Source organism: Punica granatum, chromosome 2, assembly GCF_007655135.1.
Source record: "Punica granatum isolate Tunisia-2019 chromosome 2, ASM765513v2, whole genome shotgun sequence".
NCBI lineage: Eukaryota > Viridiplantae > Streptophyta > Magnoliopsida > Myrtales > Lythraceae > Punica > Punica granatum.
In genome coordinates this window covers 7,854,548-7,989,569 of record NC_045128.1, presented here as the reverse complement: position 1 = coordinate 7,989,569, position 135,022 = coordinate 7,854,548, and the positions used below count along the sequence as shown (strand labels likewise).

The window sequence follows — 135,022 nt, the reverse complement described above, 5'->3', positions numbered from 1 at the left end:
GTCCACGAGAATATAGAGCCTTGAGCGCAAGAAAATAGCATTAAGTTGGTGTATACGTCAGTAATGGCAGATACTATACGATTCATCCAATGTATGCCTGATCATGAAACCGTATATATGCTCACTAAATTGGTTCAGAAAGTCCTCGTGATTTTTCCACGAATTTCTCAAATCTGCCTAGCACATGTGCGCCAACATAGATTCACTCCAATTCCTGGCATTTGGATCTCTCCTTTCTGGCTTCTCTATCACAATACTCAAAATGGCAACTTAACAAATGGACCATAAAATTAGATAAACCTGAAAAAGGAGCAAGAAACGACACCAGTCAAGATCTTGCCTGAGAACGTTTCCTTAAACAATAACTAGCCACTTCGGAAACTTTCACCTTAAGTTGGTTTCTTTTATGAGGATCACGAAGGTCCTGATAAAGAAAACCAATCTTACGCTCAATGTCCTGTTTTCAGCCACTTCAGAAACTTTCATCTTAAGTTGGTTTCTTTCATGAGAATCACAAAGGTCCTGATAAAGAAAACCAATCTTACGCTTGATGTCCTGTTTTCTAAGAACGCTCAGCTGGAGAACAAAAGGAGTACTTGAAGCAGCCAAAGATTTCAGCAAATAATGCTGAGTGTAATGTTTCATCCCAAAGAGTGATCAAATATACCAAGTGACTGATAACAAAAGGGGACCTAAGGAACTGTTAAAAGTAGAGAGAATCAAAATTTGAAACAGTTTGAAACTTTTATGGCTAAATAAGGAGAAAAGGTGACTTAAGGGGCCAAATTGAAAATTCCCATCAGTATAAAGACTTTCCCTCCAAGGAATAAAGCCCAGAACCCTCAACTAACTGACTAACAAATGGCTTCTTCAATCGAGAGAGAGATGGAGATTCCAGAAGCAGTGAAGAAACGTCTTCATGAAATGTACGAAGAGCATTGGGAAAATTTCAAAAATGGCCACCAGGTTTATCTATAGGAGCCCTTGAATACTTGTATTTCCCATAAGATTGAAAAGCACTCATCCGTTTCTTCTTTTAACTGGGATGAGTTACATGTAGGGGTTGATTGATATCCCACCGGGTAATCCTCGACAAGTTCTCGTCACAGTTTGTTTCAAGATCAGCATGCAAGCTCTTCGCAGTAAAATTCTTGATCCCTAACAATCATGCGAAAACTCATCATTTACTGAGGCTTTCGGGAGGAAAAAATTTGCTGAGAGGAGGGGGAATTTCAATCTCCTCCTTCGTTTCTTTTAAAGAATCGACTCCCTATTGATGAAAAAATCGAATAACATCTGATTTCATGATGTTTCTGTTTTTCTTTACGAATTCCCAACTAGTGGATTTAGTAAAAAATTCAGTACTTCTATGATTGGCACAAACTGACATCAGTTTTTATTTAGTTGTACTGCTGAACTATTTTAGTGGAGAAGAATGGGCTGGCATCATGCTGGATATTATGCAAACGACTTTCAATCTTCTTCGAGTGTTCATTAGGAGTATTCATCGAGCCTTGTTCAATGCGGGACCTACCCTTTCTCGAATTCTCCGCTAGACAATGAACAAATTTTACGATTGCACCTTAGATTTACTGAAATGCACCATCAGTTACGAACCTTATGGTGAGTGATTGTGCACATATCTTGCATTGTAGCATATCATCATCATCATTTTTAGTGTGAAAAAACGAGTTCTGACGTAATTTATTGGATAAGGGTCTACAAGTGATCGCAACAGAATCCCTGATTTGGCTAGAAAAGTGCCCAATGTGTTTGACTCCCTCGTCAAATGTCCGAAGACAAATTTGGCTGCGATCGGGAATGCCCTTGCATTGGTTGCAAACGAGATGGAGATAGTCCTCCGAGAGATGGAAAATAAAGCTGGATCCTCGACTGGCCAATGTGATGAAGAACCTTCTAGGAGCAATTCTGAGGGTACCCCAGAAGAAGAGAGAACCCTCGCAGAAGAGATAATTTGTGTTGTGCATGGAGTAGTCCAGCTGATCAAGGAACTAATCGAACTCGACAAGACTTGGGATGACGCCGATGATCACCCCAAGTTAATCAGAAATACGGAAGGCCTGCTGATAAGGTCCATCAGAATTAGGGATTGCACCAAGGAGATTAAGGACTGTATATGTGTCAGAGAGGTCGCCAAGATTACGGAGGCTCTTAGAAACATGAGGGTTGCTGTCGCTTCTTTTGAAAAGGCACTTGATGCTGTCTTGGCACAACCTGTCCTCCCCACGAGTGGTAGTTGCTGATTTGTCAGAGGAATTGCAAGGCATAAGTCTGAGCTGTTAAGCTTAAGCAGCTTCTTGTACGGGGAAACGATAATGGCAGACTCTTTGCGATTCTCTTCCTTCTAATTCATTCTGCGTCAACATTTAACGGTATTGTTGACATGAAACGTAAGTGAGCCCATCTTTGTCACTGTGCCCCTTCGCCAAGGATAAATTTGAGAAAAAAAATTAAAACCATATGATAAATTTGAGAAAAAAAATTAAAATCATAAGATAGGTTTGTGGCACGCGTACATTTCATTGACAGACAGATTAACGGGTGATAGAATTGAAACAAGATGTAAACGATAGGTCTTTTTTGACAATTTTCAAAGCATGTGATAGATTTGATAAACAGATAAAATCATGAGATATTGAGCGTAAAAACCTCTTTATAATTTGCCACCATTTCAAAGCTGGAATATGGCCCCCCAGCTATATACATGACATGGCAATTTGGTCACAAGTATAAACAGAATGAGAGTCGATCTTTACAAACTTGATCACATATCTATGCAAAATAAACTGCAGCGTTGACATAAATTTACTTGGCAAAAAAAAAAAACACTACAGCGTTGGCTCACCACATCGACCCTCGTTAATGTTTTACCCGTGCCGACCACAAGGGAAAGCGGGTCCAACATTCGAGCATCAGCCCAGAAGATTTATTCCAGAGAACAATTTGGTCAAAGTACGTCTCCATAGAACTGGTCAAAGGGAACATAATGGAAATTCATGGGCAATTGCACTCATTAGATGACCAAATAAAAAGGGTTTTCTTTGTTGAAAATTCGCTCCGAAGATCGTATCGGAAATCTGAGCGACGATGGAGGGAGAGGGAGAGAGATCGAGAGAGGAGAGCCTTTGTGAAACCGAAATTGCCGCAATCTGACGTGGCATGTTTTAGTAGCGGTGTTGCCTCACCTGCAATCGGGATATTTGGTTCCTCGTCGACGCAAGAATATTGAAAGAGTATTATCCATTCACTTGGATACATAACACCCAATAAAAATGAATGAAAGTGCAAAATTGACCTCACAACGGATCTACAGACGGTCACTTACAAGTATTTTGATTGGTTCTTATTTTCATTCACTCATCGAATATTTTACTGATTGGGTTTGTGATCCCTTACAGGTATCCCCATGATGCACCTGGTGCATCATACATCGGGCTGGGAATCAGGTCCATGTGACCATGGGCGTATCATGAGCCCGGACTAGATATGACCTTCAAGGCAAATGTTTAATCAATCGGGAATATATTTATTTAGTTAATCACGCATTGTCATTATTTTATATATTCCTCCGATGATAGAGAATTAAATTGAGGTTGGGAATTTCAACCGATCAAATGTAATTGAATATAACTAACCTCATCTTGTAAATGAAGAAGATTTATACCGAAAGAGTTTTACGAATTCCCTCAACCCAAGTCTAGGGGATTTAGGTCGATGAAGTTGTCTTTCGTCATCCTTAGTCTCAGCGCCACGACATCCCCAAATGGCATTATGGATGCATTTGTATAAAAATGTGACCTTACCAAATTCAGGTGCAGTAACTTCTTCAGGTACAATTTCAAAGCTGGAGTATGCGCCTGAAAAACAGATGAAATTAGGGATGTCGGCCGTAAAAATCCCTTTTATGATTTGCCACAATTTCAAAGCTGGGGTATGCCCCCCCAAAAAAAAAAAACTATAGACATGACATGGCGATGTGGTCACAAGTATAAACAGAATGAGAGTCGATCTTTACAAACTTGGTCGCATATCTATGCAAAATAAACTGCAGCGTTGGCATCTATTTACTTAGCAAAAAAAAAAAAGCAGCGTTGGCTCATCATATCGACCATCATTAATGTTTTACCCGTACCGACTACAAGGGAAAGCGCGTCCAGCATTCTAGCTTCTCCCAAGATGATATCTTCCAGAGAACTATTTGGCCAAAGCGCGTCTCCATATAACAATCTTCGGTCAAAGGGAAAATAATGGAAATTCATAGGCAATTGCACTCACACCCCGTAAAGAGTATAGAACACGTCCGTGGGTCCACAGGTTCATGGAATAGCACAAAATTGCCATTGAAAAAAAAAAAGGAAAATGAAAGAAATTGAAGAGGTGCAATTTCCTCACACCCTACAAAGAGTAAAGAACACGTCAGGCTCATGAAATAGCATAAAATTGCCGTTGAAAAAAAAGAATGAAAGAAAGATACTGAAGAGTCGCAATTTGTCTAGCCCCATAAAGGGTAAAGAGCACGTCCATGGGTCCATAGGCTCATGAAATAGCATAAAATTGCCATTGAAAAAAAAAATAAAAAATTGAAGAGGTGCAATTTCCTCACCACCCCGTAAAGAGTAAAGAGCACGTCCATGGGCACAGGCTCATGGAATAGCATAAAATTGCCATTGAAAAAAGAAAAAGAAAGAAAGAAATTGAAGAGGTGCAATTTGCCTCACGCCCCCGTAGACAAAGAGACGTATTCCAGGTGCTTTGGTCCCTCAACGCCGCGATCAGAGCCTCCTCCGTCCCCCCAAACCCCCCCCCCCCCCCCTCCCCGGCGCTGAGATCTGCTTCCCATTAGCCTGACACCCCGGAGAGCAGAGCTGGGGAACTGCACGGTTGAGTTTGATTTCGGAATTCTTGACATGGGTTCTCTCTACCTTCTGATTCTGCTCCGTTGGGGGTTGGTTCAAGGACTGAGCTTTTCTCTCTCTGGATTCTGCTTTCAGGGATGAAGAGAATAAGAGAAGACGCGTCCCCTGGCCCCCAATTCAAACGTCCCTTTGGTTCTTCAGGGTATGAATCGTAAGCTTCTCTCTTTATTCAAAACAGCAGATAATTTGATCGCCGATTGAATGCCTGTCGCTTGAAAAGAATTGCTTCGTCTGACATGTGAGCAAGTCATCAATGTCCTTCCCATTCATCTTGTTTGTTTTACGATCCATTACAGAATTTTTTCTGCCCATTGAGCGAAACTTATGCAGAGAGAGATGTGGGGATTTCTTTTCTTTTGTGTGTGTGCTGTTTGGCTTATGTTCGTATTGTGGTTTCACTGTCTGGGCGTGGTTCCGCAGTACGAAGGAGGCTGCTGAAAAAGACGACGATTCAGAAGCATCAGTCTCTGACTACGAAGTCTTCCTAAGTTTCAGAGGACCAGATTCTCGGCAGGGCCTCGCCGATGTCCTCTACAGCGACATGAAAACGGCCGGGATCCGTGTTTTTAGAGACGATGATGAGCTTGACATCGGTGATGAGATCGGTAAGATTTTACCGGCTATCGGGAGCTCCAAGATATGCGTACCAATCTTCTCCAGTACCTTTGCTGAGAGTGCGTGGTGCCTCCGAGAAGTTGAAAGAATGGTCGAGTTCAAGAAAGAGATCATGCCGATTTTCTACACGGCCACACCAGAAGATGTTAAGCTAGGCACAGAATTATTCAAGAAGGAACTACGGGAGCACGAGAAGAAGCATGGAAAAGAGCAAGTGAAGAAGTGGGAGGAGGCTCTCAAAGTGGTCGCCAGAATCAAAGGGCGGGAAGTGAAGACTACAGGGTAAGTCACTTCTTCATTATCTTTGAATAGTTTCAGTTTGTGCTTCTTTGAGGCTATGTAAGGAGACACTCTCTCGGTTGCACTCGTGCCGGCAAACCAGATCTAGCCTTGGTGAGGCTAGATTTGGCCTCGCTGAGCCAGATCGGGCTCGAGAGGCTCACAGAGGGTTCGAGCCCCCCTGAGCAGCTCGATCCCCGAGCCACGCACACGGCTTCGAACCCCATGGCTGGGTTCGCGCTAGAGTCGCCAACCCAGCCAAGGGCCTCGCGAACCCTAGCAAAGCTCCGGCAAATCAGGGAAGAATGCAACTCTGTTCATCAGTGTCATCGTTTTCATTTTGTTTTTATGTTAATTTTTTTAGTTTAAAATTTTATGTTTTTAATGAATATTACTTTAACTTTTATTTTTTAATAAATAAAATTTTGGGTGAATTTAATAAATAAATTTTAATATTTGTTTATGGGGCCATTTCCATCTTTATATAGGAGGGATAATTTCTTACTTTTAACCTATCGATTTTATCAAACCAACTTAAAAAATGGTAATTCGCATATTTTCTATTACATCTAGTCAAATAAATAAGTTCCTACGTAATTATAATTATATTGCTTATTACTTCATATTACATACTTATTTCACTTGAGATCAATTCCATTACATTGAAACAAATTTTGAGGTTTTAGGGGAGGGAAAGGAGAGGAGAGGGGAGGGGTGGACAGTGGGGGGGAGGAAAGGATATGGAAGGAGAATTTATATATACTATACAATACTTGGAGAAGTTAACCATGTTCACGGCACGTGTTATTGTAGGTTCACTAGACTTCGCCATGTGTCGCTCATGTGTCGTCTATGTGTCCATATTTTCACATGTGTCATCCACGTGTTTCTCCAAGTGCCAGCTACTATGTGTTGCCAAGTGTCGATCGAAACTCCTTAATTACATAAAATAATTGCTCTTTTTAAATAATCTATTATATATATTTAAAGTAGATTCCCATTAACGAGAGTCATCCATTCGTTGTACAAGAGCTTGTGGTTGGCCTTTCCGTCAGCTCGTTAACGGGAGTCTACTTTAAAAATATTTAATAATTAGCAAGTTCGGGCAAGTTCGTGGCTTTGAGAAGACTTGGAAGGAGGGAGGGGGAATGGAAGGTGTGGATTCGGTGGCAGTTTTCGATTTGGAATGCGGAGTGCTTGGGCTTGATGACTGTTGATGGGAACTTTCTTTCTTTTTGGATGAATTCGATGGGAACTTATATAAAATTGTTTGGAGATGGCGGGAATAAAGAATCCGGAAGTGAAAGAATGAAAGTGTGTATTGGAAGCCGCGTGTGAAAATATTTACACATTTTTATTATAGGTATAAATAAATATAAATTGTCGAATTTATATAAAACAATTTTTTTTTGAAGAGTTACTAATATGAAAAGTCATGTTATATCAAATATAAAAAGTACCAGTAGAAAGTGTTTTAATATATTGAATTGGTGAATGGAGTTCAAGAAGATGTCCATATACACTGAATGGACGAGAGATGAATTAAGAGAAGGGTCTACGTACATAGAAGTGTAAAATGAGAATTTTGAAAAGTGGAGAAACACGTAATTGACATTCAAACTTTTATATATGTAATAGATAGATTATAAGCCTTTTTTTAAAAAAATTATTTGTCTTTTCTTATAAATTAATTTTGTTTTATAAGATAAATGCACATTTATATTATTACAACAACAAACTATCTTGATTTATAGCTATCTATACCATATTTCCCTTTCTAATTTGTAGTACGTGTGTAATATTGATATAATTTTTTTGATGTGAACCATGGATATTGATAAAATTTAGTTCTGAATTTTTATGGCTAGAAACTAATTCAGAAGGTCAAATACAAGAATATCATTGTTGGATGCATTTATTCATATAAAAGAACAAAAATATAAATTCATTCCAATATTTGTTTCTATAAACAAACATAATTAAACCAACCCGTGCAAAGCACGAGCGAATAGCTAATCTATATATATGATGCTTTCTTTCTCTAAGTATCACCATGCATCAACTGCAGATTTGGGGAATTCAGCACATTGTTTGTCAATACACTTCTGCGCAAGTTGAAGGTGAAAACAAAATATTTGGCTGATAGCCTAGTTAAAAGAGATGATCATGAAGAGGCTGTAATGGAACTGTTGGACATCGACTCAAGTGACGTACGAATCATTGGCATCCATGGAATGGGCGGCATTGGTAAGACGACTCTTGCCAAGGTCATCTTCAACCAACTCTCAGCTAGATTCGACTGTTGCAGCTTCCTTGAGAACATCCAAGAATCCTTAAGGCGTAATGATCTTGAATACTTGCAAAAGCAGTTGGTGGAAGATCTGGATCCAAAGTTGAAAAACTTTCAAAAGATCGACGCAATCACAATTCTCCGAGAAAATATTTGTAGGAGGAGGGCTCTCATCGTCCTTGATGATGTTAATCAAAGAAACCAAATAGAGATGATAGTCGGGATGTTGGGTTGGTTTGGCTCTGGAAGCAGGATAATCATAACGACTAGGGACAAAAGTATTTTCACCAGAGAAGCTTATACTCATGCTATGGAGGAGATGGATCCTGACCAAGCTCTCCTACTTTTCAGTAGACGTGCCTTTAGAGACGACTCTCCTCCAAGTGACTTCCGAATTCTTTCAGAGGAAGTTCTCTCTCTTACTGGAGGACTTCCTTTGGCCATCGATATTATAGGTTCCCTTCTTTTTCAATGTGAGAAGAAGAGATGGAAAGCGACAATTGAGCGGCTAAAGAATGTGCCCCCTCGAGATGTTTTACGAAAGCTGAAGATAAGTTTTGATGCATTGGAGTTTGACCAAAAACAGATATTTCTTGACATAGCCTGCTTTTTCATCAACAAGGAGAGATCAAATGCAATTCTAATGTGGGAAGCTTGTGACTTTTACCCTGATGATGGAATTGAGGTCCTTGTTTCCATGTCTTTGCTGAAAATTACGAAGGACAATGAATTTCAAATGCATGGCCTTGTCAAAGATCTTGGAAGGGAACTTGTTCGCGAGGAATGCTTTGGTGATCCTGTCAAGCGTAGCAGAATATGGTCAAGCAAAGAAGCAAAGGAGGTACTGAAGATAAAGCAGGTAACATATGTAATGAGTGTTTTAATAATCAAATCATTTGATCTTTTTATTGATTTACCATATTTTCTAGCAAAAGTCTACTGTTGCTATTTACATTTTTTTTTCAGGAAAAAGAAAATATTGAAGGGCTGTTTCCGGAGAAATTATATGGCGACTGCATTCTCAAACACGAGCAGTTTTCAGGTTTTCGAAATCTAAGATTACTGAAATTGGTGGGTGCAAAGCTGACAGGTGACTTTGAGAATCTCCTTCCAAAGTTAAAGTGGTTCACATGGCAACGATGTCCTTCCGATTTCGCTGCGATCAATTTAACATTGGAGAATTTAGTGGTTCTTGACCTTTCCAACAGTTTTATCACTGAAAACTGGGCTGGTTGGAACATGATTGAGGTAACATATCCAAGTACCTGAGAAAACTTGTATTTTAAAGTAATTCTTTTTATTAATACGATCCTTACCTTTGTTGCGATGTTTACCGTTATGAAACAGATAGCAAAGAATTTGAAGGCCTTAGACCTCACTGGGTGCTGTAACTTGACAAGTACACCTGACTTGTCCAACAATGACGCTTTAGAGAAATTGATTCTCAGAGGATGCCGTAATTTAGCTGAAATACACGGCTCCATCAAGAAGCTGACAAGACTGAAGCATCTTGATCTTCAAGGCTGTCCTTCTCTCAGAGGGTTGCCCGAAGAGATAGGTTCGCTGGAAGATTTGGAAGAGATTTTGGTGGACGGGAATCATGGAGCTACTTTCCACTTACCGGAATCAATTGGTAATTTACACTCTCTATCTGTCATGAAATTACACCGGCTGGAAATTACGAGAATTCCCGACTCTATTGGAGGATTGGTGAATCTCACGCACCTCTCTATGAGGGAGTGTCGTGGCATGAGGACACTTCCAGACATAATCGGAGATTTGAAATCACTAGTTAAGTTAGACATGTCTGGTACAGAGTTGAGTGCATTGCCTGACTCTCTTGGGGATTTGGAATCATTAGTTGTCTTAGAGCTGTCCAACACAGAGTTAAGTGCGTTGCCTGACTCTGTTGGACGACTAAGTAAACTCCAGCGGTTGCAGTTATATTCAACGAAGATGGAGGAGCTTCCTGACTCTCTTGGGGATTTGGAATCATTAGTTAATTTAGAACTGTCCAACACTGAGTTAAGTGCGTTGCCTGACTCTGTTGGACGACTAAGTAAACTCCAGCGGTTGCAGTTATATTCAACGAAGATAGAGGAGCTTCCGGACTCTCTTGGTGATTTGGAGTCATTGGTTAGTTTACAGCTGTCCAGCACAAATTTAAGTGCGTTGCCTGACTCTGTTGGACGACTAAGTAAACTCCAGTGGTTGGGGTTAAGTTCAACGAAGATAGAGGAGCTTCCTGACTCTCTTGGGGATTTGGAATCATTAGTTAATTTAGAACTGTCCAACACTGAGTTAAGTGCGTTGCCTGACTCTGTTGGACGACTAAGTAAACTCCAGTGGTTGGGGTTAAGTTCAACGAAGATAGAGGAGCTTCCGGACTCTCTTTGGGATTTGGAATCATTGGTTAGTTTACAGCTGTCCAGCACAAATTTAAGTGCGTTGCCTGACTCTGTTAAACGACTAAGTAAACTCCAGTGGTTGGGGTTAGATTCAACGAAGATAGAGGAGCTTCCGGACTCTCTTTGGGATTTGGAATCATTAGTTTCGTTAGAGCTGTCCTACACAAATTTAAGTGCGTTGCCTGACTCCGTTGGACGACTAAGTAAACTCCAGTCGTTGCGGTTGAGTTCAACGAAGATAGAGGAGCTTCCTGACTCTCTTTGGGATTTGGAATCATTAGTTGAGTTAGAGCTGTCCAACACAAATTTAAGTGCGTTGCCTGACTCCGTTGGACGACTAAGTAAACTCCAGTCGTTGCGGTTGAGTTCAACGAAGATAGAGGAGCTTCCTGACTCTCTTTGGGATTTGGAATCATCAGTTGAGTTAGAGCTGTCCATCACAAATTTAAGTGCGTTGCCTGACTCCGTTGGACGACTAAGTAAACTCCAGTCGTTGCGGTTGAGTTCAACGAAGATAGAGGAGCTTCCTGACTCTCTTTGGGATTTGGAATCATTAGTTTTGTTAGAGCTGTCCTACACAAATTTAAGTGCGTTGCCTGACTCCGTTGGACGACTAAGTAAACTCCAGTCGTTGCGGTTGAGTTCAACGAAGATAGAGGAGCTTCCTGACTCTCTTGGGGATTTGAAATCGTTGGGAACATTGGATCTGAGTTCATCCAAACTGAGGATTCTACCAGATTCCGTGGGAGAGATGTCTAAATTAAGGCACTTGTTGCTGGATGAATGCAACATAAGAAAGTTGCCTAGTTCTATCGGGAAGTTAGCAAGGCTAGAATATTTGGAGTTGGGAGGTTTGAGCTTGCAATGCCTCCCGCAGCTCCCAGATTTCTCCAACTTGAAGAAGCTGCAGAGCATTGATTTCGAAGATTGGTTCGTCAAAGTTGCAGGGACTGGGATTGACAAGCATGCGTGTGGAGTTGCTCGGAGGAGATGGTCAGGTTTTCCTGCCAGATGGGAAATTTGACGTCGCTGGATATTTCTAACAGGGAATCCCTTGCCGAGTCACCATTGCTTGATTTCTCACGCTTGGAAAATCTCAAGAAGTTACGTCTAAGCCATTTGAAGGGGCTCACCGAGATGAGCGGCCTAGGAGAACTGGGATACCTGGCGGAATTAGATATCCGGTACTGCGATTCCCTGGAAATGATTGGGAGTCTGTCGGAATCGAAAAGGCTAAAGAAGATCTCTATAATGGAGTGCTCGAAGCTAAGAGAAATCAGAGGCCTCAACAAATTGTTCTTGGCATCTATACAGATTGAGGGCTGCGGATCTGTGGGAAATATTGATGAACTGAAGAAGAGATGCGTGTGGGGAAGTTTCGATGAATTAGAAGTTGAGAACAACGCCGATTGATGAGGTAAATATTCATAGCATTACAGCACATATGGATATCTTAGATGATATAACAATTACGTGCAGTAAATTATGATAATCATACGACGATTTCTAGATTGACAAAAATCTATCAAAGAAACTTTATGCACTTTTAATCTTATATTTGTAGTTTTCCAAATATATAAATTTACGTATTCATAGCACTGTCAACATGCAAATAAATTTACGCATTTATAAAGAAAGTCTGAAGCTTCATCTCATCATCAGAAAAGAAAAAAGTGTCTGCCTGCGATTCCGCACCTCACCTAAAAGGAAAGATCCAGAGAGAGTGAAGATTCAGAACTGCAGCAATGGCGGGGTTGCAGAGATCTGCGGTGTCTTTCAGGAGACCGGGCTCCTCACTCCTCAGGCCTTGTGTGGGACGACAGGTTCCTCTCGGGGAAGCTCAACCAAGTGAACAACAAAGCCGGCGACAAGGCCAACAAGCCGAAAGATCCTGACGGCAGGAAAGAACCGACCCGCGATTCCGAGAAGCTGTCAAGGACTGCCCGCAGTCCTCTTCCCCCGATTGAGACGGCGGCCCTGGAGAGGAACCACAACTACAACCACACTTGACGATCTCTTCTCCCAGAACACGGTCAGTACACATACATGCATCACATTTCTTTCCCTCACTTTCGCGCAAAGATCGAAACTTTACTCCATTTTCTCCACATTTGCTTCGCTGGGTCTCAGCAATCTCTCACCTTGTCCCCTGTTTTTCTTGGTTTGACATCAGGAAATGCTCGACTGTCGAGCACGACGGTGCAGCTCCGGCAAATGGGGCCCTTTCTCCGCTGCCAAAGCCGCTTCCTCCTTCCTTCCCTCTGGGAGTGAGTGAGTCTCTCTCTCCATTATTCTGAAACAACTTCTTTTCCTTCAAAGTTGCTCGTAGATGCTTCTTGATAGGATTTTCCAGTATTCTTTTCATAACTCAAAACTGTTCCAATTCGCAATATATTCACACTAGTCGATATTTATTCTTTTTTTTTTTAACACATCCAAACAGACAAGAGTCAAAATTAGAACTTAAGGTGGTTTCCTACACTTGACATCCTGCTTTCTAAGAATGCACAGCTGGGATTGAATGAATGAAGTACTTGAAGCACCCACAGATTTTGGCAAATAATACTTCACAAATTCTTCCAAGCAAAACAGAGTCGCTATGTCGCTTTTATTTTATTTTATTTTATTTTTACAAGAGTGATCTATATATGGATTTAGTAGAGGAAATGAAAAGCTAATAAGACTGTACATGAAATCACTTATTCCGTACTGCGCATGCGAGCTCGGTCAGGATGGGGGTCGCCGGCTAGGGGCGCCCCCAACCCTTTTCCTTTTTCGTTTTTTGACTTCATTTGTCTTTATTTTTATTATTTTAACTAAAATATTTAAAAATGAATTCTTATTAAAATGCTTGTGCCATGTCAGATAGCATTTGATAAGTCAGCTACCACGTTGGAAAATAAAGTTGATTACCACAAATTAGAAGAAGGAAATACTACAATTCAATCAAGAGCTTTTGCTATGGACACACATGATGAAAGATTTAGTACGGTTTCCGTGAACCGTTTTTTCACTTTCTTTCTCCTTTCCAGCCATCATGTTCGGATTTTCTTTCAGTGGGCTAATATCAAAGTCTCAAATTTTCGAGTTAGAAACTGGTTATAGAGCCAATCTATCAAAATGAACGATCAGACTGTCATATAGATGTTAAGAAAATGATCGGACGTCAAAACTGTTCCAATTTGTGATTCCTATAATGAGAACCAAACTAGTCTATTTACACTTCAGAGACCGACTCATAATCCTTCCTTCTGAGACTTCTCAACCCATGATTTTTGCTCTGGTGCTTCAACCTTCTGGTACAAAACTGAACTGACCTCCTCTGCTGTTGCGCTAGCCAGGAAATGTATGGAAATCTAAGGGAAAAGAAGAAGCCTCTGTGGGAAGACAAGAAGTTCCATGTGGGAAGCTTTTGGCTGAAGAACAGAGAGCGGTTGTTTCTGGTACATTCCCTAGGATCACCGGACTTTTCAATGGAAGATTGTTACGCACATGCTTGCGTCTCTTACCCGCATGGAAGCGTTCTGCTTCGGTGCAACAAGATCAGTGATCGCATCAATGAGACAAGGTGCAAGCTTTTCGTGATGACTTCCACATACAGCAACTCAAGGTTCTATGCTAATGGCAGGAAAAAAACAAATATGATGAACTGAGTAACAATGCATGCATATGTCAGTCTGAGCCATGATACTATAGATTAGGAAAAATATCGATCCTGATGCGGCAACTTGCCCCTTAAGCTGTGCTGGTATTGACATTTTAAACAGGTTCTGAATGTGAATTGAGGTCTTGCGATGTGGCCCCTCAGGTCTCGTGATATTTCATCCAAGTAAATCAAACATGTCGATTGTTAGCAAAGACCATCTGAAAGTTTTGAAACTTTTATGCCTAAATAAGGAGAAAAAGGTAACTTCAGGGACCAAATTGACACTTCCCGTCAGTATGAAGACTTTCCCTCCAAGGAATAAAGCTCATCAGACCCCCAACCAAACTAACGGCTTCTTAGATGATATAGAGATGAAGGAAGATAGTGAGAGAAAAAGAAAAAGACAGAACAAGATGCCGGAAGCAGTGAAGACCGTCCTTCTAGAACGTACGTGCTGCATATGGAAGCATTAAGAAGAGCCAACCAGATTCATCGCTCGGAGTCCTTCCAGTACTGTATATTTGTAAGATTGAATTATAATCGTGTGTTTCTTTGCTTTTAACTGGGTGAATTACGTGTAGGAGTTCTCTGATACCTCATTTGATGATATGAGAGTCGTGCTGGACCGATAAGTTCTCAACAGAGTTGGTTTCATGATCAGCATGCAAGCTCTTCACAGGAGTTCTCCTTGATCTGCATCTTTCCATGGGAAAACTCATCAAATTGCCGAGGCCTTTCTTTAAAAAAAAAAAAAAAAAACACAAAGGTTTGCTGAAAAGAGGGAGAATTTCAAACTCTTGTTCTTCTGTTCTTTTTAAGAACAGACTTCATGTGGATGTAAAAATTGAATAACATCTGATTTAATGTTTTTTTTATTTTTATTTTTTCGTAATATGATGGCATAAACTGACTTTAGCTTTTGTTTAGTCGTAATGCTGCACTCTGGTGGTGGAGAACTAAGAACCAGCATCCTACTGGATTGTACGAAAACAACTTTCAATCTTCTCCAATCGTTGAACTGGAAAGTCCACCGAGCCCCGTTCGATGCAAGACCCACCCTTTTTCGAGTTCTCTGTCAGTTGGACAAACGAAGGAATTATACCTTGGATTTACACAAATGTGCCATCGATTATGAACCTTTAGGGGAGTGATTGTGCACATATCTTGTAACACAGCAGATTAAGTTTATTCTGTGGAAGAATGAGTTTTGACATAATTTCTTGAGTAAGGGTCTCCAATGATTGGAGCGGAGTCCCTGTCTTGGCTATTAAAGCGGTCAATGTGTTTGAATCTCTCGTCTGTGGTCCGAAGGGCGAATTCGACTGTGATTGCTCCTGGACAGGTTGCGAATGACAGTGGAAGCCCCGCGCAAGATGCAAAAGAAAGCTGGATCCTCGATTTACAAATCTAATGAAGAAGCTTCTATAAGCAATTCTGATGGAAAAGAAGAAGCTTCTGGTAAGCGCTATTCCCCCCGGACAAAAGAGAAGCTCGGAACAACTGCTGATTCGTGTTGTGTCTATTCCAGTTCCAGAATTCCAGTGATCAAGGAACTGACCGATGTCGTCACGGCTTTGAACAATGCCCCTTTGCCCAGGTTAATCATGGTTATTGAGCATCTACTAACAGGCTCCATAATGATCAACATGAGGATTCACATCGACGGGATCAAGGACTCTTTTTTTTTTTTTTTCTGGTCAGAGAGGTTCACATTCTGGAGGCTCTTAAAGGCATAAAACCACAGGCTGCGGCCTTTTAGCTGTGGCTTAGCAGAACTTCTTCAGAAATTTGTCATTTTGAGGAGATCAATGTGGGAGCTCAAGCCGGTCTTGAAAATCTTGTTGCCCACCGAAGTCGGAGTTGCTGATTTAGCAGATAAATAAAAACACATAAGTTTGAGCCGTTTATGCAGCTGGCGGGAAAGAAAAAAAAATTGATTCGAGTCTTTGCCATTCTGTTTCTTCTCATTCACGGGATTGAGTTTGACTCAAAATCTTTCACTCAATAAGAAAAATTTATTATTCCGGCCTATCCTCCTTCGTTTTCTTTTAAAGTATCTACTCCCTATTGATGAAAAAGTCGAATAACATATGATTTCATGATGTTCCTGTTTTTCTTTACAAATTCCCAACTAGTGGATTTAGTTAAAAATTCAGTACTTCTATGATTGGCACAAACTGACATCAGCTTTTATTTAGTTGTACTGCTGAACTATTTTAGTGGAGAAGTATGTGCTGGCATCGTGCTGGATATGTTGGGTATCCCTCCAATTTGGAGGAAGTTGGGCTCAAATTGTATTGGGCTTTTATCGGGCCTTAATAAGCCCAAGAACCCATTTTATTAGGGTTTTTTGTTTCAGCAAATCAGCTGAGGTATAAATAGCAGCAGAACAGCTGCAGATTAGATAGAGCGGCAGAAGTGCAGCAGCATAGCAGCACAAAACCAGGGAAGAGCAGACAACAGAATTCGAAGAACAGGGGCAGCGCGCAGCTGGAGATCAAACCTCGATGGGGACATCAAACGAACTCCGATTGGGACGAAATTTTAACAGCAGCTTCACAACACGTGGGGCTAACTTCTGAACGGTCAGAATTTCTATTCGAGCTCTGTAGGTGCTGTTTCAGCTGATTTTGTGAACCACCCGGTGTGGGTGACGAATTTAGTATTTGGGTGATCCAAGAGAGTGTTTCTCTTGAGTTTGGTGATCCAAGGGTTTACCCTTGATGAAAGGCATTGTATAATCTTCATAGTGGATCGTTGATTCGGAGTTGGTCCCGTGGTTTTTCCCCACATTGGGGTTTTCCACGTAAAATTCTTGGTGTTGTTTTACTTTACTGCTTGTTGGTTGATTTGATTAGTTCCTATCTCGATTACACTAGAAGGGGAGGAAGATTAATCGCTGCGTTATTGTTTGGTTGAGTACATCCCTAACCCCAACAAGTGGTATCAGAGCCAGGTTAGAGAGGTTTGAGTTTTTTTCGGTGTTTTCGAGATGGAGGAGTCTACAGGATCCATGTTCAAGTTGAATGCAACCAACTACTCTATATGGAAGTCTCGGATGGAGGATCTTCTATTTTGCAGGGATTTGTACGATCCTATTGAAGGGGATTCCGCGAAACCCAAAGATAAGGATGACAAGGCTTGGAACGCACAATCGGAAGACTATTGGTTTGATTCGGCAGTGGATAGACAATAGTATTTATCATCATGTTGCTCAGGAGACAAATGCGAAAGCTTTGTGGGATAAATTGACAAATCTCTATGCGAGGAAGACACCACAAAATAAGGCATTCCTCGTGAAAAAGCTGGTTCATCTTCGTTTCCAGGATGGAGGTGATATGGCTGCGCACATGAGTAATTTCCAGGATATTATTAACCAGTTGACGAACCTGGAGATAATATTACCCGATGAGTTGCAGGCCTGTCTACTTTTAGGGACTCTACCGGATAATTGGGACACACTTGTGGTTGCATTAAGCAATTCTGCGCCAAACGGGAAGCTATCGTTGGCTACGGTGACAGACAGTTTATTTAATGAGGAGACTAGAAGGAAAGGCACGGGAATTTCCATTCAGTCTGAAGCTTTGGTTACTGAACAACGGGGGAGAAGTCAAAGCAGAAATTTCTCTTCCAAGCATAGTAACTCACGTGGCAAATCGAGGGGCAGATCAAAGTCGAAGACGAGGAAAGTGGTCACTTGCTATCACTGTGGAAAAGAGGGACACTACAAAAGGGAGTGTAGAGCTCTGAAGAAAAATCAGAATGGCAACGGTGAGAGCAAGAAGGAAGAAGGCACTACAGCAGTGGCATGTGATGGAGAGACCTACATCATTTGTGATGAAGCTTATGTGAATTTCACATGTCAGGACTCTACCTGGGTTGCAGATACAGGTGCCTCGTTTCATGTCACTCCTCATCGGGATTTCTTTTCATCTTACACTACCGGGGACTATGGTTATGTGAGAATGGGGAATGGACAATCATGCAAGATTGTCGGTATTGGTGATGTCTGTCTAGAGACCGAGCTTGGCTGCAAGTTGTTTTTGAAGAAGGTGAGGCATGTTCCAGAAATTCACCTTAACCTAATCTCGACGGGTCAACTTGATGATGAAGGCTACAGTAATGAATTCAGCAATGGGAGATGGAAGCTCTCCAAGGGTTCGTTGATTGTGGCACGGGGTCAGAAGACCAACACTCTCTACAGGCTGCGTGCCAGACACAATTCCGGTCAAATTAATGTTGCTGAGGATTATCCTATCGAGCTATGGCATAGGAGACTTGGGCATATCAGCGAGAAAGGTATTCAAATTCTTGCTAGAAAGCAGTCTTTGCCCGTTAAAGGTATGCACTTGAGCACTTGTGATCACTGTTTAGCTGGTAAGCAGAGGAGAGTTTCTTTTGTTAGAAGTCGTCCCTCTAGATGCCATCATATACTTGATCTTGTGCATACAGATGTTTGTTTTATGTCGGATAGATCTCTTGGTGGTGCTCTCTATTTTGTGACATTTATAGATGATCACACCAGGAAAGTTTGGGCTTACCCTATGAGAACTAAAGATCAGGTGACTGAGATTTTCAAGAACTTCCATGTAGCAGTGGAAAGAGAAACAGGCATGAAGCTGAAATGTGTCAGAGCTGATAATGGTGGTGAGTATAGAGGTCCTTTCGAGAACTATTGCAGGACTCACGGTATCAAACTTGAGAAGACGGTACCGAAGACACCACAACAGAACGGGCTTGCAGAGAGAATGAACCGCACAATTGTTGAGAGAGTTCGTTGTATGCTTTCTCAAGCGAAACTGTCTAAGCCTTTCTGGGGCGAGGCAATGAGGTCAGCGGTTGATCTTATTAATCTTACACCGTCAGTTGCACTTGATGGAGATGTACCCCAGCAGGTGTGGACCGGCAAGAAAGTATCATACAAGCATCTCAGAGTATTCGGTGCAGGGCATCTGTTCACATTCCTCGAGATGAAAGATCAAACTTGATGCCAAGGCAAAACAGTGCATCTTCTTGGGTTATGCACATGAAGAGTTCGGGTACAGGCTTTGGGACCCTGATAGCAAGAAGATCATCAGGAGCAGGGATGTTGTCTTCTTTGAGGACCAGACAATCGAGGATTTGCAAAAGTTAGAGAAGGCCAGTGTAGGCAATCCTCACGAGATCTCTATTCCTGTACCGGTTGATGTAGAGCATCCAATGGAAGAGGTACATGGTGAGTATGAAGAAACCACGACTGGGGGTGAGATTCCTCAGGTAGATGATGATGTGACTACGGATGATACAGGCTCGCAGTTACAGTTAGAGCCTGCAGATCTACCTAGACAATCTGATAGAATAAGACGATCATCTACAAGATATCCGCCTCATGAATATGTGCTACTGACTGACGGGGGAGAACCTGAGTGCTATGATGAAGCTGTGGCACATGAGTACAAGGAGCACTGGTTGAAGGCGATGAATGAGGAGATGAACTCCTTGTCTGAAAATCACACGTATGACCTAGTGAAGCTACCGCAAGGTAAGAGAGCATTGAAGAACAAATGGGTCTACAGGTTGAAGACAGAGAACTCGCGACCTCGATACAAAGCTCGACTGGTAGTGAAAGGTTTCAACCAGAAGAAAGGAGTTGACTTCGAGGAGATCTTCTCGCCCGTTGTCAAGATGTCATCGATCCGAGTTGTTCTCGCACTGGCAGCTAGTCTAAATTTGGAGATCGAGCAGCTCGATGTAAAAACAGCTTTCCTACATGGTGACTTGGAGGAAGAAATATATATGGAGCAGCCTGAAGGATTCCGAGTTAAAGGTAAGGAGCATTTGGTGTGCAGGCTGAGGAAGAGCTTGTATGGGCTTAAGCAAGCACCTCGGCAGTGGTATAAAAAGTTTGACTCTTTCATGTTGAGCCATGGCTACACACGGACAACTTCAGATCATTGTGTGTTCGTGAAACAATTCTCGAATGGTGATTTTATCATTTTACTGTTATATGTGGATGATATGCTACTTGTTGGTCATGATATGAGCAAGATTACAGAGTTGAAGAAGGAGCTCAACAAGTCCTTTGCCATGAAGGATTTGGGACCGGCAAAGCAGATCCTTGGGATGCATATTTCTCGTGACAGATCAAGTGGAAAACTTTGGCTTTCTCAAGAGAAGTACATCGAGAAGATTTTGGATCGGTTCAACATGGGTAATGCTAAACCAGTTTCATCACCACTTGCTTCTCATTTCAAACTTAGCTCGAAGCAATGTCCTACAAGTGAGAAGGAGAAAGAAGAGATGAAGAAAGTTCCTTACTCATCAGCTGTAGGAAGTTTGATGTATGCCATGGTCTGTACAAGACCAGATATCGCTCATTCTGTTGGTGTGGTTAGTCGTTTTCTCTCCAATCCGGGGAAAGAGCATTGGAATGCGGTTAAATGAATCCTGAGGTATCTCAGAGGAACATCCAAGGTGTGTTTACACTTTGGCACTGGTAAGCCGGAGTTAGAGGGCTACACGGATGCAGATATGGCAGGAGATATCGATTCCCGGAAATCCACTTCGGGATACTTGATGACTTTTGCAGGGGGAGCTATCTCATGGCAGTCAAGGCTTCAAAAGTGCATCGCTTTGTCTACAACGGAAGCCGAATACATTGCGGTGACCGAAGGTTGCAAGGAGATGTTGTGGTTGCAAAAGTTTTTGCAGGAGTTGAGCTTGAAGCAAGAAAGGTATGTTCTACACTGTGATAGTCAAAGCGCCATTCATCTTTGCAAGAATCCCACTTTCCATTCGAGGTCGAAACATATCGATATCAAGTTTCATTGGATTAGAGATGTGTTGGAGTCCAAGCTGGTGAAGCTAGACAAAGTGCACACCGATGAGAATGGAGCTGATATGATGACAAAACCTCTCGCTAGGGAGAAACTTCATGTTTGCCGAAGTATAGCCGGTATGCTTGAAGCCTCCAAATAGTCGGGAGGGGGAGTTTGTTGGGTATCCCTCCAATTTGGAGGAAGTTGGGCTCAAATTGTATTGGGCTTTTATCGGGCCTTAATAAGCCCAAGAACCCATTTTATTAGGGTTTTTTGTTTCAGCAAATCAGCTGAGGTATAAATAGCAGCAGAACAGCTGCAGATTAGATAGAGCGGCAGAAGTGCAGCAGCATAGCAGCACAAAACCAGGGAAGAGCAGACAGCAGAATTCGAAGAACAGGGGCAGCGCGCAGCTGGAGATCAAACCTCGATCGGGACATCAAACGAACTCCGATTGGGACGAAATTTTGACAGCAGCTTCACAACACGTGGGGCTAACTTCTGAACGGTCAGAATTTCTATTCGAGCTCTGTAGGTGCTGTTTCAGCTGATTTTGTGAACCACCCGGTGTGGGTGACGAATTTAGTATTTGGGTGATCCAAGAGAGTGTTTCTCTTGAGTTTGGTGATCCAAGGGTTTACCCTTGATGAAAGACATTGTATAATCTTCATAGTGGATCGTTGATTCGGAGTTGGTCCCGTGGTTTTTCCCCACATTGGGGTTTTCCACGTAAAATTCTTGGTGTTGTTTTACTTTACTGCTTGTTGGTTGATTTGATTAGTTCCTATCTCGATTACACTAGAAGGGGAGGAAGATTAATCGCTGCGTTATTGTTTGGTTGAGTACATCCCTAACCCCAACAGGATATTATGCAAACGACTTTCAATCTTCTTCGAGTGTTCATTAGGAGTGTTCATCGAGCCTTGTTCAATGCGGGACCTACCCTTTCTCGAATTCTCCGCCAGACAATGAACGAATTTTACGATTGCACCTTAGATTTACTGAAATGCACCATCAGTTACGAACCTTATGGTGAGTGATTGTGCACATATCTTGCATTGTAGCATATCATCATCATCATTTTTAGTGTGAAAGAACGAGTTCTGACGTAATTTCTTGGATAAGGGTCTCCAAGTGATCGCAACAGAGTCCCTGATTTGGCTAGAAAAGTGGCCATTGTGTTTGACTCCCTCGTCAAATGTCCGAAGACAAATTTGGCTGCGATCGGGAACGCCCTTGCATTGGTTGCAAATGAGATGGAGATAGTCCTCCGTGAGATGGAAAATAAAGCTGGATCGTCGACTGGCCAATGTGATGAAGAACCTTCTAGGAGCAATTCTGAGGATACCCCAGAAGAAGAGAGAACCCTCGCAGAAGAGATAATTTGTGTTGTGCATGGAGTAGTCCAGCTGATCAAGGAACTAACTGAACTCGTCAAGACATGGGATGATGCCAATGATCTCCCCAAGTTAATCGGAAATATGGAAGACCTGCTGATAAGGTCCATCAGAATTAGGGATTGCATCAAGGAGATTAAGGACTGTATATGTGTCAGAGAGGTCGCCAAGATTACAGAGGCCCTTAGAAACATGAGGGTTGCTGTCGCTTCTTTTGAAAAGGCACTCGGTGCTGTCCTGGCACAACCTGTCCACCCCACGAGTGGTAGTTGCTGATTTGTCAGACGAATTGCGAGGCATAAGTCTGAGCTGTTAAGCTTAAGCAGCTTCTTGTGCTGGAAAACGATAATGGCAGACTCTTCGCGATTCTCTTCCTTCTAATTCATTCTGTTCAGTTAAACTCGAAATCTTTCATTCAATAACCAATGTTTTCCCTTAAAAGTAAAGAACCTAATGTAGCATTTTATTTGTTCCAGATAATCATAGCAGAGACATCTAACAGGTTTGAGACTTTTGTGGCTTATGAAAACAAAAGGGTAACTTCAGGGGCCAAATTGAAAACTTACCATCCGTATAAAGACTTTCCGTCAAAGGAAAGAAAGCTCAGGAAACTGAATCCCCCAAGTAAACTGACAAACGGCTTCTTGTGATCTTTATGAGGCTTGTTCGGCAGGGCTGTTAAACCGAACTGGGTCCAAGAACTTAGTCGAGAAGGCAAACTTAGATGGTCCCTCTTAGCTACACTACGATGACTCCAAGAAAATCAGGCCAGCCCCAAGGCTGGACATGATCCCATTTGTGTTGGATCTAACTTAATCCACTGCAGTGACACATTAAGTGACCGATGCATTCATGCTGAAATCCTCGTGATTTCTTCCTTGTTTGACAATCTTGTAAACAAAACATGACTGTAATCATCAACCAGAAACTTCTTCTTTTCCTTCAAAGTTGTGTGTAGAAGCTGCTTCTTCCCTGGATTTTCCAGTCAAGAGCGTATCCTTCTCCTCTAACAGCTCGCGATTGCTGTGGCATTTCAATGAATAAAGACAGTTTATCAAATAGTCAAAATGCAAAACTGTTACGATTTGCAATGCGTTCCCACTAAATTTTCATATCCTTTACCCACATATTAAACAGAAAATGCTGAAATCAGACCTTACCGCAGTTTCTTTTACGAGGAACACATTTTAGCTTAAATATCAAAAATCAATCTTATGCTCGATTCCTGTATACTGAGAATGCAGAGCAGGAAACCAAGAAAGTAGTTGAAGCGGCCTAAAGATATGAGCTAATAGTACCTGACAAGTTCTAAAGATATGAGCTAATAGTACCTGATAAGTAGTTGAAGCGGCCAAACAATTTCAGCAGAAAATACGCGATAACTTTTCCTGGAAATACATCTAATTATATGTCCACAGTACAGAATGCATCAGATATTGGACTAGCTAGCCCTCCTGAGAACTTTGAAGCTTCCTTCTGAGAATTTCATTCTCTCTTCTCAACTTCATGATCTTCTGCTTCAGTGCCTCAACCTGCTGGCTCGAAACCGAGGTTTTTTGCCCTTGAGCCAGCTTTGTTCTGCTCATCAACACTGCATCAAAAGAATAAAAACCTATGGACATTATCAAGCACAGAGGATGTGTTCTAATAGCTGTCAAACTATGTTAAAGATAGACTCACATTCTTTTTCCAAAGCTTGAAGTTTCTTACTCAACCCATTCTTCTCTTCCTGTTCGAGCAGAAGGCAGTCTCTCAAGTCCTGAATCTCAGCCTGATCTGTTAGAAGGAAAGGGACTAAGTTCATACACTACACATGATTGCCAGATTACTATATTTGTCTTCAGGTGATGAGAATATGGTTCTTCCTTCTTGGAACTCACATTTTGAACTGAAATAAAAGTGCCCCTGCTCCAACCTGCTTGCCAGAGAGTGGATATGACTCTTGTGTGCCGCTAAATCCTGGCAGAGATGATTTATGGTCGCTTCATCTGATTGTTTTTGGCTTTCAAAGCATCTTATGTCAACAGGCATTTGTCCGTCAGCTAAAGAAAGCATTAATGCATTTCGAGAACACTCGATGTCAATGTGAGAAATTGACCTAATCTGAGCCTCCAATTCTCCAAATTTGGCTGCATAATCTTGCTTTAACCCTTCGAGAGTTCTTTTATGCTCCTGCATATGGAATGCAAGCATCTGGCGCATAATTTTCTCATAAGGAGATACTATTGTCCAAAACTTTTCGATTTAACAAGCTTGCCAAGTATTTGCCGCTCAAAGTTCATGGAATTCACAGCAGGAGATTACATAAATATACTACTGTCAGAAAGGATAGATCACAACTCTACATTTTCAATATCCTGATGTTCAGCAGTTACTCTCTTCAGCTCCTCTTCCAATCTTTGGCATTTTAAGTGGTGTTCAAGCTGTAAATTGTATGAAGCAATCAGTGAAGACAAAGCTACAAAAACCGGGCCATCTCTCATGAAGAAAAAAATCTAACACAACTTGTGAAGAAAGAAGCATCTGAAGCTAATTACAAATCCAGACACCTGACCAGCCAAATTTTTCATAGAATTGGTGTACAGCTTTGTTAGTCTCTCATTATCTGCAAGGTTCAATAAACCAAAAAATTTCCCGTGAATTTCATCGCAAGACAGGACACTAACAGTACTGTTAATACAATAGGAACAAAACAATAGGCCCAAGAAAAAGCAAAGTGCTTGAAGTTTCTGGATCCAGGATTTCCCCAGTTAAGCCAAGATTTTGTCCAATATAGTCAACAAACACATTTCAAGCTGGCATCAAGGTAAAGACGTTTAGACAGAGTAATTTGTGAATTCAAGCAAGTATTTTCTTTAATTAAAAATTTGAAGATGAGCAGCATGACTGGTTTCAAAAACTAAAATTCATCTTCAAATGGATGCCGGGCATTGTTCGAATGCATGAAGCATAAACATAACAACGTGCAGTCTCATAACGACGTGCATTGTTAATTCTTTCTGTTTCCAGTCTTCATGACGTTGCCAATTTTCCAATACAAAAATCAATTGACGATGTGAATATCTTGCATCGGCAAGGCCCCACCCTTAAAATTAGCAGCACAAATTGGATTGAAACAACCAAAACTATATACAACCAAACACAATCGATCGAAACAGATAAGGAAAAACCAAGACACTTAATTAGGAGAGATTCAGCACGGACGCAGACCTTGCTTAACACTATGGCAAGCAATTTCGAGAGCCTCCCGCCTTTTTGTTTCGGCCTGACAGTTCGATTTCAGCAGTTGGATCTCCTCCATCCCGCTCTTGAAGTCCTGAAATTCAATTTAAGCGATCGATTACCGTCTAAGGCAGCCATTTTCCACACATTCCCTGCACATTGCGTTATTGAGCGTTCGTCCAACAAAAGTGATGTGAGTGGTTGTTTCCCGAGAAAGCGGATGCAGACGAACCGAACTGCAACTCAAGCACATCGAATTGGGCTCCGCTTGGAGCAGACAATAGAAGATGGGAATGATCTTTACGTACTTGGTAAATCTGATCGAAGCTCGAGAGCAGCAACTCCATTTCTCTGTCACTCGTTGCCGCCATTTTTCTTCAGCTTCGGAGCTTCTGCTCTCTGCTCTTCTTCTGATGGTTTTCATCTTAAATGACATAATGCCATATTTGGTCCTTCAATTTTATAAATTTCTGCACTTTACTCCTTTCCACAAATTCGTGAGCCCTTCCATACCGGTATCAAGCAAAACGTTTCGGTTATAGTTTTCTTGTGAAAAAATTATAAATAAAGCATCTAACTTATATCATGCGTATCGTATTTGAAGTCTATTTTTTTTATATCTTTCTGGTCTGAATCAAGTTGGAAATTCCAATATTTAAAAGTAAATTGCATAAAATACGTTGAAAGTTGATTCAGATGACTCATAGTTGTCTTGATGTGAAAATCAACAACCAGACATATAAAACAATACGACACTCTCAAAGGAAGTGCACCGATTGACTGCAAAATAACTTTGATCTAGTCGATGTCATGGTAGCTAATGTGGCTCTACTGGTACAGAAACTGTCCATATAAAAAGGCTAAGCAAGAGAGAAACTAAAAGCGCCACGTCGGAAAGAGGACCGAAATGCACATAGAACTCAACTTGTTGGGACGGTACTGCGTTAACAATCTTTGAATGGACTACGCTGGTCTATTGAGAAACGTAGAGGGACGTTACTGCAAACTATTACGAAATCGTCCCTTTTAATTGGGCCAGAGGCCCAATAAGGGCCGAAAATGCGGGCTCCAAGGCCCACAATATATATATGCCAGTCCATTCTCTCTCCTCTTACCGCTTCTCAGATTTTCAGCTCTCTCTCTCTCTCTCCTTTCTGTAATGGAGTCTCTGCTCGCGAACTACGCTTCCTCCGACGAAGAAGAAGAGCGGAATCAAAGATCGGAGGCGCCGGAGCCGCCGTCGTTTTCCGCCCGTGATCCTCCTCCTCCTGCTCTTCCGTTTTCTTCGCTAGCTGCTTCTCTGTTCTCCTCTCTTCCGCAGCCTAAGCAGACCCCAAAGCCCGCTTTTTCTTCAATTCCCAATCCCCAAAACTCCCGCCCCTCGAAACCAGCCTTGCCATCGGAGGAGGAAGATGACTCCGAGCTTCCCAATCCGAGATTGAAGCTCTTCTCTTCCCTTCCCCAGCCCAAACAGTCCCAGAACCCCGGCCAGCAGACCAAGAGGGTCGTCCAAATCCAAATTCGTCCCCAGATCAACCTCCCCTTTCCCAAGGGAGCCGATGTCGACGACGATGAAGATGATGACGACGAGGGCGAGAAGGAGAAGAAGCGCAAGAGGGATTCGGAATTGGCGGCTCAGAATTCCTCCGTCCAGTCATTTCTGTCAAGCTTGCCTGCTGCGAGGAGCTCTGCCACGTTGGGAGCTCTACCTTCCTCAGGTTCAGGTCGGAGGTCGATTGTTGATACGGACTCGAACGCTCCAACCTCGAGTGGAACCCTTGAAGGGAATAGTCAGTCAGGGTTTGGACAAAACGGGGAGAACTATAGTAACTACGCGAATTATGATTCAGGTATTGATCAAAGTGGCGTGCCGCGTTCTGGTGGTTTCCTGGAGAACAGTGACGTTCAGGTGGGGGTTGATCAAAGCAGTGGAGGGTATTATGATTCGTATGGCGACCCCAGTGGGGGCAGCTATGCAGGATATGATAGTAGTTATGGGGTTCACTACCATGCCGGGGCTGATCAAAGTTCAAGTGGGGGAGAGAATTTGAGTTATGCAGGAGGCTACGCGAGCTATGGCGACTATGGGAATGGTTCGGTTGAGAGCGAGATTAAAGTGACTGGGAAAAGAGGGAGGAATGAGATTCCTGCAGAGATAGTCGAGGTGAAGCAGGATGAGTTGATAAAGAATAGGCCAAGAGAGGATCAGATGAAACTGACTGGGATTGCCTTTGGGCCTTCTCGAGAGGTAAATTATCAAAAACATATCATCTAAAGTTTTATGCTTCATGTTTGTGTTGCATTTTAATGGTTTGGAGGAATCCGAGGAAAGTCGTTCTATATGTGCCCCGATACTTCTCAGCCTCTCCTTTTAATGGAAGTCTGCGTCCTGATGACAACGATTAGATTAGTCTGTTTTCTAATCTGAATGCAAAGTTCACATTGTTGAAACCAACTACTGATGCCTATCTATCTATCTATCTGCTGTATAGGCGCTCTGCGTAGTATATGTATTACATCTGTTACGCGTTCATACTTTATTGACTATTTACTGATCTTATAGTATAGTAGCTGCTCAGCTCTTTGGCTGTTGTGTTGGGACATAGACTGATACTAAATATGCTGTCCTTTCTATTATTACTATATGCAGCCTGTCTCAACTAAGGGGAAGCCCAGCAAGCTGCACAAGAGAAAGCATCAGATTGGCACGTTGTTCTACGACATGAAGCAGAAGGAGATGGAGCTCACAGAAAGGCGTGCTAGAGGCTTCCTCACGAAAGCTCAGACACAAGGCAAGTATGGGTGGTAACTTCTTGCTACCCGACATTGTATCTGTTGAGTTGCAACTAAGTTCCCTTCTATAGGTGCTTCGGCTTTGGTTTTTCTGTAACAAAGTACAAACTGAACCTTGTATTTTTGGTATTGGTCAAAGAGAATGCAATGCTATTGTTTACTTAGAACTTTCAATATAATTCGTCTGTTTATCTGTTAGAACTCTCAATATAATTTCTCTGTTTATGTGCACTGCAACAGATAATCTCATAATCGTAAGTAGTTACATTAATCTTTTACATTGAGAAATGCGAATCTCTCAATACTACTACTGATTACTGGACCAGAACTAACAATGAGGCCGCTTACAATATTACCAATCCTTGAGTAGCTCTCCTGCAAGATCCTTATAGCTTACTTTCTTTTTCTTTGGCACCACAAGTTCCTCGGTTGGTCCCTCTGCCGATCTTGGTCCTGGTTCTCGTTCTGCTTTTTCTTCAGACGGCGAGGGCTGACTGGTAGATTCCTTCTTCATCATCCCAAGGCTCGGTATCATGTCCAGCAGCATGGCTTGGACCGGGTCAGTCATGATTTCAAGCTTCGGGTCTATGTTCTCCTCACCTTTCTCTTCACGCTCTTTCTCTGGTTCTGTCCGCCTACAACCTTCATTGGGTTTCTCCTCTCTTGTAGCTGGAATATCCTCTAGGATTCCCTCGATGATGCTTCTTCGTCTGTGTGATGACTCGAGATCTTCCACCGCTTTCCCTTCAGAAGTTTTAGCAGCTATCTCAGTTATCATTCCATCATCTCTCGTGTCTCTACTTGCTGTCATATCCCTGTCCATTGTGTCGGAATTATTTTCATCATCGGACACAATTTCATTAATCTTCGGGCCTTTCTTGGTAAGGCGTGGTCTTGTGCGACGGGCCTGTGTAACACTTAATCTCTCTCTTTTCGTGCTTGCACTAGGAGGCCTACCGCTTTTCCTTCTAACATCGGTCTCTCTACCTGAGGTTGTGGCTCCTTTATCTCCTGCATTCTCTTCGTGTCTTTTACTGAGATCTTCCTGCTCAAGAGAAGGGGGCACAGTCGGTTTTTCTCCGGAGGCCAAATCAGAAGAACGATCTTCTACATCATCCTCTTGTCTGATGAACAAAAAATTTAAAGCACACAACTTAGCTAAGGACAAAACAGAAATATCAGTAAACTTCTGATTTATAAAAGACATTCATCATCTTAAGTAACAGGAAGCAGAAACGAACATCAGCATGAGCAACATAAAGGTAACAAAATCAAATGCAAAACCATTTGAGATCCTTCCTAGATCATTGCCACGACACTAGATTAATCAATCACCGAAGGACAACATGTTTGTCTCGAAACTTATAAGATGGAAGATATAAAGCAGAACTTCCTACTCACCCTTCTTCATCGACCGACTCATCTGTTACTACGAGGTGTAAGTTATATGGATCCTCGGGCAACTTCCGGTCACTCTCTAAGCAGTCTTCCAACCATTTTGAGCTCACGACATGCAAGTTGCTTTTCCTCAGAAGCCGCTTCTCTTTTGCGCTGAGGCTGCACCAAATATAGTAAAAGGCTAAGAACTCTGAACTTAAGGGACCAATTCACATTCAACACTCATAATGCACACGTCCCATTGCCTAAGGTAAATATCGTATACAACTTTGTACGCAATGGTTAGAAGCTACGTGCTCAGTCAGGCATAGATTGCTGACTGACAAAACAATATTAGATAAAGATAATTCTGCTTTCGTGCAGACAGAGACATCAGTTAAGGGTCGGAAAAAAACATTATTTATCAAAAATACTAACCATATACCAATAAATTATTTGGACAATTATTAAGAGAACATCCTAATGATCTCATAGACTACATATAGACTATAAGGGTTACAGGGTGACAGTACTTTCTTCTCTCTTTTTTTAACATTAAATACAAATATGCAATCATACAGTGCTGAGGGAACAATGTCTTAATCGTAATCAACACACATATGGTTCCCCATTCCCAAATATTCTGAGAGAAACTGTTACGAAATTTAAACACACACCTTTCAGTTAGTGTATGCAAGTCCGCTGCCAATCCTGGTACTTCAAGAACTACCAAGTGTGTAGCACCCGCGAGACTTTTGCTTACTTTCCCACTGCCCCAATGCACTTCAAGCCCCAACCTCCTCTCCACAAGCTTCAGCAGGATCTCCTGTTCTGGTTGTCTTCAAGAGAAATTCCACCAAGCAGTGAATAAATAGAACTATAAGCGCAATCCATCACAGGCCATATGGAAGGGCCAGTTAAGATATCTCACAATGCTGATGCTGAAGGGAGAAAATGAATACTGCAACCACGAAAGCGCGACCACTTCTCCTTGGGGCAGTATTTTTCCTTATAATATTCAATACGACGGGAATCTTCTGATCCTTTCACATTACTTAAGAGCTGAAAGGAAAATATGAATTAAGCGTTTTCAAGCATGGTCTATACAGCAACCAATTTTACAATATATATGTTTCAAATGTCTTCTGAAACTACAGGTCCTTTGTAATATTTAATATATTCAAATAGCCATTAGCATATCCAGGGCACCAATATCTTACATACAAATTACCTGCTTGATGTCTTCAAGATCAAGATCCCAGTAGTAACAGTCTGAAAACTCATCAATTTCTTCTTGCAACCTCCTCTTTGATGTGTCAGAGAGAAAAAGGAAGTACCTTTAGAGAGGGAGTAGGCAAACACGTTTCAGCTATGAGCTCTAAAGCAAAACGAGCTAATAGGAAATCACAGTACTCAAGAAACAAAGTGCCGACAGTACAAACTTTGGCTGTAACGGGAGAAGCCTCTTTTGTGAGCAACAGTCAAGAACCCATGAATAATGAATAACATCCTTACTCCGTGTTGCTGCTTGGAATTTGATACCTGCAACATTACTTCTTCATTAAACCAATGAAAAGGAAAAGATCTTTGTTCTAATTAACACTATACATGTACGGCGCAGAGGGTGGGGTTGCAGAGAGACCTTTGCTTTCAGCTGCAATGCAGTGGGTAACAGAATTATTGAGATTCATGGAGAAAGTGCCACCATTTTCAACAACCATTTTATGCAATGCATCGAGCGAGAGGTTGGAAGGAACATTAATAAAATCTGAACATATTAAGGATACCAAGCAGTCATAAAGATACAAGGTGATTTAAAATTGAAACTGATACCACGAGGCCCCTTTCTTCCAAACACTAATTTTCTCTGTTAGGAAATTTAAAGCACACAGTTAAGGCAGTTCCCAGAAAGGACCAAAAAGAAGAAAAGACAGCATGACGAGCAAAATATTGATCAGGGATGATTTTGTAAAGGACCACATTCCTACCGATCTATAATTAGCTGTTAATTAGAACTCTGTTAAATGTCACAAATAAAGGATACAAAACATCATGTTTGAGAATATCCTTGATTCCCCTTTAACATGAGAAACATCCGTGTGGGTGAAATGAGATGGGACAAGAGACTTGTTCTTTTCTTTCTTTCCCTTTTCAGAAGATCTCTTGCGCTTTAGACCACTTGATGACTGATCTTTGTACCCCGTGTCTCTTTGGGTAGTACCGTTGCTTGACTGTACCAATTCCATGAAAGCTGTTGGGAACAAAGCACGACGGAGAGGGAATAATCAAAACGTGTACTGAGTGTAAACAAAAGAATGCTCTTCTGCCTTATAATTTTATATATTATGCTAGCGCTTACATAAAGAAAGTCAAAAGAAAGAAACCAGCAGAAGTTATTGAGCTTATCACATCAGTGAAGAAATTAGTTGAACGAAGTTTCTTACACTGCACATCAAGACATTCATGCCAAGGCTTGTCCCATCTCACACGGTCAATACGTGGAAACCTGAGACTATATGGAGCAGCAAACACCTACGAAAATAGAAGTGAATCAACAACGATCAAAATGCTACCCAATAACCAAATCACAGCAACACAAGTAGTGTCTTGTAAGAAGACTAAGGACATACCTCAGAACTTATAGTTCTTATGTCGCTGGTGATAGCAAGTATGATAGATCTGCAATAAACAGGAAAACATAAGTGAGAAAATTTACTAAGCCAAAAAAAAAAATCATGATAATAATGGTCGAGTATATAAGCTTGTATAGACAAGGAAAGATTTTCCGAACACTCACTTCTCAGGGCTTTCCACCCAGACATCTGGTCTCTCCTTCGAGTGATTGGTAACCTGATAAAAGCTTGGGGGTCCCTTCTTTGGGTATTCATATTTCCTGGGGAAACAAGCAACAAAGTCAAACCACACTCCAGGAAAAAACGAAGCGAAATTTTGAAAATTAATCCTTTAAGGGAAATATTTTGACTGTAGTCAAAAGTCTTTTAATACAGTATTTCTATATCATCAAATCTTACTAGCTTGCCAGCTTAAAGTCATCTTTATCCCTCAGCAGCCAGTATAATTTGCTTTCACAAGCAACATTCAATTATTCTTGTCAATGTATCTTTCACCAATTGAGTAAACGAAACTCTAACGTTTTTAATTACATCCATGAAGGGACAAGTTGCCCCACCTCAACCTCATTAAACGAAACGAAAGGCAAGAATTACCTGAAATGTGGCTTTAATTTGGTCACAACAGCATCAAGCTCATCATCTGTGAGTCCTGTACCAACTCTGCAGAAAGAAATGAAACTGCAATATATTGATGCAGTTAGATCCATTATCCTTGATTCCATGATATATCAGAATGGTTGATCCTGGGATCATGATTCAGCAATACAAAGAAGACCCACTAGAGTTCAGCAGATATAGCTCTATCAAATCCAAATCACGTTTACTATTGAAAGTATCAAGTAGTTCCTCATCCATCCTACGACCAAAAGGTTGAAGAACAAGCTGCATTGCCATTGTTGATAAATAAGCCGACCCAATAAAAATGGAGACAAGTACATAAACTGTGTAACTATAAACTTTCTTCAAATATATTTCAGATCCAGCAATGTAATAGACAAGTCAAGGGAATAGAGGAGGATGGTCTACAGGAAAGTACCGTCTTGGATATGAATTTGGAGCTGGACGCTCTGCAAGACCAACCAAGAATTGAGCTACCTGTATTTCAATATGAATCAACAGAAATTCCACTCACAGCAGCATAAATTGCTGATAAAGGATCAGATTATAAGAATTCTAAATCACCTCCCCTCCACGACGACCAGAACCATAGTAACCTCCTATCAGATGGAACGTTGAGAAGAAAAAATTGTTATGGTCTAAGCAATCAGGATATTCTGCTTCAAATCGGTAATGCGTAGTGGAAACAGATGTTTACCTATGATAAGAACATCAAGATCCGAACTAGCACGAATATATTCTGGCTTTAACTTTAACCACTTTCCACTCCGATCACCTGGTTCCCATTTGGAACTAAGGTCTTTCAAGACAATTCCTTCATCTCTACAAAGATAAACATTGATTAGTACGAGTAGCACTTTTAATGAAAGCAAACATACATATAAATTGAGGAATCAAAAAAAGAATATTAGGCTGTAAAAGTCATGCCAAATCTTCAAAGACACGACTAGCAAGCCCACCAATTCATTTCTGATTGACAGAAACATGTCTAACTGCTCTTTGGCATACACGTGAAATCCTATTGAAATAACAAATACAATCAATTGGCAACCACATCTTTACACATGAAATGACAGCAAGAACTAAAGCCACGCACTAGGACAATTAGAGAACGAGATAAATTGCCATGATGAAAAAGTGATCTTTGCATACTTACACTTTAAAGTTCAACATCCACAAGAAGTAAAGTAAATACATTAACCCAATCTTAGCAGTTTTTTTTTTTGGGCCAACAATCTTGGCAGATTATTAAGTTCACACAACATTAAGCAGCCTCCAAAACAGATAGGATACCTCACCTGTTCTCGATTGTTTCCTTAAAGAACCTTTCAACATCATCCAAAGTATGCACTATGAGTGACCAACAAGGCTCTCCTGTCCATGAGCAAACTAAGTCAGGTATTACTCTTACAAATTCAAGATATCCTAGCATAAGAGCAAAAATTGTTTCTCTACCAGGACGACGTAGTGTGTTAAGACCCCCATCAGGTACCAAGATTTCCAAACGACCCTTTATAGGCTTCAAATCTTTTCTAAGAAGCTCATGCCTTTCCTTTAAGCTCTGATGAATAACACTAGTGTCACCAGAATAAAGAATATCAAATGCAACATCTGGTCATAGTAAATGTCAAGGTAAACTCTTATTTGGTGATAGAAACCAATGTTTTTACGTTGAGATTGGCACAGGCCCATATACAAAGGATATTCTACAAGGATAAGTATTTGTGTCACCAAAGTGATTATAGCATTTGCAATAAATCTCACGGTAGAGTAGCTGAGAGTTAAAGCATTACTGATAATGGTCTTCAAACAGCATTTCCTTTCCTTAAGATATCATCGGAGTAAGTTTCATCTCATTCCAAATAAGCTTCAACCAAAGGTCAAAATGAGAATTTGCAAACTTAAAGCAGCCAATTTGAAGAAGCGAGTCAGAGGTCTGTCCATCTGATACCGACATCCTATTAAGCCATTCTTCAGATGTTATGTATTCTCCAATACTCGCAATTCTCAAACTTCTCACAAAAAGGTACTAATTCCTTAAACCAATCAAACCTGGTGAAAAAACCTCTGGAATCAGGTCCAAAATATCCATGTTCAAATGCAAAAGGATACAGCACAACTGCAAAGACAAAACAATAACAAATTAATATCAAGTGAAGGACGACTCAACTGAAAATTTAGTAAGATATTAAGTTAACAAACCTGTCTGTCACTGTCGAGTCCTTCCCTAGCTGCCTTGGCTGATGGGAAATGAAAGAGATATTAGTAAATGGACCATGCTTGTAACAGTACATTTAATTAAATTGAAAAAAAAATCAAGAACGAAATTTTATACATGTACATATATTTAGTGCCAAGATCAGACCAGGAAAATACCAATTTCTTGATTTGAACCAAACTCAGCGAAATGATTCAAAGACTTGTCCCATACAAGCATTTCACCATCAAGAATGCACCTGAAGACAGAAGGAGATTAAGCAAGAAAATGATTTCATTGCAAGATCCTCCAAATACTTTAAAAATTACTTATTTCCATTTCAATATTAATAAATACTACACTGCAATGACAGCATTGATCTTTCGGGACTAAAATATAGAAGCATCCTTACATTAGGGAAAACAACACCTCCAATCTTGCAAAAAAATTTGTGAAATCACAGTCACACTTCCACTGTATCCATTGGTATAGTTGCTTCTGATATTGGTAACCCACTTGACTTACATCTCCCTATCTAAGTATGGGATAATATACTCCAACATTTGATTTTCCAGTAAGCATTCTTAAGAAGTCCATGAGCAAGCTAGCATTATTCCATCTTAATGTCAATGCATGCATTATTTGGACCATGGCACCTTTGAACCCAAAAATATTTGTATGTACCATCGGTGATGGAACTTTTGGAAATCCATGCCTTTTAACCAATTAGGCTTTTAATCTCCAACATGTTCTTTGTGAACATCAAGTTTTGTATGCATGTGACCATTGCTTCAAGTGAGTCAAGATTTCAATTTTTGGATGCACAACTTTAGTATCTGTCCTTTTCGGCAAGTAAAGCCCATGATTACCTATCAACCAGAATGTTCTGAACAATAATGTCCAACATCCCATGCTCATATTCGGAATGATCAAGGAAGTTCCTGTAAGCATTGAACAAATTGTCAGACCAAACAAGGAGATGCGGTATTTATACTTTAAAGACGAGCTCGTAAATCAGCAATATATGTATAAGCATATTAAGCAACCAAAAGAGAGTATAGTAAATGTGATATACCTGGAGAAGAAATGCACCTCAGTTCCATTCTTATGAATTTGAATACGATCACCATCAAATTTGCATTCAACGACCACTTCCTTCCCATGAAGCTGTACATAAGATTATAATTATATAAACTATTGTACATATATATCTATATCTATATATCTAAACGAACCTGAAGCATTTCGGAAGTTCTCGCGGAGAGTACATTCGTTTTTCATACTCTTGAGTTTCTCTTTTATTTTTGTTAAAAAATGCGAATAAATTAATGTAAATATAAACATTATTTAGGCATGAAGTAATGTAATGTAATAGTTCTTAATTCAATCGTATAGGCTGATTTATAAAATAATTAAATAGAGACTGTTACTCATGGAATTTGAATAAGCCAACAATATTATGGATAAGATGTATCAATATAATGGCATAATAAGGGTCGATCGAAGAATACATCATGTAATTTTAATAAGGATATTGAATTATCAAAATTTTCAGATGTTTTATAATGATTGTATTAAATTGAAGTAGAACTTAACTATGAAGCAAATAATATATGTTTTCGATCATATATATACTGTGCATGATTTTGTTTCTTAGTTTCACCGTGCATTGCACAGGCAACCCTACTAGGATATATATATAATCCACTGCTATAAGGTTGGGAAGATGTGTGACAAGGACATTATCTATAAGACAAAAAGTGGATCAGTTTATTATAATGATGGTCATATAGGCAACTGCAGCACAATCTTACGATGATATATATATATCCCATTTGTTATGATGCTGCAGAAAAATTCCTTGAATAAGACCTTTTTCCAAGCTGTTGCAGCATTACCAACTCTCACTGCAAGTTGAGGGCGTACTGGTTTTCCAACTTCTATATCCTGCACCCAATACCCAGTAAGCTCCATGCAACACCACTAGCAATAGTAATTTGAATGGTTCACCATGATATTTGGCTCGTTAAAGTTAATAAAGACCCTTGATTTGTCTCTCATAAAAAGGCTATACATACTTGACAAGTGCGTGGATACAAATTGTAGGCCATGATATGGATTAAATTGCAAAACAAACCAGATGCAACTTAAAACTCTAGCAATAGTCCAGTACAGAAGAATAAGAATCACTACATTAAAACAGTCAAACAAGATTCAGATTCCAGTCCAGTCCCAAAAAAAAAAAAAAGATCTCTCAAAAATTTCTAGTATAAGTCTCTAAACTCAACCTGACGCTTATGCCGTTGGCTCCGATCCCTTAGCCTCTCACATACCAGCTTCAGATCACATGTCACGTTAAACAAGTCCTCAGCATCCGGATGAAATTCATGAAATATGCTCTTTTCACTAACACCCAACTTCAGATCTACAGCAGAAATATGAAACCATAAGGAACGATGATTAAATACAAGACCCTCAAGAAGAAAAAATAATTCAAAAGGATTACCTTTAAGAATTATCATGACAATCCACTTCATTTCCTGTGCATTTGTCTTCTTTATCAAAGTAGAAAGAACTGAAGTCTTCTCCGCCCTGCAACAAAGTTATCAAAATGTAAGAACACCGAAAGTGGCAAGATTTCCAAATGTACCATTGTCACCAGAACAAATCCATGCCCACAGACATGTCCATGTGATGTACATAACTGTACTTTTATGCCTAGAATCTTTAGCAATAGTGACTAGCGACCCATCTAAGCCACATGAAACGGGAGATACAAACTCAACGGGTCATATTCCACTATAATGGAGATATTGATTGACAGACATGAAAATTGATTGACCTTACGGATCCTGCTAAAATTATATACGGAAGGGCTAACAATAAAAAAAATGAACTTTTTCTGATAAAAAGTAGGTCCTCGCAAAACACACTAGAGTTTTTCGCAGCTTCAAACAAGAGATTTTGTGGCTTCATATTTGGTCTTTTCTCTGGGAATAAGAAAGTATTATCTCTCAGCAAAATACTTATAAACAAAATGCTTCTTACAAGACCAAGATCATCTATATCTTCAATTCCATTAGCATTTTCATAGCAGCAAAGAACAGACATGGGAAGCACGAAGATCAAAAAGTGAACTACCTGTTCTCAGCCGATGCCAAGCGGTCCAGCAAATCGTTTAACTCGTTGATTGTTAAACCACCAGAAGCCGTTCCTTGCCTACGCTGAAGCACCTATTTGATCAAATACAAAGGATGAATAAGAAAAAGACGATGGTGATGATGCATCAGCAGGAGCAAAAGCAGTTTGAACCCAACTGAAAATTGTTCATCGACTACTTTTTTCCAGTAATTAGAGCAATAAGAAGCTCCATTTATGAGGTTTAACAAATTCCCGTATGAAAGCTACAAAATTTGAGATGCTGCCGCTACCTCAGTGGCGACCATCGCGAAATTCCCGGCGTTCGCTCCCGTCTTGGGCCCACCGCGCCGCCAGTTAAATAGGCGGACGGCGTCCTCGGAGTCGCGCGACATGCCGAGGGCGTCGACGAGGCAGGTGGCTAGCACGGACTCCTTCAGCCCGTAGGTCCCCCGCTCCCGGTCGAGCGAGGGGAGGATTATCCGAATCGCGCTGAAGTAGTCGCAGGGCTTGCAGAAGGTGTCGAGGAACTTGCGGAACTTGGAGCGCTTGACGGCGGACGACTTGCTCTTCTGCATCCAGTTGAAGAGGCTGACGAGGACACTGAACTTCGTATCGCCGGACATTCTGGATTGACGCCGGAGCGGGGCATCGACGGGAACTCAGATCGATCGCACTGGCGTGAAGGATTTCTCAAGCTTCAAACTCCATTGAAGCGCGCGGAGAGCTTCCAGGGGAAGAAGAAGGAAGGAGATTCGATGACCGGGAAGGGGACATGACCCGGGAAGTCGGTTTTGGGTCCGGGTTCGGATCGATATTGGGCCACAGTGCTCGGCCCAGGCCCATCATGGAGCTTTACCTCAGGCCCATTGGCCGGAACTTGGGAGCAATCCCCGCTTGGGTGATCCTTTCTTTTCTGGTATGATACGAGGGTCTTCGTTCCATCGGATTCATTCTTTTATCTCTTGTTATGTTTCTGTTCATATTTCCATCGTCCAATTTTCATTTGTCGAAAGAGATTGATGAACAAAATATGTTTTACGCAATATTTTCTCGGCCTCTTGGTTTTGTTGGGTTGATTTGCACGATATGTATTTTCCTAAAGATGCCGAGAAAAAGAACGAACAGAAGGAATTTAAGGACAAAGTCGGTTTCTGATGATGTAAATCCATAGGCACTGCGAGGTAGGATGTTTTCTGTGGGTAAATTTTTATACAAACTTTATAACCAATGTAACACTTTAGTACAAATTAAAATTTTACCCGATGTATTTTTACATGTATTTTCCTTTGTAATTTTTTCCTGACGGGCAAATCGATTTACCAGTTGTTGTAATTTCTGCTTGATTATTTTCCCTTGCATGTACTTTTGCATTGGACGTCAATGAGAAAAAATGTGCATATATATACATATTCTCACGCATTTTTATATTTATCAGCACTTGCAATAATTATTTTTTTTTATCTTTTTACCCTAAAGTAGAGTTGAGTTGAGTTGAATCTCAACTCGAAAACCAAACACAAGCGTCCTTTAGTGCCGACTCGGCTTGAATTTGGATTATTTGTGATTTATCCGATACCGAGTGGTGCACAGGAAAAAATAGTCGCAAAATAAAAACGAATTAAAAGAAAAGTAATTTCTTTAATATAGACAAAAAAATTTATGAAAGTATACAACCCTTTGTTTTCGGTGAAAAAATACATATAATTCTTTTTCTTTCTTAATAGTGGTGAAGGTGGTCAAATTATCGAGTCTCACTAGTACTAACGGACTGTTACTATTATTTCCCTTTCTAAATTTTTTCTCTTCAATTATTTGATGATGAGATTTTTTTTAATAAATATTTGATGATCAGATTTTGAATTACATATAAAATAAATAAATTACTTTTATTTCCCTCTATCTACCGCCGCGCCTGTCATTTTCTCTCGGTTCTCCCACTCTCAGAACTTCTCTCACTCTTCACTTCTTCCCTTTCATAAATCATTGCAAGTCCGATTTAGGGTTTGAAGCAACAATTTCCCTTGCGATGGCGAGGAATATCAAGAGAGAGCTTCGAAATCCCACGGTTGAAGATCGGGAGCTCCGGGCACAGGCTGATAGGATTGTTCCGAAGTTCGTCGAATTGATGAACCTCAACATCACATTCAACGTGGGTGGAAGCATTGTTCTCGCTCAGAATCTGGCATTCTACTGCCAACAATTCGCCAAAATGATCATCCTGTGAATTGTAGTGCTCTCCATGGGAGCCACGCTTTCCCTACACCCTGCTTACAAGAAGATTGCTTACAAGAAGATTGCCTCTCTTGATGCCGATGCAAAATTCCTGTTGCACATATTCAATCAATTGCAAGAAGAGCTCGCCCAAGTCGAAATTTCTCTACTACAGGAGCCGCTAGTGCAGGGGAGAGAGGGACATGTATGCTGTGTTGTTATTAATAGTTGCCAATTGCTATTACAGTTCAATCGGCTACTAATTCATTTGTTTGTTATTCAAATGATAGAAGTGACCCGGCTTCAATCAAATAAAAAGTTTCCTTCTCCATCTGTTTGGCATGGCGCAAGAGACTTCTGGTAGTAGGGCACAGGTTCTGCGGAACCGGGTAATCTTCACTCCGCTAGTACTCCTGCATAACGTTGAGCATCTTGGCAATTATTGATATCAATCAATCAGATTTTCTATCTTGCAGTTTAGTCCATTTGATGGACTGATGATACATATAATTAATAGATGCAAGAAGGTTAGAAAAACAATGATAGATCTTTCATACTTTCTTTTTAATCAATTTTAGAGTTATTTTTTGTAATTATGTAGGGAGCTAGATGCATTCTGCAATCCTTTTTCTTTTTCCTCCATAAGCTGGGAATGTTCATGGATTTTCTTGTGATCAATTGATAGGAAATTTGATTTTGACGAGTTGACTTTATCGAATCATGCAATTTCCCAGCTTTTTTCACTCGTTAAACAAGGCTAGCTTGTTTGGAGATTTAGCTATCGGTAAAACCACTTTGTTGTCTGATAGATTCAGAAGATTCTCCCACTCTTAGAATTTTTCTCACTCTTTGCTTCTTCCCTTTCATCAATCATTGCAAGCCCGATTTAGGGCTCACAGCAACAATGACACACACGTACTACAATACACAAGATGATCATTTTGGCGACTTGTTGGAGTGCAACGCCGAATTCTAAGGTAGGACGATGCTTCCACCCACGTTGAATGCGACAGCGAGTTTCTTCAGTCCGGTGAACTTCACAACAACCCTATCAGCTTGTGCCCGAAGCTCTCGATCTTTAATGGCAAGATTTCGAAGCTCTCTCTCGATATTCCTCGCCATTGCAAGTCCCATTTAGGGTTCGCAGCAACAATGGCACGCAATCCTATCATTTTATTTTTCTCTAACCTATTCCTATCATTTTTTTCCTTACAGAAACAGGTATTGGTAATACGAAGCAAGCAGTCCAAGTGTTATCCAAGGCGGCCTATAATATAATAATAATCGCAGACATATATAACATCAAGGATGATGCATTTAGTTTCTTGGAAAAAATACGTGATAAAGGAATCCCTTCGATTGGTAACTAATGCACATATTGGACTTAATATCAAAATATTTATTACTACCACAGTAACTGATAAGATTTTTTACCACGAAAATAGCAGATAACTGGTTATGAGTCTTGTCAAAATAAGTTCGTCCTAATAAGTATGTCGTGACAAATAACATTTGGTCACAATATCTTATAACTTATGGTGATAAGCTTATTTTCGTGATGAAAACGTTATGCAATATGTGTCACAATATATGAAAATATGTGTATATATATGTTAGTAATTATAGGAATACTTAGTTTGTGTCGCTTACAATAGATCGAAGGTATGTATGCACATATAAATATATATGTATCAACGTATATATTAAACATGTGCATTATAAGACTTTATTCGGTGTAATTTAACATTCTTATAACAATATACATATTAAGTATATATATACATGCATATTAAGCATGTATATACATATATGTTAGTTAATACGGGAATACTTGATTTTCGGCGCTCACATAATATTAAAGATATGTGTATACATATAAATATATATGTATCTATGTACATATTAAGTATATGCACTATGAGACTTTATTTAATGTAATTTAACATTCTTATGGCAATATATTTTTCTTGTGATAAAATTTCTTTCATAACAATAGAATTTTTCACGACATACAAAATGATCAAACGGTGGATTGTAGTGCTCTCCGCGGGAGCCGCACTTTCCCTGCACCCTGCCTACAAGAAGATTGTCGCTCTTGATGCCGATAATTCCTGTTGTACATATTCGATCAATTGCAAGAGGAGCTCGCCCAAGTCGAAATTCCTACACCACAGGAGCCACTGGTGCAGGGAAGAGAGGGACATATATGTTGTGTTGTTATTAATGGTTGTCGATTGCTATTACAGTTCGATTGGCTAATAATTCATTTGTTTGTTATTCAAATGATAGAAGTGGCCCTGCTTCAATCGGATAAAAAGTTTTTTTCTCCATCTGTTTAGCATGGCGCAATCTAATGGTGGTAGTGAGGCACAGGTTCCGCTGAACTAGGTAATCTTCATCTCCACTAGTAATCCTACATAACGTTGAGCATCTTCGTAATTCTTGATATCAACCAAGCAGATTATTTATCGTGCAGTTTAGTCCATTTGATGGACTTAGGATACATATAATTAATAGGTGCAAGAAGGTTGGAAAAACAATGGTAGATCTTTCATACTTTTTTTAATCGATTTTAGTGTTATTTTTTGTAATTATGTAAGGAGCTAGATGCATTCTGCAATCCTTTTTCTTTTTCTTCCGTAAGCTGGGAATGTTCATGGATTTTCTTGTGATCAATTGATAGGAAATGTGATTTTGACGGGTTGACTTTATCGAATCATGCAATTTTTCCAACTTTTTTCGCTCGTTAAACAAGGCTAGCTTATTTGGAGATTTAGCTATCGATAAGATCACTTTGTTGTCTGATAGATTAAGAAGGTTCTCCCACTCTTAGAATTTCTCTCACTCTTCGCTTATTCCCTTTCATCAATCATCGCAAGTTCGATTTAGAGTTCACAGCAACAATGGCACGCACGTACTACAATCCACAGGATGATCATTTCGGCGACTTGCTGGCAGTGCAACACCGGATTCTAAGGTAGGACAATGTTTCCACCCACGTTGAATGCGATAGCGAGGTTCTTTAGTCCGACGAACTTCGCAACAACCCTTTCAGCTTGTGCCTGGAGCTCCTGATCTTCAACGGCAAGATTTCGAAGCTCTCTCTCGATATTCCTCGCCATTGCAAGTCTGATTTAGGGTTCATAGTTCATAGCAACAATGGCACGCAATCCTATCATTTTAGTTTTCTCTTACCTATTCCTATAATTTTTTTTCTTTACAGAAACAGGTATTGGTAATACGAAGCAAGCAATCCAAGTGTTATCCGAGGCGGCCTATAACATAATAATATTCGCCATACATATATGACATTGAGGATGATGCATTCAGTTTCCTGGAAAAAAAAATACGTGATAAAGGAACCCCTCGATCGGTAACTAATGCACATATTGGACTTAATATCATAATATCACTTACTACCACAATAATTGAAGATTTCTTGCCACGAAAATAGCGGATAACCTGTTATAGGTTTTATCAAAATAAGCTCGTCCTAATAAGTATATCGTGACAAGATAACATTTGGTCACAATATTTTATAACTTATGGTGATAAACTTATTTTCTTGATGAAAACGTTAAACAATGTGTGTCGTAATATATGAAAATATGTATGTACATATATATTAATAATTATGGGAATACTTGGTTTGTAGTGCTCACATAAGATTGAATATATATATATATACATATAAATAAATGTGGATCTACATATATATTAAGTATGTGTATTATAAGACTTTATTTAGTGTAATTTAATATTCTTATCGTAATATACATATTAAGTATGTATATACATATATGCTAGTTATTACGGGAATACTTGGTTTTCGGTGCTCACACAATATTACAAATATGTATATACATATAAATATATATGTATCTATGTACATATTAAGTATATACACTATGAGACTTATATTTAATGTAATTTAACATTCTTATCGCAGTATACTTTTCTTGTGATAAAATTTCTTTCATAACAATAGAATTTGTCACGACATACAAAATAATCATCCCGTTAATTAAAGTGCTCTCCGCAGGAGCCGCGCTTTCCCTGCACCCCACCCACAAGAAGATTGCCACTCTTGATGTCGATGCGGAATTCATGTTGCACATATTCGATCAATTGCAATAGGAGGTCGCCCAAGTCGAAATTTCTCCACCACAGGAGCAGCTGGTGCAAGGGAGAGAGGGAAATGTATGCTGTGTTGTTATTAATGGTTGTCGATTGCTATTACAGTTCGATTGGCTACTAATTCATTTGTTTATTATTCAAATGATAGAAGTGGCCCGGCTTCAATCAGATAAAAAGTTTCCTTCTCCATCTGTTTGGCATGGCGCAAGAGACTGGTGGTAGTGGGGCATAGGTTTCGCGAAACCAGGTAATCTTGATCTCCGCTAGTACTCATGCATAATGTTGAGCATCTTGGTAATTTTTGATATCAACCAAGCAAATTATCTATCGTGCAGTTTAGTCCATTTGATGGACTTAGGATACATATAATTAATAGATGCAAGAAGGTTGGAAAAACAATGGTAGATGTTTCATACTTTTTTTAATCGATTTTAGTGTTATTTTTTGTAATTATGTAGGGAGCTAGATGCATTTTGCAATCCTTTTTCTTTTTCCTCCATAAGCTGCGAATGTTCATGGATTTTCTTGTGATCAATTGATAGGAAATGTGATTTTGACGGGTTGACTTTATTGAATCATGCAATTTTTCCAACTTTTTTCACTCGTTAAACAAGGCTAGATTGTTTGGAGATTTAGCTATCGATAAGATCACTTTGTTGTCTGATAGATTCAGAAGGTTCTCCCACTCTTAGAATTTCTCTCACTCTTCACTTCTTCCCTTTCATCAATCATCGCAAGTTCGATTTAGGGTTCACATCAACAATGGCATGCACGTACTACAATCCACAGGATGATCATTTCGGCGACTTGTTGGCAGTGCAACACCGGATTCTAAGGTAAGATGATGCTTCCACCCACGTTGAATGCGATAGCGAGGTTTTTCAGTCCGACGAACTTCGCAACAACCCTTTCAGCTTGTGCCTGGAGCTCCTGATCTTTAACGGCAAGATTTCGAAGCTCTCTCTCGATATTCCTCGCCATTGCAAGTCTGATTTAGAGTTCATAGTTCATAGCAACAATGGCACGCAATCCTATCATTTTATTTTTCTCTTACACATTCCTATCATTTTTTCCTTACAGAAACAAGTATTGGTAATACGAAGCAAGCAATCCGAGTTTTATCCAAGGCGGCCTATAATATAATAATAATCGCCGGACATATATGACATCGAGGATGATGCATTCAGTTTCTTGGAAAAAATACGTGATAAAGGAATCCCTTCGATCGGTAACTAATGCACACATTGGACTTAATATCAAAATATCGATTACTACCAAAATAACAGATAAGATTTCTTTCTACGAAAATAACGAATAACTTGTTATGGATCTTGTCAAAATAAGCTCGTCCTAATAAATATATTGTGACAAGATAACATTTGGTCACAATATCTTATAACTTATGGTGATAAACTTATTTTCATGATGAAAACTTTGTACAATGTGTGTCACAATATATGAAAATATGCATGTACATATATGTTAGTAATTATGGGAATACTTGATTTGTGGCGCTCACACAAGATTGAATATATGTACATACATATAATTATGTATGTATCTACATATATATTAAGTATGTGTATTATAAAACTTTATTTAGTGTAATTTAATATTCTTATCACAATATACATACTAAGTATGTATATACATGCATATTAAGTATGTATATACATATATGTTAGTTATTAGGGGAATACTTGATTTTCGGCGTTCACATAATATTAAAGATATATGTATACTTATAAATATATATGTATCTATGTACATATTAAGTATATGCACTATGAGACTTTATTTAATGTAATTTAACATTCTTATCGCAATATACTTTTCTTGTGATAAAATTTATTTCATAGTAATAAAATTTGTCACAATATATAAAATTTCTTGTAGTGACCCTTTTCTTTTCTATGTAGTGGAATATCAAATAATCCCATTTTCATGTTTGCATTTCAGTTCTCTCTACATGGGATGACCAGAGGATGTTGAAAATGGCCCTAAATTGAGGTGCCATACGGTGTATGGCTAAGCCAGCTAGTCATTGTTGTTTAAAGAACATTTGGCAATATGCTTATATAGCTCGGAAACAACGAGCTCAGGCAGCTCAAGTGGAAGCCCGGAAGCTGAATTGCTAGGAAGAAAAAGAGCTGCGAGAGTCTGGGATGTGAAGACAAAGATTAAATTTGAAAAGGGTGTCAACAAACTTGGCAAATTCTTCTGAATTTGTCTTTTTAATTTTCAGAGCCGCGAAACTTGAGAGATCTTGAATGCCATGGAGCCTGTAAATGTAAACCTGAGTCAGGTAAAGGATTATCTTAAGGCTTAAAGCTGCCAGCTCTTCCCGCCCTTTATCTATCAAAGGTATTTGATTCCCATCCGTTCTAAACAAAACTAAAAAAGATATTAACTCCCGTTTGTATTTTTTTTAGATTACGTGTATGGATTTGATCCAGGGCATACCAATGCTCGTTTTGGAGGGATTTTGTCGACGGATGATGATTTCATACTGTCTGAGCTGCCGGGTGAAGCGGAAGATCACGAGACGTCAAACCAGCAACTCAACAATGACCTGCTCAATCCTCATACGAGCCAGCCAAATGATACCGCTACTCCTTTTGGAGGGATATTATATGCTGATTAATAATATTTTTTAAAATTTTAATAAACTCACACCAATTTAAATGAAATTTTATAGATAATATCGTGCATCTTATATTCAGGAAATTAGAAATTTTCTAGACATGGGAAATTAGGAAAGAAGAATGCTTACAGAACAATAAAGGGTTGATGTTATCAAAAATCTTAGTCATACCTAAAAAAGAAAATAATACCTTGGATTCATTGTCATTGGACGATATTGATGAATGACCATTTATTATGCTCATGCTTTAAAGAGGATGTGTCTTCCTCTATACTCGATCGGTCAATCTTCTTCTACAGCCAAATTGAATGCATCATCATTTATCTTTGAGTTAGGATCGATAACTTCGTCATCCCTGCGAAATTGATAGAAAGAAGTGAAAGAAGATAACTGAACTAATTGAATTCTCTTTCTATGCTCTCTTATGTAGAGGAAGCTAGAACAAGTTAGTAAACTTGTTAGGAAGGGATGTGCTCAACCAAATAACAACGCAACGAATAATCTTCCTCCCTTACTAGTGTAATCGAGATAGGAACTAATCAAATCAACCAACAAGCAGTAAAGAAAAGAACACCAAGAATTTTACGTGGAAAATCCCGATGTGGGGAAAAACCACGGGACCAACTTCGAATCAACGATCCACTATGAATGAAGGTTATACAATGTCTTTCATCAAGGGTAATCCCTTGGATCACCAAACTCAAGAGAAACACTCTCTTGGATTACCCAAACACTAAATTCATCACCCACACCGGGTGGTTCACAAAGTCAGCTGAAACAGCACCTACAAATCTCGAATAAAAATTCTGACCGTTCAGAACTTAGCTCCACACGTCGTGAAGCCTCTATCAAAATTTCATCCCAATCGGAGTTCGTTTACCCTTCCGATCGAGATTTGATCTCCAGCTGGTCGGACTGAAATTCTGCTCTGCTGCTCTCTGTATTCTGCTGCTTTTATGTTCTATTCTTCTCTACAGATCAGCCACTGTGCTGCAAAATAAACTCTAACAAAAGTGGGTCATTGGGCCTATTAAAGTCCGATAAAAGCCCAACACAATTTGAGCCCAACTTCCTCCAAACTAGAAAGATACCCAACAATTATGCATAAAGACACAATACAACTTTCAAGAAAATAATAAGATATTATGAAGCTACCTCCTAATTCCTTGTAGTTACACCCCAATGAGGCGGTGGTGGGCATTGTCATGGTCCCTAACCACCATAATTTTATAGAATTTAAAAGAAAAACAATTCGAGGTTGAGGGAGAAGGAGGGGCCTTGCCAGCGACCACTACCCTTCCAATCGGGGTGGGCAGCCACCACCCCTCTAATCTCGATTTGGGAATGTGGGACTCCGGTTTGGGAGGGATGATGATTCCACTGGTAGCTACCACCCCTCCAATCTGGGTCGCTGGTTGACCCAAATTTGTTTTGGGGTGAGGGGGAATGGTAGGGTGGTTGCCAACGAGACCGTCACCACCTCCGTTCCCCCAAGCTCCCCCATCCCCTTCGTGACAGTTCTTTTCTTTTTCATTTTCCTAATATTCCTATAATAATTAATATTATAAAAAAGAATTGGATGGAAAATGCATTTATTAATGGAAGAATAGACGGTTGGACTAAAGTGGCAAAAAAAAATTAAAGGTTGAGGATGAGAAAAAAAAATTAAGACGAAATGAGAGATGTGCGGAAGATTCAGGACCCAAAGTGCCTTTTTTTTTCCTTTTTTCTTCGGATGTTAATGAAATATTTATTGAGAAGAATATAAATGGGTAGTGCAGCAGAAGTCCTATAAGTTTGGACTTTTTTGCACTTCAGTTCTATGAATTTCATTTTGGAATTTTCACTCCTATCTGTTTGCGCTGTAAAATTCTTTTGGTCTATCTGGAAACAACAGCTAGGGATCTACTAACGTAGACTTCATACCATCAAATCTATCCTAGATGATTGTTAACTGTCCACGTGGCAATATTCTATTTGTTGAAAATTAAAATGTTAGAAAATCAAAAAAGAAATTTCAACAATTAAAATAAGGAGTTCACTTGGCAATTTTCTATTGAAAACTTTTAAAATATTAAAAACAAAAACATTTAAAAATTAAAAGAAAAAAATTTTGAAAGGGGGCAGGGGCCTTAATCTCAACAACCACCTATGATTAGGGTCGTCGGTGACCACAGAAGTTGCCGGCGACCCCAATTGAGCTAGGAGAGGGGATGGGGATAGTCAAAATCGAGGTCACTGGATACCCCAGCTAGGGGATGTTGGTCGTCATTGAGGCCCCATCGGCAGATATCAAGAGAACCCTTGGCTTGGGGATTCTCCCAATTTTAGTAGGTAGGGCTTCGATTCCAGCCACCACCCTTTCAATTGGGGTCGCGATAACTCTGTGGTCATCGGTTGCCCCAACTTTGTGTGTGTGTGTGTGTTGGGGGGGGGGGTTCGGGAAGGGATTGGTGGTAGTAGTGGCCAAAATCGAGGCCCCCATCACCGACCATAGCCCTCCTTTTGATTTTCATTTATAAAAAAGATTTTTCTTAATTTTAAAGAATATTTTTATTAATAAAAATAATAATTAAATAAAATTTACTTTTAAATTTTAATTTATTAAAATTTTTCAGCCAACAGAAAGTGCCATGTGGACTTCTTACGTTAATTTTTGAAATTCATTTTTTGATTTACTAATATTTTAATTTTTCGCCTCCAAACTTATAAGACTTCTTATACACTTCTCCCAAATATAAATATTAACCTAGAGATATCCTTAGACAGTTTACAGAAAAAAATGAAGCAACAAATCCAATTTTAAAAATTAAAAATCATTAATTTGATAATTAAATAAATAAATGCCTACATGAATATTATTTACTTCGCAGTTAACTAAATGTATATATATTATTATATTATTTTATATTAGTATTTTTTAAATGGATAAGTTGTACCAGCTATCCCATGGTTTCGCTTTGTTTCAAATCTATGTCATGGTAAAATAATTACCTAAAAAGGACTATGGTTTGCAAGTTGATTCAAATCTATCCTGCCGTAATTGACGGACCTGCTGACCTAACAGTGGTGACGTGGATAGCCATATGGCATTGACCAGTTGACCGGCCCCAAATCCCATTCATCTATTTCCCTTTCATCTTCTTCTCCCTGGCCTTGCCCTCTCTCGATTCTTCAGGCAGCAGCAATAATGGCGTCAACTGCTCTCTCTGCCTCGCTAGTATAATTTATCTTTTTTAAATAGCATAATAAAACGGAATAGTAATATGAACGCATTTATTTCGTTCATTTTTTTAAGGGAAAATAGTTCAAAAATGCATAAAGTTTTAAGGTCATTTTCAAGTCTACCAATTTTTTTAATTTTATCTGATAAAGTACAATATTTCATTCCATTACCACGTATACCAAATCATCAATAACTCTGTTCAATGTGCTGAGATGGCAAATAAAAAGGGGTTTTGTGTGGCCGATCTCTTACACGAAAAATAGTTTAGAAATTAACAAAGTTTCATTATTTGTTTTAAATATATCAATTTTTCTAAATTTTGAACCAAAAATTCACAAAATTTCATCTGGTTACTATATTTACCAAATCATTAATTGGTCCGTTTAAATATGCCTCTCTCTGGGATGAAAAAACAAATAAAGCAAGAATATTATAAAAGAAAAGAAAACCAGAGGAAAGGAGAAGAAGAAAGGAGAAGACCAGGGCAACGATGGCTGTGGCCTGCTGCCTTCTTTTGTCACCCATCTACCTTCCGATTGCCTCTCCATCGACTTTCCCTGCTCCAAGAAAGGAAAAGAGGAATGCGCTTCCTAATCTTCGACGCTGCCTCCTCCTCTCCCTCTTGAGCTCATACGAAACCATTGCTACCTTCCTCTTCTCCTTCTCTCAGGTTTTCTTTTTCCTTTTTTCTTTTCTTATTGGGTAAAATGCACATACTTTCCTTGAGGTTTGGAAAAATGTAACCCATTCGTTGATAATTTATTCCCCTAGCCCCATTTGACTTAGTTGACCTGTTATCATTTTTGAGAAAAATATCAATTGGGTTCATAACTTATGATTTTTTCTTTTCAAGTCCATACATTTTAATATTTTACTAAATAAAACAACTACATTTCATAAAATATTTGTATAAGGCCTTTTCAATATATTTTAAATTTAGAAATAAAAATATTTAAAAATAAAAAATAAAATAAGAAAGAATCTGGTCAAATTGGGAGGAGAAAGGCCTCTAATAACATATCTTGGCAGTGATCATTAAATGAAACTTGAGTGTAATACTTATAAAAAAAAAACTAACTTCGGATACAAACTCAAAGTATCGTAAAACAAATTTAGATACTTAGAAACCCTAAATTTATTTTGAAATTTAAATTTGGGCAAGTTGGGTACCTATTCGATATATTCAAAATTCGAGAACTGAATTAAGGTATGAAACCTTCTAGATTTGAAATCGACTGTTTGATTTTTTGATCGGGTCAAACCTCGATTTTCAGGTTTCTACTTTCATTCCTAGTGCTCTACGACAAGCCATCCCTTTCCCTCTCTTTATTTGTCCTCTAGAGCGAAGCTTTGAACTATTTTTATTATTTGTTTTAAAATTTTACTCCTTAAATAAAAAATAAAAAATAAAGATTACAAAGACTGTGTATGAACATTTTATGTAATGTGAATCTTATTCGGTAAAACAAATAAATGTATGGGCTAAAAAGGACAAAACTAAGAGTTGTGATCCTAATTAGTATTCTCTTGAAAATAATAATAATTTGGTCAATTAAGTCAAATGAGGGTAAGTGCATATATTCTCAATAAATGGGATTAAATGTCATTTCTTCAAATCTCAAGGGAGATTAGTGCATTTTACCCTTTCTTATTTTATTTATTATTTCATCCAGGAAAAAGGCCATGCAGACATATTTAACGGAGCAATTAACGATTTGATATATGTGTGACATAGGGAAATTTTGTAAACTTTTAGGTCAATTTTTTTTTTAAAAAAAGTAGATTTGAAATGTATATGACACTTTTTGAATTTCTAGGCAATATTTCGTGCAGGAGATTGGCCATGTAGGAATCCCTCCACTATGTGTGCACCGTTATCTATCACGTCAGCACATTTAACGGAGTTATTGATGATTTGGTAGATTGGGTAACGGAACGAAAATTTTGTGCATTTTCTAGTCAAAGTTTTAAAAATTAATTTGAAAAAACAGTGAAACTTTGTGCATTTTTGGCATATTTTTTTTAATCATTGAAAGTCAAGTAGAATATATTGTAAGTAAAACAAATTTATTATAAATATAATAAAAAAAAAATGAATTACGGTGGCGAGAATACAGAATTCGAATCGTACCCTCCTTGATATTCTCCAAAAACATCAAACTTTCATATATATATATATATATATATATATATATATATTAGTCGTGGAGCCGAGTGTCGCCCGAGATAGACGTAATTAATTTTTCTGTAACAATTTTATAATAGTGAAAATTAAATGTGTTTTAAACTTCTATATATATTAATATGTTTTATTCTAATTTATACTACTTTAATATTACTTATTATTTTATGGGATAAAATACAAAGCCTGCATATAAATAATAAATGAGACCACTATTACTGTCATCCTCAAATTTTCTCGTACCCACCACTTTCGTCCCCAAATTAAAATTGTCATTGATTCCATCCCCGCATTTTGATTCTGTCTTACAGTCCTGACGTTAAATGCCGAGACGGAAGGCTGACGAGCATGAGCTGGCACTAACGGCATCAAAAATATTAGCGCCAAATGGGGGAAAGAGTGTTGCCAGGCTTTTCTGGCCGTCTTGGAGGATTATTGCTGGACTAAGATGTTCCCCTTCCTGCCAGCCAACGTTTGGGCCCATTGGTTAAGGATAAATGCAAATGCAACGCAGTCATAGAGAAGCTTTTAGGAAGCTTTGCCATAAGAATTTATTTTATTTGCTTCTCATTTTCGTTTTTTGGTTTTCTTTTTCTTTTTCTTTCGGTAGATTGAAGATTCAGGGTATATAAGGATGTGTTCTAGTGGACTTTTGAAGAAAATTTTAATTAAAAAAATGGTTTTCTTAAATGAATGAATGAAAATGGGAAAATTTCTAGTATTGATATCTCAGTCAGTATTACAGTACCGTGAAATATTGTCCAGACACCTCACTATACAATATTTAAGCATTTGGGAGCTAACAAGATGAAAATTTGCATCCTTTCCGTATAAATTAAGAGAATCAAAAGAAGTCCAATTTTCGGAAGAATTTCATTGATCTCTCTCGGAGAAGTTATGGGGCTTACAACTCGCAAACATCAACCAGAAAGTTGTCATCGTCAGTTAGAAGAAGATAGAAGGCGCAAATAACGAGATCTGCGGCACAAGAGCTTGGTATTATTATGATGAAGAAATTACGGGCGAGATATCAACTGCTTGATATAAATAGCTCTGGGAGAACAATAGGTGGGGAAGGAACTTACACTCCAAGAATAAGTTGCATCGAGGAGAAAAGCACTGAGAACGACACCGATGATCCCAGGCACTGCCCCAACAGCATTTTTTATACCCTGAAACAACCAGCATTTATATGCTCGTTGTTCGGATCGGAGTGTCAAAAACAGAGACTTGAGAGGGCCATTGTGCTCTCTCGAGATAAACCTTGCCATACCAGGAGAATACTGGCGTGCCCAGGTGACTTATCCTGATGGGTACAAATATAGTCCGTGAAAATGGAGGACAAATTCGTGATTCTCGAATTAGAAAAATCGCAAAAAAGAATCAGAAGAACTTCGACTTAAACCAATTTATATTTGTGCTGAAGTTCAGTATCTAACAAAGGCAAAACTTGAGAGGGCAAAGCCGCCTGTGAGAATTCCAATCACTTCCCATAGTTCCAGCCTGAGATCTATAGAAGAAAGCGTCATGCAAGCTGCAGAAGCCAAGATGCGACACTTTGACAGATTTTTCGGACCTGAACGTCAGAAAAGAGGATCAACAGGAAAACACAAAAAAGTTAGAACTTAGATTATATACATATAACAGAAGAGAATTAATTAATGACGTACGAACTCCTGTTTGACACTTTGTTTTTTCAACTCCATTTGCGATCAAATTATCTGCAAATTGCAACGCAGACGCCCGTGACACAGACCAAAGCCAGTGGAGGTAGGATTGAAATCTGGTAATAAATGTAAGTTTTAAACCGTATTTAGCCACCGACATTCGCGTTTGGGAAATACGATAAACTTCCTTTATCATCTAATTACTGCCATCAATGTCTTTCTTCTGAGTATATCTTCATTTCGAGCCTAATGGGCAATCACGTGTATATCTTGCTTACCCAGGCTGCCTCCGTCAAATTCAGGTTGAGCTTCTCGATGCCATTACAAGAACAATAATATTTTGAAGTTTCCTCTTGTAGAACAATTTTGTAATGTTGGTGTAATGAACAAAATTTCTGCAACAGGGCATTTAAGAATTCGAACGTGAAGTAAACACGATACAGGAATTTTTTTTGTTTTTGATTTTTTGATTACTGTATGGCTCCTACCTGAAATATATACGTAGCCAGGAAAGACAAGTATTATGACCCCAACTTCCAACGAAATGGGCATAAATCATTGCCCATACAGCTGGAGTTCTGAACAAGGCTTTCCAAGGCACATCCTATCATGAAAATCAAATCATGCTAATATTAGCTTACAATTAAGAAATTAGTCTCTAATTTAACGTAAAGTGATGTTACTTGATTAAGATACAAATTACAAATGGAAACTTATAACAGGATCTCAGGAATACCTTTGGTGTCCCTCCCAACTCCATCAAAGAAGTATTCCATGATTTATTTGCAGACACAGATAGAGATCCCATCAAAGAGATGAGATAATCATCTCAATACTGTATAACTTACAATGAAGTGATGAATGACGACTAAAGGGTTAATTATGACTAATTCCGTGACGCGCATGATATTGGAGGGCTCAAGTGAAAATAATACCGAAGCAACTGAAGGTCCCGCATCCTCTTCTTCCTCAATAAGCTGGAACCCCATATGTGCCTTCAGAAAAATGTTTGATAATCACGAATCAGTTCAAGTCGGAGCGTCATCAAGAAGTTGGGAAAAGAGGTAAACAATGTGACCTAGTTTTATGTAAATCGATGACTTTTGTTTGTCATTGTAGCTTACCGTGCTATCCCTAGAATTCCAGACAGATAAAATAAAAAAGACAGATTCCCAACCAAAGTTTTGGATTAATGGAGGAGCCAAAGGAAGCTGCAAGATCATCAGAAATTGACCAATTTACCGTCTCCCTGATATGTAAACCACAGCAGAATCCCTCCCCCATTTTATCAGTAACATCAAACAGCCAATTCCTTTCCAAAGGACGGTCACTATCGACATAAGGAAGCAGTGGCAAGCCATCCGTCTGGCAAAAATTGGCTCAGAGCATCTACCCCTATAAGAAGGATGATTGAACCAACCCTCAAATTCACCTGATGCATCATTACACAATCAAATATTAATGGTTCCCAACTCTATATTTCACTACAATATATAAGAACGATAAATCTATAATTTGGTAAATATGTATTTATTTTGTTCGCTTGTATATTATATTATGTTGGGTTATATGGGTATAAGCGATATATTTCACTGCATGTGATGAGAAATTTTCTTAATATATAAGTGATGACGTGACAAAATGAGAAATTTTCATTTCTTATCTTTTTATGATGCGACGATGTGGAAGTCGTATTTGGGTTTTGTGTGAACATGTATAGATTTCATTTGCAATAGTATAAACGGGATAAGATAGTGACACGTCATGAGATGCATTGAGAATTTGGTGAGTCAAGACACAAGATTATCTTTTCCACCCTTTGCCAGACTCTCTACCTCCCCTTCCTCCCACACCGGGCCCCCCCACAAAAACCCAACCAAACCCTATTTCTCTCTTTGCGTCTGTGTCCCGTCCCTATTTCTTTCCAAGTTCCGTGATCTGGGGGTATCTGCTGATCGGCCACCCGATCGTAGGTGGCTGACCGGGCGAGAGACGGAGCAGCTGATAGGTGGAAGCAGCAGCAGCACCACCACCACCACCAAAAGGCAGCCTCTGCCGGGGTTATTGCCACACTGCAGCACATCAGTCAGAAGAACAAGGGTTATTGCTACTTATAGTGGAAGATCGGAGCTGCAGTGCTACGTCTCGGAGATGAGGGAGAATAATCTTCCTCTTATTCCTGCTGCAGCCTCGTCTGGGGACGACGACGACGACTACAACAGCAAGGACTGGACGTCCCTTCCGGAACTAGTGCTTGAAGGCATACTTGACAGGTTAGATTCTCCCAAGGCCTACTTGAGCTTCCTGCTAGTGTGCAAGACCTGGGGGGCCTTTGCCCTCGACATGTGGCCCCGCAAGAAGGCCAAGCACTTGAGCGTCTTGGATATTCATCATCCCATGCTCATGCTCAGTGCTCGTCACGTCTTCAACGTTGTCACTGGGAAGATAATGGCAGCGAACGACATCAGTCGCAATTTCTTCAAACGCATCCGCATCCCCGACAGCCGAGTGACCATCGGTTCCTCCTTTGGCTGGTTGATAACTTACAATCCTCACGCAAATAATAAATATTTTATAATCAACTCGCGAGCCCGCGGAGCCTACGAGATTACATCCGACCGTCGGTTAGATGGATGCCACCCTGTTAAGGCTGTATTATCTGCTGATCCTTCTAAAGTTGGCGTCGGTTATATACTCGCCATTTGGTTTTGGAAGCCATCAATTTCCTCATCATCAGTGGAGAACAAGCTCATGTTGTTCGAAGCAATGTGCAACGTATGCTATGGGGAAGTGAAAGGCTACAGCCGTCTCTATGATGTTGGTGACGTTCTCGACATCGCTCACATTGATAGCGGCATCCAATGCTTGGAAAAAGGGTCGTCCCACACATCCGGAACCACCTCAATCGAGCCTGCAGACTTGTATGTTACTTGGCTGACTACGGCGGCTACGCCGAAGAGGTTAGTGAGAAGAGATAGGATAGTTTGGTATGATGATCCGTTAATGAAGGTGAGGGCGATGCCTCCAGTTTTTAGTAGATATAGCAGCGCATATCTCATCGGTGGTGGTCACCGCTGGCTTGTCATCCGCCACAAGATGGCAAGCAGTGAGGGGAAGATCACAACTGTCGGGTTCCAAGTGTTTGAGTGGGTTGGCACAAGAAGAAACGTGAAACAACGTCAGACTGATTGTTTGTGCAGAAGGGTTAAAAAGCTCCAGAATGACGTGATATTCTTGGGGCGCAAATCGGCTTTCTGCGTTGCAGGGTCGGGTCTTCTTGCTGCGGGTGGGCTTCTCGAGCCTAACTCTATATACTACACAGACGACAACCAATATGAGAATAAGGACAACAACGGGGGTAACAACATTAATACGGTCTCTGATCTTGACATGGGAGTCTTCAACATGGAACAAGGTCGTAGGAGGCCCTTCTCTTTCCCCGAAGATGCACGTGCCAAGCAGCTTCTTTCTGATGTACTTGTTAAGCTCCGCATTCCCCCCGTTTGGTTTCTGCTTTGACTCATTTAGTTTGTCTAATTCTGTGTAGGATGCTACCATGGGGGTACTCTTCTCCCAGTGGTTTGGTTTATTTGTTGAATAAAAGAAAAAAATTAGTACACAATTGATCCGTATCGAGCATGCTCATCTCTTTCTGTTTGTGTTCGAATTTCTGATATTTGCTTTAGAAAATGCGACGCTGTTGTTTAGTTGGAACTTACAAGACAATGTCTATTTACATTCACTGGCAACAGACTCTTTCTGATATGCTCATCCTTTCTGTTCATGCTCGAATTTCTCAATACTATCGATTCCGAACCACAACTGATAGTGAGGCTTCTGACGCCATTATCGCGTATCTTTGGGAGGGTGGTTCTTCCAAGATGCGGTCTTGTCCAACAACCCTGTTCAGTGCCTGATCTCCCTCTTGTTGTGTGTTGCACTAGAGGGCCTACATCTTTTTCCTTCTGTTTGCCATTGGTCTTTCTATCTGAGGTTGCTGCTCCTTTTTTCTCCTGCCTCGACTCTGTGTCTTATACTAAGATCTTCCTGCTCAAGAGAAAGGGGAGCAGTCCGTTTTTCTCCACTGGAACCAAATCGGAACAACGATCTTCTACATTATCCTCATCTAATGAACAAAATGTTAAAGCAAACACCTCAGTTATGTACAGATGAGAAACATCAGCAAACTTCTAAAAGACATTCATCATCTGCAAAACCATACTGTGATTCCTAAATTCAGCAAGCATCAAAGGACAATATATTTGTCCACAAACCTCTTCTGCAAGGGATAGATTCTAGAACTTACAAGAACTTTTACGATGGAAGAGAGAGCAGAACTTCCAACTCATATATCTTGACCGACTCATCTACTACTGCAAGGTGTAAGTTATATGGGTCCTCGGGCAACTTCCGATCACTCTCTAAGCAGTCTCCCAACCATTTTGAACTAACTCACGACATGCAAGTTGCTTTTTCTCAAGAAGCTGCTTCTCTTTTGCACCGAAGCGGTACAAAATAGAGTGAGACTTGAAGCTCTCTGCTTTTAGCTAAGGGACCAATTCAAGTTCACTCCTAGTGCACACATCTCCCATTCCCCCAAGTAAATATTGTGCATGACTTCCCACTCAATGGTTAGAAGCTACCTGCTCATTCAGGCATAGATTGCTGATTGAAAAATTACTATCAGATAAAAATAATTGTGCTTTTGTGCAGACAGATACATCAGTCTATGAGGTGTCTCACAGAGAGGCTTTTTTTTTCTTGGAAGTTCATTAAAGACAAATTTTGCAATCACATACTACTGCTTGGAACAATGTCCAAGAGGACTGTTTACAAAATTTAAAGACGCACCTATCAGTTAGTGCATGCAAGCCTGCTGCCAATCCCGGTACTTTCAGTACTACCAAGTGTGTAGCATCTGCGAGAGCAAGACTTTTTGCTTGCTTTCCCACCACCCCAATGAACTTCAAGGCCCAACCTCCTCTGATTCGGATAAGCCTCAGCTGGATCTTCTGTTCTGGTTGTCTTCAAGAAAGATCCACTAAGAAGTTAATAAACAGAACTGCAAACAAACAGGAAAACATAAATGAAGAAAAGAAAAAGAAATCATGATATTAATGTTCAAGTATATAAGCTTGTACAGTCAGGGAAAGATTTTCAGATCACTCACTTCTCAGGGCTTTCCACCCGGACATCTGGTCTCTCCTTCAAGTGATTGGTAACCTAATGAAAGCTCAGGGGTCCCTTCTTCGGGTATTTCATATTTCCTGAAGAAATATGAGAAAAAGTTAGACCACCCTCCAGAAAAGCAGGAAGCAAATTTTGGAAAAAAATAATCATTCAAGGAAAATATTTTGAATCCAGACAAGAGGGAGAAAAAGGGGCCAACTGTAGTCAAATAAAGTCTTTTAATATAAAGCATTTATTTTTCATCAAATCTCACTGGCTTGCCAGACTAAAGTCATCTTTATACTCCAACAGCCAGTATAATCTTCCTTCACACGCTACTTCCAATTTCTCATGTCAATGGATCTTACACCAATTAAGTAAAACGAGAATCTAACGTTCTTTCTTACATCCATGGAAGGGACAAGTTGCTCAATCTCAACCCTGATTCACTGAAAGGCAAGAATTACCTGAAACGTGGCTTTAATTTGGTCACAACAGCATCTGAAAGCCCTGTACCAACCCTGCAGAAGGATATGAAACTGCAATATATTGATGCAGTTAGATCCATTATCCTTCATTTTGTGATATATTAGAATGGTTGATCCTGGGATCAGGATTTTTTTTTTTCTGGTACTTTGGGAGGCTGAAGCCTGCAATACAAGAAAGAAACGACTAAGGAGTACAATGGCGGGGCATGGAGACCCCAACTACGTCACCCATGAGAAGTGCCTCTGAGCCCTTGTGGGGCTGGACAAAGAACTGGGAGCCAAGGGAAAGGCTTAAAGCTCGTCTCGCCATCCAATCGGCACAAGCATTCCCCTGGCTATGGATGTCTCGAACCTCAATACACCAGTTCCTCTCTGGGATCAGGATTTAGCAATAAAAGGAAGACCCACTAGAGGGCAGTAGATATAGCAATATCAAATCCAAGTCACTTTTATAATTTAGACTCTAAAGTGGTTCCTCATCCATCCTACGACCATAAGGTTGAAATAAGCTGCATTGCCACTGTTGATAGATAAGCTCACCCAATAAAATAAATAGAGAAGTCCATGAAATGAATAACTATTGACCTTTTTCTTGGAAGTATATTTCAGATGCAGCAATATAATACCCAAGAAGTCAAGGGTATAGATGAGAATGGTTGCTGAAGGAAAGTACCGTCTTGGACATGTATTTAAAGCAGGACGTTCTGCAAGACCAACCAAGAATTGAGCTACCTGTATTTCTATATGAATCAATAGAAGTTCCACCCAAAGCAGCACTAATTGCAGATCAAGGGTCAGATTATGTATTAGAGCTGGAATCACCTCCCCTCCACAACACCCAGAGCCGTAATATCCTCTTACAGATGGAACGATGAGAAGAAAACAATGTTATGGCCTAAGCAATCGAGGATATACTGCCTCAAATTGTTAAGCTGTACGTAGTAAAAAAAAACAGATATTCACCTATGACAACAAACATTGAGATCAGAGCTAGCACGAATATAGTTCGGCTTTAGCTTTAACCACTTTCCACTCCGATCACCTGGTTCCCATTTGGAACCAAGGTCTTTCAAGAAAATTCCTTCATCTCTATGTAAGAAGACAAACCTTGATTAATACAACTAGCAGTTCTAATGAAAGCAAATATACATACAAATTGCGGAATCAATGAAGGAATTTTAGGCTGTAAAAGTGATGCCAAATCTTCAAGAACTCAACCAGCAAGCCCACCAATTCATTCCATATTGATCGACAGAAATATGTATCTAACAGCACTTCGGCATCCAAAATTTAAGAAAATTAAGCCACATGAAATCCTATTGAAATAATATACAATAAAGTGACAGCCACATGTTTATACATAAAATAATAGCAAGAAGAACTAAAGCCACAACAAACAAGGAAAAATAGAGAATAACTAAATCATCAATTGCCATAATGAAAGAGCGACCTTTTCAAACTTTCACCATTAAAATTTAACATTGCACAAGAAATAAAGTTATTACATTCACCCAATTTTAGCAGTTTATTAGTTCAGACAGCATTATGCAGTTTCCGAAACAGATAGGATGCCTCACCTGTTCTCGATTGTTTCCTTAAAGAACCTTTCAACATCATCCAAATGAGCAACCAACAAGGCTCTCCTGTGACGTGTCCACGAGCAAACTAAGTCAGGTATTACTCTTAGAAATTCAGGATGTCCCAGTATAAGATCAACAGTTGTTTCTCTATCCGGATGATGTCGTGTGTTAAGACCCCCATCAGGTACTAAGATTTCCAAATGACCCTTTGTAGGCTTCGCAACTTTTCGAAGAAGCTCATGCCTTTATGCTTTGGTGAATGACACTGGTATCCCCAGAATAAAGACTATCAAATGCAACATCTGGTTATAGTAAATGTCAACGTAAACTCTTATTTGTTGACAAGAACCAATATTTTCGAGTTGAGATTTGCACAAACAGAGAGACAAAAAGGAGATGCTCCAAGGAAAACTATTTGTGTTACCGAAGAGACAATATCATTTGCAATAGATCTCACAGCAGAGGAGCAGAGAGTTGAGCCACTGAATATGGTCTTCAAACAGCATTTCCTTTCTTTTTGATGACATCAGAGTAAGTTTCATCTGGCTTGCTAACAGCTCCACCAAAGGTGAAAATGAGAATTTGAAAGTGTAAAGCATCCACAATTTAGAAAAGTGAATCAAAGGTCGGTCTGTCTGATATCCACATCCTATTAAGCCATTATTCAGATGTTATGTATGCTCCAGTACCTACTCACAACTAAATTTCTCACAAATGGGTTCTAATTTCCTGAACCAATCAATCACTGTTGACAAGCCTTTGAATGCCAAAAGCACAACTGCAAAGATAAAACAATGACAAATTAATTTCAAGTTAAGGTCGACTCAACAAAAAATTTAGTTGATAACATGTTTACAAACCTGTCTAGTGTCTATCACTGCAAGTCCTTCCCTAGCTGCCTTGGCTGATGGGAAAGGGAAGAGATTAGTAAATGGACCATGCTTCTAACAGTACATTTAATTAAATTGAAAAAAAAAATCAAGGATGAAATTATGGATATAGTGCCAAGATCAAAACCAGGAAAATACCAATTTCTTGATTTGAACCAAACTCAGAGAAACAATTCGAACACTTGTCCCATACAAGCATTTCACCATAAAAAATGCACCTGAAGACAGAAGGAGATGAACCAAGAAAATAATTTTAAAATTATTTATTTTTATTTGAGTTATTAATAAATCACATGCTGCAATGGCAGCACTTATCTATTTGGAGCAAATTAAATATAGAATCATCCTTACATTAGGAAAAGCTACAGCCACCTCTAATCTTGCTAAAAATGTAAGTCACGGTCACACTTCCACTGGATCCATTGACATAGTTGCTTCTCATGATATGCTGACCCCCTTGACTTGCATCTCCCAATCTAAGTATAGGACAATATACTCCAGCATTTGATTTTCTTCTAAGCATCCTTAAGATGTCCATAAGCAAGCTAGCGTAATTCCATCTCAATGTCAATGTATGCATTATTTAAACCATGGCTCTTTTGGACCCAAAAAATATTAATGTGTACATTGATGTTAGAACTTTCGGGAATCATGCTTTTAACCCATCAGGCTTTTAACCTCCAAAGTGTTCTTGGTCAAAAACAAGTTCTGTATGCATCTGTCTATTGCTTCAAGTGAGTCAAGATTTCAATTTTTGGATTTGCAACTTAGGATCTGTCCTTTTCAGCAAGTAAAACCCATCCTATCAACCAGAATACTCTGAACAATAATGTCCAACATCCCATGCTCATATTCGGAATGATCAAGGAAGCTCCTGCAAGCATTGCACAGCTTTCACACCAAACAAGGAGATGCCATATGTATACTTCAAACACGAGATTGTAAATCACCCCAAAAAATAAAATAAAAATATTTGAAGCAGCTAAACAAGAGTACAGTAAATGTGATATATACCTGGAGAAGAAATGCACCTCAGTTCCATTCTTATGAATTTGAATGCGATCGCCATCAAATTTGCATTCAACGATCACTTCTTTCCCATGAAGCTATCCGTAAGATGATAATCATATAAATTATTACAAATCAAAATAATATATAATCCACTATTCTAAGGTTAAGAGGATGCACTACAAGGATACCATCCATCTATGTGAAAAAACCTGGAAAAGTGGATCAGTTTATCGTGGTGATGGCCATTAGGCAACTGTAGTGCAATCTTGAGATGATATATATATATATATATCCCATTTGTTATGATGCTGCGGAAAAATTCATTGAATAAGACCCTTTTCCAAGCTGTTGCAGCATTACCAACTCTCATTGCAAGTTGGGGGCGCACTGGTTTCCCAATTTCTATATCCTGCACCCAATAGGCCAATACCCAGTATAAGCTCCATGCAATTCCACTAGCAATAGTAACTTTGAAAAGTTCACCATGATATATGGTTCCTTAATGAAGTCCCTTGATTTGCCAATCCAGAAAAGGCTACACGTACCTTACAAGTATGCGGAGACAAATTGTAGGTCATGATATGGATTTAAATTGAAAAACAAGCCAGATGCAACTTAAAACTCAAGCTATACTGCAGTACAGAAGAAGTCAAACAAGATTCAAATTCCAGTCCAGAAAAAACAGAGCTCTCAAAAATTATGCCGTATCTGAACTCAACCTGGCGCTTATGCCGTTGGCTCCGATCCCTTAGCCTCTCACAGACCAGCTTTAGATTACCTGTCACATCAAACAAGTCCTCAGCATCCTGATGAAATTCATGAAATATGCTCTTTTTCACTTACACCCAACTTCAGATCTACAGCAGAAATATGAAACCATAAGGAATGACTACTAAAAACAGGAATCTAAAAAACACTCATTAAAAAGGATTACCTTTAAGAATTATCATGACAATCCGCTTCAATTCCTGTGCATTTGTCCTGTTGATCAAAGTAGAAAGAACTGAAGTCTTCTCTGCCTGCAACAAAGTTATCAAAATGTAAGAACACCGAAAGTGGCAAAATTTTCAAATGTACCATGGCCAGCAACACAATTCCATGTCCACAGACAATGTACACGTGATGTGCATAACTGTATTTTCCATGTCTAGAATCTCTAGCACTAGTGGGTAGTGACCCATCTAAGAAGGCAAGATACAAACTCAACGGGCCATATTCCAACATAATGGTGATATTGATTGACAGACATGAAAATTGTCAGACTTCGCTGATCTTGCTTTTACTTCACGGATGGACTAATAATAGAAAATGGACTTTTTATATCAAAAGTATGTTCTTCCAATACACAAAATGTTTTTTTTGCAGCTTCAAGCAAGAGATTCCAGTGGCTTCATGTTCGGTCTTTCTCCTTCTGCGAATAAGAAGAGAGCTATCTCCCAGCAGAAGACTTACATTGATTGACAGACATGAAAATTCTCAGACTTTACCGATCTTGCTTTAAATTTACTTCACGGATGGACTAATAATAAAATATTAGACTTTTTCTAACAAAAGTAGGTTCTCGCAAAACACACTAAAGTCTTTTGCAGCTCCAAACAAGAGATTCTAGTGGCTTCATATTCGGTCTTTTCCCCTCTGTGAATAAGAAGAGAACTAGCTCCCAGCAAGTCGGTATCGGATCCGGGTTCGCATGGATATTGGGCCACAGAGCTCGGCCCTTGCCCATTACAGAGCTCTACCTCAAGTGCAGAGTCCTCAGCCTATTGGCCAAAACTCGGAACTAATCCCTGCTGGGGTGATCTTTTCTTTTCCAGTGTGATACGACTTTGTCCTCCTGTCGGATTCATTCTTCTATCTTTTGTTCTGTTTCTGTTCACGTTCTCATTGTCCAAGTTTCATTTGTCGGATGAGATCAAACGAACAAAATGTGTTTTGCTCAACTTTTCCTGTGGGTGCATTTGTGCGATATGTATATTGACCTAGAGAAAACTTCTACCAACTTTCCAGGAAATGAAGATTCGAATGATGCTGAGAGAAAGAAGGAATTGAAGGACTAGATCCAACAAAGGAAGGATTCTTTGGATGTTAATCTATAGGGACTACAAGCTAGTATGTTTCTGAAACTGTTACAGATGTTATATTTAACTACTACGGCCCGAGATACAACCGGATTATACAAAGGGGTTTTATTTATTTTGTTCTACAATGAAGGCAAAGATTGATGAAGCTGCAAGTTCATGAATGTGGTTTTCATCTCGTCCTGCAAAAGCTTCTTCTTGCGATGCCCATCAAAATGTTGAACCGTTGAATCCAAAGAATGATCTCTGCATCAGAAAGATAACACAGACCATCGGACTTCCCATTCCCATGGAAAATCAAAACAAATAGTTTAAGGTGCACGTGCTGTATGCAACAAATCTTGTAGAACAAAACACCTGATCAATCTTGAGCCAGTGGAAGAATCTGTCATTGAGATGCTACTGAATTTGAAAGCATGGAGCACTCTTCAAGAAACATACAGAATTTTAGAAAAGATTTTGATGGGTCTTCCCCTTTTAGTAAGCTTACAATAAGATTTAGAGGTGGATCTGCCAAGCTAATATACAGCATTCCTCTTTATTTCAGACTCATTTCCTAGATTCACCGTCTGATGGGTGACCCGGGAAAAACAAAATACGAATTTCTTTAATTTAGAAACTAATGGAAGTTGCAGCACCCCTTGAATTAAAATTGATTCGCAAGCAAGAGATCCACTCAGCTTATCAGATTCTATCTAGTGCAATCTTAAGAAAATTTACTAAACATGAGCTAGTTGAAGAACTTAATTAGAAGCAGATAGCAGAATATGAAGGAAATTCAAGCAGGTGGGCATTATTACATTTGATGGAAAATACATATTTATTATTTGCAGCAGGAAAATTATTGAATTCTTATAGCTGCAGAGAAATAAAAAAAGAAGATGATGCTCACAAAGCAGATAAGTATGACCCACCTCGACATCATAGAACTTGATATAGAATCGAGAGCCATCAATGGAGAGCTTGGTTTGGAGAATTTCTGCAACAGTTGAACTCAACTTGCCATTAACACTCTGTCCAAGTCCCCCAATCGATATCAGCTCACCGTAAGCAGCAGGTGCTTCAGTTCCGGCAAATGCAATGGGCACCGACCCATTGAGTAATATCATCACGTACTGAACAAAAAGACAAGCAAACCTTACAATTTAAGTCAATTGTCCCCCCCATGAGAACATTATGCCCACAGATCAAACAGAAGGAACAGGTACAAACCCGAATAGGCAATGTGATGAAGTACGGAATAATGACAAAGAGACCAAACACAAAGACTACGAAGATGTAACTAATGCCAGTCTAAGAAAAGCTGAAGCCGGAAGATGAAGCCGCGCAATCATATTTATTCAACCCTCATGTGAGCTCAAAGAATGACCAGCCACAACATTTGAAAGAACACTAAAGCAAGACAAAGCAGTCGGGCAATGAGGCTCGACTGCTCTCCAGATAAGAGCCTGCAGATTTGAAAGACAAAGCAGTCGGGCAATTTGTTCCTCAACAACGAAAGAAACAGAAACCCCACATCTTTAAATAAGCGACCCAACAAGAAAATGAAGCGAATTCATCAAGTACGAAGCAAACTCTGTTCCCAAAGTTCAGTGAGCAGTTTCGTCGAACAGCTTACCTTCATACAGAGTATATAACACGGAACATATGAGAGAGAGAGAGAGAGAGAGAGAGAGAGAGAGAGAGAGAGAGAGAGAGAGAGAGAGAGAGAGAGAGAGAGAGGAGCCAGGGCCTACAGACTCGGGCTTGCCGATGATCTTGGCGATCGCTTTGGTTGCGTCCCTGAGAATGTCGGAGGCGACGACTGCGTCCACTGGAACATTGGTGAACAAGTTCAAGGTTGGCATTTTCTTTTCTCGTATGCGGGCGGGTCTTACAGAGCTTCAAGCTAAGCTACAGGGAGGAACTTATAATTCTTCTGTTTGGACAGAGAAATGGAATGAAACGAACGTGTGGTTCCAGAGAAGATAACGGGTTTTTTGCTTTGTTTCGGACTTCAACTATCCCGTCCAGACGTCGACTTGACCCGGATCACACGATATTTCCATTGCTTCGGCCTTCTTTGTCATCTGTTTCGCTTTTTCCCCAGCTTAAAAAATTTGGTTTCCTTTAAAAAACTGCTCTTTCTTCCGCATTCTAATATGCATCAACTTTTTACGGTGAGATTTGTACACAAAAAATTGATTGGCATGCGTACTGGTGCCAAAAAACAGTTCTTTTATGGTACCCAATAATTTTTTAAAGGATTGTTTTGATTTTCTTCTACCCTGTTCTGTCCGGACTTCGACTTGACTCGGGTCACGAAATGTTTCCATTGCTTCGGCCTTCTTTAGCATCTGTTTCACTGTTTCTCCCTCTTCAACAAAAACTCCTTTTAGAAACAATGATATTTGCTTTTAAAAGACATTTATTTGCCTCTAAAAGTATTAAAAATAAAAGGCTAATTTGCCTCATTTACCTGTGTCATTTTAGATTTATAGAGGTAAATTAACAACAATTAATAAAAGTCATTAAGTGTTAATTAAATTTGCCTCCAATAATGAGATATAACGACAAATTTTGTTACTAAATTTATTATTTAGGACAATTGTAATTTTCTCCGGTCGGTAGATTTGCATGTTGAGGTTAGCGGATTATGGTGCAGTCACTTTCTTTGTCATAGCATTATGCAGTCTCCGAAACAGATAGGACGCCTCACCTGTTCTCGATTGTTTCCTTAAAGAACCTTTCAACATCATTTAAATAAGCGACCAACAAGGCTCTCCTGTGACCTGTCCACGAGCAAACTAAGTCGGCTATTACTGACTTGTTTGGTTTATAAATGTAATTTTAAAATTACAACTTTAATTTAATTCTATCCACAATAAAATTAAATAATTCATACAAAATCAAAGAGTGGGTCTCATTTATACCGCTTTTTTTTCATAACAAAACAAAATAATTCATACAAAGTCAAAGGGTGGATCTCATTTATACCACTCTTTTTCAAAATCTAATTTTAAAATCCTACTTTGAAACTAAACGCAGCATAATAGAAATTCTAAATGTCCCAGTATAAGATCAACAGTTGTTTCTCTGCCCGGACAATGTAGTGTGTTAAGACCTCCATCAGGTACTAAGATTCAAGTGGCAAAGTATCTACCGATAAATTCTACCTCACAATGAGATGGCTTCTTCATATAAGAATAATTTATACAAAAGATCATTCAATTTTTCTTCTTATATTTCGTGAGTGTTAAGTCTATAACTTAAATTTTCATTAGGAATTTTACCCGGATATCAATCACTTTAGAGTATTAATTATCTTTTATATTTTACCCAAAATGATTAACTTTTTATAAATTTATTTTATTTATATTAATGTTTATTTTCTTTAACATAATATTTATTTATTATATAAAATATATATATATAATATTTCCCCTCCTTTTTTACTTTGATTTTAGTTTGATTTATACTTCAGAATTATTCTACTTTACCCATATATATTTACTTTATATTTTGTTAGACGTAGTTAATTTATTTATTGGAATAATTCGCCTATATCCAATATGAATGAAATATTGTAATTTATTGATATTTGTAACAAATCCATATGATTTTCTATAAGCCATATGTATGCATAACGTGTATAACTATTTGATAATATTAGTTGCAACTACAAGTTAGCACAGGTCAAGTGTCCCGATTGGATTGCTTGGTAGACTTCCCTTTGCGAATCACACTTTTATTACTACTAGAAACATACCGATGTATAGCACAACCTAATCCACACGTACTGCATTTCAACTATAATGATTTTTTTTCAATACGTTTATGGATAGATTGATAGATTAATTTGGAAGAGGAAGGAAACAAAAACCAAGAGTAAGAATTAAAGATTATATTTGAAAAAGAAAAAAAAATAATGTGATAGATCATGGGATTAGGAAGTGGGGAGGAAATGATAAAATAAGGAGAAGTTGACGCATTAGAGAAAAGAGAAAAAGGGAAATAATATTAAGTAGATAATATTGTCCTTCAACTCTTCTATTTTATTTTAAATTTTATCATATCTAAACTAAAATTAGGTATATTTACAACTTTTCAATAATTAACTATGAGTATAAGATTGTCCGGTAGGCATTGGGGTTGCCTTGGTCCATTGCGGGATTAACTGGTCAACATTAATCGAGACTTCTGCTAAGTTAAGGAAACGACTTCATTTAAATTAGTCAAATCATGCGCAATCGAAGTTTTGGAGCCTGGGCGCCTAGCTATCCCGGTCACGCCCAACTCTCGCATTGGATGGTTTCTTTTTTGGCTGAATAATGTAATTTTATAATAAAAAGGTGGTTGTGTTTATATCGATTCCTAGACTAATGTCTGGATACCCCTGAAAAGTACAGAACGAGTGAAAATTTGACATCGAGCCATATTGACCTAAGTCATGAGCTAGGGAGTTATCTGACTTAGGGATCCATGAACATAATCAATCCGAGAAGAGTTCGAGAGTTTTACAAATATCCGAAACTAAACTCCTAATTTCCCACGGCGAGTTTTGTGTGTGCAAAATGGCGTCGATTAGTAGCAGGGCATCACAGCGTAGCCAGATCTTCTTCATTCCTCTTTTTGCGGCTATGTTGAGGGCAAGGAGGGCTACACGAGCTTCTGCCTGAAGTGGTTTATCTTCATGCGACACTTAAAACCACGATAATGCTGGTGGGCTGTTCGGGAGGTGTAGTATTCCCGAGAGGCATGATCATTGGATGGTTTCGTTTATATTCATTCAGAATCGGGGAAGTGTACTATGCCTTGAGCATTATATCGAAATGGCATGTAACCCCATTTAGGTTATGTCCAACGTACCATGTACGTTAATTGATGAGTACTGTTGAGTATGTCTCATATTTAGTGGAGAATCCGAAGACTCGAACACTGGAAGCAGTAACGAGATTGGACAAAAAAGGAAGGGAAGAGATCTTAGATTCTGCTGTGAGATTATATTTCTTATTTTGTAGGGATTTCGTCATATCTTTTAGATATTTAAATGTAGAAAATTATCTATGAGTGGTATTAGAGATAATTCTAGAGTATTTTTAGAATATTTCAAAGGGGAAAATATCCTAAGATTATATTAGGATATCTTTGAGATATTAGGAAGGTATTGTATTTATTTAAAGGAGAGAAAGTCTTGTATCAAGACAACACGTTGTGTGAGAATCATGGATAGTTTTCTCGAGTGTTCTCAGGTTTACTTTCTTGGACTCTCTAGGGTTCATAGAGTGAGAGAGTGGTGAGAATTATGAGGTATTCTCGGAGTTGGGTCTTGTAACAAGGGCAGGAAAATACGAGTATGATCTCGAGTATGTAACCTTCCATCCATTCGATCTAGTGGAATCTCTTAGCTTAATTCATGAATGTTTCCCTCGCTATGAAGGTGTTACCACGTATGTCCTAGTGTTTTTTCTTCTCTCTTATCGGTGTAAATTCCTCGAATCAACACTCTTCTCCAACAAGTTGGTATTAGAGTGTGGTCTCGGAGAGGATGAAGATGTCGGGAGCTAAGTTCGAGGTGGAGAAATTTGAGTGATTGAATGACTTCGAGCTATAGAAGATCAAGATGAAGGCTTTGTCGGTGCAACATGGCCTTGAGGGAGCACTAGAAGGAGGGAAGAAGCTGCCCGCGACCTTGTCACTGAAATAGAAGAAGACGGTGATATCGAAGGCTCTGAGTGCCATCCAATTCACCTTGTTTAACAAAGTTATACGAGAGGTATGTCATCCAAACTCGACACTGAAGGTGTAGGAGAAGTTGGAATCACTATATCAACATAAATCCTTGACGAAGGGGTTGCACTTGACTCCCTTCACTGCAAAACTAGTCAAGGTCATGGTTAATGTCAAGCCTCATAGCCGAAAATATGGAACTTTTGAGCTTTTATTCATATATCAATAGAATTTAAACCAAAAACTCTTATAGAAGCTTAAACTATAAACTCCTTTCTATTTAAGTCCGTCCACCTTGGCCAGGGATTTCCTGATCAAGAACAGAACTCAAACCCATGTGATCTTTCCTTATTTATCCAGGTCAATGAATTCCATTTCGATTGGACACCTACCTCCATACATAACTAACTAGGACCACCGTCTGCCGGATACCCATGCTTAGCACAAGTATATAAGCATGAGCAAATCCTAATTATCCATATATGAGAAAACCATGTCATCTCAGGTGTAAGGTCTATATGCCCAAATACAGTCTAGATAATATTCACTGACAATAGTCAACACTAAAGCACCATGCCAATATTATCTACGCATCACAGTTCGATTCACTTATTTCTATAAGTATCCACATGTTTGTCTCGATATCAGATTTCAAATAGCATGAGACTCACTACTCCATCTTCATTAGTATACTAATCATAGATACAGACAGAGGTGCCGGTCTATCCGGAATGATAATGCCCAACTAAAATTCCTACACCTACGAACAATTCAAAGAAACTTGTACCAGAATACTCCGTCATTCATATTCTCAACTATTTGAAAATGAAACATCTGCCAAGTATCTTATGGATTTAGACTGTTGTTTATGAATAACAGAATAAATATCATTGCCATAAATAGGAATTATCCAAATACATATATCGTCTCTAGGGCATATAACTATCATCCACATCCCAGACTCTCGCAACTCTTTTTCTTCCCGGCAATTCAGCTACTGCGGCTTCCACTCGAGGTGCCTGAGCTCGTTGTTTCTGAGCTATATAAGCATATTGCCAAATGTTCTTTAAACAACAATGACTAGCTGGCTTAGTCATACACTGTATGGCACATCGATTTATGGCCATTTTCACCATTCTCTGGTCATCCCATGGAAAGAACTGAAATGCAAACATGAAAATGGGTTATATTTGATATTTCCTACCAAGAAAAGAAAAAGGTAGTAATCGATATTGTTATATTAAGTCCAATATATGCAGTACTTACCGATCGAAGGGATTCCTTTATCACATATTTTTTTCTAGGAAGCTGAATGCATCATCCTCGATATCATATATGTTCGCAATTATTATTATATGATGGGCAGCCTCAGATAACGTTTGGATTGCTTGCTTCGTATTACCAATACATGTTTCTGTAAGGAAAAAAATGATAAGAAAAGGTAAGAGAAAAATAAAATGGGAGGAAATCTAGATTAAACATAGCTTATCTCAAGGCCTCCCTCCAAGTATTGTTTTCTCTCTCTCCTAGAGAGAATGAAGGTAGTGTATAATAAATAGCTTAATAAGGACCGAATAAAGTAAGATGACTAGTAAAAAAGTAGACTTGCTAAAACAAATAAATAAATAAGTATTAAAAGGCTAATTTACTGATTGCAATTTCTATCAAAAAGAAATATTTCTAATAAGCACACACTAATTACTCCAAATACATTTATGTCATGTTAGAAAAATTAAGGGAATGACAAAAGGAATGACATGGAATCCATTTAAAGGGACAAAGACTCATGGCAATTAAGGAAAAATCTTGTTCTTAAATTTTCATATCTAACTAATCAATAAAGGAAAACTCAATAAATTCTAAAATCTATTATATATTCATTTCCATAACAAATCAGAAGAATAAATGGTCCGTAAAATAAGTTGCTTGTAACCTGACCAATTTGAAACCAACAAAACGGTTGGCAGAAAGGAAATGTTTGGACATTTCATAAAAGAAATACGGGGTATTACATTACCTATAAAAGCACAATCAATCAACAATGACACAGTTTTGTCGCAGTCCTAGGAAATTGAATCAACCACCAAAACACGTAGTCCTCCACGAAGCTCCATCCTTGGTGGTTTTAGGGAGTTTCAAGAAAGTATGAATATTGTTGGATCTGATAGCGAGATTTTCTATTCCAATCCAACCAAAATCAATGGAAGCAAATTTGAGATCATATCTAGGAAAGCATATTTTAGCCAATGAAGCACCAGTATATTGATGTAATTACAATAAGTAAAGAAAACCTGATGCAGTTTACATGGAGATCGAATGTCGATCACTAATGACAAGCATATTAATGGGTTTGACATACATATAGCAATTGACTCCCTAGAGTAAAGTGGAAATAGAGAGCTCCAATACCAAAGAGGCAAATACAGGAAAGACAATTCTATTGTGAGCAAGAACATTTATATATCTAAGAATAAATGAAACAATACTATGCATTGAAATAGAAATCAAAAGTTTTCCATAATCCAAACATAACATAACTTACTACCAACAGATCTAAGACACATTGACAAGTATACATCAGGATGTTCCTGCTTTGGGGCAAGAGGAAAAAGAAAGGAAATTATTTTTTAACTCAATATTACATCATTTTGAGTGATAGCCTCAAATCGATGTCGAAGAAGAAGAAGAAGTTTTTTAACTTAGTATGACATCATTATGACTTCATTTTGAGTGATGGCCTCAAATTGACTTCGTGATAGCCTCAAATCGACGTCGAAGAAGAAGAAGTTTTTTTTTTTTAACTCAATATGATATCGTTTTGAGTAATATCCTCAAATCGATGTCAAAGAAGAAGAAGAAGAAGTTTTTTTTAACTCGATATGAAGTTGTTATGACGTCATTTTTAGTGATAACCTCAAATTGACTTCGTGATAGCCTCAAAATCGACGTTGAAGAAGAAGAAGAAGAAGAAGAAGAAGCAGTATGGCTGCCAGTCCTTCGGTTCCCCATTTGATTGCTGCGGACAAGTTGAGCTTTTGGGAGATGCTGCAACTCTCTCTCAGTTGATTCCTTCAATAGCCCTTGGCTAGGGATTGGCGATTATAAATAATAGCATCGCCTCCTCCGATGAACGGGTTTTGCGGCTATCTGAACGGGTTTCTAGTCGACCCAAACACTTCAAGGACTACATTGTTCATACTGCTCGCCATAAGACCCCTTTCCCTGACTCACCTACTTCCTCGGACTTCTCAGGTATGTTCTATCCCATTGAGATATTTATTGATTATTCCAGTATTTATAATCATCACAAGGCATATGTAGCTGCAATTAACTCCAATACAGAGCCTACATCTTATAGAGAGGCTATTCGAGATCAAAGATGGAGGAAGGCAATGGGAGAAGAAATCCATGCTCTTGAGTTAAATAAGACCTAGACGATTGAACAACTTCCCACCGGTAAATACCCTATTGGTTGCAAATGGGTTTTTAAGGTGAAGCGTCGAGCGGATGGAAGTGTGGAACTCTATAAAGCTCGACTGGTTGCGAAGGGCTTCACCCAGGTCGAGGGGATTGACTTTCATGAGACATTTGCACCAGTGGTGAAATTGGTAACTGTGCGATTTCTATTGACGGTAGCAGTGGCAAGAGGATGGATCATTCATCAAATGGACGTAAACAATGCATTTTTGCACGAAGATTTAGAAGAGGAAGTATACATGGAATTACCTCTGGGTTTCTCTACTTCGAAGAGTGGGAAGGTATGCAGACTTCGCAAAACTCTGTATGGACTTCGTCAGGCATCGAGAAATTGGTTCTCGAAATTCGCTGATGCTCTTTGGCAGTATGGGTTCACTCAATTAGGTGCAGATCATTCCCTATTTACTTATCATCAAAGTGCCATATTTCTTGGGGTGCTGGTTTATCTCGATGATCTAATCATAGTCAGCAATAGCTCTAGCCACTGTGATTCTTTTAAGGGATATTTGGATAAATGTTTTCGTATTAAGGACTTGGGACCTCTGAAGTATTTCCTTGGTATTGAAGTTACTAGAATAAATTCTAGTCTTTTCCTCAGTCAATGGAAATATGTACTCGATATCTTGACCGAATGTGGTATGTTGGCATCGTGACATCATCTTTCCCCATGGAGCAGCGTCATCGACTTTCCACGAGTTCCAGTGACTTATTATCGGATCCTGGCAAGTACAGACGGCTGATTGGGAGACTTATCTATCTGACCATTACAAGGCCAGAAATCAACTATTCTCTCCACATCTTAGCTCAATTTATGCAGGAGCCTCGCCAAGATCATTGGGATGCTGCTATGCGGGTTATTCGTTACTTGAAGCAATCTTCCGATCAAGGAATTTTTCTACGGCCTACAAGTCTTGAGCTTGAAGCGTTTTGTGATTCAGACTGGGCAAGTTGTCCCATGACTCGTCGTTCTATCACAGGATATTTTATTACTCTAGGAGGGTGTTCGGTTTCATGGAAGACGAAAAAACAAACAACAGTCTCTCGTTCGTCTGCTGAAGCAGAATATCGAGCCATGGCAGCAGCAGTCAGTGAGATCATTTGGTTACGAAGTCTTCTCTTTTCTATCGGGGTACAGATGACTACACTGACTCATTTATTTTGTGATAATCAAGCTGCACTATACATTGCAGCTAATCCTGTTTTTCACGAGCGGACAAAACACATTGAGATCGACTGTCATTTTGTTCGTGAACACATCAAGACAGGGCTTGTAACTACCGACCATCTGCCCACGTGACTTCAATTGGCAAATATCTTCACGAAGGCATTGGGTCGAGATCGCTTCCGTTTTATTCTTTCCAAGTTGGGCATTCATAATCCACATGCTCCAACTTGAGGGGGACTATTAAGGACAAATTAAATTGCATTCATGTATAATAGTCATATTGTAACATATATAGCAATCATAGATATCGGTCTTTTAGGAATAATTAGTTTCCTCTTTCATGTAAAAGCTCACAACCTATTTATCTGTTCCTCAAACATCAATGAAATCAAGTTGGATTCATCCAAACTTCTCAGGGTATCAAAGCGGGTTACGTTTCTGCGTGTCCACGTGGGCTCACATTACGCCGACCCAATATCGAGGGCAGCCAAAAGAGCGCCTCATGTTAGCCCCCCCTCGCCCGAGCACGAAAGAAGAGCCCGGCTCGATGTCAATTGTTGAGGGCGGGTGTTTAAGGGCACGTGACAATGTGTAGGCAAAAATAGATCACACGTTGCATGTGAAGGTGGGTGTTGAGGATATTAATCCCACATAGAAAAGATGAATCAAAATCCATTAGTTTATATGAGACTTAAGTACCACCACTTATCAGCTTGAGCTTTTAAGTGAAAATGGACCCAAGCCTTTTATAGAAAAGATGAATCAAAATCCATATGAGACTTAAGTACCACCACTTATCAGCTTGAGTTTTTAAGTGAAAATGGACCCAAGCCTTTTATAAGTCCAATGGAAATTTAATAACAAGTTTGGTGGTTGCCCATTTCCTACCTCTTCCAGCTCCGGTCTCGATCTCGATCTCGGTCTCTTTGTTAATGTTAATGCTTTGGTTGATATGGAAACAAGCACAATTGGTCAAAGCCACCCCATTCGGGAACGCTTGGACAGAGCTCTCTCCAACTTAGATTGGCGCATTCTTTTTTCGAGAGCCTCTGTCACAAATATCCCTCCTATTTCCTCGGATCATTCCCAATCCTCCTCAACACATACCGGGAGAATCGTACAACAAACATAGACGATTCCAGTTTGGCCACGTCCAAACCCAAATTTTGCTCAGCTCACTCGCGAATTTGGTCTGTTCCAAGACTCTCCCCCTACTGCCTTTAATCTGTCAAGAGCTAATACCTTGGAGCAAAATCTGCATGTACTGCAAAAAAGGGAGGAATTGCTTTGAAGGCAGAAATCTCGCCAGACATGGCTTACTCGCTCCGACCTCAACATAAATTTTTCCATGTGTCCACCCAATATCATTAAGAGAAGACACAATGCCATAAAATTTCTCAAAACCCCTGGCAACTTTTGGACTTCAGATATCCCCACTATAGCAGCCTGTTTTAACAGCCATTTCACCAATCTCTTCACTTCCATCCATTAACGCTTCCACAGCCTGTTTCCACCCATCCTTTCCCACATTGACAGTTCCAACATCTCCACCATTCCCACCAATCTCGAAATCGAAAAAGCTGTATTCTCCGTGGGAGGTTTTGGAAGACCATCGAGGAGGACACAATCACAGCGGTTCGGAGCTTCTTCGGAGGTAAATTCATCTTAAAATACTTTAAGCATACTCATATTGCTCTTATTCCAAAAGGAGATTGCTCAGCCACTGTTCCTAACTATAGGCCTATTAGTCTGTGCAACATGTTTTATAAAATCATTTCCAAAATCCTTGTAAACAGACTCAAACCACTTGTCCCTAGCATCATCTCCCCCCTTCAGTCGGCCTTTGTTTCTCAGAAAAATATTTCTGAAAACTCCATTATTGCTCATGAAATCATGCACTTTTTGAAGCATCACAAAGGCAATGAACATTTTGTTGCATTCAAAATCACGATATGGAAAAAGCCTTTTGACCGACTTGAGGGGAATTTCTGCACAAGAGAATTTCTGCAGGTTTATCCAACAAGCTTTGTTCTTCGAATCTGGCTTTTCTACTTCGATGTTGCTGTTCAGTCCTCTCGCTCCTGTACTTCAGCTATTTGCTGCGATCAAAGAGGTAACCTTCTCTTTGCTTAGGCCTCTCCATTGGACTCCATTGACCCCTCTATTGGGGAAGCGGAAGCTGCTCATTTTTGCTATTCGTTGTGCCTTGTCTCTCGGTGTTCAGTATCTGCTTTTGATTGGAGATTCCAAAGGTACCGTCAATGGACTTCTTTCCCCTGGCCTCTTCCAACATCCTGCTTGTTCTTCCCTTATCTCTGTAATGCTGCAGGACTTGGCTCTATTTTCTTCTTGGTCTGCTTTGTATTCTCCTGGGGCCGAAAACTTTATTGCCCATAATATTGCCCGATGGGCCTCCTTTTGTAACACTATTGCCATCTTTTCCATTCCCCCGGATGTTCTTGTTTGGGAAGGGGAGATGTAATACGGACCATCCTTTGTTCTTCAATATCAGTTATATCGTTTCTAGCCAAAAAAAAAAAAATCAGATACATATATATCTTCATACATTATTGTATCCGACCTATAGCAAACATTGTCCTTTTTTCAAGAGGAAATTGTGATCATTGTCTTTCTTTTCTTAATTTTTCTGCAATGTCAGTGAAATGCTAATCCAAAATTCAATTTAAACCGAACTAAATCAAAATATTTCCATTCGATTTGGTTTAATTCTCATGCAAGTTCGATTCATTCAATTTGTCAAATAAAAATAAAAACTTTTAGCTCATTTCTATCCAGATTCATTTTAGTCCAGTACGACATAGATAACCTACCTACAACATCAAGTACATCAAATACCTGCGCACCTCCCGACCTTATAACATACAGTGGATTAATTTGAAATTTGGAAAAAAAAAACTTAATGAGATTGTGCCAAAAAAAACTCTCATATTGAGATTACAATTTGAAATTTAGCAATAAAAATAATCAGATCTTATTTTCTTTCTTGACTATTTAAAATAATTAGAATTGAAACTACGATAATTCCCTTCAAATTCAGTCAGAATATTGAAATCACAGAGATCATTAGAAGATAATGAAATCTGATTTTAATAAATCTCGGTCAGTAGTTTATTTATATAAGTGTATATATATGTATATACTATATAAATGTTTACACGAGCAAAATTGTGGCTTTATAACTGATCTGTGAGAGTCGAGCAACCTGAGGCAAGAGTGTTATCGATCCAATGGCAGTTCCTTGTTACAGATATCAAGCACGAGCACTGGCAGGAGAGAAACGTCGAAGTATCCAAAGGAGTAGTGGAAAAGAAATATGGCCTGAAGCCAAAAAGGCTAAAATTAACGAAAGGATGCAAAACGTATCCGAGAAGAATCTCATTCCGGTGTCTTCAGGCAGGGACTGGACATCCCTTCCAGAGCTAGTTCTCGCTGCTATACTCGATTTATTAGACTGTCCCATGGACTACCTTAGCTTCTGCTTGTGTGCACGATTTGGGGATGCCTTGCATATAGCCTCTGGCCCCTGAAGAGGGCCAAGTACAGGAGTCTCCCGGATCATTACCCGATGCTATTAGTTGGCAATAATGTCTACTCCCTCGTCACCAGAACAGTGATGACGACAAGAAGCAGTGGCTTCAAGTGGCCATGGTGGCCCAACGAGTTCGCCCATAGCACAGTGATCGGATCCTCGTTTGGCTGGTTGATAACTTACAACCCTAATGCCCACGAACAGATTGTAATGCTCAACCCGCAATCCACCATCGTCCTGGAGCTTTCTTTTAAAGTTATTCCTGGAAACGAATTAGATGGATTTCACCCCATCAAGGGAATATTATCTGCTGATCCCTCCAATGGTCACAGTGACTATGTTGTTGCCATCTTGTTTCAAAAGCCGTTATCATCATTAGCGGATGCCTCAAAACTCATGTTATTGGAGGTTGCATCTGATGGGACAGGAGGCTGCAGCCTTCTCTATAATCTTGGTCTTGTTCTTGACATTGCTTGTCTCAACGGCAAGATCTATTGGTTGGAGAAGGGCTTCTCTATTGCTTCGGCTACCTTTGGCACAGTAAAGAGAAGCAGGATAAGCCTGAGAATTGTGTCCTATGATGGTCAGCTCAGGGGAGAGCCTCCCATGATCTTTACTAGATATAGCACCGCATACATTGTGGAACGATCAGGTGGAGGTAATCCCTGGCTTGTCATGCGCTACAGGGTGATGCGTGGGGAGGGGACAATCATGACTGTTGGATTTAAAGTGTTCGAGGGTTTGTACTCAACAACAAACCGGCAAGGTGAGATCAGTTGGAGAAGGGTTCGCAAGCTCCAGAACAACGTGATGTTCTTAGGGCGCAATTCAGCATTCTGCATTGCTGGGTCAAGTCTTCGACTCCTAGCTACAGGCAGGCTCGAGCCTAACTGTATCTACTACATGGATGAACCAGAGATCACTGAGAACAACAACAATGACAGCAACAAGAACGCTATAGTCCCGCCCGACATGGGAGTCTTTGATGTGGAGAAGGGTTGCCTGGGGCCCTTCCCTTTCCCTGAAGAATCCAAGGAGCTTCTTTCCGATGTTATGAAGTTCCATGGCGCTCCTGTTTGGTTCACTTCCAAACCCTGAACAATCCATGCATGCTATTGCCCTCCGATCTTTTAGTCAGCTGCTTCGGAGTTCAGGCAGATTTCGACTTGAGAATGAGCTAATAAATATTTTGTAGGTTGCATAGGTTTCTCTATTACTTACCGATCCGCTCTCCTTAGCTGGTTATATGGATCATCCACATGATTGAATAAAAATAATTTGAAGTGTTTTTTTTTCCCCATTGCCTTAATTTGTAAGGTAGTACAACCGCCTGAGTGAAAAATGAAATTAAGCAAATACAAAGGTGGGTATGGAGGCCCATAATGTGTCTTCACAGTGAAAGACCGAAGCCAGAAGGATCATAGACTCAAGAACATGAAGGCCGATCGACGAGAGGAAAGAGTAGAAGCATCTCGAGCAACCATTGAACGTCCAGATGCTTCCCCTCATCATAAGTGCGCCTCTCCGGGACCTCCCAATCACATTGAACTAGTAAATCACGAATCTCCCTGACAATCAGAGCGTTATGAACTGGACACAAATACTGTGACCTGTTACAAAGCATTGGACGAACTCTGACTCTACCTCTGATATAAGATAGTTTTTTTTTTCCGGTTACAAGCTAAGGGAGGTCAATATCAGATACTTTTTACGCAAATTCGGCAAACTAGAAGTGTGCTCCAAGAATATCTTCACCTCATCAATGTACTCTTGCCTAATTCCTCAATATTCAGATTATTCCTATTATATATCCATCCCAATGTGGAGGGATATTCATCTAACAAGTACATATACAAACAGTGGCCGACATATCAGTTTATAATCAATCAATCACATAAGCACAAATGATAACTAATATTGACATCTTCTTATTACGCCACAACAAACAATACGAACATAACCAAATCCATAATGGGAAGGCTCAACCACTTCCCCAAATCCCATCTTCCTTGTCCACAATTCGAAAATGGCGACTAGCCTAGAGTCATATACAATCAATTTAACTAAACATTAAAGTTTGAACAATAGATTAACATTAGTTATATATGTAAACGTAATTATTCAAGTGTACCTTCAATGTGGCTTAGAGAAAAGTGTAAGGGCGTCGGACTCCTTTAGACAATCCATGAACCTATTCAACATAAAATGTTATAATTAAGCAATTTCACATGTGTGTATACATATACATTCTAATTTTCATCAAATAAACTTATAATTTTCAAAAATTAAATAGATTAGCAATTAAATTAATTATTTCTAATTTTCATCATATATTATAATTTTAATTTTTTTGTGAAATTAATTCAATAATTCATCATCAAAATTTTATTTACTTAACCTAATTTTCACAAACTTAATTAATAACTTATGGAAGAATTTAATTTGAACAAATAAATTATAATGCTTTCCTCTCCCGCGGCAAGAGCTCGTTCGCCAAGTCCTTACATTGATCCAATTACATTTTTATGTAAGAATTTCATTTTCATAAAATAGATTACAATTACATTCTAATTTCTAAACTCAATTGCACATATTTTATTTAATTACAATATTTGCTATTAATTTTCATAAATTTATAAAATCAGAAAATTATTTTAAAATTTTGAAATTTAACTATTATAAATTAAAATAATAAAATACAAAGTGATATGCAACCACCAAACCTATAGGAGGCGCGTCAAGGGCAGATCCGGGGGCCGGGCTCAATGCCAGGGAGAGAAGGCAGATCGACGGCAGTGACGGTGGCTGCAAACGACCCTCCAAAACTCTAGCTAGCTACCTAGCTGGGCATGCAAGGTCACGGGTGTGGGGAGCTACCAACTTGCTGCCCAAGGCGGGAGGGCGCGCTGGAGCCCTCGACGCAAGTAACAGGGGCGCGTAGATGGGATGGTTCGGTTCGCAGATGAGAAAAGAAGAAGAAGAAGAAGAAGAGAGGTAGCTACCGCGGTCAAAAAGGTAGCTCAGTCAAAAATTATCGTTTTTTTTTGTTTTGCGACAGGATTTCCGATGACTGACCGTCAGAAAATTTCGACGGAAATATTCCATCGAGAGAATTTTCCGACGGAATCTTTTTGACGGGTCCGTTCCGTTGGAAAATCCCATTGGAAAAAGTGAGTATTCTGGTGGTGGAAATAACGATCATAATTAAGTTTTCAATATGGGTGCAATGTCCTAGGTTCTGATCGAGCACATCACTGTTGTGCGGCTGGTTCATACAGTTAACGTCATAAGATTTTAGTGACCTTGGAAACAAATTAATCACTATTTTAAGGTTGAAACACTATTGATTTGCAAATAGTTTAATGTCATAAGATTTCATTCCTATCTTATTTCTCTTACAGCAAAGGGTATTAATACTGCTGTGGAAGCAGCCAAAATGTTGTCCGAGACTACTAACATAAGTTGCTTATGACACGGTACGCTGCTACCTCGATTCCGCATTTTACTGAGGGCTCTCCCACATTCCTGGCAGCTGAAGGCTCTTCCACATTTCATACTTTGCCTGAAGGTAAGATATTGGCAAATTTCTTCGCAGATTTGGCATTGGACAAGCTATTCAAGCCAACCAATGAGCAGGCCTTGTTTCCCTTTGATTCGACATTGAACCCAGGGCAGGGGAGAACCCATAACAATTGAATTCATCCTTTGCCTCAAGGTAAGATTTGATCCTTTAGGGAAGGCAGTCCTTTTATGTGAGGTCAACTTTGCACTATTAGAGATGCTATAACAGAAAGTGATAATATAAATAGGAATATAAACATCGCCACTCAACCTCCGATGAAAAGCAGCAACTTCTCCTGCTGTTCTAAAAGTGCAGAAGCCAGATATGACCATGAGGTGGCTAGGTATAACCTCAATGGTGAGATTTGGCCCCTAAGAGGGCTCATCCTCGCGAGCCTTCAATCGATCTCGAAAACCTTGAGTTGACTCCCGAACCTAGCTAGGTTGAGCTGTATGGGGATCGCAAGACCTAGCCTAGCTATTGCGAACCCTAGGTTGGGCAAACCCATGGCTCTGTAGCTGAAAGAAGAAATTCCCATTTTATTTACAACTGAAAGAAAAAATTTCTGTTAATGTCCAGATTATCACTTGTTAACACTCAGTAACAATTTAAACTAAAAGTGTATAATGGAGTAGACCGTTTTGGGATTGATTTGGCCAAACTAAAACTTGTTTGACTCTTTTTCATAAATGAGAAAACTTATAAGACCACTGCTTACTGTTATGAAAAATTCACAGGCTTACTTCGGACTCGGGCTCATCCACAGCTCAAAAGCTTAAGCCTATGGGTTACTAAACCATTATTTCTTATAAACCTATGGATTTCCTCTCAACTTTTCTATGTGGGACTGTCTCCAACATCTACCATCACCATTCTCCATATAAGAGAGAAATCGTCCCAACAATTCTCCCCATTTCTCGAGTATGTGGAGGACTTCGAGCCGGGATTCCACTTCCAGACTTGGATACCAATTGTTAAGACCTTCACTAGCCACGAGTTCCACACTCGAGCCTTGGTATGGTGTGGGTTTCCACGCATAGCATGTGCACTTCCTCTGGATCGTTATTTTAGGCTTTGATACCACTTGTTATGAAAAATCCACATGCCTACTTCGGACTCGAGCCCATCCGCAACTCAAAAGCTTAAGCCCATGGGTTGCTAGACCATTATCTCTTATAAACCTATGAATTTCCTCTCAACTTTTTCATGTGGGACTGCCTTCAACACCTACCATCACCATTCTCCATATAAGAGAGAAATCGTCCCAACACTTACTGCTCCTGTAACACACGTTGTGATCGTGATGTTCAAGATGATCTTTAGAATGCTAGTGTAACGCAATGTGAATTGAAGGTGTGGCCTCCCTTTCCTCTTGCTTCCACAGGCCGCTAATTGCAAGCGAAGTTTAACTCAAGGATGAGATGATATATTATGATTATGTTTCATACAAAAACCTCAAGTAACTCTTTGAGTCAGATCGTCCCATTGTTCTAAAATTGTGGACTTGTTACGGTGGTGACTACTTTGGAACATATAGGTTCCTTTTGCAGCAAGAAAGAAAAATGTACTAGACAAGCCCAAGGTCCAATACAGTGAAAGAGAAATAATAAATAACAAATAAAGGGGAACAGATGGTCCGATTAGGTATCGAACTTATGACCTCTAAGTCAACAAGCGAGGACATATGCCACTGCGCTAAACCCTCTTTTGATTGTCACATAGTTGTATTGAACTCATAAAACCGTTAACACAAGGCTTCATAATGTCAAATGTCATAAGCAACATAAAGCAATTTCAAGACTCAATGTTTGCAAGAATTCGCAAATTATGGTAATACTCTGCGTCCATCATTGTTTGTCAGCCTCCCCTCCATAAACAAAATTCAGGGGAAAAAAGAGAAAGAAAAACACAAAAAGAGGGTTATAAGATGTCAAAAAGGATGCAAAATGTAGCAATTCTACTGGGTGATCGATCCCGAATATCTTCATCTCTTCCTATTCGAGCTTGAATTTTGTTGTCTCACAAATCGGCCCTGCAGCAAGTAATACCTGCAGTATGAGAACTTTTTCTTTTGGGTGAACTAGGGGGCCGAACAATATGGAAATTAATGAAGAATGATGTTCTCAATTTCTTTCTTTTTCCCCCCTTAAATTCCATCTAATTTATGGAATGTTAAACCGTACCTTCATTCGAGGTCGCTGATCGGCATTCACTTTTCTGACCTCGTATCTGATCTTCTTGGAGAAGAGACGCGTACGACGCTTCTCCTTGTACCGTTGCACACTTGCTTCCCTCAATGCTCCAGCTTCCGGGAACAGATCGATTTGGGCCAACCTAGTCTGATAACCATAATGCAAAATGAGAAAAACCATAGTAATGCGAGTATTTTGATCTATTATATACGGCATAATACGCTCAGATAAAACTAGTTCAGGTAATACGCTCAGATAAAACTACGTCAGGCATGGAAATATTATAATAAATTGATTAAGTATTTTATTTTGTGAAAAGAAAACATATTTCACAATGAAAAAGCTGAAGTTATTTGGAACCTTGTCTTTGTAGCTTTGTAAATGTTTTTGTCGAGAAAAGAAAGAAATTAGAAAGAGGAAATTATGTTCTTGTGCCTTATTTGTTAACTTGAGTAATTATATATAAATCAAACCATTTGAATCAGACCAATTTTTCAAAGAAATGATAGATAAACAAATTAGGAAAATAAAAAAGATCCGGCGGCGTTTATTCACGGGCCATGCTTAACGACCTAAACTAACTTCTTCCAAAAGCATCAGCAATACTCTGTTTATTAACATTTTGTACTAGAAGATAGAGAAGAACAGGGAAACTTACTGGAACATCGACTCCTTGCATCTCCAAGCCCATACTCTCGTCCGAAAATGGCGATCCCTGACCAGACCATTCTCTAAGAATTCCATCATAGTTCAGTTTTAGGAGCAGCTCGAGCTTCTGTTTGGGGTTAGGCTCCAAAGTGTCCGGAGGCTCGGAAGTGTTTGGATTTGCTTCAACCGATTCAGAGGCACTCTTTGGTTCCTCTTTTGGCTTCGGCTTCGTGGGCTTTACGGCATTCTTCTTCTTCTTCTTCTTATTCGCTGAATTGGGTAATGCAGACTTGCTGAATCTGGGAGAGATTTCAAAGACATCCACAGTGGGGAAAGGAAAATCCCACCAATTGTTCATTCCATTCACGTTCCGCATAGCATTCGCCTCCATACCCCTACCAAACCCAAAGTTGAATTCCCCGCCAATATCAGACCCTAAACCCATTGAATTAGGCTCGCCTATAAAATCGTTAGCACCGTCGACGCGTAAATCCCCCATGATAGTATCGATAATTCCCTCTTCTATTTCTTCATCAAGGATCGACTCGGCATCAAAATCTTCCTGATGTCCTTGGAAAAGCTCCATCGGGTTTGACTGGATTTCTATCTCTCCGTGACTCTGGCATGGCTTTTCACTTAAAGGCGACGGCTTTGGCTCGGTTTGGGAACTGGGCCTTTCGTTTTCCTGAATGGGGTCGTGGTGGAGCAGGAACTCGGATTTGTCGCCGACCTGAAAGGGCAGAAGCGGTTCCGAAGATTCATCAAAGAAAATATCCTCTTGGTTGGAGGACAACTTCGGCGGGCTCCAGAGATTCTCGGAAGAGAAAATGTTGGGGTAAGCCGTCGAGAGGAGGGCGGCAGCCTCGTTGTACTTCTGGTTGGGCCTCTTCCTCTGGGTTCTGGGCTTCCGGGTACAGACGAAGACAGGAGAGTTGCTCGACTCGGAGAGCGTGGAGGATGGAGAAGATGAGTTGTTCGAGGTCCAGGTGGATGTGGAAGAGGACTTCATGATTCCGAGCTCAAGCCCTTATGCTCTGCCGCCCCCGCTTGAGCACGGAGACATCTATTGACTGGTGATGAAAGCGATATGGTATCAAGAAACAGAGGAGGCAGACGCGGGGGAACTGGATTCGAACTCCGATATCACCATGAGTGACCGAAACTTCGACAAATTTGACGTTTCCGCAAAACTACCTGGCTTGTGAAGAGGAAGCTAAAAGGAGACCCGAGCTCTTCAAAGAAAAAAAATAGTTTCTGACCAAACAATTTATAGGGAAAAAGGGTAAAAGCCTTTTGCTTTGGAATTGATTAGAAGTTATGTAACTTCAGAGGTTTAAGGAAGCTGTTGGTACTGCAAGTACAAGGGATGTTTTAGGGTGTTTTTAGTATCTTTGTGCTGACATTCTGAGAAAGAAGAAGGAGGAACAAATGGGAACACAAAACCAAGAATTGGAGAAATGTTTCAGCAAAACGGAAGCTATCCAATCAGAGAATCCAAGAACTCAGAGTCCTCCACTGTTCAAGTGTAAGGGTTCTGCCAGAGAGCAGAGGGCTCACGAGGAGGAGTGGATTGGGGGGAGGGGAAGGATCCGTTGCAAGTACCTGCGCCTTCTGAATTTATATGCGAAGGCCGCCGCAGAGGCGTTTGTTCAGTCAATCACAAATGTCGAAATATTTAGATGAGAACCGGTATTCGGAAAAATCTAATGGTTGGTATTAAGTCCGAGCTAGTGAAACTAGTAGGATACGTGGGAAAGTTGAGTCGGTGGATGTCCCGTGCTTTGATAATGTTGCTTGGGATGCTCTTTCATCTTAAGATGAGTCTTCTGATTTTGAGTTTTTACATAGGCTTTGATAGACTACCAACTACATGAAGATTGGGAAGACGAACGGGTAATTTGTGTCAACATAATTTTGAGAGGTTAATTTACCTCAATATATTTTCAAACAGAACAATAAGGATTGAGTCAAGCAGTTCGATATTTATTTCCCTGAAGCAGAGTATTGGATGCGAGTATTGTGAATGGAAAAAATCTTTAACTAGTAGAGTTTTATCTCTTAGTTAGCCGGCCCAATTCAAACTGATTTAGTGAGAGAATCTATCGCGCTTTCGAATATTATAGTACAGACAAAAAATATTTTGAAATGAGAGTAGAAGATGGTAAAAAGAAAAAGGGAAAAAAAACCAGCAGTGGGTGGAAAAATCACACGGAACGCAATAATAATTCACAAATATGGTTTTATGTGTTCAAAATGTGAGCCAGGGAGCCTGACGAGCAAATGGCAATGCATGAAATGAGTGGAGAGACAGAGAAGAGATTGAATGATGAAACAACAAACGAAAGGACAAGGACTAATATCGTCAGCTGTTCCTTGTGATCGATGACCACTGTTTTGTTTTCAAAAAAAGTTGGATTTTTTTTTCCCTTCTTGACCATGTCCTTTAGCGATTAGTTCAATAATTCTTTTCTCACTCATTTACAGTAAAGAGTCTATAGACCACAAAAATTGGATTTTTAACTTTTATCCTAAACGATCTGTTGCCTCGTCGTGTATTTTCATTGTGTAGGTTTTATCAATAAATTACAAGGAAATGGGTAATGGCCACGAGCATGGCCGAATTCTAGTTAATCTGCGGGGGATCTTCTTTGGTCTTTCTCATTATATTGTCATGGAGGTGGTGATTTAAAATTTTCACTCTTACAATTTTAGTTTACAGCTCCTTTTCCTAGACGTATTAGAAAGTCCTCTCTTCTTTTCTAAACCTAGTGAAGGCCTGAAAAGCTATGAGAATCATGCGGTACAATCACAAAAATGAGGGAAAATTAAGGAAGGATGTTTGATGCAAATGGTACAAATCGCCGACTCGAAATCGAGGTTCTGGATATAATCCTTGTTTGTGGGATATTCGCACCACTTTATTTAATTCTCATTGCTATTATATTAGCTATAAGTCTCTCTTATGACTAAAAAAATGAAAAATATTTTTTATAATTTACAGATTATGTGCATTATTTTTTTAAGGAAAGTAACAGCTCAAAATTTTTGCACACGAGTAATAAGTCTTGGTAATTTTTTCTTCACTTATGCAGGAGGCCCATGAGCCTGATAAGCAAAGAAGAAATAAATTTCAATTAATTACTCAAGTCTATGTAATTTAGATGTCATAAAAAAAATACTCTACGTTATTCAGACGAGATTTAAGCAATCTATCGATCAATAGTTATTTATTTAGAATTAATGATACCATCATTTTTAAATGATGTACTCAAAGTTATGTCATGGATCTTACTTTAGATAATCTATTGAACAGCACGTGTATATATATATATATATGTATATACATATAGGTGTAGTCCGTCTAAACTGAAATTTGAACCCAAAAGTTTTATTATTTCTTTTAACAAGTTAAAAGCATATATTATTGTGCTAATGATTAAGTTGGGCAAATCCTGTACGTGTAAGAAAATATTATTGCCGTAATAAAATACAAGATATTTACAATATCAATTGTTGTGATAAATTACAAAGATATTCATGCAAAGGATAGATCCAAATTTGCAAAGAATATGCCCCCCCCGATGTACATGCCATACCACCTGCATGAGTCTGAAGCATTACACCTGCCCTTTTGGTAACCAAGAAGAACATCTTGGGGAAAAGTTCTCTTATCCGACGACGTGGCGAGATCTTATTGGACGCACTAGATTCTCTAGGGCTGACGTGGACTGCCTCTTTCTCTATTATATGTTTTCACGAGTATCTAGGAACTGCCAATATTGTGATTTGGGAGGCGGTTCTTGGATCTGTTCTGAAACGATCAATTCGATTATTTTGAAACCTTTTGTTTCTTTTTTGTTCTCTTTTGCCAAATTGGGCATGTACATAACTGCTGGTGTTCGCAAACATTATAAATTGGGACCCTTTCTAAAGTTGGGGACCTATACGTTTTCGTAAGATTTTTTTAATCAATTTATTTTTTTGGATCAAGCATTTTTTGAATCAATTTTATTTCGGATAATTGCGCTATATAGCCTAACGTTTGAAGGAATTCTTAGTTTTAGTCCGAGTTTGATTTTTTACCTGATATGTCCCAATGTTGACGTGTTGGTTTCACATATATCTCGACGCTAATTTCTCGTCCAAAATTGACGGAATTGCATACGTGACACGTTAATTTTGTAACAAGTATCGAGATAGATGTGAAATTGACGTATCACGTGTGCAATTCCGTCAATTTTGGACGAGAAATTAGCATCGGGATAAATGTGAAATTAACATGTCAACATTAGGATATTTCAGGTAAAAAATTAAGTTTGGATTAGAACTAAGAATTCCTTTAAATGTTAGGCTATATGGCGCAATTAATCCATTTTATTTCCCACTCTCGATTTCTGATGTGTTTTTAGTTCATATATATGTACATTTATATATATATACATACATATATGCTGCAGTGTGGTATGTTCTAAAAGATAATTTTTTAAGTCAACTCGAAATTTATTTTGGCTTCCTCAATAGACTTATTTCCATAATCAAATGAATCCTTACTTGATTGTGCAAGACATTTGAAAAAAAAAAGATAGAGAATAAAAAAAAATTGAAATTTGAAAATTTTTGCAGATCTTCGGATTAAACGAATAGGCTTTAGATATACTCAACGCATAATTTCAGGATAAGAAATAAATTTACATGAATATATTGTCTTTTTTCCTTCATTTTTTTATTTTTGTGTGAGAACAAATTGCCAGATGGCGGAGCCTTTTTTTTTTTTTTTGCATTTTTGGCAGATTTTCCTTGGGGAGTTGTTGCTCTTATTGCGAGATTTTTTCGAACATATCCCATAATATTCCCACCGCTGACACCAATTCGGATCAGACAGTTGGAAATTTAATTCACGAGGAAGTTTCAAACATTGAAAAAAAAAATATCTTACATATGAACGAACTTGAGTGGCTAATTTTTTTTAAAATAAATCTTAATATGACATAAAGAATTATTCCCTAAAATTTAGGCATTGGCTTATTATGTTCCAGCTTCTAAATTTTTGTTTGGGCAATGGGTCGATCATGAACAGAGATCTATGCCAAGCAAAAGCAAAATCAATATGTCGCAAATTACTGTTTATATATAGGGACTTGCTTTTCGATAACGTTGAAGACAACAGATTATTTTGTGGACATCATAAATAGAGCATCAATGTCACCGCAAAACTTAATTATTGGTTTTGATCTTTGATCGCACTAAGAAGAAATAAATCATACAATTTTTTAACAAAAATTCTGATAAAATTAAGACCATATTCTGATTAGTGGCATGTTTTTTATTAATTCCGATACGAAAGATGAACCTTAATAAGCATTTTAAGAACACCAATTTGCTTTTAGCAACAATTATGGTTCGCAAATCTAATTTATGTGAAACAATGATTGAAGACATGGAATTAAAGTTTTGACTTTTGAAAAGTATATATAATCAATTTGTACACACGTAGAGGACAAAGTACATCATGGCCCTTCTGCATATTATCTGTCTACATGGAAGAGCTAATTCACAGCACACATAATGACAAATACATTATCTTTTGTATGCAAATGGGACATGGAAACTCCATAGCCTTATAAATTGGATAGAAAAACCAGAATGCTCACACATGTGATCTCTTGGTCTTTTCTTTCTTTTCTTTCTTTTCTTTCTTTTCATTTTTTTTCTCTTTTTTTCCCTTCAATTTTGCTCCGTGTCTATCTTCAACATCAAATGGTAAAAATAAATAAATAAATGACTAAAAATCTCCAGACAGATCCCTCATTTTCTTTTTTGGGAAAGAAATTACAGTCTCACATATATATATATATATATATATATTACAAGTTATCCCAGTTGATAACTAAACCCTTTTTGGTCTACGGCTGTTAAAAAATTTCACCGGTCGACATGGTGCAGTATGTCAAGACCCAAACTTTTGAAACAAATATTAAGTTCTAGCCAGATTACTCTTGGATTTCACAAAATAGATGATCATATTTTGCGGCAAGAAGTGAATAACTATGAAATAATGCATGTCAGATATATGAGGTTTTTCTTTTATTTAGTTTCCCAATTTTCAATAACGTGTATATATATTTCCTTCTAAATGTTGTGAGGATTAATCACAAGATAAGAGACAGAAAATTTAAGGCAAGATATGATATTTTTGTGAGTCCGATCTAATCGACCGTAATCTTGAAATCCAATTACTCTGGGACAGATAATGCCAAGTGGATCTAAAATCTTCTGATTGACAAGGTGATTGAAAACTCTGATTGGGAAAATCTTCTGTGTGCTTGAATTTAATTACGAAAGCATATAATGAATAGAATCTTCTGGTCCGACCAGTTGAACAATAGGACCTATGATCTTGGCTTAGCCGGATATGTAATGGACACAGTTAGCTTAAAAACTTGGACAGAACCGACAAGTCCGGTCGGGCCATTAACCCTATTGACCTGCCAATTTGCAATCGTACGAGTTTCTCGGAAAACTCTTATTTTGGTGAATTAGGGGGCCGCAGCCCTAACGAAAACTGTTTTCTGTTTCAAGTCTACGGTAAAAATTATAATAAAAATGGAAGGAAATACTAGATTTATGAATTAGTTAAATTTAATATTATTTCTTAAATTGAACGATTATTTTGCAAGTTGACTATATACGCCTTACGAGCTTCCACAAAAAATCTATCACTAACTCCCTATTAGTGATTAAGAATTAAACATGAAATCTTGAATCGATCGAATGGAATGGAATTCTCGTACAGTGGATTCTCAGTTACTAGTAGTTTTTTTTTTTCGATCCATATATTACACCTTATGTTGCTTTGAGAAGAACTTTGAAAATTCTGATTGGAAAATCTTCTGTTCCTTCCAATTAAGTTGCACATTATGAATTGGATATATACCTCTCTCTTTTTTATTTTTCAAATTACTGAGAAACTTCACGAATTGGAGTAATGATCGAGATGCTAAAAGTGATTCTTAATTAAGTAGTTTTAGACGATCCAACATGCAATAAGAAGCTCCTTTTTCATCACCTTGGCTGCGACTAGGTGACTGTCCGATATGTTAAGTGTACGTAAGACATAATTTGAGAAAAATCTTATCCAAATTAATTATAAGCATTAACGAAGGGCAGGCATCGTATTGATTTGGTTAATTTTATTTCTGAACATGCAGAAGGATCTTTATATAGATATATATATGTATGTATGTATGTATGTATGTATATATTGTCTCCTAAAGTCAAAAAATAAAATAAAATAAAATAAAAGAGAGAGAGAGAAAGGAGATTTTTAAAAAAAAAAGGAAAAAAAAAAGGAATTATCAAAATTTTGTATATATTTATATATCAGAATTGGAGAGGTCTTTCTAGAGTTTAGTACTAGGGATAAAAGAAGAGGATGGGGATGCGCATGGGAAGGGGGTTGTGATGCTAAGGCATGCAAAATTCCAAAACAAGCTGAAACCGACTCCATTTCATATACTTTTACAAATCTAATATGATGGGTGTGCGTTTCTATTAATTCTCTTCTTCAGAATGTTAAAGAAAATGACTATTTTGTAGTAAGGATTCAAATAAATAAATATATATATATATATATATATATCCCGGATCATGATTTATGTTTGAAATGCACAGCTAAGAGCATCCTTGAAAAAGGGGATTTACTTTCAAACCTCGACTTCGAATCAAGAGATTTTAGTTTTTTCTCTTTCCTTTTTTCTAATTAAATCCATGAGTCTCTATTTATTTTAAAAAAAAAATTATATAGGGCACCTTTGGACTCTCTGTGGGGCCGAAGGCATACGCAATATCTATGTTCATCCAAGAAATGGGCATAACTGTTGAATTTCATTGGGACCATTAGACCCACACCCATCATCAGTATGAAGAGCAAATGTCTGAAAGAGGTATGGAGAGAATCAACGTTCTTATGAATTTTCTCCGTTAATTTGAGAACATAAATTTTAGACATATATCCCTCTGCGTGTAGAAACTCCGATCGGTCTTCAAGTACGTCACTCATATGACTGTATCTAAAGCCGATGAGGGTACATAATAAGCATGGAATAGACGTTATATCATATAATAATATTAAGCATGGGGCCCCTACGTTACATGGGGTAATACGTGTTCCAGTATTTCATGTCAATTTTATTATACAATATATATATGGCTGTTTTAAATTGATCAAAATCGTAATTTAAAATCTATAGTAATATATAAAAACCGAAGGGTGATTTATGAGATTTTCATTGGGCAATCCTCAGCTCATCGTTGCATTACCTTTTAAAAAGTGAGACTTCTATTTGGCAACCCTTAACTCATCGATGCATGACCTCTCTAATTCCGGTTCAATGAACTCTTACTACGTTTTATTTGTATTACATCAATGTATTATGAATATTTGTCTATATTCTTTGTATGTCATAATATTTAAATAAATAAATATGTTTAAAAATTAAAAGTTTTCTGATAATTGAAAAAATTCTCAAGATATTTGACATGTTTAAGTTCAATGTGCTAAATATCCTATAATTAGGAGACACGATTATAAAATATTTCTATTGATTACTGTAATTTTTCCTATATCGTAACCTTTACTTAATATCGGCTTGCTTTTATTAAATAGGTTATTTGATTTACATAAGACTATTATACGTATTTTTGTCATGTCTTGATTTCTAATTGTTTGACTCTTATTCACAATATATTACCGAGTTAATTGTCTAATTTTTGTGTTACAAAAATTGACAAAGATTATCGCAAAACGCACTGGTATCAACTAGTCTGTGTATAATATATAAACTTCAAAGAGAAGAATGTAAAAGTTTCATTTGAGAATCCTCAGCTCCTGGTAAAACGTCATTGCTTTCTCATATCAAGCCATTCAATAACCCATAGCTCCATGTTTAATTGACCTTTCAGTTCCAATTCAATGAATTTTATCGTACTTCATTTACGTCCATATTTGACGTATTTTGATTATTTATCCATATTATTTGTGGGAATAGTTATTTTTCGATATTTTAAAATAATTCCTTGATTTACATGATATTTTTCAAGTTTGATGTATCAACTGCTCTATAAATATAAAGGAAAAATTCACCATTACGCACATTTTTAATTCATGATAATTTTTCGACACTCGAAATCTTTCGTTTCATTGCATCAATGCATATTACAATACACTTTCTATAATGTGGCATTCGGTTCCTCCTATTGCACACCCATGGGACAAACCCTCTAGCCACACGTGTCAACTCTAGGGAGGATCGTTGAGTCATTAACTCTCTCTCTATATATGTGTGTGATATTACATATTACCATATGTCTAGATTACATATTTATTTGATAATATTTAGTTCTTCTATAATTTGTTGTATTGATTATGGCTAGATTACACTAGCCAAACAGTTTGTTCCCCAGTTTCTTTATCTGTTAATTATTTAATCTTTATCATATGAAATAATAAAAAGTCATCATGCAACGCGCGAGTGACCACTTATTATTATAAAATGTTAAAGAAAAAATTATGTTGAAGAAAAATATAAACTAACATGTTTGTAAATCATATATCTTTGTATTCGTTCTTCTTCTTGAAAATTTGAATTAATTTGAATCTTGTTGGGAGATTGTGGGAATCATTAATTCCATAATATACTAAGTCCAGTCTTCTCTTCTCCTTCATTACCATATAATCAAGTGAATGAAAGGTTCTCGAATTATTAATTCCATAATATACTAGGTCCAGTCTTCCATAATCTCCTTTAAACTTGAGCTCTCAAATTTTATATAATCACAGCAGAATATTACCAATTTGAATTATACCACCAGCAATTAATAAGCTCTTTTTTTTTTTTGTGGCGACTACAAGCAATAAACTTTTTGGGTAGGATACAAGCAATACACTTAAATGAATATTATTAATAATTTGGTGCTGATACTTAAGATTCTTCATCAAAAATCCAAATACCGGAATAAGATTTTATCCCTAAATCCATTCTTCCAAGCGCAAGAAAAGTATCTTATGCGTCGGATGTATTATTCAGTGATAAATGACATACAGTATGTTTACTACAACACTACTATAGGAAATTTGATCCACTATTCATCCTCAACTCTTCACTGTCCTAGGTTCAAAGTAATTCAAAATTACAGGCAAATCTTATATGATCCATGTTCATCTTGAGGGGCGTGTTAAAAATATAATTTTGTATTTAAGAAATAGTTGATCTGCCAAATAAAATCTTATTATGGTAACATAAAAAACTTAAACAAACTAATAAATATAGATCATATTAAAAAATTATTGAAAACTAATATATAACCACTTGTCTACCGATAATTATTAAAAAATTACCAAAGTAGATTTTCATATATATATATGCATATATATTTTCAAAACATATGTGTCTATATTTCCTGAATATATATTTTTTATTAATTTGTTATCAATTTATTTTATATATTTTGTTAATGAGAATTAATTGCATATATATTTACATTTATGCCACTATTTAATGCACTTGTATTCAAGTATATATATATATATTCTAGGTCTATTATTCGTGGGTTGCATGGGTTTTCCTTCATAAGTATTGCTAAAATTTTATTTATATATATAATTAATTAATTATTAATTTTGAGCTTTATATTTATAATCGTATTCGAATTATATGTGGATATAGTAACTCCATTTCATGTACTCAAGTTAATTGGTCGCATTCACACATTGATAATTCTTCTCTTTCCAATACCAAGTATTCATTTTGTTTTTGTAAACTTTTCTTTTAATATCAATTGTTTTATCTGCATTGTTTATATATATATGTGTGTGTGTGTGTGATATATATCATCTTGGTTTAAAAGAACTTATATATACATATGTGATATATAGGAGGATACAATTTTATCTTTGTTATGCAATAAATCATATGTAAATGACATGTAACTTCGAGTAACAGATATGTTAGCTAGATTTTTGTTTTTTGACAATACAGGATCAAGGCCCAAAGACAAACAAATGAAAAAAGAAAGATATTAGAGTTTTTTAAATTTTTAAGAAGTTTCTTGGACTATTAAAAAAATTTGTTGGGTTCATTAATTCAAAAATATGCATAGGTTAGTAAATCTCAGTGCTAGGACGTGGCATGAGAAATCTATATAGATAGATAGATAGATAGATAGATAGATTTCTCATGCCACGTCCTAGCACTGAGATTTACTAACCTATGCATATTGGGCAATGTTCCTATTCTTTGTAGAAGGCCATATCAGTTCTAGTCCTTTTATGGGCTACAAGCTCTCAGCCTTCCTTTCTTTATCCCTCAAGTTTTGGGCCTGAAGCCCATAATTCATCTCCGAACAAGGCCCCAATTGGGCCCAAATATCCCAATTTTGCGAGTCCACCTCTTCCTCAATTTATCTTCTCAAGCCTTTGTAATCTCTAATTTGCAGAGCAGAACTTCCGGAAACTAGAGATCACAATTTACTATAGTGGCATAATCCTCATGTCATAACTTACTGTAAGGGCATCGTCTAGTTTCGGGTGGACCGGCTGGCCTTACGTATTGCATCGGGAAACCGGGTCGATGCACTGTCCCTCTAGAAAATAGGAGTTTCTTTGTCTCCCTTTCCTTCTTCGGTGTCGGTCTCCATTCGACTCCGGTATCTCTTTCAACACACGCAGTTTCCATTGTTACGAGCATCACTCGTTTTTCTATAACCGCAAAGTTCAATTTTTTCATTGGGAAATCGCCCATTAATTGAACCTAACAACAATTCATCATGATCATTATTATATCCCATTCCAAAATTGTTTCTATACAGACAAACAAGGAGGCTGCACGAGATCAAGCCTTCTTCTCCCTCACCACTGCTATAGGAACATACATTACACAAGGTTCCTTCTGCAACTTGGGTCTGCCACGAGCCTTAGATTTGCTCGGTCGGTATCTAAGCAGTCTCTGCTTCAGGTTCTCGAGCCTGTTCTTCAGTCTGCAGAGTCTCTCTAATTCAGCCTCGGGTTTTTGTAACCCGTCAATAGATACAGACTCGACCGGAATCTTATCCTTCTTCAGTTTGGACTTGATAATCTTCATATGCTTCTTCAAGCGCAAGTTCTCATCTAACTGTGCATCAACCTATACTCCACAAAATCACAGATAACGAGATTATCAGACTTGTATGTTCTTTGACGTGTTTCTAATAGAATAGGCAGGAAAAACAAAAGCTAAAACAGTATACCTCATTGCTGTTGTTATTAGCAGGTGAGCTGAATGAGCCTTTCTTATGCTTCTTCGTCTTCACCATAGATGGCAATTCTATCTCCTTTTCCAGGGCAGCCACAGGAATGTCGGTGGAATATGTCCCAGTCCCTATTAAGGCATCCTTCAACTGAACTGGATCAGCAACCTTTTCTCCCGTTGTCTCCATTGCAGGCTCTTCACATGCTTTGGGAGAATCAGAGTTATGAACCGTCCTCTCAGCCTGTTAAGCAATAAAGAAAAAGCAGGATCAATAAATACGAAGCAACAAACAAATACCCAACCAAAAAAGAAAGTCCTCTATTGCATAACTAAACAAGCTGGAGTTATTAATCTTCCACACGAACATGAATTTTTGCGTGAGAATACATTCCAATACTAAAAAACAAATTTATTAATCAGTATGTGATATTCTGATCAATTTTTCACATTTTCTAACCGATAAGTAGTCAAGACAGACCTCTCGAGAGATAAGCAACTAAAGTTCTGCAATATACAGTAGTACACAGTTAAGAGAAACGAGAATAATATAGTAATATTGATACAAATATCAATGAGAGTAATAGAAAATCATTACATAAATTAGGCACAATAACCACATGGATAATATCTTGAGGAAAAATGAAATATGATCTGCAAAATGTAAAATCGATTATTAGATCAATCACCTTTCTAGTTTTAAGAGCCATATATCGTGCATTCTTGAACCACTTGCTGACCTGAAGATCAATGAAGTAATGCACTGTCATCATAAATACTAAAACTCCCAAGAAGTATACAGCTTTCACAAGGTAAAAAAGCTAACAATTCAATAAAAATGCTAGGAAAAGTTTTAGGCATCACCTTTTCAGGATGGAGACCCAACTCTTTCGAGAGGTTTTCCCTGACAGATCTGGAGGGAAGTTCATTCTCAGCAAATACTTGGCGAAGTCTCTGTCGCATTAGTAAAATGTTTAAAGCAGAGGAAGTATAATGAACGTTAACGAGAGCGAAAGAGAGAGGTGGAAAGACAATTCTCAAGTGACAGATTACATTCATGGGATGACTGAAAGGAACGCCCATGATTAAAGTAAAAGAAAAAAGTACCCATCGAAGATCTTCAGCCATGTAATCAGATATAAAATGCTAGTTTTCGAATTTTTTTGTGAGCATAACGTTAAGGACAAATGCAGAAATCTAAACCACTGATTAAATCGATTCGACAAAAACCCAGTGTTTCCACAATATCTAGGGCATGCCAATGAAAATTCATAACGAAGGTAACAACCCTGATATAATCTGCAACTAAAGGGTTATTAATAAAAGCTATCAGGAAAAAGGAAATGATTATGGCAAAAGACTTTGTGGCATCTCAAAAGCTTCTTTGCTTTTTAAAGAACAATTTCAAGTATATTACCTCCACTGCTTCAAGGGGAATTCTGAAAATCGTCCTTTTACTTTGTGTTGCCTCAGGAGGAACTTCCTTGTCTGCTTCGCCGGCTTCAATTCTGGGAAGAGCTGTTTCTCCCTCGTGCAGAGTCATGAGGGTGTTGGCGGCGTCTGATTCCTTCTCTCTCCGTCTCCTTTTGGTAGGACCCCAGTCCTCATCCTCGCTGACCTGTTCAGCAACGGCGTCATCCTTTCCAAACATTTCCTGTCAAAAAAATACCGCGACCATCAAACAATTAACTCGAGATAAGTACTCGCGGAGATAATAATTCTGCAAGTTGCTTTAGTGATGGTCTAAAAACAAGTTCCTTTCCAAGAGACCGGATTAAACTTGTTTCGGTCCTGAGGAATTGAGAGATTCTCTACCTTCATCTGGAAATGGAGAACTGCAAGGGAAAGAGGTCAATCCTATTGCTTATTTAATGATATAGCCCCTTGTCACTCGGCCTCCTCTCCCCTTAATCAATATAGGAGAAATTTTTCCAACTTTATGTTCTTTTTTTTTTTTTTTTCGTCTTTCTGATGTGGGAAAAACCAAAAAAGAAAAACAGTCCTTGGCATGTTTTGCATGGATTGCCAGCAGGAATGGAATGGAGTGCCCAATTAGTTTTACTGTAATAAAGTTGCACCCCGTTTTTATTCCATCTTACCAAACTGGTCAGCGGTGGAATGAAATATAAAATCTTCCCCTTTTTTTTGTCATTTTTTGGCTTTTCGAGATGAGACATGGGAAATGAAAAGTATATGAATAGTTAATTAGAACCATATGGAAATTTTCACCCAAAGCAAATTATTCAATATTTAAGCTGTTTGTGTGCTAATGTGTAAAGAGTCACTAATTACTTACATTGTAAAGTTGTTTATAGTCAACAGCACTCCGTTGCCTGCGCCCAAATATAATATCTGCATCAGTAAATTCATCGCTGCTATAAGGGTAGCTCGTCCCTTCTTGCTCCGATTTCTGAGATTCTGAGAGAACCTCATGATCAAGAGACCAACTCAAGCTCGTTGAAGTACTTGTGTCACCAGATGAATTGCTGGTTCCTGCCCTGTAATCATCATCTTTGGAATCATCTGAGGGCCACTCGTCGTCTTGATCAAAGGTCTCAATCCCAGCATCTGACAGTGCTGCTTCTTCCTTGAATATTTCCTGATGATTGAATAAAAATTGATATTGATTGTCAACAGAATGTGAAACTTGTAAGATCTTTCATCAAATGCTTCGCTGCATAAAATAGACAAAGATCTTGATGAAGGTTGAGTTCATCTTTAAATTTCTGAACGATTAGGAAGAAATATAGAGAGAAAGTTGTTGCAAGTTACCAAATTACTTAGTCAAGGACCTTTTTTTAGATATTACTACATCATTATTGTCATTCTCAAATTTACCAACTAACATGGAAACTTATGTGACTGAGACCAACCAATTAAGAACATGATCATGACGCGACAAGCCAAATTGGCTAGTTAAATGGTCCTAGAATAACCAACCTGCCAACTGCTGCCCGAGGAGAAACAGGTTCCCAGATGAGCATTCACAGAATCCAATATTTCCATCTTCAAATTGCAGATTTTGCAAAACCAGCCCTGATCTTCAGGAGGAACTGTACATTATAAATTCCAGATAAAGACTGATTATACAATTATTTTCAGTTGGCACACGTACTAAGTAAATCACAGAAAACTTTATACAAGTATTAGTAGAGCCTACTGTTCTCAGAGTCCAAAGGAGGGACGAGACATTTTTGATGAAAACCGCGATTGCACGGCCCGTCACAGAGTATTATATCATTATCTGGAGCAGCTTCCCCTTGCATGCACTTAGCACAGAATATCTACATAAGGACAGTATGCATGTTAGAAGAGACGAGAGACCGAACAAGAAGAGAGAGAATCTTTTCTTTGAGCATCAAATTTCGCAGCCCCTTCCACATCTCAAAACTAGGTTTGAAACTGTAACTGCAGAAACAAGTCATGTTCACTTTATTTGAATTCTATCTATTCTGCTCCATTTTGACCAAATAATACAATCTAGAGAATTGCTTCAATAAAATGCACATATAGGAAAGAACTTCATAAAGAAATCATCTACATAAGTTAACTTCTAAGAAATCGTTTGGATAATGATGGGGGCATACATGCTCATGGTAAATGGATCCATCAGGAGCAATGACTGACTCTTCGATACGGCCCACAGAACTGAGGGTATCCAATTGTTCAATGGCATCTCTTATTCCGAGTTTACATTTCAATATCTGCTTCTTGGCCCTCAGCAGCTCCTTCACTGGCTTAATCTTCTCCCGGCTGCAATATGGAAGCCAAAGTTAGTCATGTTGCCTCTGGCTTCATGGAACAGGACCAGGATCATTTCCTGATTGGTCATTGCTCATGTAAGATTTTATTACCTCTGTCCCTTCCAGCCTTCACCGGAGTAAGCATCGAGAAGGTTCTGCTCCATCTTCATTCGAATCAAAAGGTACCTCGTTCTCCTCTGCAGGCGCGAAGCCTCATCCAACTCCCCCAAATCCTTCCGTCGTTTCCTCTTCTTCCTCCTTCTCCTATGCTTCTTTACATTGACATCGTCATTACTTGCATTTCCCTCAGAAAACGGATTGCTATTATTAGAATTCTTGGGCTTTTTCGGTCTTCCCTTTTTGCTCGACAGGTTCTTAGCCATCTTCCTCGAAAGAGATGAGCCTTCTGCTTTCAGCTGAGGTGTTGATCTCACTTTGTGTTTTTCTCCCGTTATCATTTTTTGTTTATTTTTAAATTTGAGGGAAGCAATTAGCTCAGACCCATCTTCTGTATCAGTCTGACAAGACTTGCCATGCCCTTCGCTGGTAAGTTTGTCACTGGCTGGCATGTTGATTTATTCTGGGAAGAAGCACACAGAAAAGACAAAAAGCGGAGAAGGAAATGAATAAGCAAACATGACCACGAAGCATGAATTGTGGTAAAAACCCTATTAAATTTCAATAGCATCTAGCATGAGCAAACAATACAGACCAATGTAACCCCTCATAGGACAGAGGAAGCAAATTTGGTTCTCCAAAAGTGTCATATAACTGTCAACTCCGATGAATTACTCCATCGTCACAAAGCAACACGGATAAGAAGAGTTGCAGTAGAACATGACTGCATTCACATCCTGATTCAAACAGCAACAGGAGGCATGAAAATCTTGCAGGTTGACGTATCAGGCTCATAGGTGAATTGGCAAGCTCGTGATCACAGATTCAGAGTCAAAGCTCCTCTAAGTATCAACCAATCGAAAGACCCCAACTATGTATACCAAATATGCGTAAATCCCCTTCGGAACTAGAGAACTGAACCATACAAAAGCCAAAACTTCGATAGATTCGCAGCACTTATCAAAGAAACTGTTTCTTGTCTTTCAGAATAGAGCATAACAATACCCCTGAAATTAGAGTCATCCGATACGAAATGCTTCGAACCGTTCGCATACGAGCACAAGGGGGGGGAATTGAACAGACACCCAGATGAGAACTGAGGCAGAAGAAATCAAAGCACGCACGAATTGGTGCCGACAAGATCAACCGGGTAACGCAACAACATCGGCAATGCGACAAATTTACCTGAAAAAGCGAGAGCTTTTCGACTCTGAAGAACCTCTTACGCTCTCTAATGGTACTGTACATACAGATCACAAGCAGTATACGATGAATTAGCACTCTCAAATTTCAAAGAGTTGAGCTTTATAGAGCCCACCATCTTCCTTCCCCGACCCTCCGGCACCCTTCCGGTTCGACGATCAGAGGACACATTTATTCTTGATTTCTCCGACGGCGGTCGATTGATCTTCCCAGTTCTTCAAGTACAGCAACTAATGCAACAAGGACACTGGCCACTTCGCATAGCGTTCTTGGTGCTGTTTCTTTCTGTATTGTGCGCGCATGGCTCTTTTTTTTTTTTTTTTTTTGGCCCTTTCCGAATGTCTGGATTTGGTCAGATGATTTGAGATGATTTCTTGAAATTAAAGCAAATTAAGACCATCCATTAAAAAAAAAAGAACAAATTAAGACCATATACATTTAAAGGAAAAAAAAGAAAATTATATAACCAATCTAACCGGCCGATGTACGTACGGCAGCCGGAAAATGTATTGAGAAAAATCCCGTTTATATTGCACGTTGAACCCGGCCCGAACGGTTTCATAATCTACATATGAAGATAGCGACTTAGTATTTTGTACCAATATATAGAATATATAGTGTGCATCACGTAAGAATACGAGATGTAAGTATGTATATATGGTTCTTGTATTTTTCCTAAGATGTCATCTGCCCCTACTCGTAAGAAAAATAAATGATAAGTTTTCGCCATACATTAGTAAATGGGATTTTTTTTTTTGGAGCAAGAATGATAATGAGTGAAATATTCATTGCTACTTAGTTTTACAATGAATGAAATCTTGATAGTCGGTAAGAAAATTAAATGATTGGTTCATAAATTTGGAAGGATAACAAATGTGAATTTAACACTCCGATTTTTTTGGTAGATTTTTTAACACAAAATGTTTGCAAAGCAGGAGATTGCCACATGAGGTGTCATGATAATGCTTGCTAACGTGGCGGCGCCACATTTCTGGCTAATTAAAATAAAATCATTCAACTCAAATTGAGGGTATAACGCAATTAAGCATGTTTTGATCTTGTAATTGAAAAATAATTCACCCTTATTGGGACCTATTCATATTCCTTTATTAACTATTAGCTTTACTAATTCATTATATTAGACTCTTTGATTTCTCTTTTACCCAAAAATAAAACAATAAAAATGGACTATCTTCTGAAATAAGTTTCAACATAATAAAATAATGAATTGCTGTTTCCCATTGCGTGAAACTTAGCAAATTCTGTATGAGATCTCTGATGATCAGGTGACAACGGAGGTTGAAACCGGGAAATGATCCTACCCTTTCATCGCCGGAGGACTCCTCAACAGAAGAGTTCATAACTGACATGTTGATGTTTGAGGTCAAGTATTTAAAAATCACGAGACGTTTGTTAATCGGGAAATGGGAAAACTAAGTTGTTCGGAAAGAAAATTGGAACCGGACGTTCGAAACAACATCAAACAGGGAACAGCTATTTCTGGTCCGGATTATTCATGGTGTTCTTAGGCTAGACCAACCTAGCTTCATGACCGACAGTTGCTGCCGACCTTCTGATGGCCACTGCAATGCCGAGATCAGCCTTCCGGTGGCCAGATCTGGACCTTGTGAGGCAATTGGACCTCAGATGGAGACTATTACAAACAACAAATTTCAATGGAATTATGATTCCTTTATCAAACCTCTTCCTATTGAGTCCCGAAAGTCTCGACAACCTCGGCCATCCGTTCTATAGAGCAGCAACTATCATTATTCCAAGCAATGCAATGATATTCACATATCGATACAGTTCAGCACCATCAACTGTCAAAATTTTCTAGAATGTGCGAACAAGGAGCTATAAAGGAAATCCTAGCAGCTCATATCACCATCAATCAAGAGATGCTGCAAGCTTCTCTTCATCAACATCGAAGGCTTTCCTTGCTTGCTTCAGCTCTTCTTGCATAGAGAGCAGTTCCTTGCAGCGATTGAGCTTCGGTGGATCCTGCATTTGCCAAAGAATTTGTAATCAGTGACATAGAAACCAGGGTAGCACGTCAGACTGCAGCTTGAACAATATAGTGTGCATGTGTATATATATTTGTGTGTATCAAGCGACGAGGAGATATTTGACTTCATCTTGCAATGCCAATAAATCGCATTGCAAAAGTAGATAATTGGGCTAGCTGATCCGTGAAAAGTCTCAGTTTTCCAAATCCATTTTCTGCAAAAGTAGAATCAAGTAGAAGGTACATTTTCTTGTCTCTATTTCTTGGTGAGAGATCCTTCATATGTTTTTTATCATTTCCATCTGGTGTGAACAACTCACTCTGCTTCTTAATAAACTGTGAAGTGTGAAGAGCTGAAAGAATTGATTAAGTAAAAGAGGGACAACAGTTCTCGTAGAAAACTAAAAGTGGAATAAATTCTACACGCCCAAGAAATGGAAACCAATTAACCGCTTGTGCACAAAAGAAATGGAAACCAATGGTCGAATAACTTCAAATAATGCTCAAATAAGAGGGAGGTACCTTGCGGACTAGATACAGAAAATCCTCAACAGATAGCTTCCCTCTTTTTGATCCAATTTCCTGAGCTTTATGTGCCTGAAGTGAAAAGACGTGATATTGGAATAACATAATAACAGCCCATTTCTTCTTAAGGGAGATGAGATATTGCAAACAGCATCTACTTAAGGGATACTTACAAAATCTGTTACATACTCCACCACAATGTCCTCCACAAGTGCAACAGTTTCTGGAAGAGGCTGATTAAAAGAAAAAAAAGAGAGAAAAAGAAAAAGACGGAATATGAATCGACAATCATTTTTAATGACCAATTTTGTGATAAATATTATAGATTTCAAAACAATAAGCACACGTTCCGCATCAGCATCAAAATGCCATTTATTTGACATCATTTTACACAGAACTAATAAGCATCTAAGTGATGTTAAACACACAAATTAGAATCATGTTACAGAAGTGGCAGTATGATTAGCACTCCTTTGTTCTAAATTTGATGATGGAAATAGAGGAAATAGATTGGGCCAAAAAAGTGAAACTCACATTAGGATCATCTCCAAAACCATACATCATGTGCTGCACTGTGTTCCACAAGAACAAGAAATTAAGAGTGAATCAGCAAATCATTCACTAGAAAGAGTGAAGTAATTTCAATTGTCACATGGGTCAAGCAGTTTCATACATTCTTTCTGAAAGATTCCTCGCTTCCGCTTAGTCGTATTTTCAGAGGGCTGTGACGCACCGGCCTTAGCTTTGGCTAAAGCCCCCGAAGCAGTATTCATTGTTGGCGAACCGTCATCTACTTCTACTTCTACAACCTGCCAGGAAAACTTTGCTCATAAGTATCATTAACATGGTGCGATAATTACCACACAATGGAAATTACAAATTTACTGTGAAAAAATAAAGGGCATCAGGCAGTTATCATAACAAAATGAAAATGGACAAATTCTTAAAATAGTCAATCAGTCTATAGAACTAATATGATAAGAGTAGTTCAACGGCATGAAAAAGAGCAGATCTTGAGATTGGTCCTGATGAGGACATGAAGCAAATAGAAAAACCAGTATACGATACCAGGTCACTGCAACTAGACTCATCCATGGTAGATCTAGGACCACTAGAACAAAGGAAAGAGACCAAAGCACGGACAACACTATGCCAAAGAGATACTTGATGAATTCAATCTCAGAAGCAAGCTGATTGAAACTTAATCCGGATTTGTGGAATGTAATCCACCAAACAAGATTATATGTGATACTTGGAATGTTCGAGACAGAGGATTATTTTAATATTAAATTCAGTAAAATATCTCCGCACTTGCCATGTTTTCATCCATCGCAGTCAATAACCCCCCCAGAAAGATAAGATGGAATGTAACATGACATAAAAATGACTTTCCAGATTATGGAACGAGTAATTTACTTCCACTGAATAAAATATCACTACTCTCAACAACCAACATTACGCCAAATCCTTGTAAGGACAGCGTAACCTCGCATTTCTAGCTCTTTTAATGCACCATCCAAACAGAAAGTTGCAAAACGAGGTACCAATCCAAAAATACTCGGCCGGCCCCTACCAGCGTGATTTTGATCACATTACTTCTCAAAATGAGAACAATTGTTTCACCGCATATTTATGATTTAAACAGGTAAAATCCAAAAAACGGTGGCCAATAATCAAGATTATGCATCTCGCTGGTCAAACTTGCTCTATCCCTCCTCAATTTAAACTGCCATAGTGACAACTCACAATTGCCAAACATTTAATAAGATCTCCATACTCTCAAGTCTCAACAGCTAACATTACGCGCCAAATCCTCATAATTACAGAGTAACATTGCATTTCCAACTCTTCTCACGCCGACATCCAAATGGAAAGTTGCAGAACAATGTAGCAGCAAACAAATAGACAAAGAAATAAACGCCTCAGTCCCTACCAGCGTGATTTCGACAACTAAACTTACAGAACTGCGAACCGTTGTTTCACCACACATATATGATTCAACTAGGTACAATCTACGAAATAGTGGCAAATACGGTTGAACTTGCTCCATCACTCGTCAAGTTAGCCTGCCCTAGAAACAACTCACAATTGCCAAACATTCAATCATCAATGACGGAGGCAAAGTGAGAGCTACACTAGAACAATTAGTACAAAGAAAAGCAGTCTGCCCATTTCAAAAATTGAAACTTTTTCTCCTTCATCGCGTCACCATTATGGGAACAATTACTACGCTAATCAATCGACCCGTTTCGAATATTAGGCCGGCAAATTCAGGAAACCCACAAGAGAATCTTTTTTACGCACGAATTTTCACCTGCTTGACTTCAGCTGTGCAGGGGCAGAGTGAGCGGCTGCAGAAGCAGAAGGGACCTGCAGGCGTATGTGATCAGAGGTCGGCGAGAATGGCGGTGGGTGGGTGGGGGGTCGGGGTGATGAGAGGCAATGGAGGTTCAGGAGGGAGAAATCAGATTCAAACACATCAATGGAGGAGGAGGAGGAGGAGCAGTATAGGGGTAGGGGAAGACGAAGCAGAGCGGCAATTGGAAGACCGACGAGGATGTGGGCAAGCAGAAGAAGCTTTGAGGAGATTGTCGACGGAGGGAGGGAGAATGAGGCCAGAGAGAAAGATGGGCTGGGCCTTGAAAGTTAGTGGGCCGGAAAAGGTTAATGAGCCGAGCCCAAGGTATTACCGTTAATGGGCTTTTTGAATATCTCCAAGGCGCAGGTGCAATAAATAAGAATAACTAAGCTTTGACCTGCGCCACGTGGGAGCGAGATTGAAAGAGATTTTATTTATTGAAATTGTGGTTTAAGTTTGCTAAATAGAATATTCATCTGTATAGGATGATGGGATATGGTTTGCGCGCCATCTATATTCTTCTTATTAATATTATTAAGAAATGGTAAATTTGTAGAGGAAATAGAAGTTTACGGTTGAATGGGGGGAAAAAAAAAGAGTTGGGGAAGATAAAATAAGGGGGGGAAAAAAAGAGATTAAAGGGAGAGAACGTGTGCCAGAATTGAGAGGAGAAAGGAGAAGAGCGGAAATGGTGATATCTAATTTATGCTATACCCGTTACTGTCATAAGCAGTGTTATTAAAATCGGATCGGACGCTGGACCGATCGATGTATGGATTTACTGGTTTATAAATTCAATCGGGAGTTCAATGGATCAGATCGCACATCTAATTAAATAATAAATAATCCATATAAAATTAAAAAAGACTATGATATATTAAATATATACACAATAATTCAAATAATAAATGAAAGAAATTTTTTTATTGAATTTGTTTCTTCATTTATTATGATTAAAGAGATAAAGAATGATCAAAAGAAAACAAATATGGCTATTGCGTAAATGGTTAAGAGGCTAGGCATGTGACTCTTAGAGAGATTAAGGTCCTTGGTTCAAGTCTCCATGCATGCAATATTAAATTTTTAATAAAAGCAAACCCATAGAATCGGCCGGTTCGTGTAGGTGCAGTTTCGATTTTTCAGAGAACCGAACTGGACAAGGTGTCGGTTCCCGATCGAACCGGTCTCCGATTCTGATAACAGTGGTCATAAGTGTCAATTATACACCATTCAATAAAGGGCATTTTAGAGAATTTATCATGGTAATTGTCAAGGAGGACATCAAGTGTTTCTTTTATTTAATAACTAATCGCGGAGCTCATGTGTTGCAATTGATAGAGCGTCATTATTTCACTAATTTATCATATAAAATGTGTCATAAATTATTGAGAATAGTGATTAGTGCACTTACCTGAAGAGAATGATGGAGCGAATCCCCAGACTCCTCAACCACTTGCTCTTTCCGTAGATGAGCAGAGTTTCACAAATCCATAAGAATGAAAGAAAAAATTCAAAGCATAATATTTTGCTTATGCTTGTATAAATTTAATTGCATGCATGAAAGAATTCGAAGTAAAATAATAACAATTGAATAGTAGATGCACTTTTTGAGAGCACGCGCGTGGTTGCAGTGTTCTTTGAGAATTAAATAGATTATTGTTTATGTGGATACTTTTTTCTTTTTATAATGCATCATTCAAAATCTAAAAAAACATATTTTGATTTGTTTAATAAATAGATATGATTCATCTATCTATAAAATATACTCACAAGGTTATTATCATTATTATATTTTCTCTCATCAACAATAAATATGACCTAATTTATTTGATATATATCCATAAAAAAGGTAATTTATTAGATATATGGATATAGATATAAACTAGAAAATTAGAAGTTCAAAAAATCATATTAAATAATTTGTCAAGAAAACATAAAATTAAGAAATATTTTGTTAGCGTTTTCATTTATTAAAAATATAAAGATTGATATTGTTATCCTTAGTAATACTAGTCATTTCATTCGCGCGTTCAGTGAGAATATCATTTATAAAGATATAAGTGTATTTTATTATTTAACTAACCTTAAATATTATTGATGATTAGTTTATGACTATAGAATTATTTGAAATTTGAAATTATTATATTTTTGTAAATCAGATTTTATATGCAATATGTGGCCCTAGAAATAAAGATTTTTATTCAATAAGATCCAGGCTAGTTTTTATTTATTTTTAATTTGAATTCTGTAAATGGTCTTCCTTTGTTCCTCCATTGCTAATCAAAACAAACTCTTTATTAGACTTTACAATTAGAAAAGTGATAATGATTTTCGCAGCAAAACAAATTAAAGAGACTAAATGCAGGAATTTTATTATACGTAAAGCTTCTTGTATCATTGGTTGGCCTCATTCTCGGTGATCAGCAATGATGTATTAAGTGGGATTGTAACTCACGTATCCATAGTCTGGCAAAATGTGATCTGATCAAGTGTCATTATCTTGTAATTTACCTTGTAATTTTGATGCGTCTTAAGTAAAAAGGGTAGAAAAAATATAATTTTAACCCAATTTTTTTATCTTACTTTTTAGTTCAAATGCTAAAATGTCCGAATATGGCGTCAGATGCAAAATGGAATGATCCTTCAAAACTCTTCAGATCAAGTTTTATTGTCTCACTTTCAAAATGCGTATGATTATTTATTTGTCTGTCATCAAGCAATTGTATGGAACTTTTTTTTTAACAAAACTGAAGAAGAGATTGCAAATTTAAATAAAAAGCTATTTGAATAATAATTATTTTACTTCCTTTTATAGAGAAGGTGGATGTATTTGACAACATTGAAAATGAGATGATTAATCTATAATTAATATAAATAAAGACCTTAAATCAGGAAATCATACATGGCAATATGAAAACAATTTATTTCATTTTTGATGATATTTCAAAATGTAATTGACTTATCCACTTTTACTATTTTAATATATTAATAGAAAATCAGTTATTATTTTAGGATATAGTATTTTAATATGTCAATAAGACATTGTTATTGCACCCACTGACGCTCGGTTCCTTGATTCCCCCCGTGCACACTGAAAATGGTTACAGAAAAGAAGATTTCGTTTAAAATTGAGTTCCCATCAATTTCGTCCATGACTTATACAAGTTACATCAATCGGGAGGTGTAAAATTAGCCATTTTGTATCTAATGCTGTATTTGGATGAAATTTCGTCCTTGAAAAAAATATTATATCAATTTGATCCCTGGTCACATCAATTTCTTATCTGGTCACATCAATTTCGTCCTTGGTCACATCAATTTCGTCATTGATTACATCAATTTAGACCCTCCGCTTGATCACATCAATTCAGTCATTCCCTGATAACATCATTTTAGTCCTTATCAGCATGAATTATTTACATTAAAAAGGTTCCTCGGGTTTTTTCCTTCCTTTTTACTATTGTCTCCGAGCTGATTTTGGAACATTCGTTCTCATTACTCGAACCTCCAATTTTGGTGTTCTTGGTGGCTATAGAAAGCATATACATAGCACTACTACGTAAGATCAAGTTTCAAGCGAAAAAGTAAAGAAATAAGTTTGAAAAATGCCGTTGAAATTCGATTTTCAATCACAAGGAAGAATTTTCGGAGAGCGATATCTCTCAAACCGTGCAACGAAATTACGAGCCGTCAAATGTTGTAGCTTCCTTACGATATGAGGAATCTATGTATATAAATTGTTTAGACTAATATTGACTCTATAAAAATTTGTTTCCATGTTTTGGAAGAAAATTTTATGGATAATGGTAAATTCTTATAGAGTCAATATCGATCCAAAAATTTATATATACAGATTCTTCATATCATAAGAATACTACAGCATTTGACGGCTCGTAATTTTGTTGCACGATTTGAGAGATATCGCTCTCCGAAATTTCTGCCATGTGAGTGAAAATCGAATTTTAACAGCATTTTTCAAACTTGTTTCTTTGCTTTTTGGCTCGAAACTTGATCCTAAGTAGTAGTGCTATGTATAAGGTTTCTATAGTCACCAAGAACAAGAGAATCGGAGGTCCGAACAATGGGAACAAATGCTCCAAAGTTGGCTTGGAGACAAGAGTAGTTAAAAAAAAAGGCAATCATATGAACATTTTTTATGTAAAGAATTGATGTTAACAGTGATCAAAATGATGTGATCAAGGAAAGATTGAATTGATGTGACCAAGCAGAGGGATTAAATTGATATAACCAATGACGAAATTGATGTGATCGAGAACAAAATTAATGTGTATAGGGACAAAATTGATGTGATGATGTGACCAATGACGAAATTGATGTGATCATGGGCCGAATTGATATAACATTTTTTTAAGGATCCGATTGATGCAACTTGCATAAGTCAGGAACGAAATTAATTGTTGACTCTTTAAAATTCTATTATCATTTTCAAAAATGAAACTATAAAATCCAAAATTTTATACGGTAAAAATCGATTAATATGGATCAATTTCTATACATATGATGAATATTACAAATTCGACCGAACGAATAAAAATCCCATAAAAATGCCACGAATCCATCGCCATTTTGACTTATAAAACAACTGACAAAATATCTTTTGTAGAGTGAGTTTGATGCACGGTGAATAATCACAAGCTAAACTAGTTGGATCATTACACGGGCTCAGTAATCTCATAAGGATATCGTCGAGACCTCCAGAACTCAGATAGTCCATGTGCCCCTTATCAGCTCCCAACCATAGTGGCAGCTTCACACTAACAGCCTCTCTGCTTTAGGCAACCATTTCTTACCGGTCGACTTACGACTGACTCATGGCGCCACAAGACTCACCAACTTTCGTCAGTCTCAATTACACTACTCAAAACCGCACTACTTATTTACAAATATCGTAATCGGTCTTATAACTAATATATGCATATTTCGTGCCACTGACATAGGCATGACAATGTAGTTCTAATAAACTAATTATATACACGATAAAAATACTATAGTAGGAATAGGTTACTCACCTTCATAACCCCCAACACTCGAAACATCGAGAGCTCATTATTTCCTATTTTCCATAATTTTTCTCCCTCTAATGGTCTCTCTCGGCTTCGCTCAAACTCTCGACCTCTCTTTCCGTTTCTGAAAATTGGATGAAGGATCCAAATGGTGGACTTGAAGGAAATGGAGCTTTAAAGGGGCGGAAAGTGTGGCGGTGGACTGGAAGTCACAGTTGGCAGAAGTTTGACCAAATAGAAATACTAAGCTTAACAAAGCATTTGACACATGTAAATTAGTTTTGCTAAATCTTATCTAAAATTATAATAAATTAATGAATTACCAAATGCACAGAAGGTTTGGAAATAAGAAAGAAATACACGTTTGTAAGCTCGTTGAAAATCTGGATATTACAGAAACTTCTTAATCATCACTTATAAATAATTCGCGATGCAATAATATTTTATGATTATCGAATATTTTTATCGAATATGGATTGTTATATATGATGTTTTTATACAATATTATTCTATATGTATTTCTTATTTAATTCTTTTGTACTTTTAGTATCATTTCTGAAATAATACTTATCCGTCAACGTGGTGAAAACATGGATTAGTTTTAAATTTTGTGAAAAAAAATTCAGTTTTGCTAATTTACATTTTTTCCATAATTTTGAATATTCATTTGAATAATTCAGGAATTATGTTTTAGTTTATTCAAAATACATGAAAGAAAGTCAAACCGATGGATGAACCAATTTGAAAATACTTGAACCACGACCCAATGTTATCGTGGTTGTCTGGTTCAACATCCAAGCATGTCAAGTTTGGAGACATTGTCTAGGAACAGTGAAAAATACATATGGCTCGTTTGATTTGCAAGTGTAATTTTAAAATCACAACTTTAATCTAATTCTACCTACAACAAAACAAAATAACTCATACAAAGTCAAAGAGTGAATCCCATTTATACCACTTTTTTTCCACAACAAAACAAAATAACTCATACAAAGTTAAAGGGTGGACCTCATTTATACCACTCTTTTTTAAAATCAAAATCTAATTTTAAAATCCTATTTTGAAACCAAACGCAGCATTAATTACTGGCTTATGAATAGCCAAAGGATGTCTCTTGGAATCTCAATAAACAGAGATGGATGACGTTATTTGGAGATGGGATTTCTAATTTTCATCGTTTATATAACTATGAATATTTATCCAATGATTCAAACGTTCTTTCTTATAGTTCATTATATATATATATATATATATATATGTATGTCAAACCGGTGGATGAACCGATCAAAAGAGTTGAACTATGGCCCAATGTTATTGTGGTTGTTCGGTTCCACATCCGACCATGCTGAGTTCGGAAATGTTATCTAAGAGAAAAAAAAAAAGGCTTAATTCCTGCCTTATGAATAACCTAAGGATGTCAGACAGTCTCTATAAATAGAGCTGAATGTTATTTGGAGATAGGATTTGAGGGAATATTCATTTTCATATGATGGAGTCAGAGTAAAATCGAGCAAAGAGGCCAAGCAAATGAAGGCCCTCAAAACCCCGGAGGAGCTCACTGGATCGCGAAGTTCAAACTTTCTGATCGCGAGATGACAACTCCGAGATTGGAATAGGTCTACAATTTTCTCTTCCTCGGGATGATCTTCCGAACGTGCTTCTATGTCATGTGAAGTCGTATTCAGGGAAGAGGAACCCATATATGTACATCCACTTCTTAAAGCTCAGTATCTTATGTAAAGGTTTTTTTTACAAGCCTTCCAATAGATGTAAGCAACTTGATGAATCTCATGTTCAAATAAATATGTTTATATTTCCAATTGTTGTCTTTAGTTCATCTCTTTATTATTATAATTTAACTAATGTTATTCAGTAATAGGAAACAGTAATTTATTAATAGATGAAAAGATCCTTGCATTTTTTTAGCTAGATTAAGGAGTACATTTAAGAAAATTAGGGTAAAATGGAAAATTGCAAAATGATTCGAATAAATGAGTCCTAAAGCTTAAAGGAAAATCCTAATTAGAATGGATCAAATTTTCTGGTTTTTTTTTTAATTTCATGCCCTCTTACGAAATTTAAAATTTACAAATCAAGAGAATTCTTCGGATGTAGCTTTCCAAGGTTCATTTAGTCAACTCTTTCCTGTCAATTCAACCTTTCCATCGCTCAATTGAATCGATGAAATTAATCAAAATTGCACTAATTCTTTTTACTAAGAAAAAAAGTAAGAATAGAAGAGAAAAATACTGCTTTATTTGGAATGGAGTGAACATTTCAACAATAAATAATTATATTTATTTGAGATTATAATGATTTATGCTGTTGAATTATGAAAAAAATGAGAAAAATAATGAATAGTTGAGAAAAAGTAAAGGTTGTGTTGTTAAATTGTAAAAAAAGTAATGAATAGTTGAGAGAATTTAGTATTAAAAATTGAATTGAATGGTAATTAAAATAAAAAAAAATTGAAGAAAAAATGAAAATAATAATAATTATATTGTTGAATTGAAAATAAATTAAGTTAAAATGAAGCAGGGTAATGAATATTACTCATTTGCCAAACACACTAATTTTTCAATTTGCTGCATATTTTGGGCATGCTTGACAAGTTGTACAACATGTCACTACCAATATGTCTTTATATAGGGTGAGCTGCCACTACTATGCAAGATATGTAAAAAAAAAAAGAAGGTCATTGAAAAAGTTTTTAATAATAAAAATAATGAGATATTTTTTTCACCCCAAAGGAAAATTTAATGAGATATTTATCATGCATGCAAGCATTTAATGCTAGCAAATTCATCCAAAAAAAAACTAATGCTAGAAAATTCTGACGCGACTATCTACTGAAAAGAAAAACAAAAATCTGAAGCGACTACCATGTTTATGATATAAAAACAGTGAAAATTTAAATACTTAAAATTATGGCAGAAGTAGGCATGTGACCTACGCGTTGCATGGACGCCCATGTTTTTAACTTTTCATTAATAATATTCACCGGAAAAAAATTTATTAAATATTTTTAAATTAAATTTCAAAATGTTTAAATATTTTATTGGTGGCTTTATCGAACAACAAAAAAGTATATTTTTTATTTTATTTATTTCAAGAGTAAAATTTAATGATATGTGATATAGATAATATTGAAAAATCCATTATGCTTATTTTTAAAATGAAATGCGGATAATAATGAAACTTATTATTAAAATTAACAAACATGCATTGCGGTAAAAAGGAAGAATATAATATAAAAATTACTCCAAAAAATTGGAAAATAGGTAAGATTAATAATTCTTAGTTAGAAAGTTTATGTGCATAATATTACGATTGTAATTACAAGTAATCAATATACATATCAGTAAGAGGAAGAATTTAATAAAAAAAATTCCTTTCCCAAAGAAGTGAAAGATAAAAGAAAATAATTATACAAATTTGAAAATAAAAGTTTAAGTCAAAGTATGTCAACATGAAAAAGCCACCTCAATCGTTACTGTGAAGTGACTATTCTGTGTAATCGTTGTGAATCTTGGACAGTCGAGGCAATCACAAATACAAACGCTTATCTTTATGTGTAATTTTATTTGTACAAGTTTCTATATTTTTACAACTACTAGTAAGCAGGCGTGTGCATTGCACGCGTAATACAATACATTAATGAAATAAGAATTGAAATTTATTCTATTATTATACGTGATTGTAAAAATGACTCGATTACTAGCTCATGAATAACCGACGTATGTCACAAAATCTCTATAAATGGAGAGGGATGGATTAATTAGAGATGGGGTTTGAGGGAAATTATCATTTTCGTACTCGAGTTATAAGATCGAGCAAAGACGCGGAGCAGACGGAAGGCCCTCAAACCCCCAAGGAGCTCCCTAGCCAACGCCAAGTTCGAAGTTTTTGATCTTGAGATGAAAAATTCCAATATCGAAACAAGGTCTCTTATCATTTTCTCTTCCTATGGGGACGATCATTTGGACGTGCTTTTATTTGAAGTCGCATTCAGGGAAGAGGAACCGATGATCGATGTACATCTACTCCTTAAAGTTTAGTATCTTGTGTAAGGTTTTTTTACAAGCCTTCCAATATACATACATATGTAAGGAACTTGATGAATCTCATGATCAAATAAAGATGTTATATTTCCAATTGCCATCTCTTGTTCCTCTCTTTGCCCAATAAAGATGTTATATTTCAGTACACGGAAAATCAGTAATTACTAGTGGATGAAAAGATCCTCACATCTCTTTAGCTAGATTATACAAAAATTAGGATAAAAGTAAAAGTGTAAAATAATTTGAAAAATGAGTCCTAAAAGAACTTAAAAAAACCCTAATTATAATGGATCGATTTTCTCAATGTTCTTATTTCAACCCTTCTTACAGAATTTGAATTTATAAATCAAGAAAATTCTTCGGATTTAGCTTTTTAAGGTTCATTTAGTCAAATCTTTCCCGTCAATTCGACTTTTCTGTTGATCAATGGAATCGATTTTCCTGGGAATCGATGAAATACATCAAAAATTGCACTAATTCTTTTTACTAAGAAAAAAACGCAAGAATAAGAAAAAAATAAAATTTGCTGCATATTTTGGGCATGCTTGACAAGTTGTACTATATGTCACTGCCAATATATCTTTATAAAGTATGCGCTGTCACTATTATGCACATTTGTTAAAATAAAATAAAAATATATAAAATGGGCCATTGAGAAAAAATTTAAATATCAAAATAATAAGATACTTTTTCACCATAAAGGAAATTCCATGCAAGCAAATTTAATGAGATACTTTTTCAAAATATCAAAATAATAAGATACTTTTTCACCGTAAAGAAAATTTAATGAGATGTTATCATGCAAGCATTTAATGCAAGCAAATTCTAAGATTAGCTCTAGTTGTGTCTCTAAAATATGTCTCTAAAATGGCCATACACCGCTATTTAAATGCCGCATCAGATAAAGACAAACTCTAAGTAAAAATAGAGATATCTACTCCAGACGTATCTTTAATTTTAGTGTCTCTAATCCGGCCTACATTACATATTATATTAATTAAATGAATGTAATTACTATTCCTAATAATTTTAATTAATTAATTTAATCAAACATAATTTAAAAATTTTGCTGTCACTGACCCCTGAGAGGATGAATCGAGGAAATTAGGTCCGAATGAAGGGGAGCAGATATACCTCAAGTCTTATTGGACGCTTACCAAAAGCTGAACAAATCGTCAATAATCTTTTCAAAAACCTTTTACTCTTCCGCTCAAGTTTTTTCAGGTGTTTTCTTCCACAAGTTTTGATGCATAAAGCACATGTGTTTTCAACTATTTGGTCGGTTTCTCATTCTCATGTGGAAGAATGGAATGGTGAAAAGGGGAGTTGAGTGTGCGTTCCTTAGGTATATACTTTTACCATCTTCTCATGAGCACTTTGTTACCTCTCTGGTGCAGAGATCATTCTTCGGATTCAATGGTTCGACATTTTGACGGGGACATCACGAGAAGCAGCTTTTGCGGGACGAGATGAATCCGCTTTCATGTAAGCGTAACGTGCGGCTTCATCAATCTTTGCCTTCTGTTGTAGCATTCTTCATTGCCTTCTGTAGTAGCTAAATTTTAAATGTCTGATAGTTTCAGAAACATCCTAGCTTGCCTATGGATTTACATCATCAGAAATTCAGAATCCTTCCTTCGTTGGACCTAGTCCTTCAATTCCTTCTCTTCGTTCTTTTTCTCAACATCGTTCAAATCTCCAAGAAGATACATATCGCGCAAATCAACCCCATGAAAATGGAGAAGCTGAGAAAAAAGTTGCGCAAAGCAAATTTTGTTCATTAATCTCTTCAGACAAATGAAAACATTAACAACAGAACATAAGATAGAAGAATGAATCTCATTTTTTCGATGTAAACCCTAGTATCCAGAATCTCAATTAAGCCATAACTAATCCAGTCGAGCTGGGCCGATCTACTAAGGGATAAAACTCTCTCAGCATAGATTTTTCTGCATTCATGACCCAAACTCGAGATTTTGCTTAAACAGAACGAGTGCTAAACCGCTTGAACCAATGAATAAATCTCATTTTGTTCATTAATCTCTTCCGACGAATGAAAATTGGACAATGAATACATTAACAACAGAACATATGTACGGCAAGAGTGTATCCTTTTGGTATGATACCTGGCTTCCGATAGGACCATTGATTAACTTTTGTTCCAGGAGATCTTAGTGTCTTCTGTTACTTAAGGAACATGCAACCGTCAGTACGGTTCTAGTAGGGGGTTGTTGGCATTTGCTGAGGAGTTCGGACCCGCAAGCAGCTCTCATTCGAGACCTCGCTGCAATAGTTGAACTTTCCCATCAAGATAGGGTCGTATGGACACCCCACAAATCTGGGCAATTTTCTATAACCAATGCCTGAAAGTGTTTCAGAACCAGAGGACTGAAAATGGAATGGAGGAATGCAGTTTGGTTTGGTGGGCAACTGCCTTGATCTTCTTTTATAAGTTGGCTCTTTGTACACAATAGGTTGAACATTAAGGACCGGTTACTGAACTGGAAAATTCCGCTAGTCGTGATTGAATGTGAATTTTGCAATGTGCAGTTGGAGACTCGGGACCATCTATTTTTTGAATGCCCAATTACTCAAGGAATTTGGAGAAATCTACTAGCTCGACTTGGCTTACACAGACCCACCATGGATTGGAACATGGAGCTCTTCTGGATCTCTTCCTTTCGCAGCAAGAAGCTTGATGTTACCTATCTCAAACTTCTATGGACTCATTACATATATTGCATTTGGAGGGAGAGAAATGCTAGACTTTATCAAAAGCGAGTCTCACCAACGACTTTAGTTCGGAGAATCTTTGTGGATGTGCAAGGGAAGTTGTCCATTCATTCCCGTGTCTCTTTTAAGATTGTACATTCTGACTTAGCGGTGCACTTGCTTCACCCTTTTGATGTTATTCGCAGCTAAATGTGTATTTTGGGGGATAGTCTTATGAGGTAAATATTTTGGGGTAGTCTTCTGACGTTCCTTATTCTGTAAGGTTTATACAGGTTCTTTTGATATAAATACTTCTGCGTTTAATGAAATCTCGCCATTTATTCCCAAAAAATAAAAAACAGCAGAACATAAGATAAAAGAACGAATCCAATGGAACAACAAACTCGTACCACACCACAAGATTAGGAAAGATCGCCCAAGCAGGCGACAGCTCCAGTTGATGGATTTTGAGGAGGAAATCTCGATAATTTGGGCTACACGAGAATCCTAGTCGGTTTTCCGTCACTTTGCACGTGTTCCTTTCTTTTCCCCGTTTTACATGTTTAAATACGTCAGATTTTCCTGTGAATGGCATTGCTTCGACAATTCCATTGCAAAGAACATAACCAAGATGGTCCGAGATGTCAATACAGTGTAAGGGCAGAGAGTTTCAACTTATTCAAGCAATGTAGTAGATAGACCAAACTTGTTCTACACATGCAAATAAATCCACCGGAAAGAGAATCGGACCGATATCATTATTTTTCAAAATGCTTGGTTGCTGAGAGAAAGTACATTTCCCCATCTAATATTCAGGAATTTGAAAAAACGCTGACATGAGCAAAGGAATTCAACCATCTTCGAGCCCTCACAAAGCCGTCCTGCACCAAAAGAAAACATCTTAATCGCACATGAGGTGGCTAAAGAAGTCGATCCAGCTCTAGAACTTGCATAATAAAGCAAAACACGTAAATTATGGAAAACAAGCAAAAGTCAATATTATCTAGCGAACAACGAATGAAGTCGCCAGTTAAATTCACATTGAGCATGGATAGATCTCCAGGGCTTTGTCCATCAGTGAAGCTAGACCTCTAAAGTTGAAGCAGATCAACATAAAACATGAAAGTAATGAAGATGCATAACCCACCAAATTCGTAGAAGACGCTTAGCTATAGTTTTGATCCCTAGAGGCAAAGTGATTCCCTCGCATGATATATTGCTACTGGTGCTGCACATGCACATCCACTGTCCACCTTTACAATGTTTCAAAGTAATATATAAAATTCAACATCTAATGAACATCAAATGGGGATGTGATCTTGATGCCTTTTTTAGAGTTAGTATGCTGCTGCAGCCATACATTTTCGGCAGCTAAAACTCAGGAACTCGTCCAATCCAATCTTCTTCAGTCCGAAGAAATGATTCATCAAAATAATGAGAGCGAATGCCTAGGTTCAAATTACTCTCCGTGAACATATTTCCCTGCAGATCTACTCATAAACCAGGTGATTTTGGCAGTGAAGTAAAATCAAAGGTGAGGATTTTTATAAATCCATATCCAAATACTTTGACATTTAATAAAAGAGGCATTTGGCATGTCCCTGTCAAATCCTTATACCAGTCCTAAGATTTGACAAATCTCTGATATCCTTCGTTTTTGTTCACCCCAACGCACCATCAGAACTCCTTCCATACATCCGTTAAAAAGCAACTACACTTCATACTGAAAGTTCACCTCTCACATGATGGATGCTACAGTCATTGCCAAGCCTTTGTATTCACAACTTGTCATCACCTCATCAAGAATCACAATTAGTAACTCCCTACCATCATTTTTTGCTGGTAAATCATCAGAAACTCCCACAACATCGTCAAAGGCAACCACACTTCATCACTAGAAGGCGTTGTCTCCCCTGACACAGCCATTCGTGTTCTCAAAAAATGGTATAGTATATTGGTACAGCAATTCAAAACTACAGCTTCTTATCCTTCTCATCAAGAAACACTGGTACAGCATCTACAACAATCTCGTATCTACTGTCTACAGTAAGCCATAAACACTTCCAGATTAGATATCATAATTTAGATTCATCAGCAGTCCCAGGTGCATTTCCAATTCAATCACTGAGCTCATGAAACACATATATCGTTATGTCCGCATATGCACACATCGTAGACCGGTTGGCACTCAACCAAATTATGGCAGTAATTTCTCTGGCATTATGCGTTTCCGGCTATAAGACTAGATGAGGTCAAACAACATGCGAAGCATAGTTTCGACAATAAAATCAAGAAATCCTAAACAAAAATTCCCGCTAAAGACGGAAAATTAGAAATCTCTTCGATTCCAATCGCGCTCTAAAATTGCAATCTTTTTGCCCGTCAGCTCGATGACCACATCGAGGAGATCAAATGGTAAAACCAAATATAATCCAACCAAGTACCTCAAAGTAAAGAACAATCGGTTGCGGATCGATCAGTGGCCGCCGTGCTCCTTGGCGTGCTGCTGGTGCTCGAGGTGGCGGCGCTCCTCGGGAAGGGCGACGAGGTACGAGAAGATCATGCCGCCGAAGCAGACATGGAACAGAGGCTCGATCGAGCTGGTCTGGATGTACTTGGCATGGTAGTTGTCCAATCCTCTCTGGACCGATTTCTTCACGTAATCGAGGGAGAACATGGGCTTCAAGTGGTTCGGCAGCTCCTTCACCTTCATCCCCTTGATCTCGTTGTAGAATTGACGCAATGCCATTTCTGATTCCTCTGCTCTGCAAACCCTAATCCTAGCACTCGGTCTTCTCTTCCCCTCAAATTTTGCGGCTCGGAGCGATGACTGGGGGTTCTCGTTGGACTGCGTGAAATGTTCGGTCAGGTCAATGGGCAAGGTCGATGGGTCGACGATCGTGGACCGTTCGATCTGAGCCTTCCAGATTGACGGCTGACAAGAAATAGGCCTTCTCTGGGCCAGAGCAGAAATATTAGACTTTGACGCGGAGGAAAGCAAGGGAACAAAATCTCAATATTCCTCTTCCGATCTGATCCCTGAACTTCTGCTTCCGACCTCAGTTTAACCCTCTTGGCTTTGGCATGGTAATCTATCTCAGTAATAATAATAAAACATGGCCCGGATGGTGAATAGATTAGAAAAGCATTTATGAAGGAAACATAACATATCTTCACCGTATTCGACAATTCGTATCAACTATTAATGAGGTTGTGGGTACAAAATCCGCGAATGATATATGAAGAGCCTACAAAAGAGATATCATTAGTTTCAAATTAGATTCATTGAACTTTATTATTGAATGACGTCCCTTGAAAGAAGGTGTCTTGTCCTCTTATAAGTTTGTATTCCTGGCCCTTGTCTCTAAAAGGAGATGAACTGCGACAAGATCTGCGATGCGGAGAATCTGTCCAAAAGGTATTGTATGCATTGAGCTATATCCATTGGATTTTATGTTCAAAGGTATGCTTAAGAAGAAATGGGTGATTTTACCTTAGTAAGCTTGTCTTGATCCTTTTCTCTATTCGATGTGAGATTTGGGAATCTCACCAATTATAATTCGGAAGCAACGGCATCATCACAGTCAATATCCCACATCTAATGGGTGCTTTTGCTTCTTCGCCTAATACGATCATCATCACTTTGTTAAAATAAGATAGACTAAACTGCACTGCGTGCAGCATATTGTGACAAATAGTAAAGTTTAGGGGTGAATTTTGTTGTAAACCCAAAATTTAGGATATTCTCCACGTGTCCATGTGTTCACACCCAGCCCGCCATCTTCATCATCCTTTCCACTTCTGCATTGTCCTGTCCCTCCTCGGCTCTGTTTGCCTTTGCCAGAAAGAAACTTCATAATCGCCATAACCGAGAGCTCGCTTCAAACCCTAGAATCTTCCGACTCCTCCATGGCAGTCAGAATCCTCTCCAGGATCTTGCTCCGCCACTCCACCGTCGCTCCCTGCGCCGTCGTATCACCGGCCCTGAGGCACAGATCCTCCCAATCGGGGAAGCTGATCGAGATTGACCTCGAGTCGTCGCCATCCACGTCGTCTTCATCGGACGGCGAGATCGAGGTCGAGGTCCTGAAGATGCGGAAGCTCGAGGAGGCCATCCACGCGCTCTTCGTCGAGAAGTCAACCCCCGATTGGCTTCCCTTCATCCCGGGGTCCTCCTTCTGGGTCCCGCCACGGAAGCGTAAGGTTGACATGGCCGATCTCTTCGACAAGCTGTGGGATCCCCCGAGGGAGGAGGAGACGTTCAGGTTCGCGAATGGACGCGGGTGGCCCATTCTCGAGTTCTTCTCTTCAAAAGGTATCGTTTTTTTGGGCCAAATGTGACCGAAATTTTCGATATTGCTGGTAATTTGTTGGTTCTTGATTGGAGGATTGGAACCGGTGAATTTCTCATTTGTTGCTGCTGATAAATGCTGCGAAATTTCATGGTGTTGGAAGAATTCATTGAAAGCTGGAGAACAATTTGTGTTCAGAAGCTTTTGGTTTTAATTTTTCCACGGATATACATATTTCTGCTAGAAAATCTGCTCACGGAAGCTATGATGGAGAAATCCTGATCGAGCAATTCGGTTTTGTTTGCATTTTTTACTTGAACTCTCCAAGAATATGTTTTAGAATGTCTGTGAATCTGCTGTCAAAAGATGAGGCCTGTGAGCAATTGCAGAGGAAAAAAGTTCAGTTTTAGAATCACCTCGGGTTTCCACTTCCCCAAATAATCTGTTGAGAGTCGATTGGGCAATGTGATGCTTATGATCAGATAGCATGCGGCAAGGAACGCATTTGATGCTCAAAAAGAGAGGAAATGTAGTTTCGTACTTTAAGGCAGAGATAAAGCTTTTGAAGGAACTTTTGTTTTGGCTTTTCGACTTTTCATGTAGTTCTGCTCAAAACTGTTCTTTGGGCGTGGGGAAACTCTGTATGAGGATGATTCACCGCGTATGGTTGATTCTTTGGCCTGCTTTGTGAACGGCTAGATTTGCATTTTTTTTTTTATTTTGCTCATGGAGTGTTCTGGTGTCACATTTTGTGCCGATGCAAGTCTTCTATCCCCGAGATTTAGGAACATTGGTATTTCGTAGCAACTGCTTGCTGCAACAGCTTTTTCTTCCACGGACATGTTTGTGTAATCTAGTTCTTCTTGATTTTGATGATGGAGAGTTTTCTTCCATCTCCCGTAAAGCCTAAAGGGTCATATGACTTTATATGTTGCAATAGCTCCTAGCCTTCTTATGCTAAGATACTTGCATGAAGGGGCTGGCTCTAACATTTTAATTCATTTGCTCCTTCATAGGAGATGGTGCACCCGAACCCCAAGTGGGGTTGGAGGTGGAAGTGAAGGTGATTAAGGAAGAGGACATAGAGGTTAAGGTGCTGAACGTTGCTGATATCAACTCAGAAGTGGAAGATACGGAAGGATGAGTTACAAGCGTATTCATGTATTGTTGCACGGTACATATGCATTTTCCTTTTTATCGACCTTCTGAAAAAAGTTTTGCAACCACCTAATAAACATATAAACGCACCTTTTGGCTTCTGAATAAATGAATCTTCATGCTTTGGGATGTCCTTTCTCTGCCTTAAGGAATACTTCAGACTGGTAAAACTACAATTTGATCATTATTCGCGGAAAGTTTCACTTGTTACTCGCCTGAGTTGAAACATAGTCCCCTGGAGTCGCTGATTTTATCTGAGAAACGCTGACATTCTCTTTCGAATTTCACAGGCTTCGGTGTGTCTAGGTAGATATAGCAGGATCAAGGAGAAGAATAAGATTGGGCTAGGTGGACGACTGAGCAAAGCGGGACTCTGTACATAAAGAAAATTAGGTACTCCAGGGAGGAGAACTGAATGCACTCCGTGTCTCACTAGATCATGAAAATACCTTTAGCTTGTGTGAGGCTGTTAGCATTTAATCGTTTGATTAATGTTTGTAGGGCAATCTAAGATGATGCGAAACTACTTGTTTTCTTGTATTTATTGGTGAGAATGAAATGCAAGGAAGTGTTACTAGTTCCATTCAAATATAACCTGCGTGGTAGGAGCATAATAATCACCGGCTGTGAATGACCCTCTCCGGAATACAGCATGTTTCGGATGAAAGACACTTTAAATTTTCAATGGGGTAAAGAGCAACTCCGCTAGTGGACCGATTCTCTAACCATGATTGTAGTACTCAGGTAACTTTCATGATCATGAAGGTGCAGTAGTATGGAAAAATTGCTAAAATCAGCCTAATCGAGTGATCAAAGCATAACATTTACGAATAGTAAAGAAGACAAATGTAAATCTAATCCTCCATTTCATCTATGATCGAAAAAGAGAATTCTATCGATGTGATTGTGGGCAGACAATCTTTGCTGGAAATTCTGCGGCATGGATGGATATGGAACGTTATCCCGGAACCTTGGATGCCTCATCAAATGAAAACCGGCGAAAAATATCATGATCCTAAAAGGAACAGAAAGGAACGTGGATGGCACTGCTTGACGGAACATAGCAAGAAGAGCATGTCCTTGGATCTCTCTGACTTAGCAGAGATTGAACTCTTTCTAACTGGCAACAAGATCCCCCCAGTGTCGTCTGCAACCGACCGGCGATGTTTCGAAGCTGATCATAGCAGGCTGTAGTGATGTCTGCTTCCTGGGAGCTTGGAAACATATCGAACTCCTTGTCCATCTCGTCAGGGTGGGAATGTGGTCAGGATGCCTCTGTGGAGCTGAACCGTGAGACCCCTATGAAAAGCAAGCGAGAAGAAGCGTGTGGCCAGAGGCTGGTATGTTCCAACAATTCTGGTCGAGAAGCTCGCTAATAGAAGCATAATCCAGCGATGGCTTTAGAGCAAAATAAGGCGGGACCAAGTAAACTCGGGTTGGGGCACTAATTGTTCCCGATCGCTCCGCAATTCAGCATGGTGATGTTAATTGGCAACAGTGGCACGGAGAGTAGCGAGTAGCAGCGAACGAGAATCCTCTGCCGGCTTGGCTAGCTATAGGAGATGGATTCGGTTTGAGTTCCTCTTATGCTCACTCGAGCTCGAGACCGTTGCGGGATCGGTGGTAATCCTCGGGATCGTACCGGACTTTACCCAATTGATGCAGCCTACGGGCCCGAAACCAGCCTCGTATTGAGGATGCCCAGCCCAAAGCCTTGACAAGTTTCACCTCAACATTTGTCGCTGACGTGGCGTTGTCCTATTGGGCCAACCTGGATAGACCACGTAAAATGAATTTTCTCTCATAAATAAAAGGAAAAAAGATCAATAAAAGGAGAAAAAAAAAAAAAAAGGGAAGGAAAGACAGAAGAAGAAGAAGAAGCTCGAAGACAAAAGTGGAGTAATTCGATTCTACTGTAATCCTCAAAGCTCGAGATCTCTTCAATGGCGGAAGAGCCCGAAACTACGTCGCTCCCCACCTCCACTCCTCCTCCTCCTCCTCCTACGCCTTCCGAGAAATCTTCCCAGGGCACCTTCAACCCACAGCCTCAGGTGCTTTCTTTTCTTTTGATGATATGTAGATGCTACGTCTCGTCAATTTGAAATCTTGGGATTATTTTCTTATGTGTTCTATTGCCCATTTTGGTGGGAGGGATGTAAATTCTGCGTTGCCGGGGTTTTTTGCTTTCGATTTTTCTTTTCCCCCTTCATCCTGGACGAATTGCGAGGGTACGATCAAAAGGGAGGATATGCGATTTCTATAAAAAAAAATTTTAATCATTGGAAGCTTATTGAGGTTTTTCTTCCCTTTCCATTTTGCTTTTGGTTGAGGGAAGTTAGTTCCTTTGGATTTTGTTTCCGTTGGACTTCGAATCATCTGCTTCAAAGTTGCCAAGTTGGGACTGTTGAGTTGGTGGTTCAACGACCTGGTGATGCATCGGATTAGCTGTTCCCGCTTTTGTTGGTTAATTCTGTCGGTAAAGGTGACTATAGAACTGTTACCCTGGTCCTTGCTAAGATCGACAGTGGTTGAGCTTAGTCTTTTTCACGAGTAAAGAAATCTTCGATGCTAATTTTATGGTGATCATTTGATCACACGTTGGACAGGACAAATGAAACATGTAGTGTTACACGAAGATGTGGAGATATTCGATTTTGATGTGTAGATGTTCTCATATGGATGAAAATTTAGATACAAATCTTCTTGTCTTGTGTTTCAATATAAAAGAGTGTTCTTTGCTTTTCCTTTCTACTACATGCTTATGCATCTGTCTATCCTTCAAATGTGCTGTAGAATGACGATGGATAATTGCTATTTATATTTTGTTTGCTCGGAGGTTTAAGTGCTGCTCTGTGCTTCGGGCCTTGAACACTGTCATATTCTTGATCAAGAAGTGTCAATATTCTCTCTTTCAGGTGTTGACTTATCTTTGATTGCTTGTTTTCAGGTTCCATTTGTCTCTCGCTTTATAGGTTTCGATGGCGGTGATATGCAGATGTTTCCGGTCATGTACCCTGCAGTTATCCCTGGTGTAAACTCACAGAATCAGGACCAGTCGAATTGGGGAGCAGGACTCTATGCCGTTCCAGTTGGTCCAAATATGAGGACCGTGGCTGGACTTCACTCTGACACTCTTATTCCCCTTACGTACAATATACCAACGTAAGTAATCAATGGAAGAAGAAGTTCATAAACAACTGAGTTGGTTGTAGCTCTCTCTTTGTTATTGATAACCCTTTACAATCATATGATCTGCCCTTTCTAATTTGGCTAAATGGATCTTACTTGGACGCAAATTAAGGCAGAAAATAACATTCTTGACAGTCGAAGAGATGTCTAGGTTGCAAGCAGATGGTGTAGGCCTGCAGGGGAAATCAAATTTTCTCATGGAAACCTGAGAATGATATTGATTATGAAGGATTTCCTATCTAATGAATCTGGTGAATGTGTGCTTTGAGCAGTCGGCAGAGTAGTGAGGCTGGGGCAGCCGGTCAGGATCAAGGGCAAGTGGGACAACAGCAACAGCAGCAGAATCAGCAGCAGCATCCGCATCAGCGGCAGGTCGTAGTGAGGAGATTCCAAATTGCTATTCAGCTGGACTTGCTGCTGATTCTGAAGCTCGCAGCTGTGATATTTTTGTTCAACCAAGATGGGTCGAGACAAAGACTTGTGGTCCTCGTCTTCTTTGCTTCACTTGTCTACCTGTAAGCATCTTATATTTGAAGTGCTTGATAGTCTTGTTAGGGATTATATTTGTTGTCCTCGTTTTAGCATGGAGCTCTCTATTGTCTTTTTTTTTTAATAAATAAATCTATGTCAAGCCATGATTCTCGCACATTTTGAATGGACTTTATTGACTTTTGCACAGATATCAAACTGGAGCTCTCTCGCCGTTGATACGATGGCTTTCTCAAGGAATGCAAAGGGCCGCCGCTCCTCCTCATCCACCGAGGGCTGCACCTGCTGTGGCCGAAAATGCTCCCCCTGCTGCTGGAGGGCAGGGGAATGAAAATGCTAACCTGCCAGGTACCTTTTGTTTTTGCTTATATATAAACTGTATACTGCATTTGTACTGAAATAATAAGTATGTTTTTCAAAATTGTAGTCTGGAAATGTGGGAATATCGAACTCATAAGTGGCTGGGTACCATGAAAGATAAAGTGAAACTTGTGAAGTCCAGGGCTGGACGTACGAATTGAAGGAACTTAGGTCTTGATCAGAAACTTATGACCTCATTTTCTGTCCTTTTTGAGAAAAGTAAAACAGAAATCTGGAATAGCTTTCCTACTACCTAAACGACACGAAGTTTCTGTCCCCTTTGTGAAGTTTCACTTGTAACTTGTGAGCTTCCGTACGTTTGTTTGTACTGCCCTTCTTGTGCTTACCTAATGACTTTTTGGTGTGCAGCTGAAGGACAAGCTGGCGCTGAGAATGAGAATCCAGCTGCCAATGATGGAAACCGGGCAGCCGAGAATTGAATGTTGCCGAACCTGGTGCGGGCAACGGAGCTAACCACTGGTGGGGGATTGTGAAGGAGATCCAGATGATTGTCTTCGGATTTATATCTTCTCTACTCCCAGGTTTTCACAACATCGACTAGGTCAATACATCAACACCAAAGCCACGCAGATCGATCGAGGAGCTTTGATGTAATGGATTTCATCTTCCTTATGTGAAATAAATGTAAATTTTTGCTGTAGCCATTATAGATGTGATATCGTCACATACAACTGAAACTTGGTAGATCGAGGGAAATTGCTAATTTTTTGCCATCTTTTATTCGGTGTTGCTGAAAGTGAAGTTAGTTTCTTGTGCGATTTTTCATGGGGCCTTTTGGAATGGTATCGTTTTGCCATTTCACATTTTATGCTTTGTTTTGCGATCCATTTTAGTATGTATCGGGCTCCTATTTCAATCGCTTGTGTTCATTCTAGGGACCTGAAAGCAACACCTAATAAGAGATCGTGTAACACTATACTACTGGAGAATGGCAGCAGCGATAAGGATCAAATCGAAGTATTATGTTCAAAATTTCAATTTATCTGCATCGGATGCAAGAGATACTACACAGTTGTACTTTGATATCAAAATTGTGACACACATTGGGCATTGAGGATGAGGAAATCGATTATTTGGGCTACTAGAAAATTATTAATTACAAAATTTGTATATGTACAACCAAGGTTTAACATTATTGAAGCCCATCTCACATCTCAGAGAGAAGATTGCTGATCTTCCGAAGCTCTTTCAGAGCTGCCATGGCAGTGACCTGCCCTTTGCCTACCAGTACATTCTTCGAGAAGCTTTCCAACGACCCGACCTGACCTCGGTCCTGCTGGAAAGCCGACTCAATAACCTGAAAAATACATCCGATCTCGTAAACCATTTATTGGGAGATATTAATAACTCTATTATCTAGTCCGATGACAATGCATGGAGAGGCAAAAAGAATCCTGAGTCGAATTACCTGAATGTGTTCAAGCATGGACTGCCCGAGATTCTTGAAGGTGCCCATGACCTTGAGATCGGGTGCATCTCCTGTACTACTGCTAACAGAAGGCTCATGATTTCCATCACTTACCGATGATTTTGTCTCGATGTTCTGATTGCCTTCAGGATCAGTTGATTTTGGAGCTTCAATGGGGTCTCCTACTCTATCAGAAGTCTCCTCAGAAGCATGACCCCTTCCAAACTTCCACAGCCACTGGAACTTACCAAATAACGGCTTCTGCTCCTTGGCATCCTTCTCTAGTTTATCCACAGAATCCTTGTTCGAGGCCATTGCTCTAGAGGACTCCTCTGGAACATCAGAAACAGGAAGAGAAGAATCTCCAACTGTAGATTGCCGACAGTCTTCATGCTCTGCCGGGGGTGCATTTGACTTTGCACTGTTAAAACTCCCACTAAGGGGACTTGATGGGTTGGATGATACCGAAGAATCCTCCTCACTCGCAGTATCCTCACTCGAATATTTTCCGTCTCCGGGAATAATATCCTGAATACCTTCATCAGACCCCAGTTGCCGCGACAGATCTTCTAACAAACTTCGCCTTACAGGTGCCGTAGGAACCTTCCTCACATTCTTGGCTTTTGCCGAAGGGTCGGATTCTGTTCTAGTGAGACTGGCTCTTACTTTCTCTGTCCAACCCTTTTTCTTAGTTGGGATTGAGACTCGTTTCTCTGAATTACTTTGTTCAATTTTCTCTTCTTCCTTGTGCCAAATTCTCCATCTCTCCTCCCAGTAACTATCAGGCACTAAGCTCAGAGGGCTCTTTGGTGATATCGAATCAGAGGACAAGCTATGACCTCTCATAATCGGTTTTGTTTGGTTAAACGCCCCGACCATCAGAGGAGCCATCAGTAAACTGCGAGAAGCATCAAGAGCAAGCACCTGCAAGGATTTTGCCCTCTGAATTAGTTTCTTCAGATCTACATTCTGTGGAAAGTTCAGCAATCTCTGAAGAGCAGAAGTTGCCAATTCAGCTCCAAGCAGGGAGGGTCTCAAGTAAAGTATCATAGAAACAGCCATGGCAGCAATAAATGCTCCTCGAGCTGAACCAAAAATTGCAAAGCTATCTGCACTCTGTGAATCAATTTTACCATTGTCTTGAGCAAAAATCTCATCCCATATCACCAAAAGGTCAAGAAGTGCAAACTCGCGTCCAAATAACACCCGAAGCCAACGAAGACAAAAGTACTGTGGTTCCACTCCCAGCTCAGTGAGGTGAGTATGCAGAGGCAAATCGACGACAGAAAGCAGATGGTATAATGCAGCAGAAGCCTCGATCACAGGTGGTGAGCTGTTATTGTTCCCATCTGCAGGCAAATGTGAGAAGAAATCTGCCATGGCAATTGAGCCATTGACCCCACTCATCAGTGCCTCAAACATAGAGTAAGCATCATGTTCCATGAACTTCTCAGATAACACGATGCCCAGTTCACCTTCAGCTCCATAAGGGTCGCTTAAAAGTACAATTTTCTGCACATCAGGATCAAGGTCATCAAGACTCCTAGCTTTGACTATGTTCCCATGGGAGCTCGCGGAGCTCTCCATTGCATTTGAGAATCTTTTGTAATCAAAGTTATAGGTGAAGTCGCTTTCGTGAACTGATAACTCATCGAACTTGTCGGTAAAGTAATCCTCATAAAGCTTCCGAACTTGGGAAAGGCGGTTAATGTCAACTTGGAGGACATAAATCAGAGGTGCCAACAGTTCATGCATTCCTGCAAAAAACAGCAAATGGCAACACCAACCATCCATTTGAGTTTATTCATTGGCACATAAATGTAGTGGAGATCAAAAGCTAACTCCGAGAGGGACAAAATTTTGCATGCTCAAATCCATGAGGATCGGTTTGCTCAGTCAAAAGGAGCTACTCTGGTTCCACTCGATCTCTCAATTTCGATTGGCTTAAAGCACCAAATCACTTGAAGCTTTAGGAGCACCTGATAAGTTTCGTTCAACCAGATATTACCACCCAATCACACATGGTTTTGTTTAGGGACGCTCTGGAATTATTTGGCAGCAGTCAATAAAATAGACAGGACAATGAATCAGTTAAAACCACCCATGCTCTACTGATAACAGATCACGAGGCCAATATAGCATTTAAAACATATTTGGAAAGCCTGTGCCAATAGTGAAGCAATAAAATAGCCAATGACAATACTGAATTCTCGCAAATAAAGAATTCACATTTACCTTGTCTGTACCCATAGTTGGGATGTCTAAGGCACCACAGCAACAAGATTCTTCTTAGCATGCCTTGGCATCCGGGTGTCTGGAAATAACTTCCATCCTCGGGATACAAGCGCAACAGATCTTGATCAACCATTTTCTCCAGCTCAGCATTTCGAAAGAAGCGACCCCACCTGCTCTCTGCAATAGAAAAAAGGCAGGTTAGAAGTAAGAACCATCACTTTTCTCAACTGTAGGAGAGGATTGCTGATTCCTTGCTTGTAAGCTGAGTCATGGGAAATTCGTAATGACTCGTTTCCTTCAAGCCAAGTGATGGATTCAAGACATGACACGTAGAATAATCTGATTGTTACACTGAGAGTTCTGCAGCAGCCTTTTAATAGCCAGTGTTATAATGTCAATCTTTCAGATCACACATTCTTTGGAAGTTTTGTTTTCTTCGACCAGGAAGGGAAAGAAAGAAGATGCATCAATAAATTTCAACAGGTGAGATCAAATGTAGCCAAAAAATAACCTGGGTTTTGTGACAGCGGGTTGTCGACCGCAAGATTAGGCGAGTTACTTCCATCTTTGGAAGTATGAGGGTCAATAAGGAGCCGTCTTCGCAAACCCGCATAACTGACAAAGTTATAACACTACTCAGAATCACAGACAAACCAAAACCGCTAAATTGTCAGCTCGAAATGAAATGAAGTGCAACCATACCGTCTCCGAGAATCAGCCGTGACCCGACGGAGCTCATCGGTAGAAGCAGACGGTGAGGAGGGCAATACCCCAAGACCGATACGCCACTGCACGCTCCTCAAGTCACCAAACCGGTGCGTGCCATCCACCGTCGGCGATGACTCAGGCAGCTCCGCCGGCCGCAGTGCTGACGCAGCCGTACCGTCAGACATCCAATCTGCAGTGGCAGGAGGAGAAATTTCGCATCATATAGGCCAAAAATGTCCCAGTGAAAGAACATCAATTCACTCGAATTCCACCGACACTAATAAATCAGAACCGTAAGACGTCCACCAAGATCTTGGTCTGGAGCTCAGTTAATCAAACAAAAAAAAACCGTATTGAGATTGTCAGAGAGGGACAGAGAGAGCTAAAGTTCCCATTTTTGCAAGTCAGTTTGTGGCAAGAGAAGTGCATCAGAGAACCCAAAACCTCAGTCAATGTTATCAGATTGATTGACATAAAACCCACATGGGTTTCTGCATACAGAACAAGAAATCCGTGAAATTTAAGCATACCCGTGATCAATCTGAGCCAAAGAAGGTCCACACAGAGAGACAGAGAGATGGAGGCTGGGAATGGGAAGCAGAAATTTGCAGACAGGAAAGGTGGGGAAGAAGAGATAGGCAAGAAGGTTTGGTGGGTAGAGAGAGAGAGAGAGAGAGAATTACATGAAGGATTGAATGATGGGGAATGGGGATGTTTCCATAAAATTTCCAGCTTCCATAGAAATTCTCCTTTTTGTTATTGCCTGTGGAACTGTGTGAAGGAAAGAGAAGAGAAGAAACAATGAGAGACGACTCTTGTTTGTATTGTTCCTATGCTACGGTGCCTGCGGAGACGCAGAGAGAGAGAGAGCGAGAGAGAGAGATGAAGAAGGTGAGGTGAGAGAGAGGCAGCCATAGCTCATAAAGCTGTCGCCTTTTCTGTTTCATTTACCTTATTACCAATTAAGCGCGTGTGGAATGTGCCAATCATTATATTCCTTTCCTCCTCCATTGGTAACTCATTGACCCTTCTTTCTTCCCAAAAAAAAAAAAATCTTTTTTTTTCAAATAAGTAAAATTAAATTCACTTCAACAAGGATTTCTGCAGTATCTTCTAGTACTTTTTTTAACTCGATTGGAACCAGACGTTTCGTATTCAATTCCCACCAATTCACTCTCATTCTCTTTTATTTT

The 135,022-nt window shown here is 38.7% G+C and overlaps 12 protein-coding genes, 2 long non-coding RNA genes and 1 pseudogene across 35 annotated transcripts; 6 read left to right on the top strand and 9 right to left on the bottom strand.

The window, feature by feature from the left end:
* Window positions 1-4,513: 4,513 nt before the first annotated feature.
* LOC116195443 (TMV resistance protein N-like) lies at window positions 4,514-14,324 on the top strand. Of its 9 annotated transcripts, none has more exons than XM_031524643.1 (9): window positions 4,514-4,901; window positions 5,013-5,088; window positions 5,358-5,834; window positions 7,900-8,980; window positions 9,088-9,369; window positions 9,469-11,946; window positions 12,192-12,561; window positions 12,703-12,800; window positions 13,871-14,324. In XM_031524643.1, exons 2-6 carry the CDS (start codon window positions 5,015-5,017, stop codon window positions 11,551-11,553), a joined length of 3,999 nt encoding a protein of 1,332 aa, XP_031380503.1. In that variant the 5' UTR covers window positions 4,514-4,901; window positions 5,013-5,014; the 3' UTR covers window positions 11,554-11,946; window positions 12,192-12,561; window positions 12,703-12,800; window positions 13,871-14,324. The 9 variants fall into 9 exon arrangements, with proteins under 9 accessions (XP_031380503.1, XP_031380504.1, XP_031380505.1 ...); XM_031524645.1 differs by having other exon boundaries at window positions 4,515-4,901; window positions 5,013-5,079; XM_031524644.1 differs by having other exon boundaries at window positions 4,514-5,088.
* Window positions 14,325-22,813: 8,489 nt separating this feature from the next.
* Window positions 22,814-25,999, bottom strand: LOC116194338 (protein At-4/1-like). 8 transcript variants are annotated; one of them, XM_031523133.1, is made up of 9 exons: window positions 25,900-25,998; window positions 25,580-25,685; window positions 24,907-24,974; window positions 24,715-24,792; window positions 24,468-24,541; window positions 24,250-24,383; window positions 24,050-24,145; window positions 23,701-23,981; window positions 22,814-23,392 (listed from the first exon to the last, which is right to left on the bottom strand). In XM_031523133.1, the coding sequence occupies exons 1-8, from the start codon at window positions 25,960-25,962 to the stop codon at window positions 23,815-23,817; spliced, it is 786 nt and encodes a 261-aa protein (XP_031378993.1). In that variant the 5' UTR covers window positions 25,963-25,998; the 3' UTR covers window positions 22,814-23,392; window positions 23,701-23,814. The 8 variants fall into 8 exon arrangements, with proteins under 8 accessions (XP_031378993.1, XP_031378994.1, XP_031378995.1 ...); XM_031523134.1 differs by having other exon boundaries at window positions 23,701-23,960; XM_031523135.1 differs by having other exon boundaries at window positions 23,701-23,960; window positions 24,919-24,974.
* Window positions 26,000-26,705: 706 nt separating this feature from the next.
* On the top strand, window positions 26,706-28,551 carry LOC116195560 (proline-rich protein PRCC-like). Its single transcript, XM_031524817.1, has 2 exons — window positions 26,706-27,839; window positions 28,242-28,551. The coding sequence occupies exons 1-2, from the start codon at window positions 26,751-26,753 to the stop codon at window positions 28,398-28,400; spliced, it is 1,248 nt and encodes a 415-aa protein (XP_031380677.1). The 5' UTR covers window positions 26,706-26,750; the 3' UTR covers window positions 28,401-28,551.
* Window positions 28,525-39,096, bottom strand: LOC116195559 (DNA ligase 4-like). 2 transcript variants are annotated; one of them, XM_031524815.1, is made up of 27 exons: window positions 38,641-39,096; window positions 38,351-38,442; window positions 37,716-37,801; window positions 37,498-37,634; window positions 37,082-37,156; window positions 36,285-36,376; window positions 36,079-36,150; window positions 35,389-35,468; window positions 35,215-35,252; window positions 35,125-35,131; window positions 34,468-34,623; window positions 34,311-34,386; window positions 33,710-33,834; window positions 33,577-33,611; window positions 33,431-33,489; window positions 32,989-33,072; window positions 32,559-32,654; window positions 32,392-32,440; window positions 32,206-32,293; window positions 31,806-32,012; window positions 31,404-31,529; window positions 31,204-31,303; window positions 30,993-31,098; window positions 30,693-30,823; window positions 30,439-30,600; window positions 29,786-29,941; window positions 28,525-29,508 (listed from the first exon to the last, which is right to left on the bottom strand). In XM_031524815.1, exons 1-27 carry the CDS (start codon window positions 38,971-38,973, stop codon window positions 28,737-28,739), a joined length of 3,540 nt encoding a protein of 1,179 aa, XP_031380675.1. In that variant the 5' UTR covers window positions 38,974-39,096; the 3' UTR covers window positions 28,525-28,736. The 2 variants fall into 2 exon arrangements, with proteins under 2 accessions (XP_031380675.1, XP_031380676.1); XM_031524816.1 differs by lacking the exons at window positions 37,498-37,634; window positions 37,716-37,801; window positions 38,351-38,442; window positions 38,641-39,096 and having other exon boundaries at window positions 37,024-37,159.
* Window positions 39,097-58,549: 19,453 nt separating this feature from the next.
* On the bottom strand, window positions 58,550-64,754 carry LOC116197764. The gene is made up of 7 exons (XR_004155097.1): window positions 64,490-64,754; window positions 62,896-64,333; window positions 62,683-62,762; window positions 62,515-62,558; window positions 60,054-62,432; window positions 59,588-59,684; window positions 58,550-59,442 (listed from the first exon to the last, which is right to left on the bottom strand). It is a non-coding gene; the product is annotated as an uncharacterized LOC116197764 (long non-coding RNA).
* Window positions 64,755-65,000: 246 nt separating this feature from the next.
* Window positions 65,001-65,860, top strand: LOC116194249. Of its 2 annotated transcripts, none has more exons than XR_004154389.1 (2): window positions 65,001-65,350; window positions 65,563-65,860. It is a non-coding gene; the product is annotated as an uncharacterized LOC116194249 (long non-coding RNA). The 2 variants fall into 2 exon arrangements; XR_004154388.1 differs by having other exon boundaries at window positions 65,001-65,370.
* LOC116194248 (macrophage migration inhibitory factor homolog) lies at window positions 65,610-67,707 on the bottom strand. The gene is made up of 3 exons (XM_031523009.1): window positions 67,370-67,707; window positions 66,548-66,748; window positions 65,610-65,879 (listed from the first exon to the last, which is right to left on the bottom strand). Exons 1-3 carry the CDS (start codon window positions 67,478-67,480, stop codon window positions 65,844-65,846), a joined length of 348 nt encoding a protein of 115 aa, XP_031378869.1. The 5' UTR covers window positions 67,481-67,707; the 3' UTR covers window positions 65,610-65,843.
* Window positions 67,708-76,994: 9,287 nt separating this feature from the next.
* LOC116197257 lies at window positions 76,995-78,577 on the top strand. 2 transcript variants are annotated; one of them, XR_004155009.1, is made up of 3 exons: window positions 76,995-77,638; window positions 77,982-78,097; window positions 78,209-78,577. XR_004155009.1 is itself a non-coding variant. In XM_031527340.1 (2 exons), exons 1-2 carry the CDS (start codon window positions 77,906-77,908, stop codon window positions 78,464-78,466), a joined length of 450 nt encoding a protein of 149 aa, XP_031383200.1. In that variant the 5' UTR covers window positions 77,645-77,905; the 3' UTR covers window positions 78,467-78,577. The 2 variants fall into 2 exon arrangements, 1 of the variants encoding a protein (XP_031383200.1); XM_031527340.1 differs by lacking the exon at window positions 76,995-77,638 and having other exon boundaries at window positions 77,645-78,097.
* Window positions 78,578-84,801: 6,224 nt separating this feature from the next.
* On the bottom strand, window positions 84,802-87,615 carry LOC116194368 (annotated as a pseudogene).
* A 10,079-nt stretch (window positions 87,616-97,694) lies between these two features.
* Window positions 97,695-103,600, bottom strand: LOC116196958 (pathogenesis-related homeodomain protein). 3 transcript variants are annotated; one of them, XM_031526931.1, is made up of 12 exons: window positions 103,263-103,600; window positions 102,673-102,814; window positions 102,072-102,540; window positions 101,805-101,970; window positions 101,378-101,501; window positions 101,158-101,270; window positions 100,514-100,816; window positions 99,635-99,871; window positions 99,082-99,171; window positions 98,907-98,957; window positions 98,219-98,461; window positions 97,695-98,115 (listed from the first exon to the last, which is right to left on the bottom strand). In XM_031526931.1, the coding sequence occupies exons 3-12, from the start codon at window positions 102,527-102,529 to the stop codon at window positions 97,825-97,827; spliced, it is 2,076 nt and encodes a 691-aa protein (XP_031382791.1). In that variant the 5' UTR covers window positions 102,530-102,540; window positions 102,673-102,814; window positions 103,263-103,600; the 3' UTR covers window positions 97,695-97,824. The 3 variants fall into 3 exon arrangements, with proteins under 3 accessions (XP_031382791.1, XP_031382789.1, XP_031382792.1); XM_031526929.1 differs by lacking the exon at window positions 102,673-102,814; XM_031526932.1 differs by lacking the exon at window positions 102,673-102,814 and having other exon boundaries at window positions 103,396-103,600.
* A 1,342-nt stretch (window positions 103,601-104,942) lies between these two features.
* On the bottom strand, window positions 104,943-108,389 carry LOC116196081 (transcription initiation factor TFIID subunit 13). The gene is made up of 6 exons (XM_031525610.1): window positions 108,128-108,389; window positions 106,487-106,622; window positions 106,348-106,385; window positions 105,987-106,046; window positions 105,811-105,885; window positions 104,943-105,284 (listed from the first exon to the last, which is right to left on the bottom strand). The coding sequence occupies exons 2-6, from the start codon at window positions 106,584-106,586 to the stop codon at window positions 105,171-105,173; spliced, it is 387 nt and encodes a 128-aa protein (XP_031381470.1). The 5' UTR covers window positions 106,587-106,622; window positions 108,128-108,389; the 3' UTR covers window positions 104,943-105,170.
* Window positions 108,390-120,617: 12,228 nt separating this feature from the next.
* LOC116196080 lies at window positions 120,618-122,823 on the bottom strand. Its single transcript, XM_031525609.1, has 2 exons — window positions 122,414-122,823; window positions 120,618-120,850 (listed from the first exon to the last, which is right to left on the bottom strand). The coding sequence occupies exon 1, from the start codon at window positions 122,716-122,718 to the stop codon at window positions 122,446-122,448; it is 273 nt and encodes a 90-aa protein (XP_031381469.1). The 5' UTR covers window positions 122,719-122,823; the 3' UTR covers window positions 120,618-120,850; window positions 122,414-122,445.
* Window positions 122,824-123,710: 887 nt separating this feature from the next.
* Window positions 123,711-126,008, top strand: LOC116196079. The gene is made up of 3 exons (XM_031525608.1): window positions 123,711-124,284; window positions 125,278-125,435; window positions 125,710-126,008. The coding sequence occupies exons 1-2, from the start codon at window positions 123,879-123,881 to the stop codon at window positions 125,403-125,405; spliced, it is 534 nt and encodes a 177-aa protein (XP_031381468.1). The 5' UTR covers window positions 123,711-123,878; the 3' UTR covers window positions 125,406-125,435; window positions 125,710-126,008.
* Window positions 126,009-127,254: 1,246 nt separating this feature from the next.
* Window positions 127,255-130,286, top strand: LOC116196078. Its single transcript, XM_031525607.1, has 5 exons — window positions 127,255-127,470; window positions 128,367-128,581; window positions 128,881-129,123; window positions 129,288-129,445; window positions 129,827-130,286. Exons 1-5 carry the CDS (start codon window positions 127,363-127,365, stop codon window positions 129,895-129,897), a joined length of 795 nt encoding a protein of 264 aa, XP_031381467.1. The 5' UTR covers window positions 127,255-127,362; the 3' UTR covers window positions 129,898-130,286.
* Window positions 130,287-130,436: 150 nt separating this feature from the next.
* Window positions 130,437-134,749, bottom strand: LOC116196077. 2 transcript variants are annotated; one of them, XM_031525605.1, is made up of 6 exons: window positions 134,360-134,749; window positions 133,824-134,019; window positions 133,633-133,736; window positions 133,122-133,298; window positions 130,887-132,643; window positions 130,437-130,775 (listed from the first exon to the last, which is right to left on the bottom strand). In XM_031525605.1, exons 2-6 carry the CDS (start codon window positions 134,012-134,014, stop codon window positions 130,626-130,628), a joined length of 2,379 nt encoding a protein of 792 aa, XP_031381465.1. In that variant the 5' UTR covers window positions 134,015-134,019; window positions 134,360-134,749; the 3' UTR covers window positions 130,437-130,625. The 2 variants fall into 2 exon arrangements, with proteins under 2 accessions (XP_031381465.1, XP_031381466.1); XM_031525606.1 differs by having other exon boundaries at window positions 134,513-134,749.
* Window positions 134,750-135,022: the final 273 nt, after the last annotated feature.

Coding starts and splice junctions, on each gene's coding strand:
- LOC116195443 (XM_031524639.1), top strand. CDS start 5,191: ATGTCCTTCCCATTCATCTTGTTTGTTTTACGATCCATTACAGAATTT. Junction 5,835..7,899: donor CGGGAAGTGAAGACTACAGG/GTAAGTCACTTC, acceptor CATCAACTGCAG/ATTTGGGGAATTCAGCACAT. Junction 9,370..9,468: donor CTGGTTGGAACATGATTGAG/GTAACATATCCA, acceptor GTTATGAAACAG/ATAGCAAAGAATTTGAAGGC.
- LOC116194338 (XM_031523128.1), bottom strand. CDS start 25,962: ATGGCGGCAACGAGTGACAGAGAAATGGAGTTGCTGCTCTCGAGCTTC. Junction 24,975..25,579: donor TTGCCATAGTGTTAAGCAAG/GTCTGCGTCCGT, acceptor TGAACCTTGCAG/ATAATGAGAGACTAACAAAG. Junction 24,793..24,906: donor CTGGTCAGGTGTCTGGATTT/GTAATTAGCTTC, acceptor TACAATTTACAG/CTTGAACACCACTTAAAATG.
- LOC116195560 (XM_031524817.1), top strand. CDS start 26,751: ATGGAGTCTCTGCTCGCGAACTACGCTTCCTCCGACGAAGAAGAAGAG. Junction 27,840..28,241: donor CCTTTGGGCCTTCTCGAGAG/GTAAATTATCAA, acceptor TACTATATGCAG/CCTGTCTCAACTAAGGGGAA.
- LOC116195559 (XM_031524815.1), bottom strand. CDS start 38,973: ATGTCCGGCGATACGAAGTTCAGTGTCCTCGTCAGCCTCTTCAACTGG. Junction 35,253..35,388: donor TGGTTCAAATCAAGAAATTG/GTATTTTCCTGG, acceptor ATTTCCCATCAG/CCAAGGCAGCTAGGGAAGGA. Junction 31,530..31,805: donor ATTCTCAAACATGATGTTTT/GTATCCTTTATT, acceptor TAATATGTTCAG/ATTTTATTAATGTTCCTTCC.
- LOC116194248 (XM_031523009.1), bottom strand. CDS start 67,480: ATGCCAACCTTGAACTTGTTCACCAATGTTCCAGTGGACGCAGTCGTC. Junction 66,749..67,369: donor TCATCGGCAAGCCCGAGTCT/GTAGGCCCTGGC, acceptor CTTTTTGTTCAG/TACGTGATGATATTACTCAA. Junction 65,880..66,547: donor TCAAGTTCTATGATGTCGAG/GTGGGTCATACT, acceptor TTTCTGATGCAG/AGATCATTCTTTGGATTCAA.
- LOC116197257 (XM_031527340.1), top strand. CDS start 77,906: ATGAACATTTTGTTGCATTCAAAATCACGATATGGAAAAAGCCTTTTG. Junction 78,098..78,208: donor TATTTGCTGCGATCAAAGAG/GTAACCTTCTCT, acceptor CTCGGTGTTCAG/TATCTGCTTTTGATTGGAGA.
- LOC116196958 (XM_031526931.1), bottom strand. CDS start 102,529: ATGCCAGCCAGTGACAAACTTACCAGCGAAGGGCATGGCAAGTCTTGT. Junction 99,872..100,513: donor ACTATAAACAACTTTACAAT/GTAAGTAATTAG, acceptor TTTTTTTGACAG/GAAATGTTTGGAAAGGATGA. Junction 99,172..99,634: donor TTCCCCTTGAAGCAGTGGAG/GTAATATACTTG, acceptor CTAATGCGACAG/AGACTTCGCCAAGTATTTGC.
- LOC116196081 (XM_031525610.1), bottom strand. CDS start 106,586: ATGAATACTGCTTCGGGGGCTTTAGCCAAAGCTAAGGCCGGTGCGTCA. Junction 106,386..106,486: donor AGGAATCTTTCAGAAAGAAT/GTATGAAACTGC, acceptor TGTGGAACACAG/TGCAGCACATGATGTATGGT. Junction 106,047..106,347: donor GTTTTGGAGATGATCCTAAT/GTGAGTTTCACT, acceptor TCTTTTAATCAG/CCTCTTCCAGAAACTGTTGC.
- LOC116196080 (XM_031525609.1), bottom strand. CDS start 122,718: ATGGCATTGCGTCAATTCTACAACGAGATCAAGGGGATGAAGGTGAAG.
- LOC116196079 (XM_031525608.1), top strand. CDS start 123,879: ATGGCAGTCAGAATCCTCTCCAGGATCTTGCTCCGCCACTCCACCGTC. Junction 124,285..125,277: donor CGAGTTCTTCTCTTCAAAAG/GTATCGTTTTTT, acceptor GCTCCTTCATAG/GAGATGGTGCACCCGAACCC.
- LOC116196078 (XM_031525607.1), top strand. CDS start 127,363: ATGGCGGAAGAGCCCGAAACTACGTCGCTCCCCACCTCCACTCCTCCT. Junction 128,582..128,880: donor CTTACGTACAATATACCAAC/GTAAGTAATCAA, acceptor TGCTTTGAGCAG/TCGGCAGAGTAGTGAGGCTG. Junction 129,446..129,826: donor TGAAAATGCTAACCTGCCAG/GTACCTTTTGTT, acceptor TTTGGTGTGCAG/CTGAAGGACAAGCTGGCGCT.
- LOC116196077 (XM_031525605.1), bottom strand. CDS start 134,014: ATGTCTGACGGTACGGCTGCGTCAGCACTGCGGCCGGCGGAGCTGCCT. Junction 132,644..133,121: donor CAACTATGGGTACAGACAAG/GTAAATGTGAAT, acceptor TGTTTTTTGCAG/GAATGCATGAACTGTTGGCA. Junction 130,776..130,886: donor CCATGCTTGAACACATTCAG/GTAATTCGACTC, acceptor TGTATTTTTCAG/GTTATTGAGTCGGCTTTCCA.